Raw genomic sequence first — 111,634 nt, 5'->3', positions numbered from 1 at the left:
AGAAATGAACCCACACTTATATGGGCAGTTAATCTACCACAAAAGAGATAAGAATACAGTGGAGGAAGGCTCTTCAATAAATGGTATGAGAAAAATGGACAGCTACATGCAAAAGAGTCAAACAGGACTACTCTCTCACACCATGCACAAAGATAAATTCAAAATTGATTAAAGACTTAAATATAAGACCTGAAACCATAAAACTTCTAGAAGGAAGCATAGACAGTACACTGTTTGACATAGACCATACTAATATTTGGGGGGATATTTTTCCTCAGGTGAGGGAAACAGAAGCAAAAACAAACATTTAGGACTACATCAAACTAAGAAACTTTTGCACAGAGAAGGAAAATGTCAACAAAACAAAAAGGTCAGCTACTGGATAGGAGAGAATATTTGCTCAACATCACTTAATCATCAGGGAGATGCAATTCAAGACCACAATGAGGTATCACCTCACACCCATCAGAATGGCTACTAAAGAAAAGACAACAAATAACCTTGTTGGCTAGGTTGTGGAGAAAAAGGAGCCCTTGTACACTGTTGTTGGGAATGTAAATTGGTGTAACCACTATGGAAACAGTACAGAGATTCCTTTAAAAAATTAAAAATAGAACTACCATATAAACTATGAGAGTTGGACCCTAAAGAAGGCTGAGCACTGAAGAACTGATACTTTTGAACTGTGATATTGGAGAAGACTCTTGAGATTTCCTTGGACTGCCAGGAGATCAAACCAGTCAACCCTAAAGGGAATCAACCCTGAATACTCATCGAAAAGACTGATGCTAAAGCTGAAGCTCCAATACTTTGGCCACCTGATGCAAAGAGTCAGCTCATTAGAAAAGACCCTGATGTTGGGAAAGATTGAAGGTAGGAGGAGAAGGGGACAGCAGAGGATGAGATGGTTGGATGGTGTCACTGACTCAATGAACATGAGTTTGAGCAAACTCTGAGAGATGGTGAAGGACAGGGAAGCCTGGCATGCTGCAGTCCATGGGATCACAAAGAATCAGACATGACTGAGTGACTGAATGACTGAACAACAAAAACCATATAAACTAGTAATTCCATCCTGGGTATTTATCTGAAAGTAACAAAAACACTAGTTCAAAAAGACATATGTCCCCTTATGTACATTATAGCATTATTTACAATAGCCAAGATATGGAAGCAATCTAAGATTCCACTAATAGATGAATGCATAAATAAGATGTGGTATATGTAAGAAATGGAATATTATTCAGCCATGAAAAGAATGAAATCTTGCAATTTGCAACAACATAGAGGGTATTATGCTAAAGTGAAATGTCAGACAGAGAAAGACAAATGAATTCCCTTAAATATGGAATCTAAAAATCAAAACAAATGAACAAACATAACAAAACAGAAACAGAGTTACAGATACACAGAACAAACAGGTGGTTGCCAGAGGGGAGAGTAGAGGAGGCAGAAAAGAAATAAGTGAGGGAAATTAAGTGGTAAAAATTTCCAGTTGCAAAATAAATGAGTCAGGGGTATGAAATGTACAGTATGGAAGATACAGTCAATAACTCTGGCCTCCCAGAAATAGGCCTGGCAGAAGTGCAACCTTAAACCAAGGAGGCAGAGCTGAGACTGGGTTTAAATTTTTGAAATTAAAGTAGGTCTACATGTTAGGTCTTTTCTTGTAGGTAAATAGAATTAGGCGCTAGGTTTCTGAAAAGTTCATTGTTGGGGGCCTAAGAGATTTGGAACCGTTTGCAGACCAATATGGTAAGTTCAGAGTTGATAGCATCCTTCTCTAAACAGGAGATCATGAGTAAGTTTTTGCCAGAGGGAGGTTGTTATGAACTTCTCATTATTATAGGTAAAGGATTTGAGGACCTGATAATAGTGAATCTAACAAAGTACACACCAATGGGAGAGTATGTGACCATACAAAGGATTAATCTAGAAGTTCATTCCAATGAGATGGTGACATTCTTGCAGCGGGAGCTCCATGTCTCTAAGTTTCTCAGCCATCCCAATACCTTGCCATATCAAGCCACTTTTATTGCAGATAATGAGGTGTGGGTTGTCACATCATTCACAGCATATGGCTCTGCAAAGGCCATCTATACACACTTCGGTATGAATGAACTGGAAATTGCTTACAGTCTGCAGGGGGCGCTCAGGGTCCACGACACCCACCACTTGGGATGTGTGCACAGGAGTCAAAACCAGCCACTTACATCCTGATCCTAACAGCAGCTCAGCACGATCAGTCACTGGCAGTAGCAGCCCAGTACTTCCTCAAGTGCTGAATCAAGGTTCTGCCTTGGCTCAGCTCATAAGTCCTCTGGCAGAATCTTCAGGTTTATGTTGCCAAATTTGACATTGCAGTGTGAGAATCACAGCCTGTGAAGTGGCTGATGGCCACATCCCCTTTAAAGATATGCCCGCCACCTAGATGCTGCTGGAGAAGCTGAACAGCACAATGTCCTGCCTGCTGGACACCAGCACCAACCTCCCTGAGGAGCTGACCATGAGCACCTCATATTCAGCCATTATGGCCTGAGTGACAACCTGGCCACCAGCACTCCCGGGACCTCCAATGGCGACTCTCCATCCCACCCTTATCACCACAACTGCTCACCCCATTTCCTCCACTTTGTGGAGCAGTGCATTCAGTGCAACCCGGATATAAGACCAAGTGCCAGCTCCCTCATGAACAATTCTTCCTTTAAGCAGATCAAGCGACATACCTCAGAGGCTTTGCCTAAGTTTCTTCATCCTGTTACCCCCAAAACCAGTTCTGAAGGCCGCTAGTCTCTGCTGCTAGTCAGTGGAATCTTTGGCCTGGTACCAAACCTGGAAGAGCTGGAGGGGAAGACTGGGAGTGCTAAGCCTATGAAGAAGGTACACATGTTCCATCTGGGGCCATGTGAGCTTCTGGGATCCTTCCGGAGGGTTGGCCACATTCCCACCCTCCTGGGGGGCAGATTGGGCAGAAAGGACATTTCTGCCAGGAGAGCCTGCTGCTTGCTGACTAGGAAAGAAATTCCTAGAGAGAAACTTTATTGCTCCAGGGCTTTTGAGACACAAGGGAATCCCAACAACCAGGGATCAAGAGGGGCCAAAGAGCTGATATTCCTGGTCCTGCGAGCTCAAGTGACCTGACCTCTTCAGAAGGAAAAGATGCTGTTCTGGCCAAGAGGGACTGAAGTCCAAGCCCAGGTTCTGACTCATCCACCCAGGGAACTGTGTGACTTCTTCCCACTCTGGCTCTCCTATCAGCCTCGTTCCATTCTTCTCCCCTGCTCTCAGATCCTATAGGTCTGTGGAGGGGCAAGTAATAAGACGCCCTCCCCTCAGAAAGGAAAGGAAAGTGAAGTTGCTCAGTCGTGTCCAACTCTTTGTGACCCCATGGACTGTGACCTGCCAGGTTCCTCCATCTGTGGGATTTTCCAAGCAAGAATACTAGAGTGGGTTGCCATTTCCTTCTCCAGGGGATCTTCCCAACCCAGGGATCGAACCTGGGTCTCGCACATTGCAGGCAGACTCTTTATCACCTGAGCCACCAGGGAAGCCTCCCTCCCTTCGGACAGCTCCTAGTGACTGAAGGGAAGGGTATTTTTTCCTTTTAAAGCACTAGGTGAAGGCTAGGGCAGTCCATCCTCATCCTCCTTTTCGCTGGGGCCCTGACACCTAAAACCTTCCCTTGGTTCATCTGTGTAGCTCAGTCCTTTCCCAACAAGAGTCCGTGTTACCACCTCCTGCCAGCTGCCACAGTGCTTCTTCCAACGGCCATGATGCCTTGCCTAGCTCCGAGGGCCTAAGTCTTTATGCCATGTTACATGCATTGCCAGAACAAATGAAAGCTTCCAAAGATTCCAAAAAGAAAACCTCTGTGATATCCTTACAAGGTGACATACTGTAACTAGACCTTTATTTGTGGTCATTTTAAATTTTAAAAATATCAAGTCACTTTGTTGTATAACAGGAACTAACATAGTGTTATAGGTCAATTATACTTCAAAAACAAACAAATTCATAGAAAAAGAGATCAAATTTGTGGTCACGAGGGGGTGGATAGAAGGCAAATTGCATGACAGTGATCAAAAGGTACAAACTTCCAGCAGTAAGGTAAATAAGTACTCAGGATGTATACACATTAAATATAATTAACACTATAATACGTTATAGATGAAAGAGAATAAATTCTGAGAATTCTCATCACAAGGAAAAAATTTTCTACTTCTTTAATTTTGCATCTCTATGAGACGATGTGATAATCTTATTGTGATAATCATTTCACTATGTATGCTTTACACCTTAAACTTATACAGCACCAAACATCAATTATTAATATATCTCAATGAAGGTACTAAAAAGAAAAATCACCCAATTTCAACTGATGGGCTATGAGCGAAGTTTAGTGGGGACAGGAAATTAAATTGACCCTACAATTTAATTGTAATTTAAATGACCCTGGGTCACGCATGCTGTGCTCAGCCACTTCAGTCGTGTCTGACTCTTTACGACCCTATGGACTGCCTGCTGAGGTCCTCCATCCATGGAATTATCCAGGCAAGAATACTGGAGTGGGTTCCCAAGCCCTCCTCCAGGGGATCTTCCCAACCCAGGGATCCAACCTGCATCTCTTAAGTCTCCCGCATTGGCAGGAGGGTTCTTTACCACTAACGCCACCTGGGAAGCCCCACAGGTGGATCTTTTGAGGTCAGCTCAATGTACTGTTGTTGGGGCTGCCACTGCTGAAAGTGTAATTAGTACTGAAGTTTGTACAGGTTTGTACTGTGAATGCCCATAAATGTCAGAGGGGATTCACTCATTCAGAGACTGCTATGTGTATAGAGTTGATTCCTGAACCCTCTAGACAACCCAGAAGAAAGCCCATAAGCTTCCAAAAAGAGAAAGGGAAATAGGAAAAAGTCGATTCGATGGCTGCGATTACTCAGAGATCAGTTTCCTGCACAACAGCACCACCTTTCGGACATAGTCGGTACCTCCCTTTTGGCCTCTTTTTTTTTTTTCCTTTTTGGCTGTGCCATGCAGCATGCGGGATCTTAGTTCCTCAACCAGGAATCGAATGAATCTGTGTCCCCTGCAATGAGACAGCGGAATGTTAACCACTTGACTGCCGGAGAAGTCTCTCTTTTTGGAACCTCCTAATTTCTTACTTCCTGACCCACGCTCAGTCGTGTCCAACTCTTTGCAACCCGATGGACTATAGCCCACCAGGCACCTCTGTCCATGGGGATTCTCCAGGCAAAAATACTGCGATGGGTTGTTGTGCCCTCCTCCAGGGGATCTTCCCCTCCAAGGGGTGGAACCCAGGTCTCCCACATTGTAGGCAGACTCTTTACCATATAAGCCACCAGGGAAGCCCAACTGATCCATAGAGGTCTATGTGACTAGGGATGGGTAAACTTGGATCTGGGCTTCCCCGGTGGCTTAGATGGTAAAGAATCTGCCTGCAATATGAAAGATACAGGTTTAATCCCTGGGCTGAGAAGAACCCGTGGAGAAGGAAATGGCAGCCCACTCCAGTATTCTTGCCTGAAGAATTCCATGGACAGAGGAGCCTGGCAAGCTACAGTCTATGGGGTCACAAAGAGCTGGACACAACTGAGTGACTAACACACACACACACATAAATGTGGACTTGGTGGCTATCTATGGAAAGACAAAAAAAGGCCTTGCTCAGACAGTTCAGTCACTCAGTCATGTCTGACTCTTGGTGATCTCGTGGACTGCAGCACACCAGGCCTTCCTGTCCATCACCAACTCCCAGAGCTTGCTCAGACTCTTGTCCATCGGCATGAGTCTGCAATGAGTCGGCAATGCCATCCAACCGTCTCATCCTCTGTCATCCTCTTCTCCTGCCTTCAATCTTTCCCAGCATCAGGGTCTTTTCCAATGAGTCGGTCCTTCACACCAGGTGGCCAAAGTATTGAAGTTGCATTTCCTTTAGTATTGACTAGTTGGATCTCCTTGCAATCCAAGGACTCTCAAGAGTCTTCTCCAACACCACAGTTCAAAAGCATCAATTCTTCGGTGCTCAGCTTTCTTTATAGTCCAACTCTTACATCCATACTTGACTACTGGAAAGACCATAGCTTTGACTAGATGGACCTTTGGTTTGCAAAGCAATGTCGCTGCTTTTTAATATGCTGTCTAGATTGGTCATGGCTTTTCTTCCAAGGAGCAAGTGTCTTTTAATTTCATGGTTGTAGTCACCATCTGCAGTGATTTTGGAGCCCAAGAAAATAGTCTGTCACTGTTTCCATTATTTCCCCATCTATTTGCCATGAAGTGATGGGACTGCATGCCATGGTCTTAGTTTTCTGAATGTTGAATTTTAAGCCAACTTTTTCACTCTTCTCTTTCACTTTCATCAAGAGGCTCTTTAGCTCCTCTTCACTTTCTTCCATAAGGGCAGTATCATCTGCATATCTGAGGTTATTGATATTTCTCCTAGCAATCTTGATTCCAGCTTGTGCGTCAACCTGCCTGGCATTTCAATGTATTCTGCATTTAAGTTAAATAAGCAGGGTGACAATATACAGCCTTAATGTACTCCTTTTCCAATTTGGGACCAGTCTGTTGTTTCCTGTCTGGTTCTAACTGTTGCTTCTTGACCTGCACACAGATTTCTCAGGAGGCAGGTCAGGTGGTCTGGTATTCCCATCTTCTGAAGAATTTTCCACGGTTTGTTTTAGTCAAAGGCCTTGCTCATCAAATGGAAATGCTATATAGTAAGTCCCCTACATACAAACCTTCATATTGCAAACTTTCAAACATGCAAATATGCACTCCATGTACAATCAGGGGTCTGGTGTACACTGTCACATGCAGGTATCCTCTTTGAGTGGCTGTGCCTTTGTGTACTTTCCTGCACAGTACTGAATAGAGTACAGTAGGACAATATCTGTATTTCAAGGCCAGGATATCCAAAAGCAAGTGTAAAATCAGCAGTGATGTAGCTGGTGCTGCTAAGAAGTGCCAAGCAATAACAAAGGAAACAAAAGTGAAAATAATTGAGAATGGAGCAAGGCAAAGAGATGGTAGACACGGCTAATTCTTATAACATGAATCATTCAACCATTGGCACAGTCCTAAAGAACAGGGACAAGATCATGGAACATGTGAAGTCTGCTGTGCTAATGCTGTCAACAATAATATTGAAGAAGTGTGGAAGTGATGAAGGAAATGGAGAAACTTCTCGGTGTGTGGATGCAGGATAAGCATCTGTGTCGAGTCCTGCTCAGCTTAATGCTGATTCAAGAGAAAGCTAAAAGATTTTATGAAGATCTGGAGAAGAATCATGGTGAAGAATCATAGGGCACATCTATTCCTGCCAGCCATGACTGTTCTCACCAGTTCAAGGCTAGAGCCAACCATAAGTAAGTAGCAAGGTAGCAAGTGCAGATATGGTAACTGCCTAGGAATTTCCTGAAACACTTTGAGAAATTACTGATGAAGGTATGTGTTTATCCGACCAGCTTTTAATGTGAATGAGACGGGACTGTCCTGGAAGAGGATGCCAGACTGAAGTTACATCAGTAAGGAAGGAGGAAAAGATGATGCCAGGCTCTAAAGCAGTAAAGGATAGGCTAACTCTGTTGTTTGGTGGCAATGCTGCTGGGGATATGAAGCTGAAGTTGCTCTTCCTTCATCCTTCAGACAACTCAAGAGCACTTCCTATTGTGTGGAAGAGTAATGCCAAAGCCTGGGTTACACAGGCCATTTTTTCTGGACTGGTTTTTTCAGGACTTTATCCTATTTTCCGGGATATTATCCCTGGGGTACAGAAATATTACTTGGAGAAGGACATCCCATTCAACATTCTTTTTTTACTCAACAATGCTCTGAGCCACCCCCATTCACGGATGACTTTCATCCCGATGTTGAAGTAGTGCATCTGCCACTGAATACAGTGTGGCTCATCCAACCGAGGGATCAAGGAGTTATAGGGACTTTCAAGAAATATAATTTATGTCACACTTTTCATCAAGCAGTAAGGGTGAGTGATAAATGAGGAACAACTTTGTGACAATTTGGAAGAACTATAGCATCTACAAGGCCATAAACAAAATCGACTTTGCTTAGCATGAGGTTACAACCATCACCATGACTGGGGTTTGGAAGAACCTTTGCACAAAGTTTGTTCACAATTTTTGTGGATTTGAGAAGGTGGATGAGGAGTCAAAAGAGGTCTTCAGCAACTTAGTGACCTTCAGCAAGAAGCTGGAGCTAGGTCTTCAAGAGGAGATGACTTCATTAAACTCCTTGTGTGCAGCCTGAGGAGCTTGCTAATGAAGACCTGATGGAATAGGAGGCCTAAAGAAAGAATGAAGAGAGACGAGAGAAAGAAGAAGTAACTGAAGAACCAAAGAGATGCATGATGCAGGAAATGGCAAGGGGATTTTCTTCATTTGAAAAGACACTTAATTTTTGAGGCACCGGACCCAAATGCAGAATGGTACATGAAGGTTGCAGCAGCCATTCAGAATGCAATCCAGTGTTAAAGGGTCATCTATGAAGAGAGAAAAAAGAGCTACTACCCAGATATCCCTGGATCATTTTTTCAAGAGGGTAGATTGAACTGAATCCAGCAAAGAACCCAAACCTGTGCCGTCGATATCAGGTATGAGTGAGATTGCATCTTGCCCTCTTCAGCTCTACCACCTTCTCTCCCTCCTCCAGTCAGTAAGTCTTCTTGCCTGTTCACTTGATGCCAGCCACTGTGTGCCAACTGTTATACTCTACTACTGTGCCTTTCAAGATTTTCCCTGGTGGCTCAGTTGGTAAAGATTCTCCTTGCAATGAGGGAGACTCAGGTTCAATCCCTGGATTGGGAAGATATCCTGGAGAAGGAAATGGCAACCTACTCCAGTATTCTTGCCTGGAGAATTCCATGGATAGGGGAACCTGGTGGGCTACTGTCCATGGGGTCACAAAGAGTCAGACACAACTGAGTGACTAACACTTTGTACCTTTCAAGGTACTGTACTATGATTCAAAATATTTTCTTTATTTTCTGTGTTTGTTCTTTTATGTATTATTTGTGTGAAAAGTATTATAAACCTCTTACGTGTGGTACAGTAATGGTATTACATTACAGTAATACAGTATGGTATTATATCGTGCATTGTGTTAGTTGGTTACCAAGGCTAATGCTGTTGGATTTACAAACAAATTGGACTTGTGAATGTGCTATCAGAATGGAACTCATTTGTATGTAGGAGATTTGCTGTATTTAGGAGCATACCTGACCTAGTTCTAACATTATCTGGGTTTTACATGAAAGGGTGGCAGTAATCCCTTTGGGGAAAACTTTATTCCTCACTTCATCACCCAGAGCATAAGTGCTAGCTCAACGGGGCCCTCAATTCACAGAGGATCTGCTAAGTGCCTGCTTGGTTCATTGGTGTTTCAGCTGACACCAGCGATGTCCATATTCAACCTCAGCACCAGCTATGCAGAATCAGAACCAGGCATAGTCATTCTGTTCAATGGGCATCACTCAAGGCAGTGCTCATAGTTCTGGCCATACCTCCCCTGTTGAAACTTAGTACAGTTTTACTGCCTTTTGTAGTTGCCAATGGCCTAACTGTCTTGTCTGCAAAACTGGCAAGTTGAAGACATTCGTCTTTGGAACTACAAACTATGGCAACAAATTCAGCTGCCAACCAGATAATCTGGCTCTCATGGAGATGCCCACGGTTAAGGGCCCTTATTTAATAAGATCAACTTAAATCATGCTGCTGATCCAGCCTGTACCACCCATATAACCACCATGACTGCCTGGATCCATCATTGCACCAGATGTGGCAACACATCCACCAGCATGAATGGGGCACAAAGTAAAGAACTATATGTTTCTGATGCAGAAAGCACCACTTCAAACAGACTTGTGACACCTCCCAAAAGTTAAGCTGTTTGTCTTATAGTAAAGAGGTGACACTGCACAGGGCATTGTTCCCCCTACTCCTGAATGACTGACTATCCCAGACCTTTGACCTCTCCTCTGGACTATCACTGGTGCCTCACTACTCTGGGGCACATTTTCAAGTTGCAGTGTTGCTGTTATAGTTTGATTAGGAGACTATGGCCTCACCATTGTAGCCCTTGTAACTAAGCCATGTTGTTTTTGACTTTCAGGTCATCCACTGCCTAGCAACAATGCACACTTTGTTGCAAAAGCCACCCAACAATGAGCCAATAGTCAAGGTATCCAATGGCTATGCCATACTCACTAAGATCTGCCAGTGTCCTGTATTACTGAACACTGGAATGGCCTCCTCAAAAATATGCTCAATCAAAACCTATGCGATGCAGCAAAAGCACTTCTAAGAGGGATGTTTATAGCAATATAATCCTACCTCAAGAAACAAGAAAAACATTGAATAGACACCTAATTTTATACCTAAAACAACTGGAAAAAGAAGGACCAAAAAACCCCCAAAATTAATAGAAGGAAAGAAATCATAAAGATTCGAGCAGAAATAAATGAAAAAGAAATGAAAGAAACAATAGTAAAGATTAATCAACTAAAAGCTGGTTCTTTGAGAAGATAAACAAAATTGACAAACCTTTAGCCAGACTCATGAAGAAAGAAAGAGAGAAGAATCAAATTAACAAAATTAGAAGTGAAAATGGAGAGGTTACAACAGACGTTGCAGAAATACAAAGGATTGTAAGAGACTATTATGAACAACTATATGGCAATAAAATAGATAACCTGAAAGAAATGGACAGATTCTTAGAAAAGTTCAATCTTCCAAGACTGAACCAGGAAGAAATAGAAATTATGAACAACCCAATTACAAGCACTGAAATTGAAGCTGTGATCAAAAATCTCCAAAAAAACAAAAGCCCAGGACCAGATGGCTTCACAGGAGAACTCTATCAAAAATTTAGAGAAGAGCTAATGCCTATCCTTCTAAAACTCTTTCAAAAAATTGTAGAGAAAGGAACATTTCCAAACTCATTCCACGAGGCCACCATCACCCTGATACCAAAACCAGACAAAGACAACACACAAAAAAAGAAAACTACAGGCCAATATCATGATCAACATAGAAGCAAAAATCCTCAACAAAATTTCAGCAAACAGAATTCAGCAACACATCAAAAAGCTCATACACCATTATCAAGTTGGGTTTATTCCAGGGATGCAAGGATTATTCAATATACGCAAATCAATCAATGTGATATACCATATTAACAAATTGAAAGATAAAAAACCATATGATAATCTCAATAGATACAGAAACAGCCTTTGGCAAAATTCAGCACCCATTTATGATTAAAACTCTTAAAAAAAATGGGCATAGAAGGAGCCTACCTCAACATAGTAAAGGCCATATATGATAAGCCTACAGCAAACATTATTCTCAATGGTGAAAAACTGAAAGCATTTCCCTTAAGATCAGGAACAAGACAAGGGTGTCCACTTTTGCCACTATTATTCAACATAGTTCTGGAAGTCCTAGCTACAGCAATCAGAGAAGAAAAAGAAATAAAAGGAATCCAGATTGGAAAAGAAGAAGTAAAGCTCTCACTGTTTGCAGACGACATGATACTGTACATAGAAAACCCTAAAGATAGTATCAGAAAATTACTAGAGCTAATAAGTGAATTTAGCAAAGTTGCAGGATACAAAATCAATACACAGAAATCACCTGCATTTCTATATGCTAACAGTGAAAAATGAGAAAGAGAAATTAAGCAATCAATCCCATTCATCATTGCAACAAAGAATTAAATATCTAGGAATAAACTTACCTAAGGAGACAAGTGAAGAAGGCTGAGCGCTGAAGAATTGATGCTTTTGAACTGTGGTGTTGGAGAAGACTCTTGAGAGTCCCTTGGACTGCAAGGAGATCCAACTAGTCCATTCTGAAGGAGATTAGCCCTGGGATTTCTTTGGAAGGAATGATGCTAAAGCTGAAACTCCAGTACTTTGGCCACCTCATGCAAAGAGTTGACTCATTGGAAAAGACTCTGATGCTGGGAGGGATTGGGGGCAGGAGGAGAAGGGGACGACAGAGGATGAGATGGCTGGAGGGCATCACTGACTCGACGGATGTGAGTCTGAGTGAACTCCTGGAGTTGGTGATGGACAGGGAGGCCTGGCATGCTGTGATTCATGGGGTCACAAAGAGTCGGACACGACTGAGTGACTGAACTGAAATGAACTGAACTGAACTGAAGGAGACAAAAGAACTGTACACAGAAAATTATAAGACACCAATAAGAGAAATCAAAGTTGACATAAATAGATGGAGAGATATTCCATGTTCCTGGGTAGGAAGAATCAATATTGTAAAAATGACTATACTATCAAATGCAATCTACAGATTCAATGTGATCCCTATCAAATTGCCAATGGCATTTTTCACAGAACTAGAACAAAAATTTCACAATTCATGTGGAAACACAAAATACCCCGAATAGCCAAAGCAGTCTTGAGAAAGAAGAATGGAGCTGCAGGAATCAACCTTCCTGGCTTCAGATTATACTACAAAGCTACAGTCATCAAGACAGTATGGCACTGGCACCAAAAAAAAAAAAAAAAAAGAAAAGAAAGAAAAAAAGAAATAGAGACCAATGGAACAAGACAGAAAGCCCAGAAATAAACCCATGCACCTATGGGTACCTTATTTTTGACAAAGGAGCAAGAATATACAATGGGGCAAAGATAGCCTCTTCAATAAATGGTGCTGGGAAAACTGGACAACTACATGTAAAAGAATGAAATTAGAACACTTCCTAACACCATACACAAAGATAAACTCAAAATGGATTAAAGACCTAAATGTAAGACCAAAAACTATAAAACTCTTGGAGGAAAATAGGCAGAACACTCGATGACATAAATCAAAGCAAGATCCTCTATGATCCACCTCCTAGAGTAATGGAAATAAAAACAAAAGTAAACAAGTGGGACCTGATTAAACTTAAGAGCTTTTGCACAGCAAAGGAAACTATAGGCAAGGTGAAAAGACAACCCTCAGAATGGGAGAAAATAATAGCAAATGAAACAACTGACAAAAGATTAGTTTCCAAAATATATAAGCAGCTCATACAACTCAATACCAGAAAAACAAACAAACTAATCAAAAAGTGGGGAAAAGACCTAAACAGACATTTCTCTAAAAAAGATATACAGATGGCTAACAAACACACAAAAAGATGCTCAACATCGCTCATTATTAAAGAAATGTAAATCAAAACTACAATGAGATATCACCTCATACTGGTCAGAATGGCCCTCATCAAAAAGTCTACAAACAATAAATGCAGGAGAGGGTATGGAGAAAATGGAATGCTCTTGCACTGTTGGTGGGAATGTAAATTGATACAGACACTATGGAAGATGGTATGGAGATTCCTTAAAAAACCAGGAATAAAACTACCATATGACAAAGCAATCCCACTCCTAGGCATATACCATTAGGAAACCAAAATTTAAAAAGACACATGTATTCCAGTGTTCATTGCAGCACTATTTACAATAGCTAGAACATGGAAGCAACCTAGATGTCCATTAATAAATGAATGGATAAGGAAGTTGCAGTACATATACACAACGGAATACTACTCAGCCATAAAAAGGAATACATTTGAGTCAGTTCTAATGAGGTGGATGAACCTAGAACCTATTACATAGAGTGAAGTAAGTCATAAACAGAAAGATAAATATATTCTAATGCATATATACAGAATCTAGAAAAATGGTATTGAAGAATTTATTTACAGGGCAAAAATGGAGAAACAGACATAGAGACTAGACTTATGGACATGGGGAGAGGGGAGGAGAGGGTGAGATGTATGGAAAGAGAAACATGGAAACTTACCTTACCATATATAAAATGGACAGCCAATGGGAATTTGCTGTATGGCTCAGGAAACTCAAACAGGGGCTTTGCATCAGCCTAGAGGGATGGGATGGGGAGGGGGGATGGGGAGGGAAACGGGAGGGAGGTTCAAAAGGGAGGGGATATATGTATACCTATGGCTGATTCATGTTGAGGTTTGACACAATACAACAAAATTCTGTAAAGCAATTATCCTTCAATAAAAAAATTAATTAATTAAAAATAAATAAACTCAAAACACTTCTGACTACTTCCTTCATCTCCTTTTGGTCCACACACCCTACTGCTACATGCTCAGTCTTTGTTGCCATGTTGAGGCTTTCACTAGTTGAAGCAAATGGAGGCCACTCTTCGTTGCAGCACTTGGACATCTCATTGTGATGATTTCTCTTATTGCAGAGCACAGGCTCTAGGTATGTGGGCTCAGTAATTGTGGTGCATGAGCTGAGTTGCTCCGAGGCTTGTGGGATCTTCCCAGACCGGGGATCAAACCCATGTCCCACTGCATTGGCAGGAGGACTTCTAACCACTGGACCTCCAGGGAAGTCTCTTGAGTTTCTGTTGATAGTGTGTGTGTGCATGCTAAGTCACTTCAGTCATGTCTGACTCTTTGTGACCCTATGGACTGTAGCCTGCCAAGTTCCTCTGTCCACAGGATTCTCCAGGCAAGAATACTGGGGTGGGTTACCATTTGCTTCTCCAGGTCTATTGATAGTAGCCTTAATTAAATTCTGATTGAGACAGATTGAGCAGATTTGGTCTCAGTCTCTATTTAATCAGATTAATGAGAGTGGTGAATGGAGTGGTATATTCACGTAAATAGTCAAGTTCAGCCAACAATGTGTAGGTCAATTGTTGAGAGAGTTTAGATGCCATAGACCTTGTGCATCACTGCACATTTTTACGGGGCATGCAAAGAATATAAGGTCTTGAGCACTCTGCCTGCACTATTTCTCAGGGTGTGTGTGCAGACAGCAATCTTGAGGAATAAAGCAATCTCTCTCTCCAGGACAAAGAGCTTGCTTATTGTCTTCTATAAAAGAAGTGGGTTCCCCATTCTCCTGTTCCTCAAATGCAAAACAAACCCACTGTATGCAGGGCATCCACAGGGCTCCTTCACATTGTTCCTATGGGACTTGGGAGTGGGAGCAAGAGAAACTGATGAAAACAATGCTTTTGCTACTTGCTGTGCTTTGAGTACTTTGCTGTTCTTTGTCTCTGATCCAGAAATCTCATGTCTTCTACCAGAATTCGTGAAATGGTAACAGGTAAATCAATTAGCTTGAAAGTGGGGCAAAGTCAAATTCCAAGTAGTTACATGTAGTGAGGTGAAAGAATAAACAGTAGCTGCCAGAAAGGGCCTTTAGAAGAAAGGGTGTCTTAGGGTGTTGCTTTAGTCTGCTCAGGCTGCCATAAGAAAATACCAAAGACTTGGTGGCTTAACCAAAGAGATTTATTTTCTTACAGTGCTGGAGGCTAGGAAGTTCAGGATCAAGGCACTATCAATTCAGTTTCTGGTGAGTGAAACTGAGCTGCTGCTGCTGCTGCTGCTAAGTCGCTTCAGTCGTGTCTGACTCTGTGCGACCACATAGATGGCAGCCCACCAAGCTCCCCAATCCCTGGGATTCTCTAGGCAAGAATACTGGAGTGGGTTGCCATTTCCTTCTCCAATGCATGAAAGTGAAAAGTCAAAGTGAAGTGGCTCAGTCGTGTCTGACTCTTAGCAACCCCATGGACTTCAGCCTACCAGGCTCCTCCATCCATGGGATTTTCCAGGCAAGGGTACTGGAGTGGGGTGCCATTGCCTTCTCCAGTGAAACTGAGCAGGAGCCTACAAAGCCTCCCCAGTGGCAGATTGCTCTGTGTTCCCCTGTTCCTGTTTGTAAAAAAAAAAAAAAACATAAGAAAAAGAAGAGGGTTTTAGTCACCTAGGCCTTCCCTGAATTCCAAGGAGCAGACTCACATAGTTACTAGTCAGAGAAGTGAGGGAATGCAGAGAATAAAGGAAAATCAGTCAAACAAGAAAAGTAATAACTTAAGCAATAGTTCAGCTGTAAAACAGGCACAGGACCCCTAGTTGCTTCTCAAGGGGTAAAGATAACAATCTGACACATATTCTTGAGTTGTTTTACTCAAGTTGTTTTACACCCCCCCCCAACAGAAACTGCTGACCACAAGCATAAAGACCTCAGACTTGTTAGAATCAGGAGATAAATGACAAAGATTCTTGAAACATCCTGCTACCTCACCACTAACCAATCAGAAGAATTTCCATGAGCACATCATGCACCTTGCAACCCTCACCCCAATGTTGCCTTTAAAACCTCTTCCCTAAAAAACGTTAAGGAGTTTGGGTCTTTTGAGCATTAGCTACCCATTCTCCAATAAAGGCTGTACTTTCCATCACCACACTCGAATGTCAGTAGATTTGCTTTGCTTCACACCAGGAGAGCAAATCTGAGTTCAATCTGATAACATGATGACTCTCTTCCTGGCTTGCAAATGACTGCTTCCTTGCTGTATCCTCACATGAGGCAGAAAACTCTGTTATTTCTTCCTCTTCTTATAATGACACAGTCCTATCAAGTCAGGACCATCCTTTGACCTTTGACCATCATTTGACCTTTATCCTCTCCTCACAGGGCCTGTCTCTGAATCTAGTCACCTTGGAAGCTAGGGCTCCAACATATGAATTTCCAAGGGACATAAACATACAGTCTATAACAGGTGACATCAGGTTTCAGTTAAGGCTAGAGATGAGAGAAACCATTTAAAGAAATGTTGAGAATATGAGGAAATTGGCTAATTAGAAAGAAGGGTTCGAAGAGTGTGGCAGATGTTTTGGGGGTGAAGAAGCGGTCAAGATGAGTCAGGGCCAAAGAGGAATAGTATGAGACTGAGTATGTGAGTACCTAACTGTTCCTACTCAAATCCAGATCCTAAGGGAAGATTTAGTAGCCTTCGTCCCTGCTGACTGAAGCTCATACAATTGCGGGGGGCGGGGGGCGGGGGGCGAGGGCAATATATATATATATATATATATATATATATATATATATACACACACACTATCATTTCAAATTTTCCACCACTGCTTGTGGGTAGCTAAGGGGCAGCCCTTCAGGGATACTGCTGGTGATATTACAGCTTTAGGTGAGAAACCTGCAGTTAGTTCCTGAACCTTCTCTGAAAGATGGAGGGTGAACAAAGGGTCAGCCCTGTGGAGATCTTGCTCCACAGGAGAATGGTTCCATTCCTCTTCCTCAATGGGGACTGAAATTGAGACTGGTTGTCTTCGAGATGGTTTGTGTTTGGAAAGGATGTGGACAACTTGGAATATTGAGGGGACACACAGCCTTTGCTCCAGCCCAGAGACTGAATGAAGGTGGGAGTACAACACTCCTGACCAAGTGACCACCAGTGCTTGTATCATTATATAAGACTGAGTAACTCAGCCTCAATGTGGGCAATAGGATGATGAATCATCTTGAGGTCAAATAACACCTGTAGTGCAGGTTTCCCTAGAGCAGCTGAAGAGACCTCAGGAGACAAAAGACAGTAAGGCTAAGAGCTGGGGCATGCCCACCAGGAAGCCTTTTGTGATGGCCCTAGCCATTTTTGTTTCTTCCTAGAACAATGTGAACAGTCATATCTAGTGCATGCTTTAGTTTTTACATTCTTCCTATATTTTCATTCCCATCAGGCAAGGGAAGTTGATATGAAGTGGATCCAAGTGCTGAGCTAACACTCTGGAGCCTCCAGGGGGCGCTATGGCCCAACACAGTCTGGCCAAGGGCGCTTCTGCCTAATATACCCCTTTGGATTTGTTTTCTATGGTGTTGCACTCTAACTTTTAGAGAAAGGAGGGGGTTCTGCCGATTTTTAAAATATTGTTTTAAGGCCCACGCCTACAGGAAAGAGCCCAAGCGCCTCAGCATGGAATCCTAAGCACAAGCGTGATGCTCCAGGTGCTAAAAGCTTCTACTTTGAAGCAAGTGCTACAAACCCACTCATTCAGCTCTGCTAGTCTTTATAGATGTTGATCCTCTGCCCAAGACTGCTTCTCCCCTCTCAGGCTCAGGCCCTTTTGTGCTGGTCCAAGTACTGGCACCTGCATCTTTTCCAGCAGCTCAGGTCACTCTGGAGTGACACTGAGGACTTACACATCTCCCACCACCACACTGTGGCACCCATAAGGACGGCCTGTGTTTTAGGCTTTGCTTATTATCTAGCACCAGGCACATGACAAGAGCCCTCCCTGTGGGATGAGCACAAATGTCCATGATGGAGAAGGATGAGGTCAGAGGCTCTGGGCTGGTGGTCTATGGTGAGCCTCTGCCTGGGCCAGAAAGACATTCTCTATCAATTTGGGCTTGTTCAATGCCCAGCCAGGACACACCAGGCCAGAATGTGGGGAAGGGGGCATAAATGTCTCAGCCATCGGGTCAAGGGCAGGATGATTTCTGGGCCAGAAACTAAGAGGAATGAAATCTGAAAGGGAAGATTCTCTGGCAGCCTTGGACCAGCATCTTCCATCACCACCACCCCTCCAGCTCTCTGTGAACACAGCTACAACAGGCCCCCAAAGCCCTTTCTCATGAAGCTACAACAGTTTCAGAGAATTTTGTCAAAGGAACTAAGATAAGTAATACAAAATAAAAACAAAGAGTTCCAAGAAACAGACTTGCTGGATCTAAAGCAGAAATACCTAATTCTGACTCCAAAAACTGACCCAAAATTTGCCCAGTGGCTTTCTACTTGCTGGGTCCAATTGGTACCCTCACCTAGGGCCACAGATGAAGAGCTGGTTTGTTGGGAATGGGCATGAGTGTGGCCTGGGCACGTGGAGATGAAGCAGTCCCAACTCCAGCTCAAGGGCAGATCTACTTGGGAAAGGGTCGTTCCCTGGAAGCAGGAGCGCCCCTCCTCCCCATGGGTCAAGGCCAGCTCTGTCCTCACCAATGGGTGTTCAGGGCCAACAGAAGCAGATGGAGGCCCACACTAGGACACAGTTTCCTCAAAGATGGCCTCTGAGACTATGGAAAAGCCTGAGTTCTCTGGAAGAAAGGAAGAAGGGAGCAGCACACAGCAGGCTGGGGCACACCCAGGGATAAGAGGAGAGATGGTATGCTTTGGTCATCAGGATGGCCTTCTCAAGTGTGTGAACAAGGCAGGCGCAGAGCTCGGTGCTGCATGGGGGTCAGAGGGCCTGAGGCAGAGAGGAACAAACAGCAGCAGAGCTGGAAGGGAGCCAGACTATGCGGGTTTCAAGAGTGGCTTGCTGGGTGCTGACAAGGCAGCCTTGGTGGAGTGTGCCTGTGGACTTTCTTAGAAACAGGAGGGGCACAAGTTGGAGGAGGAGGAGGCGGGGACAAAAGGAGGGTTCTTTCAAGAATGAGGAGGTCTGAGCAGAGGAAAGAAGGAGGATCAACAATCAGACAGATCAGATGGAACAACATCAGGAGGTGCAGAAGAAGGGACTGAGCAAAGAGGTCTCTAAGCCCACATGCTTCTCTGGGACACAGTGGGGGGGAAAGGATGGGTGAGAAGACTGAGAAAGGAGGAAAAACATGGACAGCTGAGAAAGACAGCAGGATTCTGCCAAGATTCCCTGTAATCTCTCCAGTAAATAACAGGTAGGCTGTCTGCTGGAAATTTAGAGCCAGAGGCAGGTTTGAAGGTTGGGGAGAGGGTTGGAGCAAGTATGGAACAGCCTTGGGGGTTTCTCTAGAGCACTGCTTCTCAAGTGTAATGTGCATGCCAGTCACCTGGGATCATGGTAAAAAGTAGGTTCTGATTTAGCAGGTCTGGGCAAGGATTCTGCATTTCTAACAAGCTCTCACTAATGCTGAAGCTGCTGGTCGAAGGACCACATTGGGAGGAGCAAGGATTTAGAGTCAGATAAGGTGAACTCCGGGAGTTGGTGATGGACAGGGAGGCCTGCTGGTGCTGCTGCTGCTGCTGCTAAGTCGAGTCAGTCGTGTCCGACTCTGTGCGACCCTACAGACGGCAGCCCAACAGGCTCCTCTGTCCCTGGGATTCTCCAGGCAAGAATACTGGAGTGGGTTGCCATTCCCTTCTGCAGTGCATGAAAGTGAAAAGTCAAAGTGAAGTCGCTCAGTGGCGTGCTGCAATTCATGGGGTCGCAAAGAGTCAGACACAATTGAGAGACTGAACTGAACTGAACTGAAGGAGGTGGAGAAAAAGACGGGCAAAAGAATTCATCTTCAGGGGAGACTACCTTTGATAATCTCACCTGGCGTAAAAACTGAGACCTTGAGAAGTCTGAGTGGGAGTGACAGCCCTGGCAGGTGAGGGAGCCTGGAGAGAGAGAGAGATGGTAGAGGACAGAGGTCAGGAAGGGAGGTGCAGGGGGAGGGGTGTGCCCCTAGAGTGGTAGGAAGCTCAGCAGTGGCTCTGGACCTCATTTGGATCCTTATGGGGTGGACCACTAACTGCACATCTGGAAGCCCCCCAAAAGAGGATGGGAGTCAGCTGGGACAGAAAAGAGATATTCCAGGGGTGTCTGAATGAAGCAGCAGGCTGGACAGGCCACCCCCATGCTCTTTTGCAGGAAAGTGCTGGACTCTTTCTGAGCTTGTTTAAAGCTTGGCCAGGACACACCAGGCCAAAATGTGGGGAGAACGGTAGAAATGGCTCAGCCCTGGGATCAAGGGTGAGATGATTTCTGGGCCGGGAACTAAGAGGCATGAAATCTAAGAGGGAAACTTCTCTGGCTGGGGAGCAAGAAGAAATGAATCTTAACTCAGTATCCAACTCTCATCAAAACCTAAGAGGTGTTTGAAAGGCAGAGGTTGGAAACAAGAATGCTTTCGTTTTAGGCAAGTCACGGACTGAACTAAGTGTGGCGGGTGCAGCGACTGCGTTCTGCCCGTCCGGGGCCCAGCCTAAGGGAAAAAGGTTTGAGACCCAGGCTGAGGTGAAACCGAGGTCAGGGGAAAGGCGGGAAGGACGGCCCGGGAGAGCAAAGAACATCAAGAGTAAAAGCTGGAAGGCGTCGAATTGAGCGGCAAGTGCAGGAACTGGGCATCAGCGCCGAGTGAGGCGGGCACTTGGGAGACGAAGATAGCGGAGACCAAGCCGGGGCTTAGTCCAGTGGCGACCTAGAGGCGGCGGCGGATTCTGAGCGCGGGGCCGCTGGCTCCTCTGGCTTCGGCCGGGCTCCCCCACCGCGCAGGCCCGTGTGCTCCTTGCCTGGGCCTCCCGGGTCCACGCTGGTCCCTCCAGTCCCTTCCCGCGGCCTCGACCAGGCCGCAGACCCTAGCGTAGGCGACCGACTCGCCAGGGTCCGCCCCGCCGCGGCGGCCCGGGCCCGGCCGCTCCTCCCCCGATGATGTCACGTCCCTGGCCGCCCCTCGGCCGGCCGCGCCGCCCCGCCCCCGCCTCCCCCGGCCCCCAGTCCCCTGGGCCCGCCCGCTCCCGCCATCCCTCCTCCCGCCCGCGCTCCCTCCCTTCTGCTCCCGCTCCCCAGGGAGCGGCGGCGGCGGCGGCAGCGGCGGGATGGCCCGGGCCCGCGGCCAGGCCCCGGGGAGCGGCGGGCGGCGGCGGCCGCGGCGGGGCAGCGCGGGAACCGGCCCCCGGGGGGAGTCGGCGGGGCTGCTACTGCTGCTGCTCCAGGTGCTGCCGCCCGGGGCTGCGGCAGGGCCGGGGCGCCGGGGCACGCGGGGCGCCGGCGGTGTCTGCTGGCCCAGCGCTGCCCCTGCCTTTCCTCGGGACGCGCGGCTGCTCCTGTTCCTGCCGCCGCCGCCGCCGCCGCCGAGCTCCGCGCCCGCAGCATCCTCCTCCCGGATGGTAATCAGCGCCCCGCGCCGGCGCCGCGGGCGGGCGGGCGAGCGGGGGGTGGGGGCGGCGAGGGGAAAGGGCGGGCAGCCCCGCGCCCCCGCCTCGCCTGAGACAGTTCCCGGGGCCTCGGGCCCCCCACCCCCTCCGACGACCGCGGCCCTGGGCAGCCGCCAGAGCGCGCCTCTGCGCGGACCGGCTGCCGGCTCTGCTCCTCGCCCTCCCCACCCCGCGCGCAGTCCGCCCGCTGGAGCTCAGGCCGCGGGGAAATCCCTCCATCTCCCCGCCCCGCGCCCGGGGAGGGGAGGGGACAGCGCTTGCGGACCCGCTTTCTCCGAGGGAGCGCCCAGGAGGCTGGCGCGCACTGAGTGGCCGGGACGGCCGCTGCTTGCACTCCTGCAGTCGCCGGGTGCCGTTAGGCGCGCGGAGCTAGGACGCCCGGCAGCCTCGGCGGGATCGGATCCCCGGCGGTGAGGGCGCCCACTGACTGCGCGCCCTTATGTTCCCTGCTCAGGACGCTCTGCCCCGCGGCGGGCTGAACCTGAAGGAGGAGCCGCTGCTGCCCGCGGGCCTGGGCTCGGTGCGCTCCTGGATGCAGGGCGCGGGCATCCTGGACGCCAGTACCGCGGCGCAGAGGTAAGCGTTCGGACGCGACTCGGCGCGCTCCGGTTGGACGGCTCCGTGCCGCCTTCGCTCAGCTTGCTGAACTGCTGGGGCGAGGGGTTGGACGGAGCCCTAACTCTGCACTGTCCCAGCAAGCTCTTGCGCCCACCCTGCCCTGAGCGCCTGTGCTTCTTCCAGAGCATGGGGGAGGGGGCAGCCGGGGCGGGGCTTCTGCCTCCACTCCTGGATGTCCCGACTCTGATTTCTAACTATCGCTCGCGTGCCCAGTGGTCCATGGCTCAAGAGGAGGAATTCTTCCGGCTCCCCGCAGTCCCCCAGCAACCAGTCGTCAAGGAATTGCTGACCCTTCCTTCTCAGGCAGCTTAAGTGCCCCTCCTTGTCCAGTTCCACGGATCTCTGCCAGGAAAGGCACAAAACCCAGCCACCTTACTGCTTTCTATAATCCCTCAGAGTTGGAGGATGGGGGTGTGCGGGAGCCGGCGAAGCGGCTGCAGGCTGAAGAGTGGGGAAGACATGAGGTGGGCAATCGGCTTGGTGGAATGATCGGGACTGAGGATGGGGCAGGTTCGCCAGGTGTTTTTCTAGTGGGTCCTACCCAAGGCAAGGGGTCCCTAGGAACCCAGCGCCCACGCCCATCTCCTCTGACTCCTCTGCAGGAGTCTGCGCAGGAGCCTGGGTGGGGGATGGACTCCTGGATTTAGAAAGGAAGTATAAAGGTTTATGGACCCGCCCGCCCCCCCCCAACACCTGGGCTCCGGGCTTTTTGTATCCCCAGTTGTGAACAAGGGGAGGGGACGTTGGACATCCTACTTGGAGATCTCAGTGGCTGGGACTAAGGAGGTGGTGCCTCTGCAGACACCTGCGGCACATGGGAGCTGAACTTTCCAGAGGTCTGAGCAACTGCTTGTCCAGCCGCTGGAAAGGATTCTGCTGGGAGGTTTCAGGGCAGACCAGATCTGAACGCCAGCCACACATTCACATCCCCAGTCCTGTTCAGGGGATACCACCTCACCACCAACCCCTACCTAACCTCTTAACAGACACACACTTTGTTTCATGTTCAAACTGAATGGTGTTCCTGCGCTCCTGTTCTTTCATGACTGTCCAGAGGGAGCACTGGGGCTTCTCTCCCGAGCTCACCTCTTCGGGAAGAGAAGGGATCTTGTCTTTGAATCAATTTCCATACTTTCGCTCATGATATAACTATATTCCAGGGAAAAAAAATGAAAATAGAAAACAAAAACCCCACCTCTCTAATACAACAAACTGTCAATATTTTAATGTATTTCCTTCCCATTGACATATTTTTTTTTCTTGTGTTATACATACAGTTCTGTATCCTGCTTGTTTTTCTGTTGGTTCTGGTTTTTCATTTAACTTGTGGTGGTTTAATCACTAAGTCATGTCCGACTCTTGTGACCCCATGGACTGTTAGCCTGCCAGGTTCTTCTGTCCATGGGATTCTCCTGGCAAGAATACTGGAGTGGGTTGCTGTTTCCTTCTCCAGGGGATCTTCCTGACCCAGGAATTGAACCCAGGTCTCCTGCATTGCAGTCAGAGTCTTTACCGACTAAGCTATGAGGAAAGCCCTCATTTAATTTGAGGGGGTCAATTTCTTTGTCTTTTTCTCCATCACTGGCTGTGTGGTGAGAGCTCCTTGTAGGAGTGGATGGAGGGTTCCATTAGGGCCTCAGGGTTTATGGTTCCTATTTGTCTCTGACCTTCCCCTCTGACCCTGCCAGCAGGTTTGATTAGGAGGAAGCCCTTGTATCCTGTGCAGGTTCAGGAAGTGTGGAGATGACGCTCCTCCCACAAGATGGAGCATTAGCAGTGTTGTCTGCACATAGGAAAGAGATCTTGAGTAAGGGGGACGTGTCCAGTCTGAGTCCTCAGGGCTACATCACCAGGACTAAGAATGCCCACCCTCCCACCCCCAATTTGGAGAGAGGCATTTCTTCAGGCCTGACTGCTTATCTCTAAGTCCTGAGACTTCTCTGTCTCAGAACACGGATTGGGAGTCCCCACACCTTTGGTTGCCTCTGGGCTCCAAGGAGAGCAGGTTGGGGGGATACTCCTTTCTTACTCTTCCTGCGGTGCCATCATCTCACCGGTTGGCTCTTGATCCTTCTTCAGTCCTCTGTTTGGGTCTTTTCATCCTAAAACCACAATGACAGAAATTCCTTTCCCTGCCCTGACCTTCTTCCACCTCCACAGGCTCCGCTCCCTCTGTCTCAGAAGAACTTGCCCTGGAACATTCCCTGCAAGGCTGCCTGAGGTCTGACAGCTGTCTTTGCTGTGTTCTATGCCTTCACCCCATAGCCACCTGTTTGTCAGGGCTTCTGGATGGTCCCTCCGTATCCTATTCTGAATCCCAGCGCCCACGGCCAGCTCTTAACCATGACACATACTCAACACAAAGATGTGCCCTCCAAGACTTTCCTCCCTGGCCTGAAGTTAACCTACCCAGTGTATCACTTCAGCCTGCCAGTCCACTGCCCTAGCCTCTCACCACACGCCCCCGCCCCCCAAAGCATCTGCCACACAGGGGGCCAAAGAAGATTTCCAAAGAACTTTTCTCTGATCGTGTCCCTCCCCAATTAAAAACTTCAGTGACCGCCCCCTGCCTCCCCAATTCCTCCCAGACACTGAGCATTCAAGGCCCGTCACAGTCCGATTCGATCCCAAGCTTCCTCTCAGCCTCTGTGTGACACTCGGCATTCAACAATGTCTCCTGAAACAGTTCCTTTCCTCCCAGGACCCATTCACACACTGGATAACATTTTACAACCTCTGGGACCCTCCCCCTAGCACCTGCTCTCTCTGTGCTCTCTCACTCAGCCAAGGGGAGTAGTTCTGAGTACTGTCTAAGGATGCTTGTCACAGGCCAAAGTCAGCTGTGCCCTGCTGCCCTGGACTTCCTTGCCCAGCCAGCCTACACCTTCCTTTAGGGCCTGGATGGTGGTCCTCGGCACCAGGCTTGAGCAGTCAGAGGGGTAACGAGTATCTGCTAAAGGAAGCAGGAGTGTGTGTTAGAAGGTTACCAAGTCTGTTTTGGTTAGACTCCCCTGTTCACATTGATGGTCCACCTGATCGCAGGAACCAGGCACTGGAACAGCTACTGCTGCCCAGCTTTGCAGCACCAAGGTTTTTCAGAAGGAGGAGAAGGCCCAGAGCCTGCTAAGATCAGTAAGGGAAGATGTGCCAACAGGAAGGAAAGTTCTGGGTGAAAGAGAGGTAGGAGAAAAGAGAGGCTGCGTACCATACCCTGGAGGTGATAGGGAAGGCTGGAGCATTGGGCTGGCAGGGTCTTCCCAGTGGGGAACTCTGCCCAAGAATCCCTGGCTGTTGCCATGACCATCCATCCCCTGGTCCAACAGGACTTTATCTCAGAGACCCATACCCCAGCCCTAGCCCACCTTCTCTGGACTCCACAAGCTCTTGCTGGGGTGCCCAGCACAGAAGCAATTCAGTTCTCCTCTCCTGATATGACTCCCAGCCTGGGTAGACTCCTGGAGGACCAAGGCTAGCCCTCCCCCGTGAGCTGGTCCCAGAACACTAGCAGCGCCCTGAAAGGGAAGCCAACTGGGGCTGCCTTTCCTGTAAGTAGCTGCAGGCTAGCCTCCCTGCTAGGAAATGCTTTTGTTTGCTTTAATAATTAATAGCCATTCCTCAGCCTGGGACCTGGCAGGCAGGCCTGTGGGTGGGTGGCGAGGGGGTGGGCAGAGAGAAGCAGGGTGGACTGTCTTTAGGTAGAAGCAAGAGCAAGAGGAAGCATGGGAGAGCTAGCTAGTGAGTTTTGTTCCCAACTCTCCTCCCCCGGTCCAGGGGCCTTGGGGCTGAGAGAATTTCCTGGGGCAGATAAGCAGAGGCCCTCTGGGATAGTGGGAGTAGGGGATATGAAGCAGCCCCAAAGCATCATCTCTACCTGGCCCTTCTAGACACAGGTCCTGGGCAGCTGCCTCTAGGCACCGGGTCCTCCCTCTGCCTGTACTGTCCTAGGCTCAGGGCAGGGCTAGGCCAATAGATCTTGGCTGAGGCCAGGAATGCCAGGCCCAGCCTGATGATTATCAGCAGTCACAGGGACCCAAGGGACGCCTGCAGGGAGAGCTGGGGCCTGTGAAATGCTTGGAGGAAGAGAGGCTCCAGAGGAGAGGAAAGGGAGACTTATGTAGTCATGCTAAGATGGGGGAAAGAAGAGCTGGATTTAGCAGAGACCTTAGGGAAGCTGAGACAAAGGATGAGATGCAGAAGATATACAGTTTTACTCCTTCCGCCTCTTGGGTGGAGGGGGATTAAAAAGGAGCCTCCCTTCCCTGCTAATGACCTCAGGACTTCTCTCCATCACCCAGCATCCCAGATTCCAAGATGGATCAGGCCCAAGCCAAGGCACTGCTCAGAACTTTGGGCTGCCAAGGCAGGCAAGAGTTAGGATTTGGTAGAGGATGGGTAGGTGGGGAGACGGAAGGCCTGAGGGTGCCTCTGGGGAAGGGCCAGAGCTTCATTCTCAGCCACTGTCTGTGGGGTTTGGATGTTTGTTTTAAAATGCTCCTGCTAATAAAAAGCTGGCTTAAAACTCAACATTCAAAAAATGAAGATCATGGCATCTGGTCCCATCACTTCATGGTAAATAGATGGGGAAACAATGGAAACAGTGACAGACTTTATTTTCTTGGGCTCCAAAATACTGCAGATGGTGACTACAACCATGAAATTAAAAGACCCTTGCTCCTTGGAAGAAAACCTATGACCAACCTAGACAGCATATTAAAAAGCAGAGACATTACTTTGCCAACAAAGGTCCATCTACTCAAAGCTATGGTTTTTCCAATAGTCATGTACAAATGTGAGAGTTGTACTACAAAGAAGGCTGAGTGTGGAAGAATTGATGCTTTTGAACTGTGGTGTTGGAGAAGACTCTTGAGAGTCCCTTGGACTGCAAGAAGATCAAATCAGTCAATCCTAAACAAAATCAACCCTGAATATTCATTGGAAGGACTGGTGCTGAAGCTGAAACTCCAATAATTTGGCCACCTGATGTGAAGAATCAACTCATTGGAAAAGACCCTGATTCTGGGAAAGATTGAAGGCAGGAGGAGACGACAGAGGATGAAATGGTTGGATGGCCTCACTGACTCAATGGACATGAGTTTGAGCAAGTTCCAGGAGTTGGTGATGGACAGGGAGGCCTGGCGTGTTGCAGTTCATGGGGTCATAAAGAGTTGGACAGGACTGAGCAACTGAACTGAATAATTAGCATGTAATCAAGGCTGTAAAGGCATATGAACTGCCTTCTGAGTTGAGAGCAGAGACTGACTGTGAAGGAAGTATCATCTGTCCTAGACAGCTTTGGCAAGGTCCAGCTGCTATGAGAAGGGCCCTGGGGCATCCTGTTTCACCTCGAAAAGGAGCATCTCCAGGGACCCCTGGGTGCCCAAGCAATAGCAACCAGACAACTCTGCAGCCCCCAGGTTTGCATCCCCCTGTACTCCGAAGCACGGGTTACCTGAGTGACTCAGGCTGGAAAGATCAGGTTGCTCTCCGTGTCACCTTTAACCTGGATTCCCAGGGAAGTACTAAGGAAGCCCACACACGCCCGTGCTTGGATGTCCTCCAGCCAAAAAACAGCTGTGTTCCCCCAACTTTTCTGTCACAGTCTCCTTTAATTTGGGGGCTATTTCAGAACAGGAAATAGGAAGGGGATGACTTGGCCCTGGTGGATATATGAAAATGAGCACTTTCTCCTCCCATATCCCAGCTCTCTAGTACAGGAGCAAAGAACTCACCACCTCAGCACACTCTGGGATTGATAGGAAAGTGTTTTGAATATTTGGTTGAAAACAATCTTTTTAAGAAAGCAAATGAAAGTGACTCAGTTGTGTTCGACTCTTTGCGACCCCATGGACTATACAGTCCATGGAATTCTCTAGGCCAGAATATAGGAGTGGGTAGCCTTTCCTTTCTCCAGGGCATATTTCCAACCCAGGGATTGAACCCAGGTCTCCTGCACTGCAGGTGGCTTCTTTACCAGCTGAGCCACAAGGGGAGCTCTTAAGAAAGCAAGGAGATGCGTAAATCATTTTGGAATCCTACAAAAGTGGTTAATGTGGCTGTTTTCGTCACTCAGCTGCATTTATCCAGAAAAGGCGCACATATAGCATGCTCTGTACACTAATCATGCTAAGTGAATGAGACGTTTCTGAATTATAGGCTCCAGCAGCTCACAAACCAGGTGAGGCATCTGCCAGGCTGCACTCAGGTGGAGCTCTGCTGGCTTCCGTCACACCGCAGGCCCTTGGGTGGCTGGGAATTGCTACCCCACCCATGTCCCCTAGGGACCCTTAGGAAAGGGTCTGCTTCCTCTGCCAGCATTTGCCTCCTAAGACTTTCTTAGACCACCAGAGTCTGCTCTGCACACCTGCACACCAGGCCAATCCCACTGAGAAATGACACCCCAGAGGCCCTCAGCCGGTGACTGATGGCATTGGTGGATAAAAACCTCAACTTCCATGCCCAGCCCTCTGACGGGGTAGCTGAAGCACAAGTTCTAGGCTTGTTTCCAGGGCTCACTGGGGACTGAGCTGCAGCTGCCCACAGTGGTACCTCCCGGCTGATGCACCCAATAGGACTGCCTTTCCTTCTCTGGTCACTCCCCACCCCCACCAGGGTTTCCGCATAAAGTATTTGCACTGGAATCTTTGTCTCAGGTTCTGCTTCTGGGGAAACCCAGATAAAACACTTGCCTCTCCAGACCTCCCAGGCTCTCCTGCCTCACTTCTTTCTTCTAGAGAACAGACTCCTATCAGTAGACACCCTTTCAGTTTCTCCCCACACTCCAGTGAGGGTCTTGGGCAATCCCACTTTGGAGACCACAGAATCAGGGACCTTGGCCTTCATTCACATCCCTGCCTCTAAGCTAGTGTAGGAGCACACGTCTGCTTCCAAGGGGCCCCAGCAGGCCTCTCAGACCTCTCCATGCCCTGGGTCTATCATCTGAGTTATTTGAGCGTATGTCTATATTTCTTTCTTTCCATTCTTTAATCTTGGTTTGTTTGCTTGTAACAAGAGCATCAGCTCCTCCCAAGGGGAGAAGAACAACAGTCTCCCCCTCCCTCCGTCTTCCTTTGGGGCTTGCAGCTCTGCTCAGGGATGCTGATTGGTCATCTACTGCATGGGCAGGGAGGCAGTGCAGCTGCCTGGGGGAACCAGGAGAAGGAAGGCACAGTCTAGACTGACCTGCATCCTGTACTTAGCCGCTGTGCTAATCCTCAGGTCATTCTCTGTGTTCATAGGAAATGTGAGGATATTTCTGTTGTTTGTTTTTTAAGGGATGACACATAGGCTTCCTTACTTTTTTTTTTTTTAATTGCATTTATTTGTTTGTTTTTTACCTGCTCTATATCTTTGTTGCTGCTCATGGGCTTTCTCTATTTGCGACAAGCGGGGACTCCTCTCTAGTTGCAGTGCTCAGGCTTCTCTTTGCGATGGCTTCTCTCGTTGCGGAGCACAGACTCTAGAGTGCACGGACTTCCATAGTTGCAGCACATGGGCTTAGTAGTTGTGACGCACAGGCTGAGTTGCTCCATGGCATGTGGGATCTTCCTGGACCAAGGACTGAACCCATGTTCCCTGCATTTACAGGCAGATGCTTTACCACTGGAACACCGGGAAAGTCCCACAAGGATTTCTTTAAACCAAAGCCCTTTCTATTTCACCTTGGTCTCACTTGTCCTGCAGGGGTATGAACAGAGTAAACTGGAGACATTTGCAGACCAGGAGCAGTCCTGGGCGTGCAAGCAGGGGTCTTGCCCATTCTGCCGTCCTCTCTTGGTCTGCTGGGGTCACTCATATTTTTCTGCTGCCATTCGTGATAGTAATCCCTGTCCCAGAACTGTAAGCTATCCACCTTGTCCCATTGCTTTGCCTGGATGTGTGTGACTGTGTGTGTGCCTTAGTGCCTCCACTAAGTGAGGTGGAGCATGGAGGGTGATGCTAGGCTACCTCAAGGGAAGTGGGATTGAGCCTGATCCCACAGTGGGGTAGGTCAGTGCAGCCCCTCAATGGATACAGACCCCAGGCAGGGGTACCTGCTCCCTTCCCTCTTGAGTCCCCCCAACCTCTCTCCCTGGGAATCCCCTCCTGCTGAGAGGGCAGGCCCTGTGAAGCAAGCTTGGCTTGGGGCTTAGGGCAGACTTCCCAGCTCTGGTCCTTAGGAGCTTGGCAGGATCCAGCAGGCAGCCGGGACCCAGGACTGACTGGTATTTGCCAAGAGGGATGGATGGGAGAGGAGGCTTAGCATCAATGATTGACTCTTGGCCTGGGAACTGCAGGAGTAGCTGTGTAGATAGGGTATGTTGTGTAGACATGGGATTGTGTTCTTGCTCAGCCTCCACCCCTGTTATTGTAAGACCTCTTTCTTTCTCTGCCCCTTCTTTTTACTGTCTGAGAACCTTCCAGCACCTTTTCTGGGCCAGATGATGGAATAAAGGGTAGAGTGATCTGGGATGGCTTCACAGTCCACCCCCTTCTGGCCTTATGTCCCCCTAGGTGGTCCTGGAACCTCTCTTGAAGCTGGTCCTGGGTGGGAGAGGGGGCAGAGGAAGGAGTCAGGGTTACTGCCACCTTTAGTATATTCATTAACAGTAATCAGGGACCTGCTGCGATCGAAGTTCTTCAGGCTTCTCTGCCTCCTGGCAAGTGGAAAACAGGACAGTCAAGGCCTGGACATGAAGCCTGAGGCAGAGGAGAAGGGAGGGACCCTGGAGGAGGGAGGAGGATGATCCTGGAGGAAAGAACATGTAGAAATAACTTTTGGTGGGGAAGAGAAGGTATTGGTGGCCCCCCTCATCTTGACCAGCCTCTCACGTCCGTATGCTGGGCCTTCCCTGCCTGCAGCATCTTCTAAGTCCTGCCTGACTTCAGAGCCTCCTGGTGGCCTTTAGTCATGTTTCCCAAACCACATCCCCCAAGCAAGACCTGTCACTTTTGCCTCCAAAATCAGCATTTCATATGGACCACTGAGGCTCCCAAGCAGGCTTTCAGGAGGAGGAACAATTTTCATTCTATTGGTTATATATTTACTGTAATCTATATATGTAAAACGGAGAAGGCAATGGCACCCCACTCCAGTACTCTTGCCTGGAAAATCCCATGGATGGAGGAGCCTGGTAGGCTGTAGTCCATGGGGTTGCTAAGAGTCGGGCACTACTGAGCGACTTCACTTTCACTTTTCACTTTCATGCATTGGAGAAGGCAATGGCAACCCACTCCAGTGTTCTTGCCTGGAGAATCCCAGGGATGGGGGAGTCTGGTGGGCTGCCGTCTATGGGGTCACACAGAGTCGGACACGACTGAAGTGACTTAGCAGCATATAAGTAAAAATACAACAAGCTTCTCAAGGCCATGACATTTCAGATATTATAGCTTTGCATGAAGCCAAGTAAGGATAAGTTGATTTACAATTATATGAAGAAAAATAGTAAGCACTGTTGAGTATGGCAGAGGCCGTCACATGGCATGTCCAGGACGGACTCTGGTCTAAATGGCTCTCAAAGCAGTTCCACCATCCTCACCTCTGCATCCCTGCAGTGGCCTCTTGCTATCAGCACCCTCGGCACTCCCTGCCTGCAGCATCTTCTAAGCCCTGCCTAACTTCAGAACCTCTTGGAGGCCTTTAGTCATGTCTCCCAAACCACATGCCTCCACCAAAATGCTCCGTAGTCAAGTAAGCATGGTATGTTGGTAATCTATTGCCACGTTAAAAAAAAAAAAAAAGTTATTCCCAAACTTGGTGACATAAAACAACATTCATTATCTCACACAGTTTCTTAAAGTTAGAAAGCAGGGAGCAGTGTAGCTGGGTAGTTCTGGCTCAGGGTTTCTTATGAGGCTTCAGTCATCTGAAGGCTGGCCGAGGGCTGGTGGATCTCGCCCAGCTGATCAGTTAGTGCCGGCTGTTGGCAGGAGGGTTCGGTTCTTCTCCATGTGGACCTTCCGGAGGTCTGCTTGAGTATCCTCACAACATGACAGCCAGCTTTGCCCAAGTCACTGATTGTTTAGGGCAGGAGCCATGTATCTTGTATGACCTAACCTTGGAAATCATATGTTCTCAGTTGTGCCAGATTCTGTTGGCCATAGAGACCAATCCTGACAGTGTGTAGCAGGGACTGTGCAAGGACCTGAGCTCCAGGAGGCAGGGGTCATGGGAACCAGCTTGGAGGCTGGTTGCCACACGTGGGGACCACTGGCCTGAGCGAGTCAAAGACAGTCCCTTCCTGGAGGGTGCCCCAAGGACGCCCCCACACACACACTCGTGAGTACTCCATGAAGCCGCATCTCCCAGCAGTTATGGCTATAGCACTCCTTCATAGAACGAAGATCTGGAGCCATGAGAGAGCTAAAGAAAACATTTTGGAAGATCTTGACCCAGAGAAGAAAGTCTACACTCCATGGCCTGGTTTTTGTATGCCTACATAGTCTGGCACTTTGAATACAAACCTTTTCTCTCCTCACTTCGCACTTTGAAACCTGTGATCCAGTGACACTCACACCTACAGCCATTTCTTATGCTATTAGTTCTGCCCTTGTGCCTCCGGCCCTTGTCGAGCTCCTATTCATTCCTCAAAGACCAGAGGGAATGCAACCATCTCTGTGAAGTCTTCCCTTCATCTCACACAGAATTAATTTTTTCTTCCTTTAGTTTTATTGTTTTTTATGTAGGCACATCTCTTAGGGGGGACTCACCACTCTGTCTCGTGTTAAGTAAGCTCTCTGAATCTGTCTTCTCTCCCCTTCCAGGTGTTTCAGTCTGGCCCCACATGGTGCCATGTGGCCAGTGCTTAATACATCACCAGGGCTCAGGAAATATTTGGTAAATAGGGCCTTGGTTCTCCTACTTGCTCCAACCCTGGCTTTGTTTCTGGGGCTGGTTTCTGATGAGCCAGGAGAAAGCAAGACCAGATCACAAGATGCTTCTGCCCAAAGGAGCCAGCGGTATCCTTCTTAAAGTGTGGAGGCAGGTTCCCCTACACCTGAGGAGGACTCTTCCACCTTTAGCCATAGCCCAGAGTCCAGGCTGGGCAGTCTAGTGCCCTGAGCCAGTCCAGTGTCTCTGAGTATCTGACGGACTTCATCATCTCCCAGGCAATGCCATAGGCTCGTGCGCACAGCTATGAACTGGGTACAGTGAGATATTCATTCCCAAACCACGCAGCTGCCCCTTGAGGCCCTAAAGGGCAGTCACAGGAGCCTCAGGTCAGTAAGATGTGTTTCTCAGGTCAGTAACATGTGTTCATTTGGTTTTAGGGACCAGCTTCCAAAATGTAGGGTCCAGAGAAAAGTCTAGGAAGGAGTCTGCCAGGGATACCCTCCGATGTGCCACTTATCCCCACGGGAGCAGGTTCAGTGATCTCAGCACTGGGAGACCTCTGTCTGAAACTGAGATGGCCCTGTCAAGGGTGGCATGGGCCCGTCCAGTGTAACTCTTGACATGTCAGAGCCGAGTCCTGGTCAGAGGTGATAGGTGTCTTTCTGAAGGGCACTCACTTCCGGTGGTTTCCAGCAGCTTTCCTCCCCACAGTGGTGTGGGCCTGGCACGAGCACACTTTGAGAAGCAGCCCCCTTCCAACCTCAGGAAATCCAACTTCTTCCACTTCGTGCTGGCCATGTATGACCGGCAGGGGCAGCCGGTGGAGGTGGAGCGCACAGCCTTCATCGACTTTGTGGAGAAGGACCGAGTGAGAGGCTTGTGGGCTCACCGGGAAGGAAGAGGGTGGGGAGGTGGGGGGGGTGGTTTCAGGGAACCCCTTCCCACTGGAACAGATGACGGATAGGCCGTGGAGGAGTGGAGAAGGGGGTGGTGAACGGATGGGAGAGGAGAGGGAGGAAGGTTGGGTGGGGAGTGGAGGGGGAGGGGAGTGACTGGAGGATCCCTGGGAGCACCGAGCATCCTCCCTATCTTGTCCCTGCAGGAGCCTGGGGCTGAAAAGACAAACAACGGAATCCATTACCGCCTCCGGCTGGTATATAACAACGGTGAGCGAAGCCCACCACCCATGGGGTACCACAGCACCATGTGACACAGTACCCCACCGTACTCCAGCTGGGAAGGGTGTGGAGTATGTTTAGTCGTCAGAAGCCACAGGAGCTCCCTAAATAACAAACCTCTCCGCCTTCCCACCCTCAGGTCTTCGGACAGAACAGGATCTCTACGTGCGTCTCATTGACTCCATGTCCAAGCAGGTGAGCCAGCCACCATCTCCCCTGAGATCGGAACAAGCATCCTTGTCCCTGCTTCCGTATCCCCCGTGCGCTTCATCCTCACCAATCTAGCTCCCCACAGTCCACAGGAGGAGGATGTGTGGCTTTTGTCCTCTAGACAAGAAAAAGACATTTTCACAAAGACTTTGCTCTTGGGTCCTGTTATCTAGAAATTCAGCCTAGATGGAGATTCAGGTGGGTTTATTGAGGAAGAGGAGAGAAGATCTCAGGAGGGGACCAGGGAGAAGCAAGACAGAGCAGGGGACGCTCAGCAAGGATGTGGTGTCAGCTGGAGTCTAGCTTCAGCCTGATCCTCAGGCTAGAGTAGGAATGTCACCGAGTTGTTGCCCCGTGAGGCAAGGAGGCCAAGATTCTGTCCCCTGTATTGGTTAGTTACTGGCTGGGGACCACTCCCAAGGGAAGTGTGTAACCTTCCAGGCATTTTCAGGGGAAGCAGCTCCCATCTGCTGAGAGCAGTTCTCAAGAGAAAGACCTTAGCAGCTAACACAGGGGTGGGTGCCTTGGTCCAGCACTGGGTGGGGCCCCAGAGCTTCCAACACTGGCCCTCAGCACTTGCTGCTTTGAAAAGATGAAAGGAGGAGGCTTGGGGCCAGCCAGAGGAGCGCTGGGCAACTGAAATCTGAGTCAGCCCTCATGCACTGTGCAGCCTTAGGCTTTTCAGAACTCTGTGTCCTGGTAAGGAACAGGGCTGAGTCTCAGATGTGAAAATCAGTGGCCTGAACTGGAGGTGGAGGCTTGGGCATTCCCACACAGACAGGCTTCCAGCAGCCTCCACCCAGTCCCAGGGTAGAGGAAAAAGTCGTGCGTTTCTAGGATGCCTGTGGTCACTATGGTCTGGGAGGCAGACTGGGAAGTGGCAAAGTGGGATTGTATGGCCAACAAGCGTGGAAGAGGTTGGAGACTGTCCACAGAGAAAGAGACCCACAAATGAGGGATGGCTGAGAGGCCCAGACGTTTTAAGTTGGAAGCCAAATGTGTGTTTGGGAAGCTTACTCCTTGCTTCAAGGCCAAGGAGAGGCTGGGGACTGGTTGAGGGGTCGGGGAATGATCCAGCGGTCCCAGAGGAAGCCGCTGACCTGGCCTGCGGAGATGACGGATGGGGAGCGTGGCCGAGGAGCTGGCGGGAGACCCTGGGGGGACGATGCTTGTGAGAACCGTGGAGGCTGGGGCATGTGCCTGGTCTTGGTCAGGGTGATCGGTGGACCTCCCTGCCCCAGGGCAGAACTGGCTCCAGAAAGTGCTGCCTGTGGACAGACAGAATCCATAGACCTCACCCCATTCTTGCCCATTCTGATGGCCGTCCCGATTTGGGAAGCTAGGTTCCCAGCTCCTGCTTTGCACTCCTGGGCCCTCAGAGAGAGTTGGAGGGCATACTCTTCTCTGGGAGGAGGGCCCACCTGCCCCTCACCTGGCCTCAAGAGGAGCCTCCTTCCCCCCAAGCTCGTGCACTTCTTCTTCCCCAGGCCATCATCTATGAAGGGCAGGACAAGAACCCCGAAATGTGCCGTGTGCTGCTCACTCATGAGATCATGTGCAGGTGAGAAGGGCTGGAGCGCTGGCACTGGCCTCTTGGCCCAACCCCCTCCCCACTGATCCCCAGGGAAGCCTGGTAGGGGGAGGTGATGAAGAGTGAGGTCCCTGGGCACAGTGCTGGCTGAGGAGAGGGTCCTTGAGGCCCCATTAGCCTGGCCTGTTTATGTGGCTTCTCCGACTGTTTGTGCAAGAAAGGCCTCCTGCTGCTACTGGGAAGCTTAACTAATAAAGCTCTGGAGAGGGCTCGCTGGGAGGTGGGGGCAGGGCCTGGGCCTCCTGGATTAGCTCCAGAGCTGAAGGAGGAAACTTTTCTGCCTCTTATGTGACCTTCAGGGAACCCCCTGGGCAGGCAGGATGGGGAAGGAGGAGCACAGCTCTTGGTTCCCCTTCCCCATTACCCCAGGGCTTGGCATTTCTAGGCAAGGGCTCCCCAGGAGGTGTCAGTTGGACAAGGTCGTCCTAGGCAACTCCTCACACATGGAAAAGAAACTAGAGTTCAAAAATCTGGTTGGAACAGTGGCTACTCTTGGGAAGGGCAGTGACCAGGATGGGGCTTCTGGGATGCTGGTCATATGGTATTTCTTGGTCTGGTTACATGGGTGAGCTCATTTTGTGAAAATTCATGTGTTACATGCTTACAATTGGAGCTCTTTGTATAAAAAGGGTACAGAGAGAGTAGATGGTCAGCATTCTACCCTTTCCTGGATCTTAAGGAGCAGCACGCCTTTGGGACAAGGGTTTCCTGGCCAACCTTATCCCCAGGGCTGGGTTCTGGGAGTGAGCCCTTCTGGGCCAGGGATTCCACACTCAGAGACAGGACATCAGCATCCTCACCCTAGAGCCACACATACACACACACGTGCACACGCGCACACAAACACACCCCACACTGTAATCTCCCTCTCCTTCTTTCTTCCTTCCCTCCCTCCTCACCTTTCCTTCAGCCGATGCTGTGACCGGAAGAGCTGTGGCAACCGGAATGAGACGCCCTCAGACCCCGTCATCATTGACAGGTACAGGCCAGGGGAGGAGGGCCTGGCAGCTTGCAAGGTCAGGGCAGGCTGGAACCAGCCACAGAGCACAGTGGCTCCCACCACCCTTTGGTGGCTCTGAGCAAGAGAAACGGTCCCCTGAGTGAAGCCCCTGGTGGCAGACTCTCTGAGGCTGGACTTAAGAGTTGTGCTTCCTGAGGGAAGAAGCCAGAGAAGACAGGGATGGGAGGTGGTAGAGGATGCCACGGCTGGAGGAGCTAACAGGGAGTGGCAGGGAAAGTGGGCTCTGGTCCTGGTGCCTCCTCTAACTTCTCTGTTCATTTCCTTTGTTAGAAAAATAGGGAAATACTTGGTGAGTTTCAGTCATAGGATTGTAGAGGTGATGCATATGAAAATGCATTTTTCTTTCTGAATAGGAAATATGTATATATATAAGGTACAAAATTCAAAAGATAACACAGAAGAGTAATTAAGGAAAAATAAGTCTGCCCTACACCTATGTATAGCATATTGTACACAATCTTTTGTATTTAATACTTACCTTTTTTATTAATATCTTAGAACGCATTCCATATTGGAACTAAACCCTGCCTTCTTCTCCTTTTAATAGATAAATCATTCACAGTGTACTAAAATTCAAATTTAAAAGGGTTGACAGCAAAGTCTTCCACCTCTGCTTCTGACTCATCCATTGCCCTCCAAATAAGCAAGCATTGTCCCCAGTTTCATGAGTATCCTTCCTGAGCTAGCCTGTGCAAGAAAATGCAGACACAGACAGTCTCCTCATTCTTTTTTTTGCTACTGCAAAATATTCCATTGTATGGATGGACCGTAATTTCTTTAGTGTCTATTGCTGGACATTTTGGCTGTTTTCATTCTTCTTCAGGGATAAAATATGCTGTAGTGAATTACTTTGTCCATGTGTCACTTAGCATGTGTGTGCATTTATATGAAGGATATTACTAGAAGCAGAATTTCTGGGTCAAAGGAGATGTACATTTGTACTTTTGATAGTTATTGCCAATTTGTCCTCAGTAGCAATTATACCAATTCATATTCATACCAGCTATTTTGAGAATGCCTGTTGCTGTAGTCTAGAGATGCAGAACCAGCAAAGGAGCCTGAGAAGCAGCTGCAGTAAAGTAGGAGGCAAATCAGGGGGGTAGAGTCCCAGAAGTCCAGCTAGAAAAATTTTCCCCAAAGAAGGCTATAGTCAACTGCATCAAGTGCTGCTCATGGAGATGATAAAAAGAATAAGAATTAACCATTAGATTTAGCAGTGTGGGGGACATTGGTCACCTCAACAGGAGCTATTTCGGTGGCAAAGGGGGCAGAATTCTGATAGGAGTATGTCTAAGAGAGAATGAGAGGAGACACTAGGGACAGTGACCAGAGGAACTCTGGACTTTCACCCTAAAGGGATCAAAGAAATAGGGTGGTGGCAGGAGCACAGTGTAAGGCTAAGAAAAAATGTAGCTTGTTCAGATGCTACTGACAAAAATCCAGTAGGAAATGGAAAATTATGATGCAAGAGTTAGAAGGGAGAATCGCTGCAGCAGTGTCCTCTGGACAGCAAAGGGCACGGTGTCTCCTGCATAGGTGGAGGACTGGTTTTACCTAGGAGCACAGACAGTTATCCATGGAGACAGCGGGAAGACAGAGAATCTGGGCATGGAAGTGGGTAAATGGATATATCCAACACAGGAGCTTGCAGACGTCCTTTTCTGATTGCTTTGTTTTCTCAGTGAAATAAGAAACAAGGTCAACAGTTGAGGGTGAGGATGGAGAGGGAGACACTAGGGCATGAAATAGTTGTCCAGGAGAGTGAGGGGACTATGGACATGTTCTGTGATTGCCAAGTGGCACTAAGGGCCCACCTGAGATATGTTCATAAATTTACTTATCTATTTATTTATTTAAAAAATTTATTCACTTTGGGCCTCACCACATAGCTTGTGGGATGTTAGTTCCCCAAGCAGCGCACCGAGTCCTAACCACTGGATTACCAGGGAATTCCCTATGGTCATGAATTTTTTAGTTTGTTCATTTATATTTATTTTTGGTTGCACTGGGTCTTCGTTGCTGCATGCAGGCTTTCTCTAGTTGTGGAGAGCAGGGTCTCCTCTCTCGTGGTGCACAGGCTTCTCATTGCAGTGGCTTCTGTTGTAGACCACGGGCTTTGGTAGTTGCTGCATGCAGCTCAGTAGCTGTGACTTGCTGGCTCTAGAGCATGCGGGCTTCAGCAGTTGTGGCACACGGGCTCAGTAGTTTCGGCGCCCAGGTTTAGTTGCTCCCTTGCATGTGGAATCGCCCCAGACCAGGGATCGAACCCGTGTCCCCTGCATTGGCAGCTGGATTCCTATCCACTGCACCACTAAGGAAGTCCTGTGGCCATAAATTAAGTGAGCAATTTTCCCCAGCTCTGCTGAGCCACAGGAGTGCATGTGCAGAACAGGTGAGTGGTTGCATATAGCCAGAGTTAGACGTTTGCTATGTGAATACAATGAAAGGAGAGGGCAAGAGAGTAAAAAGTATAAGCAAAGGGTATTTACAAAAACAGAACAAGGAATTTAAGCTCACAAGGGAGAGGAGTATGGCAGAGTGAAGAGAAAGGATGATGAATGGAGCACAGGTTCTGATGGGACCAAAGAATGATTGGAGTTGAGGTACTAGAAGGGGGTGGAGCTGGTGGTAAGGAGTGGTTGCCTGTAGGTAGGATTATTTGGAAGTTGTGTTTATTGGTAATGTGTGGCCAGGGGAGTGTAGAGGCAAGGTCAGTGGAGGAGAGATACAAAAGGAATAGAGAGAAGAATGTATTGGAAGAGTTATGTATTTAGCTTAACACTGAAATCGCCAGGAATTATGATTGATTTTAACAATTCTTTACAGATCCTATAGATCCTAGATACTGATCATTTGCCATAAGTAGTTGGCTAACTATGTTTTCCAAAGTAGTGGTACCATGTTATGTTTCCCACCAGCAGCGTATGAGAGTTGTAATTCCGCTCGTTCTCATCAGCACAAGAATAATCTCTCTTTTTAATGTTACCCATTCTAATAGATGTATAGTCATATCTCATTATGGTTTTAATTTGCATATCCCTAATGACTAATGAAGGAGAAGGCAATGGCACCCCACTCCAGTACTCTTGCCTGGAAAATCCCATGGATGGAGGAGCCTGGTGGGCTGCACTCCATGGGGTCGCTAGGAGTCAGACACGACTGAGCGACTTCACTTTCACTTTTCACTTTCAAGCATTGGAGAAGGAAATGGCAACCCACTCCAGTATTCTTGCCTGGAGAATCCCAGGGACGGGGGAGCCTGTTGGGCTGCTGTCTTTGGGGTTGCACAGAGTCGGACACGACTGAAGCAACTTAGCAGCAGCAATGACTAATGATGTTGAACATCTTTCCATGTGCTTATTTGCCATTCGTATTTTTTTTTTTTTTTGTCAAGTATTTGGGTTATTTTTTTAATTACTGAGTGGGAGTTCTTTATATACTGTGGAAAAAATTAGATAAATATTTTACAAAAAAATTTTTCCCAGACTTCCCCGGTGGTCCAGTGGTTAAGAATCCTCCTGCCAATGCAGGGAACATGAGTTCGATCCCTAGTCTGGGAAGATTCCACATGCTGCAGGGCATCTAAACCCATGCACCACAGCTGCTGAGCCTGTGTGCTGCAAGTAATGAAGCCGGTGCATCCTAGAGCCCGTGTTCGGCAACAGGAAGCCACCGCGGCAAGAAGCCCACACACTGCAACTAGAGAGTAGCCCCTGCTGGCCGCGACTAGAGAAAGCCCATACGCAGCAATGAAAACTCAGAGCAGCCAAAGAGAAGTTAATTTAAAAAAATTTCCCAGTCCATAACTAGTCTTTTCATTCTTATCAGTTTTTTAAAAAATTAATTAGTGAATTAATTTTTGGCTGTGCTGGGCCTTCGTTACTGCCCAGGTTTTTCTCTAGTTGCAGCAAGCAGGGGTTCCTCTCTAGCTGGGGTGTGCGGGCTTCTCATTGCGGGGGCTTCTCTTGCTGCAGAGCACGGGCTCTAGGGGGCGTGGCCTTCAGTAGTTGCGGCACGTGGACTCAGTAGTTGAGGTTCTGGGCTCCAGAGCACAGGCTCAGTAGTTGTGGCGCACTAGCTTCGTTGCTCCATGGCATGTGGGATCTTCCTGGATCAGGGATTGAGCCCATGTCTCTTGCATTGGCAGATGGATTCTTTACCACTGAGCCACCAGGGAAGCCCTCTTAACAGTGTTTTTGAAGAACACAAGTTTTTAATTTTGTTAAGGTCCAATTTATACATTTTTCCCTCTGTGTATTGTGTTTTTGTTGTCATAGCTAAAAATCTTCAGCTAGGTCACAGAAAAGTTCCCCCTTCTTCTATAAGTTTTGTAGCTTTGGTATTTTTGTTTAGGTGTAGGATCCACTTTGAGTTAATTTTTGTAGATATGAGAGGTATAGAATCAAGACATTTTGTTGTTTTACTATATATATTCACTCATTCCAGTACTATTTCTTTTAAACTTTGTAAAAAAATCAATTATTTATATGTGGAGTTATTTCTGGACTCTATTCTGTTCCATCGATTCCTTACTCTAGCTTTTATGCTAATTCTACACTGTTTTGATTACTGTTACTTTATAATAATTCTTGAAATAAGGTAATATAAGTCCTCCAACTTTGTTTCTTCATTGCAACTTTTTCCTTTGCATTTCCATATGAATTTGGGCATCAACTTGTTAATTTCTACAAAAAATCCCATTGAGCTATTGATTGGTACTACTTTGAATCTAAAAACCAATTTGGAGAAAATGACATCTTAACAATATTGAGTCTTCCAACCCCTGAACATTTTCCTCAATGTCTCTCATCAATATTTTATAGTCTTTAGAGTACAGATCTTTCACATTGCTTGTTCAGGTTTATCCCTTATTATTTGTTTATTTTGATGCTATTGTAAATGCTGTCTTAAATTTCAATTTCCAATGGTTTATTTATGGTACACATAAATATGAATTTTTATGTAACTGATTCTGTAGTCTGCAGCCTTGCTAAGCCCACTTATTAGTTCTAGTAGCTTTTTAAAGAGTCCAGCAGATTATCTTTATAGACAACATGTCATCTGCAAATAAAGACACTTTTATTTATTTATTTCCAATCCGGATGTCTTTTATTTCTCCTTCTTGCCTGATTGTACTGGTTAGAACTTCCAGTACAGTGTTGATAGTAGCAGGGGAAAAGATGGATATTTATCTTGCTCCTGATCTTAGGTGAAAAGTACTCAGTCTTTTGCCCTTATGTATGTTTTGTCTGTGTGTGTGTGTGTATAGCTGTAGGATTTTCATAGATGCCTTTGTCAGATTGAGGAAGTGCTCTACTATCTTTCATTATTGACAGGTTTGTTTGTTTTTTATCAGAAATCAATATTAGACGTTTGTCAGAGGCTTTCTCCACATCTATTAAGATGATCTTGTGTGTTTTTTTAGTTTGATGTGATGAATTACATCAATTTGTTTTCTGATGTTAAACCAACCCTGCATTTCCAAGATGAGCCTCACTTAGTCATGGTGTATTGACGTGAAGTGAAGTCGCTCGGTCATGTCCAACTCTTTGCGACCCCATGGACTGTAGCCTACCAGCCTCCTCCATCCCTGGGATTCTCCAGGCAGGAATACTGGAGTGGGTTGCCATTATATTGTTGATTTAATAAAATTTTGTTTAGAGTCTTTGCATGTTCCTGATGAATAGTTGTCTCTGATTTTCTTTTTTGTTTTTTTCTCTTTTTAAAACCTTTTAAAATTTTATATTGGGGTATAGCCAATTAGCAAACAATGTTGTGATAGTTTCTGGTGAACAGCAAAGGGACTCAGCCATTCATATACAAGTATCCATCCTTCCCCAAACGCCCTCCCATCCAGGCTGCCGTGTAACATTGTCTTATGTGCTATACAGCAGTTCCTTGTTGGTTATCCGTTTTGAATATACCAGTATGCACATGTCCATCCCAAACTCCCTAAGTATCCCTTCCCCTGATCCTTGACCCCTCCTCCCAGCAACCATAAGTTTGTTCTTTAAGTCTGTGAGTCTGCTTCTGTTTTGTAAATAAACTCATTTGTATCATTTCTTTTTAGGGTCCACATATAAATGATAACATATGATAGTTCTCCTTCTCTGTCTTACTTCACTCATATGACACTGTCTATGTTGCTGCAAATGGCATTATTTCTTTTCTTTTTATTAGCCGAGTAATATTCCATTGTATATACATACCACATCTTCTTTATCCATTCCTCTGTCAATAGACATTCAGGCTGCATCCATGTCTTGGCTATTGTAAACAGTGCTTCAGTGAACACTGGGGTGCATGTATACTTTTAGGTCTTGTTTTTCTCTGGATATATACCCAGGAGTGGGATTGCAGGGTCATGTGGTAGCTCTATTTTTAGTTTTTTAATGAACCACCATACTGTTCTCCATAGTGGCTATACCAATTTACATTCCCACCAGCAGTATAGGAGGTTCCCTTCTTTCCACACCCTCCCCAGCATTTATGTTCATGGATTTTTTTATGATAACCATTCTAGTTATATGAGGTGACATCTCATTGTATTAATAGTTTTGACTTGCATTTCCCTAATAATTAGTGATATTAAACATCTTTTCATGTGCCTTTTGACCATCTGTATGTCTTCTTTGGAGAAATGTATATTTATGTTTTCTGTCTGTTTTTCACAGAGAAGGCAATGGCACCCCACTCCAGTACTCTTGCCTGGAAAATCCCATGGATGGAGGAGCCTGGTGGGCTACAGTCCATGAGATTGCTAAGAGTCGGACACGACTGAATGACTTCACTTTCACTTTTCACTTTCATGCATTGGAGAAGGAAATGGCCACCCACTCCAGTGTTCTTGCCTGGAGAATCCCAGGGACGGGGGAGTCTGGTGGGCTGCCGTCCATGGGGTCGGACACAACTGAAGCGACTTAGCAGCAGCAGCAGCAGCCGATTTTTTGAGTGGGTTGTTTGTTTTGATCTTGTTAAGTATCTTGAGATATTTTTAAATTTTAGAGACTAATCCCTTATCTGTCACATCATTTACAAATATTTTTTCCCAAATTGTGGGTTGTCTTTTCATTTTGTTTATTGTTTCCTTTGCTATGCAAAAGCTTTTGAGTTTAAGTAGGTCCCATTTGCTTATTTTTGTTCTTATTTTCATTATGCTGGGAGACAGTTTGAAAAACATATTGCAGCAATTTATGTCAGAGACTGTTCTGCCTTTGTTTTCCTCTAGGAGTTTTATAGTATCCAGTCTCACAATTTAGGTCTTTAATCCATTTTGAGCTTATTTTTGTGTATGGAGTTAAAGAATGATCTAATTTCATTTTTTAGCATATAGCTGCCCAATTTTCCCAGCATCATTTGTTGAAGAGACTGTCTCCAACATTGTGTAGTCTTGCCTTCTTCATCATAGATTAATTGACCATAGGTGTATGGGTTTATTTTTGGGTTTTCTATCCTGTTTCATTGATCTATTTTTCTATTTTTGTTCCAATACCATACTGATTTGATGACTGTAACTTTTTATTAGTCTGAAGTCAGGGAGCCTGATTCCTCCAAGTCTGTTTTTCTTTCTCAAAATTGCTTTGGCAATTCAGGATCTTTTGTGTCTCCATACAAATTTTGAGATTTTTTGCTCTAGTTCTATGAAAAAAGCCACTGGCAATTTTCTAATTTTCTTATAACTTTTTGTCTGGTTTTGATATATCAGATATCAGATATACTGAAATATCAAAACCAGACAGGTATGCTGATATATGGGGCTTCTCTAGTGGCTCAGATGGTGAAGAATCTGCCCTCAGTGTGAGAGACTTGAGTTCAATCCTTGGGTTGGGAAGATCCTTGGAGAAGAAAATGGCTACCCACTCCAGTATTCTTTCCTGGAGAATTCCATGGACAGAGGAGCCTTGCAGGCTACAGTCTATGGAGTTACAAAGAGTCGGACGTGACTGAGTGACTAACACTTTCACTTTTTATGCTGATATACTGGCCTATAGATTTAGTTGGGAGGTATTTCTGACTCTTCAACTTTTTGGAAGAGTTTGTATATAATTGGTATTACTTCTTCCTTAAGTGTTTGGCAGTCATCTGAGCCTGGACTTTTCTTTGTGGCAAGTATTTTGACTATAATTTTAATGTCTCTAATAGAATAGGCTGTCTATTTTTTCTAGAATGAACTTTAGTAATTTGTATCTTTCAAGGAATTTGTCCATTTTTTAAAGTTGTTGAATTTGTCGACATAAAATTATTTGTAGTATTCCCTATCCCATATCTTTAGAATCTGCAGTGATGTCACCATTCCCATGTCTGATATTGGCAAATTATGTCTTCTCTCTTTTTTCCTAATCATTCAGGCTACAGGTTTATCTATTTTACTGACCTTCTAAAAGAACCCTTTTGGTTTCATTGATTTTCTACATTTTTTATCTATTTCCTATTTACATATTTATTAGTTCTTCTGCTTATTTTGGGCTTAATTTCCTCTCCTTTTTCTGGTCTCCTGGAGTGGAAGCTGAGGTCATTTATTTGAATGACTTTTCTGTCTAAAACATACTTTTTTTCTGATTAAAATAAGCCTTTAGTGCTACACATTTCTCCCTAAGTACTGCTTTAGTATCATGCCACAAATTATGTTTTCATTTCCATTTAATTAAAAATATTTTCTAATTTCTCTTTTGAATTTTTTTAACCCATGTATTATTTAGTTTCAAAAGTTTGGGGATTCTCTTAGGATAATTCCATTGCTGGTTTCTAATTTAATTCAATTGTCAGAGAATATACACTTTGTATAATTTTAATCCTTTTGAATCTTTTGAAACTAATTTTATGGCCCAGAATGTAGCCTACTTTGGTAAATGTTTTGTGTGCACTTGGGAAGAATGTGTATTTTATTGTTTTAGATAGAGTGACCTATAACTATCAAACAGGTTAAGTTAGTTGATGTGTTGTTTGAGTCTATATCCTGACTGATTTTCTGCCTTTTTTTCCTGTTATTGAGAAAAGGGTACTGGAATGACCAACTGATATTCTGGATTTGTCTGGTTTTCCTTGAGGTTCTATCAGTCTTGCTTCATATAATTTGAAAACTGTTATTAGGTATATAGATATATAGGATTGTTTTATGCCCTTTTGTTTAATTGACCCTTTTATTATGAATCCATAAAATCTACTTTGATAGTAATATCATCATTCAAGTTTTCTTTTGACTACTATTAGCATGATAAATCTTTTCCATCCTTTTAATCTATATGTGTCTTTATATTTAATATACACTTCTTATAGCCAGCATATAGTTCTGCTTTTTGTCTAATCTGATAATCTTTGCCTTTTAATCGGTACATTTAGATCATTTACATTTAGTGTGATTATTGATATGATTAGATTTGAGTCTTATCACCTTGATATTTTCTTTCTGTGTTTTCTCTTTTTTGTTCTTTTCCCTTTTTTCTACTCTTTTAGATTATTCAGGTTTTTAAAATTATTCAACATTGTCTCCTTTGTTGGTTTATTAGCAAAATTATTTATTTTGTTATTTTAATATTAATTTAGGACATGTCTTTAACTTATTGCCCTCTATCTTCAATTATACCACTTCATACTATTGTCTTGAATTTTATTTTATATATGTTCTATAACCCACAGTACTTTGATACTAGTCAAAGTACATTGATACTAGTTTCAAAGTCAATTAGTTTTAAAGAGATTTGAGTTATATGGAAAATATACATTTACCCAGGGCTTCCAAAGTGGCGATAGTGGTAAACAACCCACCTGCCAATGCAGGAGACATGAGACTTGCATTCAGTCCCTGGGTTGGGAAGATCCCCTGGAGGAGGGCATGGCAACCCATTCCAGTACTCTTGCCTAGAAAATCCCATAAACAGAGGAGCCTGGCAGGCTACAGTCCATAGAATTGCAAAGAGTTAGACATGACTGAAGTGACTTCACAAACACACACACACACACACACACACACACACACACACACGTTCAGCCATGTAGTAACTATTTCCAGTGCTCTTCATTCTTTTCCATAGATTTGAGGTTTCCATGTGGTATTATTTTTATTATGCCTGAATGGCATCCTTTAATATTTCATGTATTTTTTGAAAGATATTTTCACTGGGTATAGATTTATAGGTTGGCAGTAGTAGTAGTAGTAATTATCATTATTTTTAAAATGTTGCTCCCCTGTCTTTTCTCTTGCATTCCCAATAAGAAATATGATACCATCATTATCTTTCTTACTGTGTACATAACATTTCTTTTATCTTTGCCTTAAATTTTTTTCTTTATTATTCATTTTTAGCAATTTGACTATGATGTGCTATGGTGTAGTTTTCTTCATGTTTCTTGTACTTGGAGTTCATTAATCTTTTTGGATCTAGGAGTTTACAGTTTCACTACATTTGGAAAGTTTTTTTAACTATTGTTTCTTCAAATCTTTTTTGCCCCTCCTCCTTTGGGGACTCCAGGTATCCAAGTATTAAATTTCTTGGGTTTTCCTGTAGCTCACCAATAATTCTTTCATTTGGGGGGATGTTTTTCTTGTTTTTCATTTTGGATATTTTTTACTGCTCTGCCTTGAAGCCCACTAATCTATAATGTTCTTCCATAGTGTTTCATCTATGGTTTATTGCTTCCAATATTTTTTTATCTCAAATATTTTAATTTTCATCTCTACAAGTTTGATCTATATCTTTTTATATCTTCCATATCTCTGCTTAAATTTTTCAACATACCAAATACAATTAAAATACCTCTTTTAATGTCTTTCCCTGTTAATTCTAAAATCTGTATATATTCTATGTCAGTATCAATTGATTGATTATTCTCATTTTGAGCTGTATTGTTTTTGCATCTAGACTTAGCTCATAATCTGTGATTGGATGCCAGACACTGTGAATTTTTCCTTGCCGGTGGTGGATAATTTTGTATTCCTGTAAATCTTCTTTATTCTCGGATGCAGTTAAGTTACTTGGAAACAGTTTGATCTTTCTCAGTCTTATTTTAATGATTTATTAGATGGGTCCACAGCAGTACTCAATCTGGGACTAATTTTCCCCTCTACTAAACTAATACCTTCCTGAGAACTCTATCCAATATCCCATGAATTGTGAATTTTTTCAGTCTCGTTATTAGAAATAGGGGCTGTTTTCATCACCATGTGAACACCATGTGAACACCTTTATTCCTTTTGGCATTGGTTAGTTTCCTCACATGCCCAAGGGGACCCATGCCCACGTTTCTAGTTTCTCCTTCTATGCACTTCTCTCTTTTGTGAGACTCCATCCTATGGAGTCCAGCTCCCTTGGTTTCCCTGGACACTTCGTTCTGCCTCCTCAACACTAGGAGTGTGCTGTGCTCTGCCTCAGTGTCCCATCCCAGTGCTGAAGCCTGGAGACTCTCAAAGCAGTACGCTAGGAATTTGTCAGGCTCACCTTGTTTATTTCCCATCTTTCAGGAGTCATTGTTCTCTATTGTCTGATGTCTCTAAAAATGGTGCTTTGTGTATTTTGTCTGTTGTTTTGTTTTCAGGCCGCAGGTAATGTGGTGATTTATTACCAGGCAGTAATACCATGATTAGCCATTACTATGGCTCGATCTTAAAAAGAAGCAAAAGCAGAAATGTGTTTCTTGATTTCCAAACGTTTGATATTTTCCTAGTTATTTTTGTTACTAATTTCACAACCTCATTGTGTGTCTAACTGGGTCTACCATTTTATATGTGCCTGTTTTTTCAAAGTTGTTCATTGTGATGTTCAGGTCTGTCTTTATTTATTAAATAGGTCTGCTTGACCTATTAAAAATGGAGTGATGAGATTATGATCTTCTACACGAACTTTCAGCTTATCATTGTGGGTTTCATTAATTTTATCCTACAAAGATAAGCTAAAAGTTCATGTGGAAGATTAATATATAATTAGTAATATATATGTGTGTATGTATATATATTGACTATTTTATTAAGTGTGAACAAGTTTTAAAATTTTACAGCTTCCTTCTGAATTGAACCTTTTATTAGCATTGATCCTTCATTCTTAACAACAGTTTTGTTTAAAGTCTGTTTTATCTGATGCTATTTATATGTTTGTGGCCACACTTCGTGGCTTATGGGACCTTTGTTCCCTAACCAGGGGTTGAACCTGGGCCCCCCAGCAGTGAAAACAGTGAGTCCTAGCCACTAGACTGCCAAAGAATTCCCTATCTGATATTATTTAAAGAATCTCTCAACTTTTGGTTATATTTGTCTCATATACCCTTTTTTCATCTATCCTTTTTTTCCCCAACCGTTATATGTCCCTATGTTTCAGATATTTCTCTTTTAATGATATATTGATGGGCTTATTTTTTAAATCTAGTCTATTTAACTAAGTTTATCTATGTACTTATTGAAATTATTGATTTACTTCTACTCTTTTCTACCCTTTTGCTTTGCACTTTGTGTTTGTTCCACTCTTTTGTTTCTGTTTTCCTTTCTTGCTATTTAAAAAAAAATGAATATTTTGTTTGATGTAGTGAATATATTTCTTATTCAGTTTTTCCATTCACTGGTTTAGAAGTTTATTTACTTCATTTCTATGCTTTTATTTATTACCCTTGAAGTTTACTAAATACTCTTAACAAAGTTGCAATTCCTTTCCTGACTAATACTAGGATCTTTGACAGTGGTATGCTGCAGCTGGCTCATACTGTTCCACAGGAGCAAATTGTTAGCTTCTCTTCTTAACACCTTATTTAGTAGCATCACATTGGTAGCTTGAAATCAGCCATGGGGGAAGCATATATATATAAAACCATGGAAATCAACAAACATAAATAAGGGGTTTTCCCCCCTCTAGAAGTGTTTGTTAAACATTTACCAGCACACCACTGATCTTGTTGTCATTCAGTTGCTAAGTCATAGCCAACTCTTTTCGACCCCACGGACTGCAGCTTGCCAGGCTCCACTGTTCTCCACTATCTCCCAGAGTTTCCTCAGATTCTTGTCCATTAAGTTGGTGATGCTATCTAACCATCTCATCCTCTGCTGCCCTCTTCTCCTTTTGCCTTCAGTCTTTCCCAGTATCAAGGCCTTTTCCAGTGAGTCAGCGCTTCGCATCAGATGGCCAAAGTATGGGAGCTTCAGTTTCAGCATCAGTCCTTCCAATGAATATTCAGGGTTGATATCCTTTAGGATTTACTGGTTTGATCTCCTTGCAGTCCAAGGGATTTATAAGCCATGTAGCAGAGATTTTAGCTCTTTTTAAATTCTGCCATTGTTATTATAGGCTTCCCTGGTGGCTCAGAGGTTAAAGCGTCTGCCTGCAATGCTGGAGACCTGGGTTCGATCCCTGGGTCGGGAAGATTCCCTGGAGAAGGAAATGGCAACCCACTCCAGTATTCTTGCCTGGAGAATCCCATGGACGGAGGAGCCTGGTGGGCTACAGTCCATGGACTCGAAAAGAGTCGGACACGACTGAGCGACTTCACTTCACTTCAATTCATTGTTATTATTCTTCTTCTTATATATGAACAATTTGTCTTTAGACTTACCAAATTTTTTTGCTCTTTTCCTTCTTGCTTCTCACAACTTCCTCTGTGGTCATTTTCTGTCTTTCTGAAGTATATCTTTTAGAAATTTGTACTTTAGTGAAGGTCTGTGGTGGTAAAGAGCATGTTCACTTATGTTTTGCTCTTAATATCTTTATATCACTGTCCTCTAAAAATAGTTTTCCTGGGAATTTAATTCTATTAATTTAGTTATTTTTTTAACTTAGCATTTTAAAAATATTCCCATCATTGCTGTTGAAAAGTACAGCACAAACTAACACAACATTGTGAAACAACTATGATGCTGCTGCTGCTAAGTCACTTCAGTTGTGTCCGACTCTGTGCGACCCCATAGATGGCAGCCCACCAGGCTTCCCCGTCCCTGGGATTCTCCAGGCAAGAACACTGGAGTGGGTTGCCATTTCCTTCTCCAATGCGTGAAAGAGAAAAGTGAAAGTGAAGTTGCTCAGTCGTGTCCGACTCTTAGCGACCCCATGGACTGCAGCCTACCAGGCTCCTCCATCCATGGGATTTTCCAGGCAAGAGTACTGGAGTGGGGTGCCATTGCCTTCTCTGACAGTTGTCATATTTTATAGGTAAATTTCCTCTTCTCTCTGGCTGTATATAAGAATATCTGTCTTTGGAGTTCTTCAGTATCACTCTGATATGTGTAGTTGTTGATTTTTCTTAATCCTGCTTTGAATTTGATTAATTACTTTTATCTATGGATTTATATCGTTCATCACTTCTGAAAATTTCTTAGCTTTTGTCTAATGTTACATCTCATTCATTTTCTCTCTTTTCTTCTCTGGCACTCTAAATGAGACTCTCAATTTAGACTTTTATTCTCTCCTCCATATACCCTAAATAATTCTCTATTTCTGGCTTGTTTTTCTTGCTGTATTATATTCTAGGTAAATATTTTTATTCATCTTCCAACTCACTGGTTCTCTTTTTGGCTATATCTAAACTATTGTTTAATTCACCCAATAATTTTTTAATTTTAGTTATAGTAAGCTTATAATTTTGGTGATTTTATTTTTCAGTTAGAAAACTTCTACTTAGTTCTTTTTCAGACTACTTGGGTAGTCTCTTATTGCTTACTCATTTTTAAAATTAGTTTTATATCCCTTTAAAGTTTTTGTGCTTATCTTACATTCTGTTTTTGATAGTTCCAACACTGAAGTCCTTAGGGTTCTAAATCTATTTTTCATTACTTCTGGTACCGTCCATGAAGCTTGTTTCTTGGTTTGGTGTTTCTGTCATTATTGTTATGGCAGTGATAATTTCAGCTCATATTTTGTTTAACCAAATTGGGTCCAAAACAGGGTATGCTTTCTTCTGGAAGAATTTGTATTTGATTCTAACAGGAACAGGGAGTGCTATCAACCTGGGACCTTTCTAAGTTCCTCAGAGGATCCAGGTCCTTCCTCTGAGTTGTCTCTATTCTCCATTCCAGTGTTTATATTGGCATTTGCCACCACGGCTCAGCAGGTGAAGAATCCACCTGCAATGCAGGAGACAAAGGAGACACAGGTTTGTTCCTTGGGTCAGGAAGAGCCCCTGGAGGAGGAGATGGCAACCCACTCCAGTATTCTTGCCTGAAAAATCCCGTGGACAGAGGAGCCCAGCAGGCTATATAGTCTAAAGGGTTGCAAAGAGTTGGACACAGCTAAGTGACTAAGCACACAAACACACACAGCCCTAATATTTGTGTTACCTTATAGTTCATGGTTTCCACTCAGATTTTGACTCACTTTTTTTTTTTTTTAATATCCTTGGAGATTATTCTTACTTTTTAGATTAAAGGACAGGATCTATTAATAGTTATAATGGGAAGGCACTTCAAGACATGTAGTCTGCCATAATGCTGGAAGAGGAAAACATACATTTGGAATTTATCCTGATATAAGGTAGGAAATATGGGTCCATCCATACTTTTTTCTGATAGCTACTAGTTGTCCCAATAGCAATTATTGAATAATCCATTTTCCCCCATGGATAGACTATAAATGTCACCCATGCTATAGTCTAAATGTAATTGCATGTATTTCTGAACTTTCCATCCTATTTTATTACATCTACTATCTATTTATTTATGTGTAAATATGATGATGTTTTACTTTTCAAAGATTTATAAAATGTTTTAGTAACTGGTAGATCTAGTACTTCATCCTCATTATTCTAATGTTTTCCCAACTACTCTTAATCATATATTTCATATTAACTTTACAGTTAGATTGTCTAGGTTACCAAAAAATGATTTCCTGATGTCATTTTTTAAATTATGATAAAATAACACACAATATAAAATTTGCCATCTTTTCTATTTTTGAATATACAATTCAGTAGTGTTAAGTATATTCATATTGTTGTGCAACAGATCTCTTTGCAAAAATTTTCTTCTTGCAAAACAAAGCACTCTATACCCATTAAACGTCTCCCCATTTTTCCCTTCTCTAGTCCTCATAGCCACCATTTTACTTTTGTTTCTATGAATTTGGCTACTTTAGATACCACATATAAGTGGAATCATGCAGTATTAGTCTTTTTGTAACTAGAATAATGTCCTCAAGTTTCATCCATGTGGTAGCAAGTAACAGGATGCTATATATTACGTGTATTTCCTTCCCTATTAAAGCTGAATAATATTCCATTTTATGTATATACCACATTTATCTATCGATAGACATTCAGGTGCTTTCATCTCTTGGCTACTATGAATAATCCTATGAATATGAGTATGAAAATACCTCTTTGAGACCCTGCTTTCAGTTCATTTGGATATATATACCCAGAAGTGAGATTGCCGAGTCATGATTGTTTTTTAAATTCTTTGAGGAACACTCTACAGTTTTCCATGGCAGTTGCATCATTTTATAATCCCACCATCAGGGCACAGGGTTCTAATTTCTCACATCCTTACCAACACTTGTTATTTTCTGTATTTTAAAAAAATGTTACGGTAGCCACCCTAATGGGTGTGAGATGATATATCATTATGGTTTTGATTTGTATTTCTCTAGGGATAGGTGACACTGAGCATCCTTTTAGATTCTTGTTGGCCATTTACACATCATCTTTGGAGAAATGCCTGTTGGATTCCTTTGCCCATTTTTAATTGAGTTACTTGTTCTGTTGTTGTTGTTGAGTTGTGGGAATTCTTTATATATTCTGAATATTAATCCCTTATCAGATGTATGATTTGCAAATGTTATCTCCCATTTTGAAGATTGTCTTCCCAGTCTTGATTGTGTAACGTTTTAATGGAGATCATGTTTAATTCAGATCAATCTAGGTGGAAATGAAATCTTTATGATTGATCATAATAAATTAAATCTTTATGAAAGATGAAGATCCTTCTTGATCTTCTATCTAGTCACTCTATCCATTATTGAAAGTAGGGCATTGAAATCTACAACTATTGTTGAATTATCTATTTCTTCCATCAGTTCTGTCATTTTTTGCTTCATGTATTTTGGAGCTCTACTATCAGGTGTGCATATTTATAATTGTTATTTCTTTCTAATAGATTGACACATTTATAATTATAAAATGTCATTCTTTTCCTATGTAACAATTTTGTCCTAAAGTCTATTCTCTGTGTTATTAATAAAGCTGCTCCAGCAATTTTGGGTTAGAGTTTTCTTAATATATCTTTTCTAGCCCTTTTATCATCAACTTATTTCTCTGTCTTTGGATCTAAACTATCCCTCACATAGATAGCATATGAAGGATTTTTTTAATCCATTTTTCCAATTTCTGCCTTTTAATTGAAGGGTTTAATCCATTTATATTTAAGGTAATTACTGATAAAGTAGGATTATGTCTGCCATTTTGCTATGTTTTCTCTCTGTTATATATTTAGTTTCTCCCTTCCTCCCTTAATACTTTTTTCCTTAGTGATTGCCCTGGGAATTACATGTGGTATCTTAATTTAAGATTATATATATTAGATGATTAATTTCAAAGTATGCAAGTATATAAAACAATATATAATGGATTCATATATAGCTCCAATATAGCTCCATTCCCCCTCTTCTTCTTTATCACATCTTTATCGATTATATCTTTACACATTATAAACTCTTCAACACAGTTTTATAATACTGCTTTCTGATGTTTTCTTTAATAGATTTTATTTTTAGAGTGTTTCAGATTTATAAAAAATATGAGCAAAAAGTACAGTGTTCAATATATCTCCTGCCCTCACACATGTGCAATTGTATTTTAAATTAGGTAGAAAAACAAGATATTTACAAACAAAATACCTTTATAATGTCTTTTATATTTACCTGTATAGGTTCATATTACTGTCTTGTACCCTTCATTTCATACTAAAGGACTCCCTAGTATTTCTTATAGGGAAGATCTATTGGTGATGAATTTTTTTAGTCTTTATCTAGAAATGCCTTTAAAAAAATTTTTTTGTTTACTTTTTGGCAGCATCTGGCATAAGTGATTTTTGTTGCAGCAAATAGGCTTCTGTCTAGTTGTGGTACATAGGCTCAGTAGTTACAGCACATGGGCTCCAAAGTTCATGGACTCTGTAGTTTGTGGCACGTGGACTTTCTAGTTGAGGTATATGGGTTTAATTGCCCCACAGCATGTGGGATCTTAGTTTCCCTACAGGCATCAAACCCATGTCCCCTGCTTTACAACCTGGATTCTTAATCACTGGACCACCAGAGAAGTCACTAGAAATGTCTTAATTCATCTTTATTATTCGTGTAAACTTGCTTAATTTATCCTTCATGTTTAAAGGATAGTCTTGCTAGATATAGAATTGTTGGTTGACATCATTTTCTTCCAGCAATTTAACTACATCATCCCACTGTCTTCTGACCTCCCTGGTTTCTGCTAATGAGTCAGTTGTTAATCTTATTCTGGATCCCTTGTACATGATGAGTTGCTTCTCTTCCTTGTTGCTTCCCAGATTCCTTCTTTGTCTTTGTCTTTCAGTAGTTTGACTATGATGTATGTACATGTGAATTTTTTTGAGTTCATACTGCTTAGAGTTCTTTAAGCTTCTTATATATCAGATAAGTTTTTTCATCAGACTTAGGAAGTTTATGGATATTATTTCTTCATTCTTTTTGCCCCCTTTTCTTCTCTCCTGTTGGGAGGTATCTCACAATATCATGGACTCTGTTCAGTCTTCATTCTTTTTCCTTTCTGTTCCAGAACTGGATAATTTCAGTGGACTTATCTTAAGTTTACTGATGTTTTTCTCCTGTCAACTCATTCTCTCCTGCTGTTGAGTTCTTCTGGGAAATTTTTATTTTAGAATAAAGAATGTTAATTTTCTTTTAAATTTTGTTTTTATAATAATTTGTATCTTTTATTGATGTTCCTTATTTGGTGAGATATTATTCTCATACTTTTCTTCAGTTCTTTAGACGTGGTTTCCTTTGGTTCTTTAAACATTTATAATAGCTGATAGAAGATCTTTGTCCAGTAAGTCTAAGATATGGACTTCCTCACGGACAGTTCCTGTTGACTATGTCTCACATATGGACCACACTTTCCTGTTACTCTGCATGTTTCATGATTATTTGCTGAGAACTTGATATTTTAATAATATAGTGTGGTAACTCTGGATATCATATTCCCCTTGCCAGTGTTTGTTGCTGTTTGTTTGTTTAGTGACTTTCCTGGATTAATTATAGAAAGTCTACATTTTCTGTCATGTGTGACCACTAAAGTTTCTATTGAGTTAGATTAGCGGTCAGCTCATGATTGGACGGGCATTTCCTTAAATCCTTGAACCAATAAGTCTTCAACTCTTGCCAAAATGTTCTATGTGTGTATTGGGGCACACATAGGTACATTCAATGCTCCAGCAATTTTCAACTTTGCTTTAACCTTGACTTTCTGCTTGTGCAGGGTTTCGCGGTCAGCCAAAGAGGAGAGACTCAGGCCTCTGGGGATCTTTCCTGGGCATGTGCTCTTCCCTACACATACTCATGGCCATTTATATACTGAGGAATGTATAAGAACTTTTCAGAGCCCCCCGTAAACATCTCATTCCCACTTTTTCCTGTAAGGCTTTTTGGCCAGACTTATTGTCTTGCCTCAACCACTATCATTGTCTCAAGCAACAGCAGTGTTCAATAGTTGCCACTGGTTGTTTTCAACAAATACCCTAAGAATAGGGATTTTCCCACTAAGCAAGTTCTGAGTCAGGCCAGATAACAAGTCCTGAAAATAGGGCTGTCAGGGAACTGCCAGGCAGATCAAATTGTGACAGTTGTATGAAAATACAACTTGTTGAGAAGATCCAAACCCAATCTGTCCCTTTTAGTGGCTACTAGGCTGCTAGTTTTTACAACTACTATGGTTGCGAGACTACTACAGATCTGGGAATAGGGCAAATTAAAACACTGCAGGGAATTCCCTGGCAGTCCAGTGGTTAGGACTCTGTGCTGTCACTGCTGAGGCCCTTGGTTCAATCCCTGGTTAGGGAACTAAGATCCCACAAGCTGTGTAGCATGGCCAAAAACAACAACAACTGCAAAGTTCTTCGTTCTTACTAAGATTCAGCCATTTTTCTTAAATAAATACCCCCTGGACTGTTGCAAACCTTTTGTTAATTTTCAGAATTCTGAAAAAGTTGATTTTGACAGTTTTTGCCTATGTTCCTGTTGTTTTGTGGAGGAACAGATTTTCAAAGATCCTTGCTCTTCAATTCTCAGAGTTCTATTTGGGGGCTTGATACAGCATTCATCCTGTCATAGTAATTATGAATCCGTGAGCACCTGCTGTGGGGTAGGCACTATGATAGAGGCTTGGGAAAAGATAGAGAGGTTCAAACAATGATTCCTGCCTTCTGAAAGCTTACAGAGCTGTTGAGGACACAAAATGTAATTACATGAGCCTTTACATAATGATAAGAGGAACTAGAGAACAATATAAGACTTTAAGACACACTCTGCAAAAGAATTTCCTGTAATGATGGAAATGTTCTGCATTGACCAATATGGTACTCACTAGCCACACGTACTTACTGGGCATTTGGTCTACTGTGGCTGCTGCTGCTGCTGCTGCTAAGTCGCTTCAGTTGTGTCTGACTCTGTGCAACTCCAGAGACAGCAGCCCACCAGAGGAACTGAACTTTAAATTTTATTTAATTTTAATTAATTCAAACTTAAATAACCACGTATGGCTACCTAATTGGATGCCACAGCTCTAAAACTAAATAATTACCTAATTGACCAGGATGACTGTGGTATAGGAGGGAATGGGGAAGATCTTCTCCCATGAGAGGCCCACAGCTCTCTTCCTCTGGCTCCTGTGGGTGGAAAGGCATTGTGGGCTGTGGATACTCTCTGGTATGTAATTGTGTCTGGTGAACAGTAGATGTTGTACAGTGACACTGTTGAAACAAATCGTGTCTGAGCCACCTGGTAGAGGCAAGCTCTAGTCCACCCCACTGTGGACAAACTTAGACCCCAGTGCCTAGATCAGGCTGCTGCTAAGTCGCTTCAGTCATGTCCGACTCTGTGCAACCCCACAGATGGCAGCCCACCAGGCTCCGCCGTCCCTGGGATTCTCTAGGCAAGAACATTGGAGTGGGTTGCCATTTCCTTCTCCAATGCATGAAAGTGACAACCTGACAAATACAATCTGATGAGAAGGGGTTGTGGCGGCTGTGAAAGAATAAGCCCCTCCTCCTAACCCAATGGTCAATGTCACTGTTTTTCTCTGCAGCCACAAAACAAGCTCACAGTAGCATCTGTCTCCTTCCATGATTTCCAGTAAGATGTCTTTATTCCCACACCAATGTTGCAAACACAGCTCTTTGTCTAGGACCCATTCTGGTAGTTCCCCTTGAGGAAATAGAAGTCCTATAACCTCCTTGCTAGGTCAGTGCCGAAGTGGGACAAAGGTTTTCCCTCTTGCTTGCAGAATGACCTTCACTTCCTTCCTCACTCTATTCAGAGCTGGGTGCATTTAAGGGAAGAAGAATCAAAAGGGTTTAATAAGAAATTCCCCATGTGCCCTGGGAGTCACGTGGACAAGATGCTAATCACAAGGACAAGGGTCCCCAAGCTACCCTTAATCCAGAGCGAGGACTTATGGGAAGACATCTAGGCAACTGAAGCCAACCTCGGGGTCAGAGTGGCTCCCAGGCTGAGGCACGAGTAGAGCTGTGGTCAATGCCTCTAAAGGATATTGAAGGAGAGAGACAGTACAGGCAGGAGGAGGCCTGGGGAGCGTAATAGGTGGAGTGGGAGGTGGCTAGTGAGTAAACTGTCTACAATTTCAGTGATAAATTCCCTCCATAAAGGGCTAGTCAATGTTGGGGGACTCGTGCCAACCGGGACTGTCTCATCATATGACTCTGAGCAAGGTCTCACTTCCCTCAGCTTCAGTTTCCTCATTGTCAAACGAAGCTGACCTGTCGGTAAGGATGTTGTAAGTTAGGTAAGATGTATTTATGAGATACCAGCACAGAACCTGCCACAGTACTATTTACTGCCCCCATCCCAGTCTCACCCCAACTGATCCTCTTTGAGGGTAAGTAAACTGAGCCTAGATAGTAGCAGGGAAGTCCATTCAGAGTCAAAGAAGTACTTCCTGACTCTGGCCACACAGCTGAGCAAGAGAAGAATGTGAGCCTCTGCCAGGGGCCCTGGGAGGTCTGAGCTGCTAATGAGTCCTTCTCTAATAGGATGGGGGCAACATTCAACCTTCTGTCTGTTCTCTCTACCCTGTTTTGCTTGGCACATTGTGGAAGCTGCCAAGCCATGCCAACCTCCCTCCTCTTCCTCACATGATTCACAGATAGGAAGTGCAGGGTCTCTGGCTTTGGAGCCTGACTCACCCACCCAAGGCCAGAGGGACACACAACTTCTTCCCTTTAGTCTTGGGACCCCCACCTTCCTCTTTACATCCCTAAATCACTCATAAGCACACTATCCTTCTCTGTAGCTTCCATCTGCCCATCCATCCCCCCTCCCCCAGCCCTCCTACTTTTTCTCAGTCGCTCCTCCTGTTCTGTTCTTCCCCTGAAATCCAATATTCCACATTCACAGAAGATTCCCCAGGCTGGGGAGACATGCATGGGGACTGTGTGTATGTCTGTGTCCACACAAAAATAAACGGGCTTCATGCTCAGGTGACCCACTGCTCCAGTCTGTCCCAGACTCTCCACATGGGGTGCCCAGAGGCCTCCCCTTAGCAGCCCCTTCATCCCTCCTCCTCTCCCCTCAGGCCCCATGAAGGGAAAATGGAGTTACCACCACTCTTCATGGGCAGCTGGGGGCCCCTTAGCAGTCTCTCTACCTCCTCTCCCCCTCTCCTCAGGCCTCATGCCCAGCCCTGAGGTTTGGAGAGCCTAGTAAGTGCCCTATCAACATGTTAATCAAATTACTTAGGAGCTAAAATTGACGCTGTTCATTAATTATACAAGATTATGCTAATTGTGCATGCAAATGCATGCAAGGGAACAGAAGGTGTTCAGGCGCATGGTGGGCCATTAGCATAGAGGATGGGGTGCGGGTGAATTGGCATGCTAATGTATGCGCCCCAGCTATTTATAGTCCCCCAGCCCATCTGCACTGCAGCCACCTCTGCCCCAAGTGGGAATCATGGTGGAAAGGCAAGGTCCAGGCCTGGCAGGTGGCTATGGCCCTGGGGACACTCAGCCTTGGCTGCTGCCCCAGGCCAAGACCAGGAAGTAGCATGGGCCACCGCCACTGTGGCCACCCGCACTTGGGCTTAGACTGTCACACCAACCTCCTCATTCACCATCCTTTCTCTGGCCTAGGCCCTTTGGTGCCTGACTCTCCCTGGAAGCAAAATAACTCTTCCAAATAAGGCACCCCCTGCTAAGCCAGGATATTTTATTTCATTTTAATTAATTTAAACTTAGTCACAGGTGGCTCATAGCCACCCTATCAGACAGTATAGACCTAGAAAGAGGAAGTGTTGCAAAAGATATTAATACATGGGTTGAAGCAGGTGTTCAAAACAAGTATCCTAGGAAGATTTTGGGAGAGAAAGCAGGTTGAGGGCAAAGGGCAGAATCACACTAGATATTTATTGCCAAGTGCAACCTGGGATGGAGAAGTGGGAGGAGGGGTCCTCCATGAATTTTCACCCCCAAGGCCAAATTCAATTTTATTGAATTTCCTGGTGGTCTAGTGGTCAGGACTCCATGCTTCCACTGCCAAGGGCCCAGGTTTGATCCCTGGTCAGAGAAATAAGATACCACAAGTTCTGCAGCATAGCAGAAAAGTTTTTTTTGAAATTTTAGTTTCTCAGTTACACTAGCATCATTTGAAATGCTCAAAAGCCGCATGTGCCCAGGGACTCTACTGAATGCTCTGTGGTGACCTACATGAGAAGGGAGTCTGAAAAGAGTAGATACATGTATATGTGCCACTGATTCACTTTGCTGTACACCAGAAACTAACACATTGTAAAGCAACTGTACTCCAATAAAAATTAATAAACTACTTTTAAAATAAAATGGAAAAGAAAGCCACAGGTGGCTGCTGGATATCACTTTTGGAAAAGTTCTATCAGACAGCATTTATGATCAGATTTCTGTTTCCTTGCTGCTGACAGTCCTGTAGCTACAAGTGCCCCTGGGCTCAGCCCATCTCTTTCAGTTCCTGACAGCTTTCTCTTTGGAAGTGTGAACATAATCTCAGCTCTAAGTATTTATCTCACCAGGATGTAGGGAGGGAAAAGCTGGTGAGAGCTCTCTGCCTTAATTTCTTTAGGATGAGATTCCTAGAAGCAGAGCTGGAGATAGAGTTTCTTGGGAAAATGATTTATTGGAAGAGAGCTCTGGGGTGAAATGAGTGAGGGAAGCAGGACCGGACATGAGAGGCAGCTTAGCCAGGAGATAGTCTCAGCCGAAGTCTAGCATCAGCCTGATCCTTTGAGGAGCTCTCTCTCTTTTTTTTAGTATTTATTTATGTGGTTGTGCCAGGTCTTGGTTCCAGCGCACGGGATCTTCAATCTTTAGTTGCAATATGCAAACTTCTTAGTTGCAGCTTGTGGTATCTAGTTTCCTGCTGCTGCTGCTAAGTCGCTTCAGTCATGTCTGACTCTGTGCGACCCCATAGACGACAGCCCACGCGGCTACCCAGTCCCTGGGATTCTCCAGGCAAGAACACTGGAGTGGGTTGCCATTTCCTTCTCCAATGCATGAAAGTGAAAAGTGAAAGTGAAGTCGCTCAGTCCTGTCCGACTCTTAGCAACTCCATGGACTACAGCCCACCAGGCCCTCCGTCCATGGGATTTTCCAGGCAAGAGTACTGGACTGGGGTACCATTGCCTTCTCCGACCAGGGATCAAACCCAGGCCCCCTGCATTGGGAGCACGGAGTCTTAGCCACTGGACCACCAGGGAAATCCCCTTTGGGGAATTCTGAATATGAACAGTACTAAGAGTTGGTCCTCCTTGTGATGTTAGTCCTTCTTTGGCCACGGCCTGCTGGTGAGGAGCATATGCTTCTGGCTGAGGATAATCTTCCAGTAGTGGGGAAAGCTATAGGCCATTTATTTAGTTATTTATTTTTAATTTATTTGTTTGGCCATATCACACAGCTTGCAGAATCTTAGTTCCCCAGCCAGAGACTGAACCCAGGCTCCCTCAGTGAAAGCACTGAGTCCTAACCACTGCACCCCCAGGGAATTCCCTGGCTGTGAGCCTTTTAATAACACTCTCAGGAGCTGTGAGTGGGGGAATCCAGGCAGGCACCAGCCCACCTGATACCTGGACACAGCCTTCCAAAGAGCAGTTCCATCCCACTCTGCTCTCCACCCCTTGAGAAGCCAGAGGACTCACATCAGTCACCTCCACATTTCCCTTATGTATTGAGTGTCTCTTGAGTAAAGCATTGTGTGAGGGGAGCTTTCCTTATGCAGTGGTGTCACACTTGAGAAGTTATGTATAAGTCAAATGTTTGCACTTGAGTCACATTCAATTCAGCATTTGCTTCTTTGGTATGGAATATTCCATTGACAAGGAAGGTTCATTTTAATTTCATCTTGAGTTGTGTTTACAGAGAGAAATAAAAAGCATTTATAGAGATGATTAGGAAGCCTAGACTGAGTTCAGGATGTGGCAAGGTAGGCGTGCAGGTGAATTACTCTTACCTTTCACTTAAATCATAGGCATCAGAGTCATGATGCAGAACTTCCACCTTTTAAATGCTTTGTTAGTTGGATGACCACGGTTCACAACTCATCTGGTCATTTATTAAACTTTTTATTATAAAGAATGTTGAACATATAGGCAGAATAAAATAATGAACCACATCTATCCTTTACTGAACTTCAATAGTGATCAACTGTATGCTCATCTTAAAGTCCTGATCTTTAATCCTGAAAATCTTCTCAGACTGAGAGCAGCTGTCAGCATAGCCAAAGGCCCCACACTAGGAGCAAGGGAATCTTAGTGTCTCCTTTGCACCCCTGATGAATCTGTCACCTTGAGGAAATCCCCATGAAATGGCTAACCTGGTCCCTGCACAGCTTGCCTCTCAGGACTGCTTTTGAAGGAAGGTTTGCTGCATTGTCCTGCAGTGGCAGCCCTGTGGCTAGGGCAGGCCTGGATTGAGGGAACCCCAATTAAAAGTACTTTTCCATGACTCTAGTCATAGCTCAGTTGGTAAAGAATCCACCTGCAACGCAGGAGACCTGGGTTCAATCCCTGGGTTGGCAAGATCCCCTGGAGAAGGGAAAGGCTACCCACTCCAGTATTCTGGCCTGGAGAATTCCATGGACTGTATAGTCCGTGGGGTCACAAAGAGTCAGACAGGACTGAGCAACTTTCATTTTCACTTTTTCAGTCAGTATCAGTGGTTCATCAAAGTCCCAAGTTTGTATCCTGACTTTGCATCTACTGTGACTTTGTCGTTTATCCTTGCTGATCCTTGGTTTTCTCATCCATAGAGTGAGGATGATTGCAGACCTACAGCAAGATTATAAGAGGATTAAATAACATAATGCAAGTTGTAGGTTCAGCAGAATTCCAGCCACTAGTTAAGTGCTCAGTTAATAAGACTTGGATCACTGTTTAAATTTTTTTTTGCATAGTTTTGCATTATATTTGTAACTGATGTTTGTATTTATGGTGGTTTCTTCTAGTAATTCTAGTGGCAGCTTCTAGTACTTGACTTTTCTGTGAGGCACAGATCCTTGCCCCAACCCAGGCGGCATCCTAAAATGCTCACCCACAAGTCAGCCAGCTCTGTGGGTTTGGCCTCATCTTGCTTCCCCAAGCCTGTGGCCCATCCCAGCCAGAGAAGGGGAGCCTCCCCCAGCTCTCTTCCAGTTCCATGGGGTGGAGGAGGGGAGATGCTCAGAAACACCAGCACCAGGACTCATCCAGGCTGGGGGGGTGGGGGATGCTTCCCTGATGACAAGCAGGGTCTCACAGGCCCTCAACGAAGGGCACATGCCTTCCTGCCTTAGGTCCCTATAGGGTGACCTCCTACAGCTCCCCTTCCCACCAAGTTACCTGGCCCTCTCCAGTTCCCAGCCTGCACATCTGACCTCTGTACAGACATGGCTCAAAGGATCTGCTGCTCCTCCTTCCTGTTGCCAATGCCATTCTCCTTCTCATCCTTATCAGACTGCTCTGGGTTCTCCTCCTCTCCTCAGAGTGGAACAAAGTGTCACCTATGGTGCCAGCCTATGGAGAGGTTTCCTGGACTGTCCTCATGTTAATCCCCCCACCCCAGCCTTCCAGCCTCCGGGGACGTGGATGGTGCGTCACTGTCCCGGGGTGGGGAAAGAGGGGCCCAGAGACACCTTTCCAAGGCTGAAGGTAGCCAGGTACTGTTGAGAGGGGAGACACATCTGGGCACTACTTCTGGTTCTCTAGACTAGAACAGTCCCCCTGACTCAAGGCCCTGTGCTACAGAATTCCTGAGACTAACCTTGGAGGACAGGACCCTTTGGGTGCTAGTCACCCTTGTTAAAGCATAATATTCAATATGTTAGAAATATGATTCTCATATAAATTATTACTCAAGATGCATTGAAGTTTTCTGTAACTTACTGATGGAAGAACCAGCAGGATGACAAGGCTGGTTCAAAGGCTAAGAGGACTGATATAGACCATTGAGGAAAGAGTTGAGGAGAGAGGGAGGGAGAAAAAACAGATTATGTGAAAAATACTTAAATAAGATTGCCAAGTTAGACACAAAACTAGTTAATGTCCATAGAACAATAAAAGTGTAATCTTTAGGGCTCATTTCTCTACCAAGCAGAAGTTATTTGTTTCTCCCAACAAAAATGATTTTGCACCTCATCAGTTTTCTGCAAATTAGCACCTAAATTAATAGTCTGGCCCCAATTAATAGCAAATATGAGTCAAAGTTTTTTTCCCCTAGAGAGTCAGCTAATTCTTAGGTGGCTTTGTTAACATAATAGTCTGGAAAAACACTGTGTAATATAAATATGACATAAGCCATTATACATTTGTCATTTAAAATTTTCTAGTAGCCACATTTTAAAAAACAAAAACTGGTAAAATTAATTGTGATCATATATTTTATTGAACTCAAGATATCCAAAATATTATCTCAACATGTAATCAATACCAAAACGTTACTAATGAGATGTTGTTACATTCCTTTTTTTCTGAATGTTTGGAATCCAGCGTGTATTCTATACTTAGAGCCCACCGCAATTGAGACTAACCGTATCTCAAGTGCTCAGTGCCCCTGAGGGCTGGTGGCGGCCGTACTGGATAGTGCCACTCTAAAGCAGTCATTCCCAAACCCTAGGGTGCATCAGAATTACCTGAGGATTTATGAAAACACAAATGGCTAAGTCCCACCTCAAGAGTGTCTGGTTCAGTGAGTCTCAGGTGGAGCCTGAGATTCTGCATTTCTAGCGTGTTGCCGGGTGATGCTGATGCTGCTGGTCTGGGCACCACACTTTGAAAACCACTGTTCCAGGATGACCTGGAAAGAACTCACTGTCATCTTTTTGCCTTATTTCCAAGTCGTAGATGATTTTGCTTAACATCCCTGGTGGACCCGCAGGCTATCTGCAATGTTAGCATCAGCTTGGCCTCTGACTGGATGGGTGCTGTCTGGACACAGCCTCAGCAACTACCAGATGGCGGTGGGTGAGACGTCAGCCTCTCCACCACTGATGGCATCGACTGTGTGCAGCTCTGAGCTAGAGGTTCAGGAAGAAAGAAAAGGGGGACTGGCCTCAGTACCCCCAACAGAGAGCCCAGGCCTTGTGTGGTTGCTTCTTATTCAGTACTACCCTACAGATGATGCCAACCAGGGGTTCAGAAACTGAGATGTCCCAGGAAAGGCCTGCAAAGATGGAGGTACCAGCAGAGTCTTGGGGTTCTCAGGGAGGGGTGGTCTCTGTAGCCTAAAAGGGCCAGAAGAGGTTGGCCAGACAGAGACTGGGAATTGGCGAGGATCCAAAGGACAGACGCAACCTGTACAGGGAAGGGAGAGGGTGAGAGACCTGCCAGGCAAGGGTTATGGGAGAGGTTGATGAGGGAGCCTCCCAGGGGGAGCCAGGATCCTTCAGGAAGCAGCAGCCTGAGGCTTTGGGAGGCTGAAATGAAGGCGGGATCAGAAGGGACCTCAGCAAGCATCAATTGCTTCTCTCCTGGTTCATGGATGAGGAAGGATCCCAGAAATGTGAGAAGATTTACCCCAGGCCACACAGTGAGGCAGTACCTGGGAAGTCTTCATCTCCAGCTGCATCCCAGAGTTCTGCAGGTTTGGGAGTGGGGTGGGGTGTCCAGGGCACATGTGTGGATATAAGGGAAGTGTGTCCCATGCTTGTTGAATCTTCAGTGATGTCCAAGGGCTAGCATTAATCCACTTTAGGACAGAGACTGAGTCCTATCCAGTGTCTTGTCCTCCTCCTTCTAGCTCTGTGTAAAGGCCTAAGCACATGGATATGGAGTTTAAATGAAATGGTCTGCACCACGTGTGACTAGGGTGTCTACACTCTATGTCATGTAAATGTGGGACATGTATGAGGTAACTACTGTGGGTATAGGGCTATACACCACAGGGCCCTCATAGGGGTCTAGGGAGTTATTACTATGGCATATAGGGGATCCACACTGTAGTGACTACAATTGGGGGGCCATATAAGCTGTCTGTGCTACACGGTATCCTGTGGGGTATGCACTGTTCAGGGTCACAGGAGGTGACTGCACCTCAGAATGCTCTGCGGGGGTGTTCAGAAGGTCTACACTACATGAAAGTGTTTGGGTGGTGTCCACTGTGGGTGCAGATGTGTGCTGGTGGAACGGCTCTATGGAAAGAGAACTAAAAGGGGTTCCCAGAAGGGGACCCATTGTGTGGGGGAACATGACAGGGCTAAGGGCTCAGAGGTGGGAGGGGAGACACATCTCCAGGAAAGCGACTGCTGCCACCTTCCACTGAGGGGTGGCCCCTGGGGACACCTCTATCCAGGGGTGGTGCCCACCCCTCCCAGGACTTGGGGACTTCCGCTTTGGGGACTAGGCTTTTAGAGCCTGCTACAAATCTGATTTTATGCTCATAGAGTTTGGAGGCAACTCTGATGAGCTAAATGGATGTACACATCTGGAGTTCAAAACCAGGGGGCTGATCAACTGAGGCAGCTGACTGGAGTAGCTCAGCTCATAGAGCAGCCCAGGAGGCTATGCTTTGTACTGGGACCCCCAGAGACTGTATCCCAGAATGCTACAGTTTGTAAAGAGCAACTCCCCAGATGCTCACAGAGTCCTGCAGGGGTGAAGGCAGATGACTAATAGTATCCTGAGTTTACTAACAGTACAAAACCAGAGTATTATCCATGGTTACCTCATGGAGAGTGGGCGGGGGAAGAGAAGGTCTCACCATCCCCATCAACTGCCTGAAAGAAGGATCAAGTTCTCATGTGTTTATCTAAAAAAACAGTCAGTCACATCACTGCATATACTGTGCTTTTTTCTAATTACTGTATGTGCAAAAGAAGGTATCCACTGTGTATCTGTACAGTGTGTCTGGCAGGTACACCACGTGTATATGCTGACGATATGCTCTGTGTAGTGTTTGCTATGTGTATAAGGAATATAGGGCTTCCCTGGTGGCTAAGATGGTAAAGAATCTGCCTGCAATGCAGGAGACCTGGGTTTGATCCCTGAGTGGGGAAGATCCCCTGGAGAAGGGCATGGCAACCCACTCCAGTATTCTTGCCTGGAGAATCCCCATGGACAGAGGAGCCTGGGAGGCTATCCATGGGGTTGCAAAGAGTCAGACACGACTGAGAGACTAAGCATACTCATAAGGGATATAGAATGTGTGTGAAGGAGATCTGTTTGCTGGGGATGTAGTGGGACAGAGGGTCTGTTGTGTGTGAGGGGAATTTGTTGGGGGATGTGCTAGTCAAGAAGGAAGGGGGAATCTGCTACATGTGATGACAGCACAACGTCTGCAGCGACTATTCTGGGAAATCACATACAACATAAAAATGGTGTACTCATGCATATACTCATATTCCTTCAGTGCATATACATTGTAGGATGGACATACGCTGTGCATGATGATATAGACGTATGTGATCAGCATACCTCATGTGCATCATGGGTCCAGGCTGATGTAGAGTTCATATTATATATGCTTCTGTGAAGTGCGATAGGTCTACTTTATGTGTGATGGCTGTATCTTGTGAGTAGTAGTATATAAGGCATATCCAGTGTGCGTGCATGCTACGTCACTTCAGTCATGTCCGACTCTTTGCGACCATATGGACTGTAGCCCACAAGTCTCCTCTGTCCGTGGGATTCTCCAGACAAGGATAATGGAGTGGGGTACCATTTCCTTCTCCAATATACAGAGTACATATGGTATATTTACTGTTCCTGATGAGTAACATCTCCAGACTGATAGGTACACTCTAGGGGAAGGACACGCTATGTGATACAAACACACTATGTATGTGATAAGCATGTGCTGTGCTCAGTCATTCAGTCGTGTCCCACCCTTTGTGACCCCATGGACTGTAGCCCAACAGGCTCCTCTGACCACAGAATTCTCCAGGCAAGAATACTGGAGTGGGTTGCCATTTCCTTCTCCAGTGATGAGCATATACTATGACAAATATACATGATATGGGATAAGTTTACAGGTAAGTGGGAGTACCTGCTACATGTGGAGTATATAATAATTCATGAGTACTAAGTATATTTGGTATATATATAATGGATGTGTTCTCTAGGATGAACATACTGTGTATAGATGTGATGACTATATACTTTGTGAGATAATTAAGCACTATGTAATCTACAGACTGTGGAGGTGGGAGATTTTCTGGACAGTGAAGTTGTTGTTGGGACAGGTCTCCTGGATGTGTGACATGTACCCTGTGCATATAGAGCTTAGGATGGGAATGTGGGGGGTGTACCTTGTGTGAGCAGGCAGAGGGGAAGTTGCCCTGCTGGGAGGCGGCGTGGCAGAAAGCAGTTGGATCTCCATCTGTTTCTAGAACCCCCAGACCCTTGAGCCCACCCACCACACTGTTTCAGGTTCTTCCTCAAGTTCTTCCTCAAATGCAACCAGAATTGCCTAAAGAACGCGGGGAATCCCCGAGACATGCGCCGCTTCCAGGTGGGTCTGAGGAGAGGGTTCTCCCCTGCAAACCTGCCCTTTCCTGCTGGGAGGGGGGGTGGCGGGCATGATGTGACCCTGCCACCCTAAGGCCCCAGGGGCTGATCTCTGCGCAGACCCATGTTTTGGAGCCTGGCGCCTGCTGGGGGTGGGGCAGCTCTGTCTCCACTTACTCTGGCTGCCAAGGAAGGCTTCATTAGAGTCCCACTTAAGGAGATGCTAATTGTGACATTTTTACATGATTAACGACCCAGCTAATTTGCATAGCGTGAAGCAGAGAGCAGCTGCCCTTAGCACATCCCCAACCTGCACACCCCTCCCAGTGAAGGGTAGAGGGAAGAAGGAAGTAGCCCCAATTTCCTCCCAAGGGTGGGGCTTCTGCCAACGGGTTCTCAAGCTGATGCCCCCCTCCCCCATCAAAAGGCTCACTCGCACTTGCCTAAGACCCATTCCTGACTTGGCGCCCCAGGGATACAGCCTGTGGTGCATGTGAGCGCAGAAACAGTAGCCACTCTGCCCAAGGAGTCAGAGGATTTTTTTTTTCAGGGCTTTTGATTTTTCTAGCTCCTGGGGGTCCGTTCCCCTGGGCAGCCAGAGATTGTGTATGTGAGAGGGTCACCTGATCTAGTTGGTCCCCCTTCCACCAGCTCAGCCCCAGAGGGGCTGAAGCTCTTCCTCATGCCAGTGACTCTGAACTACAGTTACAGTATCCAGCCACCAGCCTCAAGTTGGCAGTGCCCTCCAGCAGTCCCTTACCGGGAGCCCCAGCCAGGCTGGCCTTGGCTCTCCCCACAGGTGGTGGTGTCCACAACAGTGAGCGTGGACGGACACGTGCTGGCTGTGTCAGACAACATGTTTGTGCACAACAACTCCAAGCATGGCCGCAGGGCACGCCGCCTGGACCCCTCCGAAGGTCAGGACCCCCCAGCCCACACCCTAGCCCCAGTCCCCACCTTGGCGTGGGCCCCTGACCTGGCTCCTCTCCTGCCTCCCAGCTGCCACCCCCTGCATCAAGGCCATCAGTCCTGGGGAGGGCTGGACCACAGGCGGCGCCACCGTCATTGTCATCGGCGACAACTTCTTCGATGGGTTACAGGTCGTGTTTGGGAACGTGCTCGTGTGGAGTGAGGTGGGCCACTCCCGCCAGTCTCCCTCCCAGCCTGGGGCTGGACCCTGCCCTCACCGGGTCAGAACCCGCAGGCCTCCCTTCTCCCCTCGCAGCTCATCACGCCCCACGCCATACGGGTTCAGACGCCCCCACGGCACATCCCTGGGGTGGTGGAGGTGACCCTGTCCTACAAATCCAAGCAGTTTTGCAAGGGAGCCCCGGGACGCTTTGTCTACACAGGTAAGGAGTCGGGTGGGTGAGGGGAGGCCCAGGGTTTCGGGAAGGAGCCCCACGTCACACACACTAGCCCTGGTATGGGAGTCGGCAAATCGCTGTGGTGTGACCAGGCGGCCAGACCCCCTAAGCCCCTGCTGGTGCTCACCCCACACCCCAGGACACCTCCTCTCTGGACTTTCTTTCCCTCACTTCTGTTTCCCTCCCTGGCCTCCACCAGAGCAACTCCCTGCACCCGCTTTACCTTCTGCACTCCCCAGTGTCTAGAACATCTCCATGGGGAGATTTATTTCAAAGATGCCCCCCAATAGGGAGAATGTATACATGTAAATGTATGGCTGAGTCCCTTTGCTATCCACCTGAAACTACCACAACATTGTTAATTGGCTATTCAGTTCAGTTCAGTCACTCAGTCATGTCCGACTCTTTGCAACCCCATGAACCACAGCACGCCAGGCCTCCCTGTCCATCACCAACTCTTGGAGTCCACCCAAACCCATGTCCATTGAGTCGGTGATGCCGTCCAACTGTCTCATCCTCTGTCATCCCCTTCCATACTGCAAAGCAAAATAAAAAGTTAAAAAAAAAAAAGGTGCCCCCAGATAACTTGCTGCTTCCCAAATCTTCCTGGTTCTCCTGGTTCCCCCAAGCCACCCCAGGCTTCATTCTGCATGCACACAAACACACATACATACCTTGCATGAAGCCAGGGCAAAAAGTTAACAGAAGACAGGCGTGTAGGCCACTCCTGAAGATGTGGCTTCATCCCCCTTCCTGGCTCTATTTGACCCCTGGCCAAATAGAGTATGCTCTCCACTGCCACCTTCCAGCACTTCTCCCCAATGCCCCACCCCACCCAAGAGATATTCACTGAGCCCTTCAAGAGGCACCCTACTTACTGCTTACTGGGGAGCTCCAATATAAGAGTGAGAGGGGACAAGCAGGGAACACCACATGGGCTGGTAGAGTTACACAGTGGAAGAGCTGGTAGATGGTCAGAGAAAACCTCCAGGTGCGAGTGTGGGCTAAACTGCTAAGCTGGGACCAGAGAGGTGAATAAGGAGGTAGAGGTGAGGAGGAAAAGGTGTCCCAGGAGAAGGGATGGCAAGTACGAAGACACTTGAAGGAGTGCCTTAAGATGGGCTTCCCTGGTGGCTCAGCAGTAAAGAATCTATCTGCCAATACAGGAGACGTGGGTTCTATCCCTGGGTCGGGAAGATCCCCTGGAGAAGGAAATGGCAACCCACTCAGGTATTCTTGCCTGGGAAGTCCCACCGACAGAGAAGCCTGGTGGGCTATACAGCCCATGGGCTCGCAAAAGAGTCCGACACAACTTTAGCAACTAAACAACATCAAAAAAGGAAATTCACTAAATGTAGAGTTTGAAGTGGAGAAGGAGGTAGGGCTTTAAGGCTGGTGAGATAGGTCTCCACCAGACCAGAGGAGGGGGGAGGGGAAGGGAAGAGGGAAGAGGTCTTGGAAGCCTGGTCAGGAGGCTGCAGCATCCACCCCAGAGCTCTGGGTGTGGGCCAGCCCATTCCTGGGGCACAGGCGTACCCCTAACGGTCAGGCGCCGCTGAGAGTCCACCAGAGCGGTGATAAATGGAGATTGTTGCGCGTTTTTTTTTTTATCTTTTTATGATAAATAGTTTACTCCTTATAAGCTCAGACAAAAGCTGCAGACAAAACTCTCCAGTCTTGTCCCTAGGAGTACTTAAGTTAATATTTATACAGTTGTCTTTTTTCAAATCACAAATGAGATCCTATAGTGCATGTGTATTAATGCCAAGCAGCTGGCACAGGGCCTGGCTCAGTAAACATTTGTTTAATCAATGAGCACGAAAGGAACTGAAGAAATTTCCCGAACCTTGCTGACCCACGTGCCTAGAGTTTTCCCAGAGGCCTGGGCTGGGCTCGGAGGAGGGGTTCTGCATCCAGGCTCGGGGACTGCTTGCTGGTAGGCGCTATGCGGGGAGGGGCGTCCTGCAAACACCACCCCTTTCCCCAGCCCTGAATGAGCCCACCATTGACTACGGATTCCAGAGGCTGCAGAAAGTTATTCCCAGACACCCCGGAGACCCCGAGAGGCTGCCCAAGGTACTCAAAAGGGCGAGGCAGGGAGGACGGTGGCCGGTGGCCGGAGGGGGGATAGGGAGGGAAGAGGTAGCTCCGGGCCCCCCCCGCCCCCCCCGCACCACCGCCACCCCCGCCCGGGGCCGCCCCTCCGTCCGCCGTCTCCTCCCCTGCCCCCAGGAAGTGTTGCTGAAGCGGGCGGCCGACTTGGCAGAGGCCCTGTACGGAGTGCCCAGCGGCAACCAGGTATGGCGCCTCCGCCCGCCTCCCCGCGCTGGGCCGGGTGCTGCCCGCCTCCCGGCGCCCGCTGCTGCCCCGGCCGTGCCCGCTCTTGTCTTCGCAGGAGCTCCTCCTGAAGCGCGCGGCGGACGTGGCCGAGGCTCTGTACAGCGCCCCCCGCGCGCCGGCGCCGCTAGGACCCCTGGCGCCTAGCCACCCGCACCCTGCCGTCGTGGGCATCAACGCCTTCAGCAGCCCGCTGGCCATCGCCGTCGGGGACGCCACGCCGGGGCCGGAGCCAGGTGCGTCCGCCGCCGCCCGGAGGCCCCTTCCCTGCGGGCGCGCGCCACTGACGGCCGCTCTCCCGCAGGGTATGCGCGCAGCTGTGGCAGCGCGTCCCCGCGCGGGTTCGCGCCCAGCCCCGGCTCACAGCAGAGCGGCTACGGCGGCAGCCTCGGAGCTGGCCTCGGCGGCTACGGGGCCCCGGGCGTGACCGGCCTCGGTGTGCCCGGGTCCCCCAGCTTCCTCAATGGCTCCACGGCCACCTCACCCTTCGCCAGTGAGTGTCCCCTGCCCGGGGGGTGGGGGGAAGGACCAGGCCCCGGGGAGCAGAATGAGGCTCAGCTTGGCCCCCTCCTAGCCTATGGGGTTGGAAGGAGGAACTCCCGGCACCTGTCCCTTGAGCGTCGACCCTGGCGTTGCCCTCCTGTGTGCGACCTCTCTCTGCCTTTGGAGACCCACTCCGCCACCTTGGGGCCAGGGCACTTCTCGCACCTTTATCTCTTTGCTGACCGCAGTTGTGCACATCGGTTCTAGCTTTTCCCTCCTGCTGAAATGAGCTTTAACACCAGGGTATCCTCCCTAAATCTAGTGGACCGCCGGCCTTCCCCCTTTGTATGCCAGGGCTTCAGGAGGAGGGCTGGTGCCCCCTGCCGGAAGCCTGAGGAAACTCAGGGCGCAAGAAAAGTAGGTGTCCACCTGGCCCCACGGCCCCCAGGAGACGCGGGGGCTTGAGGAGGGAAGAGGTAGCTCCCACAATCTGGTTGTGCAGAGCAAGAGAATTCTGTATAGTCAGACACCTGGATTCAGCATTTGTTGAAATGAGGAGCTGACATTCAGCAAGTTACTTCAATTTTCTCTGTAAAACAGGATCAGTATCATCTGTTGCTTAAGGTTGTTCTCAGACCTGAATGTGCAAGTGTACATAAAGGGCTTGGACACAATTCAGAAAGAGTGCAGTGACTGTGCATCCCAGCACTAGCTGTGGGCACTAACCATCTTCTGTATGGTTTCTTAGGGTGTGCAGCTCAGAGCTGGGTAGATGAGCAGAAGGCATTTATGCTTTTACCATGCATGGCCCTCAACTCCCTCCTTCCAACACGAAGTTCCAAAAGAGCCTGTCTACAGGTTCCTATAGCTTAGCTATTCAGCAGACATGTATGAAGCACTTAACTCTGTAAAGCACCTGGCTTGGGGGATAGTTCCACCCTTGCTCACCTTCAAGGAGCTTGCCCAGCAATTGTAAGAGAGCATGCACCTTGATTCCCGGGAGACACTGCTGTGCCAGAAGAATGGGAAAGCCGGCCAAGAAGGAGCTGGTTGTGTGGCTTTTCCTGCCTTTCCTTAGCTTATCCCCTGTCTTTTGTTTGCTATTGCTGAAGACCAACGTATCTGGCACCTGCCTAGACTTCCTTGCCATGGCCTACATCCTCGGTACTTCTCTTTTTGGCTGTGAGTTGGATTCTGGGGCTCTGCCTTTGGCCTGGGCTCAGTATCTGGGACCAGAAGCCCCCTGTGCTGATGTCCACATAAACCATGACCCTCTGGTGTCCCCACCAAGACTCCTGTCTCCTCTTTGCTCTAGCTAGGCTACAGTGCTCCCACTTTGCTTCAGTTCTGCACAGTACTCTTACCACCTGTCTCAGGGTTCCCCCCAGATCAAAGCTGGTGGAATTTGGAACACCAGCCCCTCTTATCCATCACACTCAGTACAATCAGTCAGCAGTGGAGAAACAAAGTGCCCCAGAGGGCCAAAGCCAACTGCCTGGAGTCTTCCCATTCAGCCAAGAGGTCAAGAATTCCCTAGCTGCTTATGCCCTACTCCAGCATCACAGCCCCACTCCAGTGCCATCTAGTAGTGTCCTGTCCAGTCCCCATCCACTCCCCTTGTGCATGCTTTGTGGTGGCACTCCAATGGGTGTATGAGTTTGCCAGGGCGTGCCTGTAATGACATCCGGAACTGTCCCTGCCAGAAGCTGTCTGCTTAGACCTCTTATCTGCCTTCTGCTTCAGCCACCAGCAGCTCTGGACTGACCCACAACTCCCAGTACTACCCAAGCTGCAAAATGCAGCTGTGAGCTCTGGGCCTTGAAAGATACAGTACATTTCTGCCATTCATGTCAAGCCCTCCATAGAGTTCCCTGGGCCTCATTAGCTAGCAGTCAGCATTGTCTTAAAGATGATGCATGGGGCTGAGCACATTTGGAATAGGGACAGCTGTTGAAGGCATCACTGTTCCAAAGTAGGAGGTGGGGGATGGGGATGAGAGTGTTTTCTAAATGCCAAAAGCAGTTTTCTCAGGCTACTGGTTTCTTTCAGGAAACCCACACCCTCACCCCATTGCCCCCTGCTTAAACAACACTCAGATCACAGTCCTATTGGTGTTTGGAAAAGAGAGGTGGGGAATTGGGTTCAGATGAGGATGTAGAAAGAGGGATCCAGAAATGACCTGGGCAGGAGCCCCAAGAGAGGAAGTGAGGCAGAAGAAGGAGGGGCAGACAAAGGCTGTGTGTGGGAGGCTCCCTGGTTATTCCCAGGAGAACAAGCCACAGCTGTGGAGGTCAGGGGGTTAGAGAACAGGACGATCTGAGAATGTGGATTTTTGTACATTTCCTTAAAATTAACGAGCTGGAAGGAGGAGATGGAGGAGGCCTCTAGGACCAGGGCTGAAGATGATGAGGACTGGCATTAAGCTGGAAGAGAACAAAGTGTTAGGAGTCAAAGGGAGTGTAATTGGTAAGGGGAACATATTTGTCAGGGGGAGTTAGGGTTCTTGTGTGAGCTGTGATCCTGGACAGAGGGGCTTTATAACAGGAGCCTACGTGAACCCCCCAAACTTCACCCTGACCACCTGCCCCAGCTCTGCTGTGAACCCTGACCTTTGACTCTAACTTTAATGCCCCTGGGCCCATCAGGATTTCTGAGTGTCTCAGAATCCCAGTGATTTTCAGCAGGAATCCTAACTTGTTCCATCTCATCTTCATTCCTATCTTTATGGACACCTCTCTGTATTTGGTTTCATTGGATGTTCTGATTTTGCTTGCTTGCTTGCTTGCTTTTTTAACCTCTTCTGGTCTTATCATCTCCAACCCTAAGAGAAAGGGGCTCTAGATTCCCCCTGCCCCAAACAGCAAGCGCTAGCCCATAACCCTAGAGGTTCTCAGGCTGCCTCCAGAGGTCCCCCCAAAACCTTGACAGCCTCCCACTGAGGGCTGAGCCTGGCACCCAGTTCAGCAGCCCGCACAGGGCATACTGCTCGTGCCAGGACAGCAGCCAGGCTGCTCACTCTGGTGCTGTCTCCCTGTTGTGTCTCCCACTGCCTTCCCTGCTGCGCCTGCCCCTCCCTGCCCCGCCCCGGAGTCATGCCCTCTAGCCCCCCGCTGGCCTCTGCCTCCTCCATGTCCCTCCCGGCGGCTGCCCCTACCACCAGCGTCTTCTCCTTCTCGCCTGTCCACATGATCTCCGCTGTCAAACAGAGGAGCGCTTTTGCCCCCGTGCTGCGCCCGCCCAGCTCCCCACCCCAGGCCTGCCCCAGAACCCACGGAGAGGGGCTTCCAGGTGAGTGCTCTGTGCTGCTTCGCTGGGACCTACTTGGTAGAGCAGCTGGGCTTGTGGGGCCCACTCCATCCGTATCTCACAAGAGCTTCAAGCCAGTTGCCCAGTTCTCCCTGGGGGGTGCAGAGAAGGAAGCTCTGCAGGGGTCCAAGGAGGCCTATCTGGACCCTCTTCCCTGGGCCTCATAGCTTGGGATGGTCTCACTCTGGACCATCAAGAAGACTCAGATACTAGTTGGAAAAGGTCTGGAAACCACTCCAGGGCCTCACCCCCATCCAGTTGAGCCCAGATTAAAGACCCAACGCACAGCTGGAGGAACCGTAGCGTGGACTGCATGCCTTTGACCTGTACCTCCCTGTGTCCACCGGAGGGTAGCATACACCATCATGAGCGACCTGGTCACTCACTCAATGGAGGGAGGCTGACCTTAGATAAACTTTAGCCTGGCTTTGCCTTCCCCGTTTTATAGATAGGGAATTGAGACCAGGTCACCCCTCCCACAGTCCATTAGTGAAATAATTTATGTACCATTTATCAATCTCTTCCAAGTCAGCATCCAACTTAACAAAGCCTGGGCTCTAACCAGTAATGTATATAGCAAGTCAAAAAGAGTTGCATCCCCTCGGATAAGATGACTCTTGGGGTGGGCTTGTTAGATGATGCTCTAGGATGATTTGAGGTAGAACATGGTCATGTTTGTCCTTATTTCCAATTTTTGGATAATTTTTAAGTGTGTTTGAAGCTTAAAATGCAGGGAATAGAAAGGACAGAGAACCACCAGTTTCTCTTGCAGCAAACCATAGCGAGGGGTTTAGGCAGAGGCAAGAGTGATGGAAGGGGTGAATTTCGTGGGATGTGGGAGGAAGACTTGCTGCCATCACTGCATTAGGTATCAGTACTTCTGGAGGCTGCCCTCTGTCCTTTCCCATCCTGATACGTGGCTGTCCGCTTCCTCACCGTGAGAGAGGCCCTCTGAAGGAGACATGCTGGAAAGAAGAAGACGACCCCGAGTCGTCTCTCTTGACTGAAGAAACTAGGGGAGCAAGGGCTTGAGGCTGCACCTCCCAAGAGGTCTGGGGGACATACCTCACCCAACTGTCTGCAGTGCTGGGCCCAGGCTAGGAGTGGGGGTGGCTGACTACCTTCAAGGCTCTTGATAGCTCTGCCCTGAAAAAGTGCGTGCTGCTTCCAATCAAGAGGGGTGCAGGCTACACATGGCTTATGGCTCCCCTCCTTGGTTACTGTAGACCAGCCTTTTGAAGATTCTGACAAGTTTCATTCTCCAGCTCGGGGACTTCAAGGCCTGGCATACTCCTAATTACGGTAGGTGTCTGGCTGGGTCTTGCCTCCCCCCCGCCAACCCCCCGGCCCTTGGATGGGCTCTCTCCAAAAGACTAGCAGGGATGGGGAGTTGAGGTCCAGGTCTCCCTCTCCAGGGCCCATCTAGACAGTTGTCAGAACCACAAAACCCAGTGGCCCAGGCTAAACAAGAAGAGAGAAGTGGCTTTCTGTCGCCTTGTGGCCAGCCTTCCTCCAGGATCTTCATCTTTTCCTTTCCCCACCAGGTCTACAGGTGTTGCCCCCACTGAGCTCGGACTAGTGGTCCCTCCAGGATTCACACCCATGCTGTGGATGACGGCACAGACAGATGCAGGGCCAGGGCTGCAGGCAGACCTCAACCCACAGCCCTGAACGGGGAGAGGGCTTCCTCCCTGTGCTCAAGGGTACTTCAGTCCTACAGGCTTCTCTCACCTCCCTTTTCTTGGGGCTTGTTGGAAGCCCCAGCACTGTGCTGATGCTCTTGTTAGGAGAGCATCCTAGGGAGGTGCTGGGATGCCTGACCTTACTTGCTGGGTCAGTTCCTCTGAAAGAGATGGACCTTGTACAGACCAAGGACATCTGGTGATACGAGCAGGATGGGGACTGTGGGAAAGAGCTCAGGGAGAGGTGGCCTGGGAAGGTCCTGTTTGCGTCTGACCATCTCAACCATCCCAGCATCCCAATTCTTTCTGGGGCAAGGGGTGGTGCCCAGCAGCCTGGCTAGGCTCCCATGGAGCTTCTGACAGCTACTTGATCCCATGGCTGCCCCACTCCTTGGGACCTGCTCACTCATTCTTGCCGCATCATGAATCCCTGAGGGGGCTTTGGGCATGAAGGACACAGAAGAGGAGGTGCCAGGCCCCTTGGATTGGTTGATCTTGCCCTCAGTGAATGTCTCATGGACTCTGGCCCTCCACACAGATGACTTTAGCTGGCCCGATAGAACCATGGGTCCAGCTGCCCCTGGCCTCATGTTCTTCTGAGGTTGGAAAAAAACAATAAACACAAATGCAGCTAGCCACCTAGCCTCTCTGTCTGCTTCCTTGGCATGGGTCTGCTTCACTCTGCAGCTCTAAAATGCTCCTGAGCAGCCTTCTTATACCTTGGACTTTTTCAATAGCATCAGAGTTCAACTGACAAGTATTCCCTGCCCAATATATGCTCTCGGGTACTGTGTAGGGGGGCCCTGGAGGGGTGGGAAGCCAGCAGCCTGAAGACCCAGGACGTGGGCTCAGCACTGACTGGGAACACATTCTGGGGCCTGAGGAATCAGTCCCTCAGCTGTCTGACTGGGACCAAAGCGGGTTGGAGGGGAGGTTGTCAGAAGGACATTGCTGGGAACTAGAACAGAGCAAACTAAATACTACCCCAATGTACAGAGGCTCAGAAGTGAAATCCTTCCTGACTAGAGGCCTCTGGATGGGGAAACTTCGCTCCTAGGGCTGCCTAACACCCCTAACCTCTTCCCTCCTCCCCAGGTCTAGGCACTTGCCAGCTCTCCTGTCCCAGAGTTTGGGAAGAGAGGTGGTTAGAAAGGCAAGATTTCCCAGGCTCATTCACCCAACTCATAGGATGAATCCCAGTTGCCCCCCCGCCTCCCCCGACCAGTGTTCCCTAGACCCCAAAGGTCTGCCTCTATGACACTGGGAGCCACTTTTTTGAGGCACTGTCCAGAGAGCCCAGGGTCCAGCTCCAGGCTTCAGGCTTCCTTCTCTCTCCTGACAGCACTCCTTGACTCTGGCCTCTGGAAACTCTGTCTTTCCCCAGCCAATGAGCTTGCACCCTGCGGGCCTCTGGACAAATACACTTGCCAAGGCAGATGGGCTGGCCCTGTCCCTCAGAGGCCTCCGCTTCTCTTGTGTTCCTGCCAATCCTGGGGTTCATCTCACCTGGGCCCATGATGGGGTAGCCTTGGGTCATCCTGCCTTCTTAGTGCTTGCCTGGCCTCCCCTCAGTTCCTGCCTTCAGCCTGTGTTGCAGAGCCCCAAAGCCTGGCAGCCACACCCTGTTCCATGCAGGCTTTGAGCAGCTTCTACAGTCCAGGGCCCTCCCAAGCTGATTACCTGCTACATGCTGATCTTACGAGATACAGGTTATTACTGAGTAGAGATAGCTCAGTACCTGGAATGGGTCAGGTGCTGTGGCTGGTGTAAATAAGATGTGGTATTTGTCCTCATAGATCTCACAACTGTGCCCAAGCCACAGTTTGAGTCTATGCTGCCCACACCTGGGAATTCCTTGAGGGTCAAGTGGTTAGGACCCTGCACTTCCTCCACTGCTGGGGGTCCAGTTTCAGGAAATTGAGATCCCACAAGCTGCTCGGTGCAGCCAGTCAGTCGGTAAAGACACTTCCCACTCCCTCATTCATAACAGGCAGAGCCAATCATTTATGATATTTGCTCTAGACTGAACTGTGCACTCTCAAAATTCGTACACGGAACCCAAACACCTCCACCTTTGTGGCTGTATTTGGAGATAGGACCTTTAAGCAGGTGATTAAGGTTACATGAGGTCATAAGAGTGGGACCCTAATCTGATAAAACTGGTGACCTTTTGTGAAGAGGAAGAGACTCCAGAGCTCTCTCCACTGTGTGAGGACACAGCAAGGAGGCAGCCACCCACAAGTCAGGAGGAGTCCTCACCAGGAATCGAATCAACTTGCACCTTGATCTGGGACTTCTAACTTCCAGATCCATAAGAAAATACATTTCTTTGTTTAAGCTACCTAGTCTATGGTATTTTGTCCTGGCAGCTTAGGCTGACTAACACAATTTTCTTTATCATGTATCTTGGTTTTGGTACCCCTAGAGGCAAAACCTGGGACAGGTTCCCTGCTGCAGGACTCTGGAAGACAGTGTAGAGCACATCTGAGTTTTCTCACCCACAGGGCCGAGGATCTGGGATATTGATCCTCCAGCCCTCATCTGTCACTGTCTAGAGGCTGCTCCCAGGAGATTAACTCTGAAACTTCCGGCTGCCTGTCCCTCCTGCAGGGAAAAAGCCACCAGTAGGCTTTGTTGTAGGATGTTGTAAACAAATTCTGAAACAGTGAGTCTGAGGGGACATGGACATGTATAACCAACAGTTCTACTATTTCACAGAACCACCAGGGTCACAAAATCCTTTTTAACACAGTCTCTAGTCAGGGCTGTCCCTTGAGATGACAACTATTAACCATATTTGGCAAATAATCACACCAAGCCTTTTTGTAGCTGATAAATTAGTGAGTGAGTGAATCTGGACCATGAGTCATGGATCAGTACAAGACAAGCCTGCAAGCAAGTCTGGGCCTGCATCTGGGTCTGCAGCACTTCTAGCAAAGCAACAAAGGCATTTTTTTTCTAGGTCTCACAGTCAGAACATGTCTCTGGACTTCCAGCATTCTCTAGTTGAAAGGTACTCCATTCTCCATAGCTCCAGCCATCCTGTTGTTCAGGTGCTCAGACGTGTCCGACTCTACAATCTCTTGGACTGCAGCATGCCAGGCTTCCCTGTCCTTCACTATCTCCCAGAGTTTGCTCAAACTCATGTCCATCAAGACAGTGATACCATCCAACCATCTCATCCTCTGTCTTCCCCCTTCTCCTCCCGCCTTTGATCTTTCCCAGCATCAAGTTCTTTTCAAATGAGTCAGTTCATCGCATCAAGTGGCCAAAGTATTGGAGATTCAGCTTTAGCATCAGTCCTTCCAATGAACATTCAGGACTGATTTCCTTGAGAATTGACTGGTTTGATCTCCTTGCAGTCGAAGGGACTCTCAAGAGTCTTCTCCAACACCACAGTTCAAAAGCATCAATTCTTCAGTGCTCAGCCTTCTTAATAGTCCAACTCACACATCTGTACATGGCTCCTGGGACAACCGTAGCTTTGACTATAAGGATCATTGTTGACAAAGTGATGTCTCTGCTTTTTAAAATGCTGTCTAGATTTGTCATAGCTTTCCTTCCAAGGAGCAGGTGTCTTTTAAATTCGTGGATGCAAAATAAATAAATAAATAAATAAATTCGTGGATGCAGCCACCACCCACCATGATTTTGGAGCCCAAGAAAATAAAGTTTGTCCAGCCATCCTGAGTCAGGGTGGTGGTAAACTAGTGACAGAAGCTCGGTCTTGATCTTACATAAATCTCTGTGGAGACCCCATTGCCCAACAAATGCTAGCATATAACCAGGTCCTAGTCTAGCGACAGTCCTGAGGCTTTGTTGACAAGACAAGACTGGTTCCCGAGGATTGACGCCTGGAGGTGCTGGACGCAACAGGCCAGTGGTGAAAGTTCTAACCCTGTGCCTATGTTCATATTCGTTAGGGTGGCATCATGCACCTGGAATGGGGGTTGTCTTCACGCAGATTCCCCCAGGAGCAGAGTGTGAGACAAAGATTTGGTCTTGGAGGGTTTATTTGGGGCGTAATCTCAGGGAGCAGTAGTGAGAGACAGAGGAAGGGAGGCAGGGGAGGCAAGGAAGCCCAATACTGTGTGTGTGTAAGCAAGTCACTTCTGTGAGTTATCTGAGGCTTAGTCCCACCAGAGAACTCTGGGAAACCGTGTAAAACACATGCCTCAGATTTCCCACCTGAGGGTCAAGGAGCAAGCGTCAGTCAGTGGTCGGAAGCTTCTGGGGGCAGTGAGAGGAGAGCACCACCTTCCTGGAACTTCTAGGGTGACAGCAGGCCCCAGAAGCTAGAGGAAGCTCTCAGGCAAAGAGATGCAGTGCGGGCAGACAGAGTCAGACAGGTGCACACTGAAGAGGCAAAGATGAGGGGCTCTGGATAAGGAATGACTGTGTGCACTGGACGTGGCCCCAGGCGGTCCAGCAGTGGAAGAGGAAGTTGGTTTTTCATAGTTGAAGTCAGTTTATGAATTTTTCATCATCTGTAGGTCCTCCCTGTCCTGGGACCGGATGACACAAACTCTGCTCAGACTGTTTCTGGTGGAGGTACCAAGATGCCAGATGACAAAGGGATCCTTCTCAGCATCAGCCCACCACCAGGCTTTTTTTTCCCACAGGGCTGATGGGGTGGGAATAAGATGGGGGTCACATTTTTAGTCACTTGACCTTTAGAGAAAGAGCATCTCCCAGGAAATCCTCTGTGTCCTTCCCATTTGTTTCCCAGCAGAACCAGGCTGCTGTGTTCTGTATCCTCCAGCAGTCTCTGGAGCTGTATTTGGCTCAGACGGGACCCACTGTGAACAGGCCTCACTGACTCCAAGGAAGTCCGACTGCAGCTTTGACCAGCCCTGACGCTGACTGTTTTGCTAAACATCCTCCTCTTGCCATCCCTGCCCATATTGGAGGGGCCCTTAGTTTCTTCCAAAAAGAAAAATCTCCCAGGGAACTCTTTGGCAGTCCAGTGGTTAGGACTCAGAGCTTTCACTGCTGTGGTCTGAGTTCAATTCCTGGTCAGGGATCTATCATCTCACAAGCCACATGGTGCAACCAAAAAAAAGAGAAAAATCTCCCAGAAAAATGGAAACTGACGTGCAATGCAGAAAGGCTGGTCTTTTCAATAAATGACTTTGGGTCAATCAGGTATTATATGAAAAGATGGAACTTGACCTCTATTAACACAGCATTCACAAAAATCAATTAAGATGAACTGTGGACATAAATGTGAAAGCTAAAACAGTAAAACCTCATGCCCTTGAATGTAAATTATTAGTTGTTTGCCAGAGTAACCTCTAAGGTCTATTTCCCCCACCACATGGTCTGCTTAGAATGAGACAAGCATTATACATAGTTGAGGTGTTTCAAATGGGCCCCCAAATCTCTTGTCTCTTCCCTAAGATGACTTCTCCAGATGGAAAGAAGTTCACAGATCATACACAGTGTCTTTGTGCCCCGGCTCTAGAAGAGCCAGGCTCTTCAGTGATTCTCAGAGACTCCTTGCTCCTACTCCTGGTCTGACTAGCTTCCCCTCCCTGTCCATAGCTTTGCACAGACACCCATGAGCTTCCTTCCTCTGCTGCCATTCCAGCAGGCAGTAACAACAGACTTCAGGTGACAGAAGGGAATGAGCCACCTTGAAGCCAGCTACTTTGAAGTCTGGTGTTCATAAGAAGACCCCCAAAGTGAGAGTCCTGATTGGTGTGGGCGTTGACCTCTCCGATGCACTCAGGTCCTCCTACCACTTCTTCCACCCTTTCCTGCTCACTCTCACTAAGGGATTTTTTGATAACTGGAATTTCTTAGTTGAATGTAGTCTAAGTTATCAATCTTTTCTTTATGGTTAGTGTTTCTTGTGTCCTTTTTAAGAAATCTTCACCTATCCCCAAATCAAGAAGATACTTTAATTTTTATATATGGTGTGAGCAAGGGGTCAAGTTTAACTCACACATAGTAATACTTTGTCCACAGATTATCTTGGATTTTCTTAAGTTGATATTGTCATCTGTGTTATCATCAGTGTTATTTCTTCATTTCCAATCCTTATTTCTGTTCTTTCCTTTTCTTTCCTAAATACACCATTGGTGCCTTCAATACAAAGTTAAATAGAAGTAGTGTTAGTGGGCAGTTTCATTTCATTCCTCGTCATGAAAGGCAAACTTTTAACATTAAGTGTCATGTTTGGTTTTATGGGCATCCTTCTATTCCTAATATTCTAAGAAAAAAAAGTTTAATTATGAATGGACGCCAAATTTTATGGAATGCGTATGTGCATATAATTGAGAGATTCATATGAATTTCTCCATTATTTTGTTAATGTGCTGAATTGCATTCATTATATGTCTAATGTTGAACCATTACAAATCAAGCGCTCACTAAGTCATTCTACCTCGATGCAAACCTGTCTCCCCTCAGCTGAACCCTTAGCTCTGGGTCCCTTCTTTTGGAGTGCCAGAAAGACACTCATGGACCCTCTGTCCAGGGACCCCTGCTTCTACTCACTTCTCAAAGGAGAAGGTGTCCAAGCCCACCCCTGCCCCTGCCTTGCCTCAGTCCTGAGGAGATGGGGAGTGAGGAGGGGCAGTTGCTGGTATTAGAGCTGAAGGGACTGTCAAGGGAAAGGGCGTGTTCTGAGTACATACACAGCCCCCACTGGAGACAGAGTAGAAGAGACTTGGTGACTTTAAAGATATGGAAGAGACTTCCCAGCAGGGCAGTAACAGAAACAGGACTTTCAAGACAAACAAGATATTTATGCACATTTCTTGTGGCAATTTTATTCCTTGAGAGAGAAAGAGCCAAGTGTTTAAAAAGGGGGAAGAAAAACACTGTCAAGCAGAGACCTGTTGTTCCTTGGAGCCTAGCATCCTGGCATCTTGGTTCTCCAAAGCCTTTCCTTCCTCATTCCCTGCCAGCCTGGGAATGAACACTGCCCTGAGGACCATTGGCTGTGCTGCAGGCCCCTTGGGGTGAGTTGCCAGGGCTCCCAGGGGAGGTGTGGGTGCCTCCCCATGGCCAGGGTGTAAGAGTGTGTCCACCTGGCACCATGGCCAAAGGCCATGCTATAATGCGCAGCCATCCCATGAGTCCAGTTCCTGAAGGCCTGCCTTGTGTGGAGGGTTGGGCAGGAAAGCCCTCTGGCCTGGCTCCCTGCCCCTGCGGCCTCTTTTGGGGTTCCACCCAGTTGGGAGCTTAGCCCTCCTCCACACATCCCCCTCACCCAGGGCCTGAGTCCACCTGAGGGTGGGTGGAGGAGGGTCTGGCCATTGGGACTGGCATTGACTCAAGCCCAGCCAGCTTTGGCTTCTGTGGTGAAAGCGAGTTTGTCTGGGCTGCTCCCCAGGCCCTTCTTGGAGCCAGGCCCAGAGGGCCACCTCGCCAAGACAAACTGCCTGCCGCGTGGAATGTGGTTGAGTGGCTGCTTGCAGGCCCCAGCCTGGCACGCCTGTCAGTGGTGCTCGCATGGTTCTGTAGCATGGAGCCCTAGAGGATCCCCAGGGGCAGGGCAGGCCGGGCTGGGAGCAGGTAACGAGAGGCTACCAGGTAGCGCTCTGCCCCTTTTTGAGTGACATAGGGCCATCCCCTCTCTCGGTCTTACCTGAAAACCAAAAACTCATAATCAAGCCTCTAGGTTGACAGAACTCCTCCAAGCCCACTTCTGCAAGAGGAGCAGCTTAGTTGCAGAAGGTGGGGGAGGAGGGCTGCAAGGAGGCACATGTGCCTGCATGTAGACGTGTGCAGTGGGGCTGCCAGAGCAGGAGAAAGAGCAGCAGCAAGGCCTCCTCTTCCCTTAACACAGCCCAGGAGGAAAGGTGACATTGATGATGCAGCCCTTGCCATAAGCCCATCCCCTTAGGTGGATTCCCTGGAAGCAGAGCCTGAAATGGGGATTGGAATGCATGTGGATGCGCTCTCTGGAAGAAAGGAGCTGAGGGAGGCAGAGCAGGGTGAGCAAAAGAGCTCAGTGAGAACATGGGGGTCGGGGGGCCTAACATGATGCCACATGACAGTCGGCAAGGAGATGGCTGTAGTACCCCTGGGCCAGCTGGTCATTGGCCACAGGTTGCCAGATGGAGTGGAGCCTGGAACCCCTGGGTCCAGAAGATCCCACTGGGCCAGAAGCAGTACTTGAGGGAAGGGTAGTGGCCAACACTCCCACAGGCGGGGGACGGGTACACTGGCAGGTAAGGAGGACCCAGTGGGACACTGAGGGCCTCCCCTCTCCCCACTTATGTAGAGCCTCCAGGAACAAGGCCTTTAGTCCTCTATGGCAGAGTACATCATGAAAAACGCTGGACTGGAAGAAACACAAGCTGGAATCAAGATTGCCGGGAGAAATATCAATAACCTCAGATATGCAGATGATACCACCCTTATGGCAGAAAGTGAAGAGGAACTCAAAAACCTCTTCATGAAAGTGAAAGTGGAGAGTGAAAAAGTTGGCTTAAAGCTCAACATTCAGAAAACAAAGATCATGGCATCTGGTCCCATCACTTCATTGGAAATAGATGGGGAAACAGTGGAAACAGTGTCAGACTTAATTTTTCTGGGCTCCAAAATCACTGCAGATGGTGACTGCAGCCATGAAATTAAAAGACGCTTACTCCTTGGAAGGAAAGTTATGACCAACTTAGATAGCATATTCAAAAGCAGAGACATTACTTTGCCAACAAAGGTTCATCTAGTGAAGGCTATGGTTTTCCTGTGGTCATGTATGGATGTGAGAGTTGGACTGTGAAGAAGGCTGAGCGCCGAAGAATTGATGCTTTTGAACTGTGGTGTTGGAGAAGACTCTTGAGAGTCCCTTGGACTGCAAGGAGATCCAACCAGTCCATTCTGAAGGAGATCAGCCCTGGGATTTCTTTGGAAGGAATGATGCTAAAGCTGAAACTCAAGTACTTTGGCCACCTCATGTGAAGAGTTGACTCATTGGAAAAGACTCTGATGCTGGGAGGGATTGGGGGCAAGAGGAGAAGGGGACAACAGAGGATGAGATGGCTGGATGGCATCACTGACTCGATGGACATGAGTCTGAGTGAACTCTGGGAGTTGGTGATGGACAGGAAAGCCTGGCGTGCTGCAATTCATGGGGTCACAAAGAGTCGGACATGACTGAGTGACTGATCTGATCTGATCTGATGGCACCACAGCTACTTGGGTGGCAAGGACTCCCCTTCTGTTTCAGGCAGGGCTTCTAAGAAGTGTCTTGACCCATCAACAAAGGGCAGGGATCCACCCAGGGAGATCAGATGAGGCTCTGCACAGCTCTGTACCACAGGGGCACGAAGCCAGTAGAAGCTGACTCAGTTGTGGTTACTCACTCGGATGCTGGTGGGTGGGGTCTACACTGGCTCTGCTGACCTGGGCTCACCATTCTTTGCCACAGATGTCTCCAAAAACTGACCCACCCTCTTATGCTTGTCCCTCTCCCTCTCCCAAGTTAGGCCTCATTCCCTTCTCTTCTACCTCCTAAGTTAGGGGACCCTCAGCTGGTCCCCTAGGAAGGGGCATGGCAGTCTTGCTGTCCTGAGTCTCTTTCCAAGGTGTCAACTTGGCATCAACTCCTGTTTCCCTTAAGCCTTTCCATTTCACACTTGAGAGCCAATTCCTAAAACAAAACAAAGACTACTGAGCCTGCTCTGTTTCACATTGCTCTCGGCCATGTGGACCTTACTGACTGACTAGGGGGAAGATCATGGAAATGAGAAAAGGGAGAAGGAGGCAAGTCCAAGGAGGCAGTGCGGTGTCCAGAGGAAACACAGCAGCAGGCTCCAGCAGCGCGAACCTGAGAAGGGGACACTCACCAGCAAAGTTGACAGGAGCAAGCGTCAGGGGAAATAAGAGGCATGTGGAAAGCCCTTTATGCACACACACAAAACCAGATAGACACGTGAAATAAACAAAAAGAGCCACAGAGTCTACCACTTGTGAGAAGATGGAGTAGAAGCATTTTCCCTATTCCTTCTGCTGAGTATAATTTAAAACAAATGCAGAAGGACTCTGAAAGGTTGAAAAAGGGAGGTAGATTATCTGAGGACCTCAATATCTGAGGAAAGACCCATCAGTGAGTTCTGTGGGTTTTCTTTTTGCCCTACATACCCAGATTTAGAAGTGAAGAAGCTGACAACTCAGAAAATGCCAATAGGTGTGAAGAACAGCAAAAGGCCCCAACAAAAACCTGCTCCCTCTCTAGTCAACAGACCAAGACAGGAGCAAGCTGGTAAGATAGAAACTTTCAGACAAAAGAAGTTTATATCCTAGCCAAATTCCCCGGAAGAATCTGTGGCCCCACTTGCACTCACGGCAGCAAAGGCCCAGTGAGGAGCCTAAACTTCCACCTGTGCCCCGGGTGCAGTGAGGTACCCCAGTACCCCGCCATTGTGATGCAGGAGAAAACCAAGTAGAGAGCCAAGACTTTCTTCCTGACCTGCTAGCGATGAGGCCTCCCCCGGGCCCCGACTCATGTATTTCACCACATCAGCTGAAACCATGTGGAAAGCCTGCCTTTCCACCCCACTCAGCAGTACAAATGGGGCTTCTCCTTCTCCCTGCTGGGATGATGCTGCAGGAACCGTAATAGGAGTCAGGACTTTGACCATGGACCAGAGGGAACAAGGCAACCCGCAGCCTGAGGTGTCAGTGGAGATCCCAGTTGGAGGGAGGCTTCCCACCTCTGCCCATCCCTGGGTGTTAGCAGAGGTCAGTGAGAAACTTAGACTTTCTACCTCCACCTGGCAAACTGGTGTCGGAAAAAGCCAGTTAAAATATAAAATTTAAATAAGGTCTAGAGTCTCACAATATAGTGCAAAACTGTCCACATTTCAGTTGTAAAACAGTCCTCATCCCAAGAACCAGGCAGTTTGTAAAATGCAGGAAGAAAAAAACTATCCCTAGATGCAACATCAAAATGACAGAGATATTAGAACTATCTGACAAAGATGAAGCAGTCGTGATCAGAATGCTTCAACAAGAGATCGCAAATATGTTTAAAACAAATAAAAGATAGCCTCAGCAAACAATTAGAAAATATCAGTGGAGAAATTAAACCTGTAAAGAAAAGAACCAAGTGGGAATATTACAACCAAAAAATACAATAACTGACATAAAAACCTCAGAGGATGGGCTCAACAACAGAATTGAGGATATGAAGGAAATAATCAATAGATAGAATACAAAATAATGGAAATGACCAAATCTGAACCAAATGGAAACAGACTGAAAAAAATAAAAAGCAACTCAAAAACCTGTGGGGCTATAACAAAAGAGCTAACATTAGTGTCATCAGAGTCCTAGAGGGAAAGGAGAAAAAGGGTACAACTGAAAGAGTACTTGAAGAAATAATTGAAAAATGTTCACTTCTCACTCAGGTCTTAAGGACCCCAACCTCTGAGGAAGACACTGTTGGAAAAGACTTGTCTTGGTTGAATTAGTAAGCGAATTCCATATATCTGTGTTTCTTATGAAGCTGTAATTAAAAGAACATCTGTAACTTCAGAGTGCCAAGCAGCTTGAGGAGTTGGATTACTGCATTGTTCCTGCAATTCCTCCAACACGCAGTTTAGTAAGTGATACCTTGACATTAAATTTTAAGCCTTTGACTTTTATTTCCTCCACACTTTCCAAGGTTTAACAGACTTGGGGACATTTAGCTTGTGTCTTTTTTTTTTTTTTTTTTTGGCTGTGCTGGATCTCTGTTGCAGCACTCAGGCTTCTCTAGTTGCAGCCCTCAGGCTTATTTGTTGCCCCACGGCACATGGGGGCTTCCCTGGTGGTTCAGACGGTAAAGCGTCTGTCTGCAATGCTGGAGACCTGGGTTCTATGCCTGGGTCGGGAAGATCCCCTGGAGAAGGAAATGGCAACCCACTCCAGTACTGTTGCCTGGAAAATCCCATGGACAGAGGAGCCTTGTAGGCTACAGTCCATGGGGTCGCAAAGAGTCGAACATGACTGAGCGACTTTACTGCTACTTTACTACAGCATATGGGACCTTAGTTCCCCAACCAGGGGTCAAACCCGAGTTCCCTGCACTGGAAGGTGGATTCTGAACCACTGAACCATCAGGGAAGTCCCTAGCCTGTATCTTTTCTCTCACAGACTGGAACCACTTTTGTCTTTCTCTCCATGTATATCGAACAGGTTTCATCTCAAGCACATTCTAGTACATATCATGTCTTTATTCAAATTAGAAAAAGATGTCCCTTTGTCAAGTAAAAGAATGTACTATATTATATATTTCTTAACAATAATAATTAAGACAAACATACAGAAGCACCTGATGCCTCCCATAGCCGAGAGCCTTTTGTGTCACCTGATACCTGGGCTGGAGCAGTATTCCTAAATGAAGACCGTCTTGTCTCCAGAACCCAAAAAGGTCACCAGTCACTGTGCTTCCTTCTTCGTGGTAGAGGATGCAAGATGCAGTAATTAGTCTTTTACCTTGGAGGAGATACCGTGGCATGCCCTTGCTTAATGGATCCCATAGAGCCTTACTGAAGTGGCAGTTTCCTAAATCTTCATAGGGTTTATTACCCACTGTCTGGAATGCATGTGTCTTACCAAGGCCTCTAGTGTGCCAGCCATATCATGTTCATCTTGCCCAACCAGTATGATGTCAGCAGTGTAAAGGACCATTGTAGCATTCTGCATGATGTGAAAATGGTCCAGTTGTCTTTAGACTACATTATGATAAAGACCAGGAAAGCTAACATAACCCCAAGTGCAAAACTTTAAGTATTTTTTACCATTCTTTGTGAACTAGAACTGTTTCTGATCCTCTTTCAAACTGAAATGGAATTCTAATATGGAATTCGCTGTATTAACAAATTTAAAAAAGAAATGATCATCTCAGTAGATGCAGAAAAAAACATCTGACAAAATCTAACATTCATTCCCTGGTGGCTCAGACAGTAAAGAATCTACCTGCAATGCAGGAGACCCGGGTTTAATCCCTGAGTCAGGAAGATCCCCTGGAGAAGGGAATAGCTGCCCACACCAGTATTCTTCACTGGAGAATCCCACAGACAGAGGAGCCCCATGGGCCAAGTCCATGGGGTTGCAAAGTGTCGGACACAACGGAGCAGCTAACACATGCATGCAACATTCATTCTTGACGAAAATTCTCAGCAAACTAGGATTAGAATGGAACTTTCTCAATGTGATAAAGGGCATCTATAAAAACCTAACAGCTACGTAAGACAAATGCTAACAAGTATGAAAGGAGAAATTAACAATAACACAATAATAGTGGGAGACTTTAATACCCCACTTACACCTATGGATAGATCAACTAAACAGAAAATTAACAAGGAAACACAAACTTTAAACGATACAATAGACCAGTTAGACCTAATTAATATCTATAGGACATTTCATCCCAAAAACAATGAATTTCACCTTTTTCTCAAGCGCACATGGAACCTTCTCCAGGATAGATCACATCCTGGGCCATAAAGCTAGCCTTGGTAAATTCAAAAAAATAGAAATCATTCCAAGCATTTTTTCTGACCACAATGCAGTAAGATTAGATCTCAACTACAGGAGAAAAACTATAAAAAATTCCAACATATGGAGGCTGAACAACACACTGCTGAATAACCAACAAATCACAGAAGAAATCAAAAAAGAAATCAAAATTTGCATAGAAACGAATGAAAATGAAAACACAACAACCCAAAACCTGTGGGACACGGTAAAAGCAGTCCTAAGGGGAAAGTTCATAGCAATACAGGCACACCTCAAGAAACAAGAAAAAAGTCAAATAAATAACCTAACTCTACACCTAAAGCAACTAGAAAAGGAAGAAATGAAGAACCCCAGGGTTAGTAGAAGGAAAGAAATCTTAAAAATTAGAGCAGAAATAAATGCAAAAGAAACAAAAGAGACCATAGCAAAAATCAACAAAACCAAAAGCTGGTTCTTTGAAAGGATAAATAAAATTGACAAACCATTAGCCAGACTCATCAAGAAACAAAGGGAGAAAAATCAAATCAACAAAATTAGAAACGAAAATGGAGAGATCACAACAGACAACACAGAAATACAAACGATCATAAGAGACTACTATCAACAATTATATGCCAATAAAATGGACAACGTGGAAGAAATGGACAAATTCTTAGAAAAGTACAACTTTCCAAAACTGGACCAGGAAGAAATAGAAAATCTTAACAGACTCATCACAAGCATGGAAATTGAAACTGTAATCAAAAATCTTCCAGCAAACAAAAGCCCCGGTCCAGACGGCTTCACAGCTGAATTCTACCAAAAATTTAGAGAAGAGCTAACACCTATCCTGCTCAAACTCTTCCAGAAAATTGCAGAGGAAGGTAAACTTCCAAACTCATTCTATGAGGCCACCATCACCCTAATACCAAAACCTGACAAAGATGCCACAAAAAAAGAAAACTACAGGCCAATATCACTGATGAACATAGATGCAAAAATCCTTAACAAAATTCTAGCAATCAGAATCCAACAACACATTAAAAAGATCATACACCATGATCAAGTGGGCTTTATCCCAGGGATGCAAGGATTCTTCAATATCCGCAAATCAATCAATGTAATACACCACATTAACAAATTGAAAAATAAAAACCATATGATTATCTCAATAGATGCAGAGAAAGCCTTTGACAAAATTCAACATCCATTTATGATAAAAACTCTCCAGAAAGCAGGAATAGAAAGAACATACCTCAACATAATAAAAGCTATATATGACAAACCCACAGCAAACATTATCCTCAATGGTGAAAAATTGAAAGCATTTCCTCTAAAGTCAGGAACAAGACAAGGGTGCCCACTTTCACCATTACTATTCAACATAGTTTTGGAAGTTTTGGCCACAGCAATCAGAGCAGAAAAAGAAATAAAAGGAATCCAAATTGGAAAAGAAGAAGTAAAACTCTCACTATTTGCAGATGACATGATCCTCTACATAGAAAACCCTAAAGATTCCACCAGAAAATTACTAGAAATAATCAATGACTATAGTAAAGTTGCAGGATATAAAATCAACACACAGAAATCCCTTGCATTCCTATACACTAATAATGAGAAAACAGAAAGAGAAATTAAGGAAACAATTCCATTCACCATTGCAACGGAAAGAATAAAATACTTAGGAATATATCTACCTAAAGAAACTAAAGACCTATATATAGAAAACTATAAAACACTGGTGAAAGAAATCAAAGAGGACACTAATAGATGGAGAAATATACCATGTTCATGGATTGGAAGAATCAATATAGTGAAAATGAGTATACTACCCAAAGCAATTTATAGATTCAACGCAATCCCTATCAAGCTACCAACAGTATTCTTCACAGAGCTAGAACAAATAATTTCACAATTTGTATGGAAATACAAAAAACCTCGAATAGCCAAAGTGATCTTGAGAAAGAAGAATGGAACTGGAGGAATCAACCTACCTGACTTCAGGCTCTACTACAAAGCCACAGTTATCAAGACAGTATGGTACTGGCACAAAGACAGAAATATTGATCAATGGAATAAAATAGAAAGCCCAGAGATAAATCCACGCACATATGGACACCTTATCTTTGACAAAGGAGGCAAGAATATACAATGGATTAAAGACAATCTCTTTAACAAGTGGTGTTGGGAAATCTGGTCAACCACTTGTAAAAGAATGAAACTGGACCACTTTCTAACACCATACACAAAAATAAACTCAAAATGGATTAAAGATCTAAACGTAAGACCAGAAACTATAAAACTCCTAGAGGAGAACATAGGCAAAACACTCTCCGACATACATCACAGCAGGATCCTCTATGACCCACCTCCCAGAATATTGGAAATAAAAGCAAAAATAAACAAATGGGACCTAATGAACCTTAAAAGCTTCTGCACATCAAAGGCAACTATTAGCAAGGTGAAAAGACAGCCTTCAGAATGGGAGAAAATAATAGCAAATGAAGCAACCGACAAACAACTAATCTCAAAAATATACAAGCAACTCCTACAGCTCAACTCCAGAAAAATAAATGACCCAATCAAAAAATGGGCCAAAGAACTAAATAGACATTTCTCCAAAGAAGACATACAGATGGCTAACAAACACATGAAAAGATGCTCAACATCACTCATTATCAGAGAAATGCAAATCAAAACCACTATGAGGTACCATTTCACACCAGTCAGAATGGCTGCGATCCAAAAGTCTACAAATAATAAATGCTGGAGAGGGTGTGGAGAAAAGGGAACCCTCTTACACTGTTGGTGGGAATGCAAACTAGTACAGCCACTATGGAGAACAGTGTGGAGATTCCTTAAAAAACTGGAAATAGAACTGCCTTATGATCCAGCAATCCCACTGCTGGGCATACACACTGAGGAAACCAGAAGGGAAAGAGACACGTGTACCCCAATGTTCATCGCAGCACTGTTTATAATAGCCAAGACATGGAAGCAACCTAGATGTCCATCAGCAGATGAATGGATAAGAAAGCTGTGGTACATATACACAATGGAGTATTACTCAGCCATTAAAAAGAATACATTTGAATCAGTTCTAATGAGGTGGATGAAACTGGAGCCTATTATACAGAGTGAAGTAAGCCAGAAGGAAAAACATAAATATATATGGAATTTAGAAAGATGGTAACAATAACCCTGTGTACGAGACAGCAAAAGAGACACTGATGTATAGAATAGTCTTATGGACTCTGTGGGAGAGGGAGAGGGTGGGAAGATTTGGGAGAATGGCAATGAAACATGTAAAATATCATGTAGGAAACGAGTTGCCAGTCCAGGTTCGATGCACGATGCTGGATGCTTGGGGCTGGTGCACTGGGACAGCCCAGAGGGATGGTATGGGGATGGAGGAGGGAGGAGGGTTCGGGATGGGGAACACATGTATACCTGTGGCGGATTCATTTTGATATTTGGCAAAACTAATACAATTATGTAAAGTTTAAAAATAAAATAAAATTTAAAAAAAAAACCTAACAGCTAATATCAAACAGGAGATCAGTCCTGGGTGTTCTTTGGAAGAAATTATGCTAAAGCTGAAATTCCAGTACTTTGGCCACCTCATGCGAAGAGTTGACTCATTGGAAAAGACTCTGATGCTGGGAGGGATTGGGGGCAGGAGGAGAAGGGGACGACAGAGGATGAGATGGCTGGATGGCATCACAGACTCGATGGACGTGAGTTTGAGTGAACTCTGGGAGTTGGTGATGGACAGGGAGGCCTGGCGTGCTGCAATTCATGGGGTCACAAAGAGTCGGACACGACTGAGCGACTGAACTGAATATCAAACAGAGTGTTTCTCTGTTTGATCAGAGAAAATCAGGAACAGGGCAAAGAAATCCACTCTTACCAGTCTTGTGCTTCTTTGATCCACAGGTTTTTGTTTTTCACCAAACTTGGGGAGTTTTCAGCCACTTTTACTTAGTACTGAAAGTTCTAGCAAGTGCAGTAAAGCAAGAAAAAGAAATTTAAAAAGAAAGAAAATGCTTAATATTGTAAAGGAATAAATAAAATTATCCCTATTAACAGATGATATAACCATCTGTGCAGAAAATTCTAAGGAATCTCTTTTTTTTTAACTCCTAGATCTAATAAGCAAGTTTAGCAAGGTCACAGATTTGAGATCAATATACAATATTCAATCATACTTCAGTATACTAGCAATGAAGAACTGGAATGTGACATTTTTGAGAATAGTATTAGTTTGCTAGAGCTGCCACAGATGGGTAAGTAAAAGAACAGAAATTTATTTTTTCACAGTTCTGGGTATGAAGTTCAAGATCAAGGTGTTTGAAGTTTGCTTTCTCCTGTCCTATCTCTCCCTGTTTTATTGGTGGATGTCTATTCACTGTATCCTCACATGGCCTTTTCTCACATGGCCATATCCCTAGTATGGCTCCCTCTTTTTATAAGGACATGAGTCATATTGAATTGGGGCCCACCCATCTGACCTCATTTAACCTTAATTACCTTTTGAAAGTCTTTATCTTCAAATACAGTAACAATCTGAAATGTGTGTGGGAGAGGACTTCAACATATGAATTTGAGGGGAACAGATTTGAGTTCATACAGTACCATTTACAATATCTCCAAAGAATGAAATGATTTGATGTTGAGCTAAGAAAACATAGAGAATCTAAATGCTAGAAACTACAAAATGCTAATGAAAGGAAGCAAAGAAAAATTAATAAAAGGAAGAGCATACCATGTTTATAGATTGGGAGACATAATATATTTAAGATATATATTCTCCCCCAGATTGGCCAATAAATTTTATGTAATTCATACCAAATTTCCAGGCTTCCCTGCCTGAAACAGTAAAGCTTCCCTTGCTCAGATGATAAAGAATTTGCCTGCAATGGGGAGACCTGGGTTCTATCCCTGGGTCGGGAAGATCCCCTGGAAGAGGGCATGGCAACCCACTCCAGTATTCTTGCCTGGAGAATCCCCACGGACAGAGGAGCCTGGCAGGCTACAGTCCACAGAGTCACAAAGAGTTGAACAGGACTGAGCAACTAAGCACAGCACAAACCAAATTTCCAGCAGGACTCTTTGTATGTATGGACAAGCTAAATCTAAAATGTATCTAGAGAGAATTCTCTGGTGGCTCAACAGTAAAGAATCCACCTGCCAATACAAAAGACCGGAAGATCCCACATGCCATGGAGCAACAAAGCCCGTGCGCCACAACTATTGAGCCTGTGCTCCAGAACCTGGGAACCACAACTACTGAGCCCATACACAGCGACTGCTGAAGCCTGCACCCTCTAGAGCCCATGCTCTGCAGCAAGAGAAACCACTGCAGGAAGAAACCCACATACTGCAACCAGAGGAAAGCCCACACAGCAGTGAAGACACAGCAGAGCCAAAATAACTTAATTAACTAAATTAAATTATTTGAAAAGTGTATTGTCGACTAAAAAAGATGCACAATGCACTGCTAGGGAGACAGTACCTCAGATAGCTCTGAGAGACTGCTCTGAGGAGATTGAGGGGACAGTCAACATACATGATTTTGGTGAAGAAGGATTTCAGTGCTGTCAAGTGTTTATTTTACAAAAGATTTTCTGCTAGTCACAAGGAACTGATGTCATCATGAAGGGATTTAGTGCTTTTCGAGATATGAGGAGATGCAAGGATTGGGATCATGAAATCAGTTCCTGAAAATATCTATCTAAAGACCTGTTCCACAAGTTTTCCTGGAGCACAAAGTATTCTCCACCCTGAACTCCCTTCAGGGTGTGTTGAAGATCAACAGCTGCAGCAGCACAGGATTCAGTCCCCCCAGAGGCAGACAGCAAATGCCCTCTGCTGTTGCTGCTGCTAAGTCACTTCAGTCGTGTCCGACTCTGTGCGACCCCATAGATGGCAGCCCACCAGGCTCTGCCGTCCCTGGGATTCTCCAGACAAGAACACTGGAGTGGGTTGCCATTTCCTTCTCCAATGCGTGAAAGAGAAAAGTGAAAGTGAAGTTGCTCAGTCGTGTCCGACTCTTCGAGACCCCATGGCCTGCAGCCTACCAGGCTCCTCCGTCCATGGCAAGAGTACTGGAGTGGGTTGCCATTGCCTTCTCCGGCAAATTCCCTCAGCAAGCACTGATTTGTAGTTGGCAGGGTCTCCTCCTGGTAACAAGGAGATTGGGATTAACTAGCCACGTCCCTGGAGAAGGCAATGGCACCCCACTCCAGTACTCTTGCCTGGAAAATCCCATGGACGGAGGAGCCTGGTAGGCTGCAGTCCATGGGGTCACTAAGAGTCGGACACGACTGAGCGACTTCACTTTCACTTTTCACTTTCATGCATTGGAGAAGGAAATGGCAACCCATTCCAGTATTCTTGCCTGGAGAATCCCAGGGACGCGGGAGCCTGGTGGGCTGCCGTCTATGGGGTCACACAGAGTCAGACACAACTGAAGCGACTTAGCAGCAGTAGCAGCCTCCTGGTAATAAATTGGACCACACTTTGGGAGATATTTCATGACCATTTTGTCCCACGTTGCTAGGAAGGCTCATATGTAGTTCTGGAAAAGAGTCAATCTCCCTTCAGTTTCACTGTGCATGAGCCAGTTAAGAGTACCTGATTAAAAAGTCCTTCCATTCCAGGTTGGAGAAAATCCCTTAAATTATCTTTTTCCAGTCTTGGTTGCAGGTCATGAGGCATCTGATCTTCATCCAAAGATAGATTACTGAGATAAGCTTCAGTAACAAACTTCAGTTCAGTGTAGTCGCTCAGTCGTGTCCGACTCTTTGTGACCCCATGAATCACAGCACGCCAGGCCTCCCTGTCCATCACCAACTCCCGGAGTTCACTCAGACTCACGTCCATCGAGTCAGTGATGCCATCCAGCCATCTCATCCTCTGTCGTCCCCTTCTCCTCTTGCCCCCAGTCCCTCCCAGCATCAGAGTCTTTTCCAATGAGTCAACTCTTCACATGAGGTGGCCAAAGTACTTGAGTTTCAGCTTTAGCATCATTCCTTCCAAAGAAATCCCAGGGCTGATCTCCTTTAGAATGGACTGGTTGGATCTCCTTGCAGTCCAAGGGACTCTCAAGAGTCTTCTCCAACACTACAGTTCAAAAGCATCAATTCTTCGGCGCTCAGCCTTCTTCACAGTCCAACTCTCACATCCATACATGACCACTGGAAAAACCATAGCCTTGACTAGACGGACCTTTGTTGGCAAAGTAATGTCTCTGCTTTTGAATATGCTATCTAGGTTGGTCATAACTTTCCTTCCAAGGAGTAAGTGTCTTTTAATTTCATGGCTGCAGTCACCATCTGCAGTGATTTTGGAGCCTCACAAAATGAGGTCTGACACTGTTTCCACTGTTTCCCCATCTATTTCCCATGAAGTGGTCTCAGGTCTCCAAAATTCCTTGAAATTTCTGTACCTGTTAGTGAGATAGCCTTCCTAACTTATCTGATAAAACTACTGGAACCTAATAGTTTCCAATATCTGGAGGTATCAGATAGAGAGAAAAGGTAAATGTTTCAATTTTGCTTACAAAAGTATATAATTTTGCCAAATTACTGTAAGTCATAATTAGTTTGAGGGAAAACACAGATTCAAACCAGTAGTTTTTCAGATAGAAACCATAAAAGTTATAAGCATATTCACCAGTTCATTCAGTCCTTTTGTTCATCTTTTTAAACCATCAGATTTCCCATTAGAATTCTTTAATTTTTTACCCAGCTCAGCATTATGGTTTAAAAATCAGAAACTTGTATTTATCCAAAAGTCCTTTCTATAAATCTTAAAGAGGAAGCATGTTTACAAAAGCATCATAATGAAACCATAACTGTCTATAATGACAAAAGATTTAAGGCATGCTTAAAATCTGAAACTTGGGTACTACTGTGACAACATTTGAAGATAGTAACTAGAATTATGACTGATAGTATTTTACCAGGACATACCAGAATTTTAGGCACTCCATGTAATTTCTAGGATATCTATATTAGTAACATTTACCATACTATCTAGGTCTTCCCAGCGGCACTAGTGGTATAGAACCTGCCTTTCAATGCAGGAGACATAAGAGATGCAGGTTCGATCCCTGTGTCAGAAAGATCCCCTGGAGAAGGAAATGGCAACTCACTCCAGTATTCTTGCCTGGAGAATCCTATGGGCAGAAGAGCCTGGTGAATCCTATGGGCAGAAGAGCCTGGTGGGCTACGGTCCATAAGGTTGCAAAGAGCTGGACATGATTGAAGCGACTTAGCACACATGCACCATACTATATAGCCTGAGAAGATTTATTACTCATTTGACAATACTTTCCATGCAATTCAACATACCAAATGAACTTAATTAGTTTAATATCTCTCTTTGGGATGTTTCAGGGGCCCTCTGAAGCATCCCAAAATTAGCTAGAAATCAGAAGAACTTTAAAATTTGATATTTGGGAAGCTTGTCAAAAAGTTTTAAAACACTTGGTTAAATAAGATCAGTCATTATGAGACAATACTTATTTCTTAATCAAATTAACCAGAGATCTCAAATCACTTAAAAGCAAAGAGATTCATATAATCTGTTATCAAAAATGGCATTCAGAAAACTCCTCTCTGAGCAGAAAGAAAAAGCCAAATCCAAGTCTTAGCTTATTCCCAACAAGATTTGTTTACCCAACTAAACTCCGTCCAGTCTCAGGAAATCCTGATTATGCATAACTCTTTTCACTATTTGTTTATTCCTCACACTTTCTTTTACTGAAACATGAATTTTAGTTTTCTTAAAGTTTTCCATATTGAGTTACTTTTCTTGTTGACATATTTGTAACAGATAGAGTAGTCTTATTTGACCATACCAACACATACATCAACAAACAAACATTAAAACCAAGTATTAATTTGATACTGAATTACCAGTTCACATGAACCTGAAATTCACTCAGCTTAGTTTCTCCTGTATTTATAATTGTTTGCTTTGTAAGTGCTTACTTTTCTTTAGGCCAATTAAATTACAGCTCATTTACAAATTAACCTCAGCAATATCATCCAAAGACAAAGACACACTGAGACATACATAAACCAGACAGAGATCTCATAGTTTTCGTCTTGAGATTTAAAATGTTTCTTTACTTTTTTTAAAACTCGACTTGAAGTTCAACTAATTTGCCCAAGGCTGAAGTCTCAGGCAAAAGAGGACTGTGTTTTCCAAGGATATGATAACTTCAAACTTAACTTAACAAACTTAACTTCAAACTTTCTCCTAGGCATATTTTAGTTCAACAAGTTAGTTTTCTCTAATTGTACATGCAAGAAGAACCAGTTTTGTAATTTCAAAAAGATTTCATTTTAACTAGTTTTCTCCAGAGTCTTAATATCATGGCCATACTGTGTTTTTTCCCCTGTGGTCATGGTATCATAGCCAAAATTTAAACAATATTTGCTCAAATTGTCCCTGATAACAAGGTCAGACTGGTCCCCAGCATGGATTGTTCCTCCTGAGAGGTGGGTCCATTTTCCCATCTTGTGGCAACAAAGATATGATATTTTTAGGCCATTTTTCTTTGTCATTGGATCATAGCTATAGGTTGACCAGTCATTTAAAGTTTTTCCCAAAATGTTCCCAAATTGGGTGTGGAACCTTTAGGAAGCACTTCACGTTTTAGCTTGAGCAGTTTGTACCAGATATCTGCACACTCAAGTCAGTCTGCATGCTCAAACCAAAGTAACCAAACCAAACCAGAACCTAATCAGCCAGAAGTAACACTCCAAATAAAAAAAAAGGCAAAAGCCAAATGGCTAAAAATTCCCCAAGACGGTAACAAAGAGATCCCCAGAAGTCAAAAGTCAAATGGCATAAATACCCCAAAGGTGACTTCCCACTGGACCTGGCAGAGTCAATGCTAGTGGCCTTTTTTAGTTCTGATATAGTTTCAGGCAATTTCTTGCTAGTTTCTTGGAAAGAAGTTACTCTATTGTTTCCTCTTTTAGAACTTTCTAGATACCAAAGTAAGCATTCCATTCAGTCTGTCTGCTTTTACAGCCAGCTTTTTCTAACTATATGTGCAAAAATATCAGTTTTGGAATATCAAAAGAACCTCAGTTTGGACATTTTAGGTTGCGATCTCCTTTAGTGTAATTTCCCCAGTTAAGTAGGTACTTGCAAGTATAAGTTTTGTACATGCATAACCCTGAATGGAGTGTTAGGGCTGCTTTCTGATACCCCCTGTTTCTGCGTTTGAGAAGCTCTATTTCCCAGTTTAAGTTGAATTTTTCATGGATGAAATTCACTCTTCACTTTTATCCTGACAAATGTTATTAAGGCACCTGAACTGAGGAAAAGCATCAGATGAGCTTCGTACCTAACTACTCAGCAAAGACCATTCAGTCTCCTACAAATGAGCAACCTTGGTTTTTTTTCAACTGATTCCCCCTCCCCGTTACCTTTCCACTGGGTGGGTATTCCCTGGTATCTTTCCAACCAGCCCCCCACAAGTATCTTTTAACTGGGAAGGTATTCCTCGATATCTCTCAATTAAGCCCCACTCAGTGTCTATACCATGAGTGGGTATGCCCTGGTATATTTCAGCTGAGCCTGCCCCCTAGTGTCTTCCACCTGGAAGGGGGCAAATAACCTGCTCCACCATCAAATAAAATTCAGGATCATCAACCAATATGGGAGATCTGAGAACCAGGAGAGACATGACTAAATTCATCTGGACTCCCTGAGGAGGTGGAGAAGTGCAAAGGGACACTGCTGATATCAAAGTTCTGGTTCCTCATAGAGCCCAAGCAAATGAGGAAAGTCCACTCTGAGTCACTTCATTAGTCACCATTTAAAAAAAAAAAAAAAAAGATGCACAATGTGAGAGCTTCGAGTTAAGTTTTATTTGTATCAAAATGAAGACTGCAGCCTGGGAGATAGCACCTCCAATAGCTCTGAGAAATTCCAAAGAGGTCATGGGGAAAAGTCAATATATATGATTTTGATGAAGAGGGAGTTCAATGTAATCAAGCACTTATTTTACCAAAGGTTTTCTGCTAGTTACTGGGGGCTGATGTCATCATGAAGGGATGAAGGGATTTAGTGCTTTTTGAGACATGAGGAGATGCAAGGATTGGGATCATGAACCAGTTCCTGAAAATATCTATCAGACCTGTCCCACCAGTTCTCCTGGGGCACAAAGTGTTCTCCACCCTGAACTCCCTTCAGGGTGTGTTGAAGATCAACAGCTGCAGCAGCACAGGATTAAGTCCCCACAGAGGGAGACAGCAAATGCCCTCCACAAGTGCCAATATGTAGCTGACAGTACACTGAAAGGTACAGAACCTAGAATAGCCAAAACCATTTTGAAAAATAAAAACAAAGATATAGGATTCACATTAACCAATTTTTGTAGAGTTTTTTAAATTTAGTTTTTTATTTGTGGTAATATTTAGCACTGTAACCATTTTTAAATGTACTGTTAAAGATGCTGTTAAAGTGCTGCACTCAATACTCTGGCATATTTGGAAAACTCAGCAGTGGCCACAGGATTGGAAAAGGTCAGTTTTCATTCCAATCCCAAAGAAAGGCAATGCCAAAGAATGCTCAAACTACTGCACAATTGCACTCATCTCACACACTAGTAAAGTAATGCTCAAAATTCTCCAAGCCAGGCTTCAGCAATACGTGAACCATAAATTTCCAGATGTTCAAGCTGGATTTAGAAAAGGCAGAAGAACCAGAGATCAAATTGCCAACATCTGTTGGATCATTGAAAAAGCAAGAGAGTTCCAGACAAACATCTACTTCTGCTTTATTGATTACGCCAAAGCCTTTGACTGTGTGGATCACAGCAAACTGTGGAAAACTCTTAAAGAGATGGGAATAGCAGACCACCTGACCCACCTCCTGAGAAATCCGTATGAAGGTCAAGAAGCAACAGTTAGAACTGGACATGAAACAACAAACTGGTTCCAAATCAGGAAAAGAATATGTCAAAGTTGTATATTGTCACCCTCCTTATTTAACTTATATGCAGACTACATCATGAGAAATGCTGGGCTGGATGAAGCACAAGCTGGAATCAAGATTGCCGGGAGAAATATCAATAGCCTCAGATATGCAGATGACACCACTGTTATGGCAGAAAGCAAAGAACTTAAAAGCCTCTTGATGAAAGTGAAAGAGGAGAGTGAAAAAGCTGGCTTAAAACTCAACATTCAGAAAACTAAGATCATGGCATCCAGTCCCATCACTTCATGGCAAATAGATGGGGAAACAGTGGAAACTGTGTCAGACTTTATTTATTTGGGCTCCAAAATCACTGCAGATGGTGACCGCAGCCATGAAATTAAAAGACGCTTACTCCTTGGAAGAAAAGCTATGACCAGCCTAGACAGCATATTAAAAAGCAGAGGCATTACTTTGCCAACAAAGGTCTGTCTAATCAAGGCTATGGTTTTTCCAGTAGTCATGTATGGATGTGAGATTTAGACTATAAAGTTGACCACCAAAGAATTGATGCTTTTGAACTGTGGTGTTAGAGAAGACTCCTGAGAGTCCCTTGGACTGCAAGGAGATCCAACCACTCCATCCTAAAGGAAATCAGTCCTGAATATTCATTGGAAGGACTGATGCTGAATCTGAAACTCCAATACTTTGGCCACCTGATGCGAAAAACTGACTCATTGGAAAAGTCCCTGATGCTGGGAAAGATTAAAGGTGGGAGAAGGGGAAAACAGAGGATGAGATGGTTGGATGGCATCACTCACTTGATGGACATAAGTTTGAGTAAGCTCCAGGAGTTGGCAATGGACAGGGAAGGCTGGCGTGCTGCAGTCCATGGGGTCAAAAAGAGTCGGACATGACTGAGTGACTGAACTGAATATTTATCACTGTAATCACTTTTAAATGCACAGTTGGTGGCATCAGGTACATTCACAGAGGTGTAATGCTAGAAATATTTATCTATTGGGCTATCCAAAAGATTCATTCTTTCTTTTTTCCTGTAAGATGACTCTAGTAGTGCTCAGATGCCATCTAAAAAGGCATCTGAAATGCAAAACAAAAATTGTGCAGTGTATGGAGAAGGTGCTATGATAGATCAAAAGTGTTTGAAAGTGGTTTGCGGGGCTTCCCTGGTGGCTCAGTAGTAAAGAATCTGCCTAATAATACAGGAGATGCAGGTTTGATCCCTGATCCAGGAGGATCCCATATGCTGCAGAGAAGCTCAACCCGTGCTCTCCGACTATTGAACCTGTGCTCTAGGAGCTGTAACTACTGCAGCCCATATACCCTAGAGCTCATGCTTCACAATAAGAGAAGCTACCACACCAGAACTAGAGAGTAGCCCCCACTAGCTGCAACTAGATAAAAGCTCACACAGCAAGGAAGACCCAGCACAGCCAAAAATAAATAGATAAGTAGGTAAAATTATTTTTTAAGTGGTTTGCAAAGTTTCATGCTGGAGATTTGTCTCTGGACGTTGCTCGATGATAGGGTAGACCAGTTGAAGTTGATAAGGATCAAATTGAAGCAGTAATTGAGAACAATCAATGTTATACCACATGGGAGATAGCTGGCATACTCAAAATATGCAAATCAAGCACTGAACATCATTTGCACCAGCTTTGTTATGTTAATCACTTTGATGTTTGGGTTCCACATAAGTTAAGTGAAAAAAACCTTCTTGACCTTATTTCCATCTCTGATTCACTACTTAAATGTAATGAAAATGTTCCATTTTTCAAACAAATAGTGACAGGTGATGAGAAGTGAATACTGTGCAATAATGTGGAATGGAAGAGATTGTGAAGCAAAAGAAATGAACCACCACCAACAGAAGACCGAAGACTGGTCTTCATCCAAAGAAGGTGATGTTGTGTATATGGTGGGATTGGAAAGGAGTCCTCTATTATGAGCTCCTTCCAGAAAACCAAACGATAAATTCCAACTGCTCCCAATCAGACCAACCGAAAGCAGCACTTGACGAAAAGCCTCCGGAATTAGTCAACAAAAAATGCATAATCTTCCATCCAAGTAATGCAAGTCCGAATGTTTCTTTGATTGCCAGGCAAAAACTGTTACAGCTTGCCTAGGAAGGTCTGATTCATCCCCTGTATTCACCAGACATTGCACCTTTGGATTTCCATTTATTTCAGTCTTTACAAAATTCTCTTAGTGGAAAAAATTTCGATTCCCTGAAAGACTGTAAAAGGCACCTGGGATAGTTCTTTGCTCAAAAAGATAAAAAATTTTGGGGAAGATGAAATTATGAAGTTGCCTGGAAAATGGCAGAAGGTAGTGGAACAACACAGTAATATGTTATTCAATAAAGTTCTTGGTGAAAAGGAAAAATGTGTCTTTCATTTTTACTTTAAAACTGAAGGAACTTTTTGGCCAACCCAATATTTCCAGAACTTTTTCATCATCCCAAACAGAAACATGTATGCATTAAGTTATAGGTCCCCATTCCCCTTACCCCCAATCCTTGGTAATCTCTATTCTTTTTTTCTTTAAAATTTTTACTAATTTTTATACACTTTTTAAAGGTATTCCATTTACAGATATACAAAATATTGACCAATTCCCCCATGTTGTACAATACATCCTTGAGAATATTTCACACCTAACAGTTCATACCCTTCACTTCCCCACACCTGTAATGCCCCTCCCCCCTCGATGGTAGCCAGTTTGCTCTCGGTATCTCTGAGCCTGCTTTTTTTATGTCATATTCACTAGTTCATTATATTTTTTTTTAGATTCCACATGTAAGTGATATCACATAGTATTTATCTTTCTCTGACCTGTTTCACTTCACATAAAGCCCTCCAAGACCAACTGTGTTTCTGCAAATGGCAAAATTTTGTTCTTTTTTATGGCTGAGTAGTATTCTACAATATGTATACATACCAAATCTTCTTTATCCATTCATCTGTTGACAAACACAGTTTGGTTTCATGTTTTGGCAATTGTAAATAATGCTGCTATGAACACTTTGGTGCAAGTATCTTTACCTACAGCTGGTTCATGTTGAGGTTTGATGGAAAACAACAAAATTCTGTAAAGCAATTATCCTTCAATACAAAAATAAAAAAAGAAAAGATAATTTTGGGGTTTTTTGGATATATACCCAGGAGTGGAAATGCTGGGTCATATAGTAGTTCTATTTTCAGTTTTTTGAGAAACCTCCATAACACTTCCCACAGTGGCTGCGCCAATTTACTTTTCCACCAGCAGTGGGATGGTTCGCTTTTCCCCACTTCCTCACCAACATTTGTTATTTGTGTTGTGTGTGTGTGTGTGTGTGTGTTCTTCTTGATGACAGCCATTCTGGCAAATGTGAGGTGATAGCTCATTGTGGTTTTGACTTGTATTTCTCTGATGATTAGCAACGGTGAGCATTTTTCCATATGCGAGTTGGCCATCTTCATTTCTTCTTTGGAAAAATGTTTATTCAGTTCTTCTGCCCATTTCTAAAAATTATTTATTTTTAATTAAGGATAATTGTTTTACTTTCCATTTTTTCAATATTTATTTTTACTTAACTGCGGTGCCAGGTCTTAGTTGCAGCACTCAGGATCGATTTACTGCAGCATTTGGACTCTCAGCTGCAGCATGTGGGATCTAGTTCCCTGACCAGGGATGGAACCCAGAGCCCCTGCGCTGGGACCTGGGAATCTTAGCAACTGCAACAGCAGGAAAGTTTTGTCTTCCTTTTTTTCTTATCAGGTTGTTAATGAGGTAACCTCTATTCTACTTTCTGTCTCTATAAATTTACCTGTTCTGGTAACTTCTATAAGAATTATATAGAAACATATAATATTTGTCCTCTTATGCGTGGCATATTTCACTTAACATGCTTTTTGTTAATGAGTTTTGTCTTTATTGACACATATCAGAATTTCATCCTTTTATGGCTGAGTAATATTCTATTGTGTATTTACTACATTTTGCTTATTCATTCATTTTTTGATGGACAAAGATAGTGTCTGCCTTTTTGGCTATTGTGAATAATGCTGCTATGAACATTCATGTATACATATTTGTTTGAGTTCCTGCTTTAAATTTTTTTTGGATATATACCTAAAAGTGGAATTACTAAGTCATTTGGCAGTTCTATATTTAACTTTTAGAAGAACCACTAAACTCTTTTCCACAACAGCTGTAACATTTTACATTCCCACTAGCAATATACAAAGGTTCCAATTTCTCAACATCATTGCCAAAACTTATTTTCTACTTTATTGATGATAATAGCCATCCTAATGGGTGTGAAGGGCTATCTTGTTGTGGTTTTGATTTGCATTTCCCTGATGACTAATGATGTTGAGCATCTTTTCATGTACTTATTGGCCATTTGTGTATCTTCTTTGAAGAAATGTATTCAAGTCCTTGAAGAAGGAAATGGCAACCCACTCCAGTATTCTTGCCTGGAGAATCCCATGAATAGAGGAGCCTGGCAGGCTACAGTCCATAGGATGGCAAGAGTTGGACATGACTTAGTGACTGAACCATCACCACCACCATTCAAGTCCTTTGCGCATTTTTGAATTAGTTTTGCTGTTGAGTTGTAGGGGTTCTTTATGTATTCTGTATATTTAAGTTTCTGTAAATATTTTCTCCCATTCTTTGTGTTATCTTTTCAGTCTTTTGCAGTGTTCTTTGATGTACAAAAGTTTTAAATTATGACAAAATCTAATTTATCTATTTTTATTTTGTTGCCTGTGCTTTATCATATCCAATAAATCACTGACAAACCCAATGTCATGAAGATTTCCCTGTTTTCTTCTAGTTTTATAGTTTTAGCTGTTAAGTTAGATTTTTTATCCTTTTTTAAATAATATTTATTATTTATTTATTGGCTGCATTGGGTCTTTGTTGCTGAGTACAGGCTTTCTCTAGTTTCAGTGAGCAGGGGCTACTCTTTGTTGAAGTGCACAAGCTTCTCACTGCTGAGGCTTCTTTTGTTGCAGAGCACAGGCTACTCAGCAGTTGTGGTGCACGGGCCTAGTTGTCCCAAGGCATGTAGGATCTTCCCGGACCAGGGATCAAACCCATGTCCACTGCATTGGGGGTGGATTCCTAACCAGTGGATCACCAGGAAAGTCTGAGATTTTTTTTAAATCAATTTTTAGGTAATTTGTGTATATAATATAAGGATCCAACTTCATTTTTTTGCATGTGCAAACTACCCGATTATAAAATGTATCATAAAGCTACAAAGGTCAAGACAGTGTGATATTGTGATATTGGTGAAAGAATAGATACATACCAATGCAAAAGACTAAAAATTCCAGAAATAGACCCACACAAATAAGGTCAACAGATTTTTAATAAAGGTATAAAGGCATTTCAATGGAGAAAGAACAGTCTTTTCACCAAAAGGTGCTATAAAAAACTGGACTTCCATATGCAAAAAAAAAAAAAGATTTATATCTCATATATATATAAATTAACTCAAAGGGATCATAAACCTAAATGTGATATGCAAAACTGTAAAACTCTTAGAAGGAAATATAGGGAAAAATCTTCATGATTTTTGGTTGGTCAAAGAATTCTCATATAGGACACAAAAAGAACCATCTACAAAAGAAAAAACTGATAAACTAAACTTTATCAAAATGTAAAACTTCTCTGCAAAGAACACTAGCAAAAGAATTAAAAGATGAAGCAAGAGATTGGAGATAAAATTTGCAAGTCATTTGTCAGATAAAGGGTTTATATCCAACTCTCAAAACTCAAAAATAAGAAAATAAATCGCTAGATTTTTAAATGGAAAAATAACTATTTTCTTGGTCTCTTATACAGGACGCTTTTCTCCTGCTACTTTGAAGATTCTCTCTTTAGGCTTCCCTGGTGGCTCAGTGGTAAAGAATCCACCTGCAAATGCAGGAGACATGGGTTTGATCCCAGAAAGATTCCACATACCGCTGAGTAACACGTGCAAGGATTTCCCTGTAGTGTATAATGTTTCCCCAGGAACGCCTTCAGTTTTACTAGATTGTGCATCTTCGTATTGTCATGTATGTCAAGTGTAATGCAACGACAAATGGTACAGACACAAACAAGGTTTAGGGTTAGGACTGGAGGGAACTTCTCAGCAAGGAGCTAAGATCATGCATACAGTGCCTCAAAGTTCCATTATACAAAAGATGGCTTGCTAGGCCAGGAAGGGCTGATCTTGCTGTTAGAAGAGCAGGAGAGGGGCCACTTGGCATATATATGAGGAGAGTAGACGGCACCTTAGAATCCCTTGACCACTACGTAACAGAGGGAGTTTTCTGGCCAGGGAAATGTCTTGCTAGAGGTGGGGGAAAGCCAGAGATGGAGTTCACATGCCATTTCAGTTATGCTGAACTAGCTGTTTCTAGGGTACCCAAGAGAGAAGGGAAAAGATTCACTGGAAATGTTCAGCCTGGGTGTGTTCAGTTATGTGATTATATAATATCCCCTTCTGTTTCTGTTAACTTTCTTTGCCCTGAAAGAAATTTCAGGGCGAAGTTTCTTCGTCTGCTTTTTCTTTAACTTTCTTTGTCTACTATTAAGATAGCCACTCCTGCTTTCCTTTGATTAATATTTGCACGATATATCTTTTTTTATCCTTTTACTTTCAAAGTGCATATATCTTTACACCTGAAATGTTTGTTGTAATATACGGTTGAGTTATTCACTGTGCCAATAAGTTGTCCACTTATGTGTACTTTTCATTATATATATTAAACTTATAAAACTAATTTTTTAAAAACATTTTGCTGCACAGGAAGCATTAGAGGTGGGGAGAAAAGGAGCAGGGAGATGGGAGGTGTGGCACTAAATCCCTCGTGGTGATCTGAGATTGAAAATGAGAGAGGGACAGAGACAAGGACAATGCAACAGCCCATCACTAGGTAAAGGTTACACAATAGGCTACATGGATATCTTTGTGGCATATTTTGCTTGTTAGTATTTCCCCCATTCCTGCCCTTGCAAGCTCTCCTTTGAATTGCCGGGGGCTTAGGAGCCTGGAAACTACATTTTGTGGGCTCCTTTGCAAACTAGGTTACAGCTAGATTGGACTGCACAGTGGACTTCATATGTTGGAAATAGAAAGCAGAATGAAGGAGGAAATCTTTCTGTCTCCAGCCACAGCAGGCGACCACAGGTGATTACAGCTATTGGTGGCCACAGGTGGTGGTGGGTCCAGTACCAAATACAGGCTTATAAATCCAGATCAAGGATATTATCAGCTTCTTGATTTCTAAGTAGAACTCCCTTGTCCCTTTTTTTCATCCAGCTCTTTCAACATCTCTATATCCAAGGTCCAGCATTAAATTCCCTTCTTCTTGAAATACCTTGAATGGACATGAGTTTGAACAAGCTCTGGGAGTTGGTGATGGACAATAAGTCTGACATGCTACAGTCCACGGGGTCACAGAGTTGGACACGCATGAGTGACTGAACTGAACTACCTGCAGTTGGTTGTTTTTCTGGCAAGACACTGACTGATGCACAACTTCTCCTTGTCTGAAAGAAACAAATCGCATCCCATCATTTATCAGCATTCTCCAGAAGGGCTGGTGAAGCAAACCCAAATGCTCTCGGCTATGCTCTCTTTGCTTTTCTCCCTGGAGCTCTCCCTGTCCGGGCCCCCACACCACCTCCCATCTACACTTTGAGAACTGTCACCTCTACTGCATCCTGATTGACACTCAGTGCTGTATTCCACTCCCATGTGTGCAACTCCCCTGTCTCCGCTCCCACAGCAGCCAGCCTCCACC

The 111,634-nt window shown here is 45.3% G+C and overlaps 1 protein-coding gene and 1 pseudogene across 8 annotated transcripts; both read left to right on the top strand.

Moving 5' to 3' along the window:
• Positions 1–1,797: 1,797 nt before the first annotated feature.
• Positions 1,798–2,780, top strand: LOC109567643 (STE20-related kinase adapter protein alpha-like; annotated as a pseudogene).
• Positions 2,781–19,279: 16,499 nt separating this feature from the next.
• EBF4 (EBF family member 4) lies at positions 19,280–79,081 on the top strand. 8 transcript variants are annotated; one of them, XM_070801213.1, is made up of 18 exons: positions 19,280–19,507; positions 22,186–22,307; positions 33,856–34,027; positions 34,262–34,325; positions 34,477–34,532; positions 36,035–36,108; positions 37,049–37,117; positions 69,191–69,272; positions 70,068–70,185; positions 70,268–70,401; positions 70,494–70,620; positions 72,623–72,711; positions 72,868–72,933; positions 73,031–73,208; positions 73,277–73,465; positions 76,546–76,743; positions 77,988–78,063; positions 78,306–79,081. In XM_070801213.1, exons 2-17 carry the CDS (start codon positions 22,264–22,266, stop codon positions 78,056–78,058), a joined length of 1,731 nt encoding a protein of 576 aa, XP_070657314.1. In that variant the 5' UTR covers positions 19,280–19,507; positions 22,186–22,263; the 3' UTR covers positions 78,059–78,063; positions 78,306–79,081. The 8 variants fall into 8 exon arrangements, 6 of the variants coding, with proteins under 6 accessions (XP_070657314.1, XP_070657313.1, XP_070657311.1 ...); XR_011570105.1 differs by lacking the exon at positions 19,280–19,507 and adding an exon at positions 21,327–21,683 and having other exon boundaries at positions 76,662–76,743; XM_070801210.1 differs by lacking the exon at positions 19,280–19,507 and adding an exon at positions 21,334–21,683.
• Positions 79,082–111,634: the final 32,553 nt, after the last annotated feature.

The sequence above is a fragment of the Bos indicus genome, chromosome 13 (assembly GCF_029378745.1).
Source record: "Bos indicus isolate NIAB-ARS_2022 breed Sahiwal x Tharparkar chromosome 13, NIAB-ARS_B.indTharparkar_mat_pri_1.0, whole genome shotgun sequence".
Classification (NCBI taxonomy): Eukaryota; Metazoa; Chordata; class Mammalia; order Artiodactyla; family Bovidae; genus Bos; species Bos indicus.
This window is presented reverse-complemented; position numbering and strand designations above follow the sequence as displayed.

Excerpts from the sequence above, each read along its gene's own strand:
- EBF4 (XM_070801210.1), top strand. The coding sequence starts at position 21,393 with ATGGCCCGGGCCCGCGGCCAGGCCCCGGGGAGCGGCGGGCGGCGGCGG. Across the intron at positions 70,402-70,493 it reads ACGTGCTCGTGTGGAGTGAG|CTCATCACGCCCCACGCCAT; the intron begins GTGGGCCACTCC and ends CTCCCCTCGCAG. Across the intron at positions 73,209-73,276 it reads CACGCCGGGGCCGGAGCCAG|GGTATGCGCGCAGCTGTGGC; the intron begins GTGCGTCCGCCG and ends GCTCTCCCGCAG.